The sequence below is a fragment of the Ornithodoros turicata genome, chromosome 8 (assembly GCF_037126465.1).
Source record: "Ornithodoros turicata isolate Travis chromosome 8, ASM3712646v1, whole genome shotgun sequence".
Lineage (NCBI taxonomy): Eukaryota > Metazoa > Arthropoda > Arachnida > Ixodida > Argasidae > Ornithodoros > Ornithodoros turicata.
This window is the reverse complement of record NC_088208.1, coordinates 16,997,991-17,130,569: the sequence shown is the minus strand read 5'-3', so window position 1 is coordinate 17,130,569 and position 132,579 is coordinate 16,997,991. Positions and strand designations below refer to the sequence as shown.

General features: G+C 46.5%; 3 protein-coding genes across 9 annotated transcripts; all 3 read right to left on the bottom strand.

The window, feature by feature from the left end:
- Positions 1 to 16,091: 16,091 nt before the first annotated feature.
- On the bottom strand, positions 16,092 to 21,985 carry LOC135365999 (sulfotransferase ssu-1-like). Of its 2 annotated transcripts, none has more exons than XM_064598649.1 (2): positions 21,830 to 21,985; positions 16,092 to 17,418 (listed from the first exon to the last, which is right to left on the bottom strand). In XM_064598649.1, exon 2 carries the CDS (start codon positions 17,407 to 17,409, stop codon positions 16,522 to 16,524), a length of 888 nt encoding a protein of 295 aa, XP_064454719.1. In that variant the 5' UTR covers positions 17,410 to 17,418; positions 21,830 to 21,985; the 3' UTR covers positions 16,092 to 16,521. The 2 variants fall into 2 exon arrangements, with proteins under 2 accessions (XP_064454719.1, XP_064454718.1); XM_064598648.1 differs by lacking the exon at positions 21,830 to 21,985 and adding an exon at positions 19,521 to 19,594.
- A 3,343-nt stretch (positions 21,986 to 25,328) lies between these two features.
- LOC135366553 (disintegrin and metalloproteinase domain-containing protein 11-like) lies at positions 25,329 to 79,499 on the bottom strand. Of its 6 annotated transcripts, none has more exons than XM_064599295.1 (29): positions 79,078 to 79,499; positions 76,148 to 76,195; positions 73,331 to 73,476; positions 69,427 to 69,521; positions 68,925 to 68,994; positions 68,169 to 68,251; positions 64,483 to 64,546; positions 64,320 to 64,380; positions 63,692 to 63,765; positions 62,324 to 62,350; positions 59,823 to 59,882; positions 57,851 to 57,922; positions 55,888 to 56,054; positions 54,922 to 55,003; positions 53,380 to 53,467; positions 52,338 to 52,389; positions 50,165 to 50,273; positions 48,224 to 48,295; positions 47,627 to 47,722; positions 46,764 to 46,844; positions 44,800 to 44,914; positions 41,515 to 41,743; positions 40,775 to 40,853; positions 40,602 to 40,697; positions 39,093 to 39,261; positions 37,138 to 37,240; positions 36,257 to 36,424; positions 31,487 to 32,213; positions 25,329 to 25,698 (listed from the first exon to the last, which is right to left on the bottom strand). In XM_064599295.1, exons 1-29 carry the CDS (start codon positions 79,166 to 79,168, stop codon positions 25,654 to 25,656), a joined length of 3,369 nt encoding a protein of 1,122 aa, XP_064455365.1. In that variant the 5' UTR covers positions 79,169 to 79,499; the 3' UTR covers positions 25,329 to 25,653. The 6 variants fall into 6 exon arrangements, with proteins under 6 accessions (XP_064455365.1, XP_064455367.1, XP_064455366.1 ...); XM_064599297.1 differs by having other exon boundaries at positions 69,427 to 69,506; positions 79,078 to 79,498; XM_064599296.1 differs by having other exon boundaries at positions 73,331 to 73,473; positions 79,078 to 79,498.
- A 5,149-nt stretch (positions 79,500 to 84,648) lies between these two features.
- Positions 84,649 to 120,613, bottom strand: LOC135365998 (neutral amino acid transporter A-like). Its single transcript, XM_064598647.1, has 12 exons — positions 120,589 to 120,613; positions 119,702 to 119,782; positions 117,353 to 117,412; positions 109,998 to 110,195; positions 109,155 to 109,450; positions 107,745 to 107,787; positions 107,639 to 107,684; positions 104,416 to 104,599; positions 102,251 to 102,449; positions 100,395 to 100,627; positions 93,132 to 93,266; positions 84,649 to 84,797 (listed from the first exon to the last, which is right to left on the bottom strand). Exons 2-12 carry the CDS (start codon positions 119,708 to 119,710, stop codon positions 84,713 to 84,715), a joined length of 1,488 nt encoding a protein of 495 aa, XP_064454717.1. The 5' UTR covers positions 119,711 to 119,782; positions 120,589 to 120,613; the 3' UTR covers positions 84,649 to 84,712.
- Positions 120,614 to 132,579: the final 11,966 nt, after the last annotated feature.

Here is a 132,579-nt window from a genome sequence, read left to right as displayed (position 1 = left end):
GTCAGCACTGACCACTGGCTGCCGGCAACGCACAGAGAATGTGGGCACCATTAAATTAGCAATTACAGCTAATTGGACCCCCACAGTAATTGGGACCATCCAGGGAGTCACCACACTAATTGGGGAGCATATAACTCGTGTCTACACCGCCCTGTGCATTGCCAGCAGCCAGTGGTCATAAAAAAGAAAAAAAACACAGAGAAATAGAGTGGAGAGAAACATCGTCCCATTACCCAGCTTGCCGACGACCCAGAGGACTGCGAAGCTCTGACTCCTTCCCACTTCTTGGTTGGAAGGCACGCTGTGGTGTCACCGACTAGTCTGGCGTTAGAGCTCCCTGGTTCCAGTCCCGTAGATCTTCGTCGACAAGTTCGGCAGAGACACGCCCTTCTTCTGCAGTTATGGACGCGTTCAAGAAGGAGTATCTCCTGCTTCTGCATTTTGCGCACCACAGTCAACCGAGGGTACAGCAGCGCATACGCATCAGCGATGTCGTGATAGTGGAGGACAATACACTGCCACCTCTGGTTTGGAAGGTTGGACGCACAGTTGGTTCCTTCCCAGGAAGAGATGGTGTCGAACGCTGTTTCAGAGTTCTCCTCCAGAATGGTCAGCAGCTCCGGCGCCCTCCCCAACGCTTGTACCTGCTGGAAGCAGACTCATCCAACGCGGCCGTGGGAGGATGGTGAGTATGCCGGAAGGGGGCGGCACTGGGAAAAGATGAGCGAACTCTCTACTTGGCACCCGCATATCGAAAAAGAGTTCTCCCGTGGAATACGGTCTTTATCCGCCTCCTCTGTCCCAGCAAACCAGATACATCCAGCAAATGTCCGTAAGATATCCTGCCCGGGACATTTGGATATCCAGTGGAGTTTGCCACAGATCCGTTTTACGTCCATGCGATATCCCAGCGACTAGCATTTCTGCCATGTTTGTAGATCCACTGAAAGTCCCTGCGACGTCTGTCACGGATATTTGGATATATAAGGGAGATTACGAATATCGTACATATTTTGCTTTTAAAAATTTTGTGCATCACATATTTGGTGTTCGTAGAGCGCGTAGAGAACACTGCAACTGTGTACCAGCAAATAATATTTGTGTGTTTTAACCCATTTGATACTATTGTTCCCATTTGGGGAACAAAATATTACCTTAGCCTAACAGGATTCATCACAGTACAGCAACACTGTGGGACCTGCCAGCATAAGAGCCGAACCCCGCCCGCCTTACTTGGACCACTTGGGAAAACCCGCAGTAACCTCTATTTGCGAGCTGGATGGAACATATACTGAAATACAAATCGTGACACACACGTTCGTTAGGGGTAGCGTGGCGTAAACCATTTGTAACGGTGATGAGGATGTATCTTCACAATTCCTGTGTTTCTGCATCAACTCACAGTATACCCAACAACATTTCCGACATCCCTTCCTATCAACTACTGTGTTTTTAATTCAGGTTACCACCTCTATAAGGACAAACAAATCTCTCCTGGATCTCCCATAGATATCCCTAGGATATGCAGGTTGCCTGTCACGGGACATTCAAACATCCAGAGCGCGAGATCCTTCCAACGTACCAGAGACATCTGTTGTCTACTGGAGTAAGCCCAACACGCATTGAAATTCTGCGATACCCCATAGATATCCTACAGATGTCCAGATATTCAGGACGTTCGCGACCTTGTAGGGATGTTCCAGGGATATTAATGGTTTGCTGGGGTCCTTAACAGTCGGGACGAGCCCAGAAGAGACTAGTCTCTTCAGAGGCCGAATCAGTCGGCCGTCGTAGAGGAATGAAAATCGAAACACGCGCGCATTCGCCAGGAACACCTGACAGGTGATCCAGGACAATTCATCGTCATCTCCAATTTCCTACACTCCCCAGGGTGAAAGTGGGAAATTGAGATATGAGTCGCAGGTTTGTGCAGGATTCTGTGCTACAAGGCGACCTTGCTGTTATATGTAGTAGACGTTGTTCGTTGTCCATGCTCTCTACGTCGTCATGCTCGCTTCTTGATCGTCTGCGATCAAGGAGCGAGTGGAATATCCTGCAGTTGAGTCGGAAGATATCCTGTAGCAGACGACAGCACCAGTTGTGTCGTCTGCTATGTGAGCCACGCCTTTTCGCGCTCTTCTAACTGCGCGGAATATCGAACAGTTCAGTCAGAAGATATTGTGTAGCAGACAGCACCAGCGCCATCATTTGCTATACCTCCGCTCCAGCTCCCAATATCTCAGCGTCATGCGAATGTTCCACATAAGACACGGCACAACTTCAGTTCCATCAGCAGTTTCTTTGTTACTTTTTCTTCCACGAAAGTACTCCACAAAGATGCCCGCGTGTGGACACACGGTTATAGTGCTTAAAAACACCATGGATTAATTCAGATGGCACCCGGATTAAATTGAATAGCATCTAGATTTTTTCAGATGGCGCACAGATTAAATTGAATGGCGCTTGGATTATTTGAGATGGCACCTGGACTAATTCAGTTGGCACTCTGACTAAAATGGATGGGAAAACCTGTAGAATACAGCAGGATGAGAAAAACCCCGTGAGTATATAGGGAGACAACGAAAAAGGGACACATGCAGACACACTTTTCCTTTGTCCGATGACCACCAGGAAGGCAAGTGATTGATTCAAAGTACAGTACAAGCAAAGCACAGAGTAAGTACTGAGTTGGAAATACTGAAGAGTATTATATTATTTGCAATGGTCATTCATAAGGCTTGGTGAAAAGGACATTAAGACCTGATGTGCTGTTTGCAGTAGAGTGTGTGGGAATGAGGCAAACGAGTCGGGAATTCCCAAGAGGGCAGGAGCCTATGTATTGCTCGGTCATCAGGCACACCTCAGGCACCTCTGTCCCTGCTGTCAGAGCTTGAGCTTACCAACTTCTCATTTGTACGGTCTGGTCCTTAGGATTAAAGACTACGGGCACCTCTCTAAGGTTCTATAAGAGTCACTGCGTGGATCAAAAGGTTTCTTCGTAATGTGTCACAATGTGCAAATGAGAAGTTGGTAAGCTCGAGCTCTGACAGCAGAGGTGAGTCCATTGCCCAAGTCGTCCTGCCTTTGCCCAAGTCGTGCTGATCTCTGTAGGCCAGTCCACATCTGCGTTGGTCAACCACGCAGGTCTGATCCACGAAATAGTCTTGCAGGAAACAAAAGACGCTGGCTCCCCACGGGTAAATAATAATCATGCTGGATTATCCTGGCTCCAGCAGTGGTGCCAGTGGAATCTTTGGTTAGGCGGCGAATCTCGGACGAGCGCTTTCGTACAAATTCCTCGTGGCAGACCGCGTCACCATATATCAGTGCAACGCGATACCAGAGTCAGTCCAAAGGTGAACCAAAGGGAATTTGTCTGACATAGTTGCATAACCTGGCTGCTAAGAAGCAGGCAATAGTTCCAGCCTTGGAATCGAAACTGGTCGTAACGGGGCTATGCGACTTTTACTCATGAGCAGCTGTGCAGCAAAACCGTTCTCTGACGTGAGGAACCTCACATAGACGGCAACCCCGTACGCCATTGGGCTTGCGTCACAAAATATGTGAAGCTCCTGCCCTCCTATGCCTTGCGTTGCAGGAGGGATGACAAAGCGTCGGACGTGGAACGATGAAAGTTCCCCAATCTCGGACGTCCAAGCCTTCCACTGTTCATCCACGTCCTCAGGTAGAGCTTCCTCCCATGTGCAATTCCGCCGCCATAGATCTCGAAAGAGAAGTTTGGCGCGGACGAGAAATGGTCCAAGAAGCTCAAGAGGGTCAAACAGCCTCGCGAAGGTCCGAAGTACAGCTCGCTTAGTAGTTGGCTGTGTATAGAAACGTAAGACGACACATTTCGGGTGGTCATTACGATAGTGTCAGCAGACCGGTCCCACAGAATACGAAGCACCTTGCATGCATCCAACGGTTGACCAATGTCGTCGAGGGAGACGCCGCCTGCATGAAATTGCTCGTTCAACGTTTCGGAACTGGAGCACCACTTTCTCAGCTCCATACTGGCGTCTGCGACGACGATTGGACGATTGGTAAATGTGGAGTGCTTCAGATTCGGTTGAAGCGCCGTAACTAAATCGTCCGCGTAAAAGGCTCTTTGTAGACGCGATGCGATTTCTGGATGAACAGCCTTCCAAGTTTCAAGGTGATGCACAGAGCCGTAGTGACGGGGGTGCGAGAGGGGCAGGCGCCCCTGCCAAAGAGGGCGCCGAACGGCAAGCCCTGGCAGGTTGGTTGGACAATATAAAGTAGGAATGGAGAGAATTTGAACTTACGGTCTCGACAGTGTAAATGGGCGCTTTTTTTTTTCTTTCCCTAGTGAAAATGTATCTGAGAGGCCTCTCAGAATTTTTTAAGAGGTCTGAGAGGACATTTTAAGAAATTCTGAGAGGTCTGAGAGGACCTCTCAAGCAGTCCTAAGAGGTCTGAAAGGACCGTCTACGAAATTCTGAGGGGTCTGAGAGGACCTCTCAAGCAGTCCTAAGAGGTCTGAGAGGACCTTTTAAGAAATCTTGAAAGGTCTGGTAGGACCCTTTAGCACTTCTGAAGGGTCTGAGAGGTTCTTTCATGAAATCTTGAAAGGTCTGGTAGGACAGGCAGCACAGAGGGTTCTGAGAGGACCTCTTAGAGAAAATCTGGAAGACGTTGTATAATCATTCATGTAGCCCTGAGAGGTTTGGGGGGACCTCTCAGACAGCTTTGCGACAGTGCGTCGTGAAACACCTCCCAGAGCAAGTTGCTACATGTTTTCCGCGCCGCGGAACATGCTACCTCGTCCGCTGTGGAAAATAGATCGCAAGATTTCACGTGTTTGTGCATTATTCCTTCAAGGAACACGTGCCGTGATAACCTTGTGTTGCCTTCCCCCCTTGAAGCTATTGTTCTTGCAATCCGTGCATTATTGCACTGCACGTAAGGGGAAGCGTTTCGGCCAGTCGCCAGCGGTTGAATCAGTCTGTTTTGAAACGTTGAAGTGTGAGGACGTCGGCCGCGGATCTCAAGTAATTTGCGTTTTGTCTTCGGGATTGTAACTGTTTTTGAGGTATATAGACGATGTCTCAAATATGCTTTTGTGATTGACAGCCGTTCCTCTTCACTTTAGGCTTTTACTACTGTTCGCAGACACGCATTATCAGCGCCGATAGGAAGATTACCGACCACGTAACGTTACCAACGGCGCTGGGTGCCAAACGGTGTGTTATATATTTCGATGCCTACACACTGACTTACACTGACATTTTGAAGTTGTATTTCTTACAGATGAATTTCGTACGAAGTGACAGGTGGTGAGAACACAAGGTGGTGAGAACCCAATCTCTCCAGTTAGTTGGTGGCTTACGCAAGCAAGGGAAACTAGACGGTGCATCTCAAGACCCGAAGTATACGTAAAACAGATGAACTTGATCACCGAGAAGCAGAGTTCCTCAAGAATATTTTTCATCGCCGCTGTACGGACATTGTGAATATGTGTCCCATGAGTTCACACTTTGTGGAATACGACAGTATGTGTTGATGATGACTCGTACGCTTTCGTAGACATGTAAGTGCTAAATCTAGTTTCTGTTGGTGCAATTTACCGTTTCGTGTAGTTTCTTGCGAGCGATCCTTCAACAAATATTAGATATTCACAATTCTGTAAGACATTTGAAATAACTGTTACATAATCAGATAACAGTGTGCATGCCTTGAGTGTATCTGTACAATCGAAGGAACTCAATATATGTGGAGTTTTGTGACATGTACTTGTCTGTATCTATGTCTGGTGTATCATAGCACTGTATGATTATACCACTCCGACGACAGGTGCAGCGTAGACGGCGAAATTGAACATTGATGTTCCGATGTCAGATCTGGGCATTAGCTTCTGAGAGGTCCTGTCAATCTGAGAGGTCCTCTCAACCTGAGAGGTCAGCCTGAGAGGTCCACCAGCCAGAGAGGACCTCTGAGCCTGAGAGGTCAGCCTGAGAGGTCCACAGGCCTGAGAGGACCTCTCCGCCTGAGAGGTCCTCTCAGTCCCATAACCTATTAGACCTGAGAGGCCTCTCAGATACATTTTCGCTAGGGTTTTTACAAGGTTTCTGACGGCAGTGAGGGAGGGGGGGCGCTTCAGATTAGCCCTGCCCCGGGCGCAAACTCGCCTCGCGACGGCTCTGGTGGGCAAGGCTCGTCACTACTGGGAAGTGCATGCCCACGTTCGATCCACAAGAAACAAAGATGGTCTCTGTCTTCTCGCCGGACGTGAATTTGGAGGACCGCCTTTCAAATGTCGACGTTCATGAAGATATGACTGCGCCTGAAATGCAGAAGAGGCTGCAGCAATTCTGCACCGAACTTTATGCCCTTGTCTAGTATATCGTTAAGCGAATGACTTCCCGGTTCATGCGAAGAGGCGTCGAACACGACATGAACCTTGGTTGTCACCGCTTCCCGCCGGATGACCGCGTAATGAGGAAGATAATACACATGACGTGCACTTTGGCCCGACGGCTCCACTCGCTCCGCATGACCCTCGTTGAAGTACTCACTGATTGTGCGGTCATATTCTGGCAGCTCGTCCGGATGAGCTTTGAAACGTTGACGCTGTAGCCTTGCCTCAGTGACGGTTCGGTTCGTAATGGACAAAAGGTCGGACCCCTTGAGCATCAAGGGAACGACTTATCGTCCTCTTCCTTGTATGCTGCATTCTGGAACTGGGCAAATGCCGTGCGCTCCTCGGTGGTTTGGGAATGAGCTAAATCGGTTATGCCAATGGCATCAAGTCTCCACATGTCCGAAAGGTCGATCACTTCTTCGGTACCGCAAGCGACATTCAAGTAGCCTAAAAAGAGTGCGACACTATTGCCGCCCATGCTAGAACGCTCGAACTTGAGTGGACTCCTTGGCCTACCCAGCTGAACACGGTATCCATGGCACAAACGGGGTGGCCTAGGCGCTCGACACATCCTGTAACCATGCTCCAGTAGAAATCTGAGCCTATAAGCCTCTGTCCGCTAATGACAGAGTTTTCCCTGGTACAAGAATTAGGTTCGTCGGCAAAGAGCACCCAAGCAATAAACAAAAGTTGGGCCAAGCTTTGCAATAGTTAGGCTGGTCTACCTGGCCTTGCTTGGTACATCATCGGCCAACAAGCTTGTTTCTTGATACGAATCTGTACCCTGGCAAAAGATTTGCCAAGTAGCCAGCCTACGCAGCCAGCCTACGTTCTTAGTTTTGCCAAGCATGGCACAGGGGAATGTGCCATGCTTGTGTCATGGGTTCAGGTGACCCTGTAACACCCTGAGTGGCAGTTATCTGCCGGGCCTTCTCTACCACAAACGCCACACTAGAGTGGGTGCAATCTGCAGTTGGAACGCTCCGACCTGTCACAGCGGCAGGGATTTTGCAAATTAATTGCGCCGCGTGAAACAACTTTCGACAGAAATATTTTGTGAGAATGGTTTTGCACAAATAATATAACGGAATGCTTTCCACGTACTGCATTACAAGATGACGGCAGCATGCTAGATACCACTGTAATGCTCCTTTAAATGTTCAATACTGAATTATTCGTGTTTATTCGTGTTTTGTCACGCGCTTCTACACTCAAAGAAAGAAAGGAGTAAAATAGGGAGCAATTGCAACTTCTAGTCCCCTAAATTGCAGTTAGTCCCCATTTTAGTCCTCTAACCCCGACATTTACTCCCAAGGACTGCAAATTGTCACTGAACTTCGCAAATGGTCGCTCGAATGCCGCAGACCATGTAAATATGTGATCTCGGTCAATTTGATGTCATAACTCCGCCAACTTGAAAATTTTCCACCCACACATAGCAAAAGAAACGGTTAGGGCTTCTTTCTACAGAAATTGTGCTCTATGTATGTCGCAAGATTTTATATCACTCGATATATCATGGTTGACGGCTTGCTTCAAAGTATTTTCATGCATGCACACGAATTATATGTATTTGGGACTCTTTAGAACACAGCGCGAAATGCAGTCTCCACTCTGTTACTTTCATTTACTCCCATGCATTTACTCCCGAAAGGGACTATTTTTTGTGACAATGCATTCCGTACAATGCATTTGGAACAGTACCGCTCAGGCGCGGATCTAGGGAGGCAGGGGTCCGGACCCCCCCCCCCTCAATTCCAGGCTCGAACATAGGGTTCAGTGGACCAATCCCTGCATGCACGTGGCACTTGTCCATAGCGGACCCCCTCTGAAAAATCCTAGATCCGCCCCTGCTACCGCTAGATTCCTGCCAACACTTTGAGCAGCGTAGAATGTGAACGCGGCCTTTAGGGCCCAAGGTGGTCAAGACAACGAAGACATCGGATTGAGTAGTAGCATCTTTTAATTTCCATCATTTCTGGCCTTCCTATGCCTTAACCCAAGGGTCCTCACAGCTACCGACTTCCACTACCGCAGAACATTTGAATGCGTCCTTGAATTTAGGCTTCGCGTTCATGGCGCTAAGGGATGCCCTCAGCTGGGGCGGCGAATATCTGTCGTCGTGCGACACCGCGCTCTCAAACGCACATCGTTTGAAAGCTGAACTAACGAAGAAAAGCTGCTCGGGGGTGTAGTCCAACATTCCTTTGCCCTTATCCTTAAGGGCATAGAACGCTTGTGACACCCGCGAGAGCCCCATGCTGTCGGCGAAGTCCTGCAACGAGCTCTTCCCAGGCGTATTCATGATTACCTTGACTTGAAAATTTAGGCAATCTATGTACATTGCAAGCGCGATTTGGCTCTCCTCTGTATAGATAGTATCATATTCTACCTTGTTTGTGACAACGCTTATGCTACCAAAGGGCTTCATTATGGCTGTACTCAAGTCGTGTCCAATACCGCCGTATGCCACCGCTGCAGGGACATCGGGGCTGATAAAAGGAACTTGCATGAGGACGCCCGGTACGAAGATCACGTGAGCGCCGTGCAAGTACACGCTTTCTCCATTAATAGGCTGCACTTCGATGTCCTCCCGCTTGATTGGTAGAGCACTGGCTGGAGTAGGATTGGTCAGCAATTCTTTGGCCTTGTTCATCTTGAGGCGACTAGCTTCGAGGTAATCGACGACGAACGTCTTGTCAAACGAAGGCAGAAATGAATACGCGTCTTCAATAGCTTTCAGGTCGGAAAAGCGGGAAGACATCGCTTCGACAACAATTAGTGAAAACAGGAGGTCCTTCGCTCTCGCAACTGCTGTTGCATTCTTGAAGCTTTCAAAAGTCGCTGCTGTCGCCTTCCGAACATTTTGCAAGATCTCCTTCGTCGCATCCACGGACCTTTTGTCTAGAATTTCGTCGTAGAGAATGCGGGCGACGGCGAACGGTGCCACCTTGACCATCAGGCCGAGACAAGGTACGGTATGGTAAGTGCTGAACCTATTCCACTGGATATTGCTGTACATGTCGTCCATGCATTTCAGCACGGGATAAGAAAACGCAGCAGACAGGCGCGTCACGATGTTGAATCCGACAGCCAGCATCATATCTGCGAGCTTGTTTTTGTATAGCGGAAGGACCTGTCCCAGCAGTGGTCCGGCGTTTTGGTCCACCAAGACCTCGTCCTTCTCGGAGACTTGCGCTCTCTTCGGAAGATGCTTGTTAATGGCCTTCACCCAATCGTCAGGGGCAATGGTAGGCGTGACGCTCTTGAAGTCAGCGAGTTTCGTGTAATCTATCGCGAACCTGTTGGGAGCAGTGTCATAGACCCTCTTGACAGCATCCCAAAATGTCGTGATGGTCGCACCAGCATCCGAAACGGACGATCCACTGTCGAATTCTTGGACGCAGGAATCTATGTCAAGATCACCGACATCGCTACCAGGTGCGTAGTCTCTCCGAATAATGCCGGGCGCTGCAGATAGCGCTAGCGAATATTTCTTATCCGTACGGTAATACGGCAGCACGCGGAGCTCGAACAGGACCGGTATGCCATAATCCAAGGGTAGCCCTACTGCGAAGTCTATAAGATCGAACTCCTTTTGTAGTTGCGTACTTGGCCACTGGAAATGGTACTTGGCAAACAGGTCCTTGATGGCGTCCGGCTCATGAGCATCTTTCGAAATGACCTCGATGCAGCGCTGAAAGCCCATTGCCGTTTTGTCCAGCACAGATTTAGTGTTGTCGCGTGGCTTCAGAAGTAGCGCTATAGCGGTGTGCCAGGTGCGTACCTGCAGGAGGTTCCACTGATCGATGTAGAGAGGATACATATGATGCCAGTTTCGACAGACGTGAATGTAGAGATCGTCGCAGGCGTTGTCCTTGGGGCTTATGCTCATGCTCAGTTCCTTCTCGTAATCCGCGCACTTGACAGGGTGAAAACAGAACGGAAATTGCTTGTCCGCCAGTTGGTTGGTAAGCATAAGGAATGCACAGTACACGACAGACGCTACGATCAGGACGACGATTGAACTTGGTTTCATCCTTCTCTCGTCGCTGCAACCGGAGATACCTGGTTACCTTACGTTGGGCAACGAAAAATGGAACGTCGGCACGCGCATAGCACGATAACGCCACCTTGTGTCTCACGTGTCCAGGGCTGTAGGGCAGGCTCCCACAGCTCCCCATAGAGCTTTTGAGCATAGAGAGTTTGAGAAAATTCACACAACACTGGGCACACGACCAGTGAAATTGCGACGGGGTGGACATAATGCACAACCAGTCGGCCAATCAGGAGCCTCAATGTCTGGCTGGCCTTTCGGCCGGTCGTGGCTACCATCGACTTCTACTGGATTTCAGGCCTGTCGCTGTTATTCGGTATTCGAAATAACTAAAGCTATTTTGGGGTAAAATAAAGATTTATTTGATACAAAGCACTGATTCAAAGATCTGATACATGGGTGCACTGTACCTACAAAGTTACCTACGTTGCTGACACACTCGGACAAAGTTCGAACATGAAGTATAAGGAACACACCGTTCAACCCCTAACACCGAGCCAGTCTCGTGAGTCCGTACCATTTCATGATGAGCATCTTCCTTCGCTGCTTGCTGTGCATCCTTTATAGCGAAACGAAATGCACTTGTGTGGCACGTAATCCTGTCTTTGTTGACAGTCCTCGAAATCCAACGGCGCCCGAACTTGTTCTTCGCGCTACAACTCATAAACCATTCCTCTACCGCAGTTGATGGATTGTTCGTGGGATAATAGATGCGTCCAGAAACAGCACAACACGCGTAGACTCACAATGACGGACGAATAAACCCGCAAACATATTTCTGCAAACTGTTCTGTCGATTGACACCACCGAACACAGGAGGACGACCATGCCGGCCATGCTATTTCAAAACAATGCGGGATCGGCTGATACGGCTGAGACTTTGCACGCACATGCGCGCGTACAAAAGGCGATTTTAAAACATTCTCAACCAATCGGAGCGCGCGCACAGTCTCGGCCAATGGGCTTGCAACATGGTGTATGGGCGCAGTGGTACATACTGTACAGCCGCGTCCGCGGGTACCTGAGGCACCTGAGGAGGACTGGCTAGGGTCTAGGGCGCTAGGGTGCCTCTATACTAGTTCCCTCTGAGGGAGATAGTACTCAGGCACCCTATCCAGGGCCTGCTCGATGCGCCCTCTTTTCCGGGTAGCGTCTGCCTATAGTGTCTGCGTCCGGAAGGCACTACCTTCTGCATAGTAGAACGTGGCCGCAGACAAGCTACTTGAAAAAGTAACCGAGTTACGTTTTAACTAGCCCGCCACTGACGAATAGTTGTCGTTTGACTTTTTCGAGACGAAGCTGTAGCTACAGTGAGCTAAATCTTTTGCCAACTTAATGATTTGTGTATAGATTGTGGCGCATCCAGCGCCATCGCGGCAAGGCACGCGCCGAGGCACCAGAACGTGGAGAAAGACGAAGAAGAAGAAGAAGAAGAAGGAAACACAGGATGGCGTACAAGCTTGATAAGACACGTTCCTATACGCATCCTGATATTTTGACCTTTGTATACGCTAATGGCACTGCTTTCATAGGCACAGGTGCCGCACCTGTGCCTGAGGTGCGTCTCTATACCAGAGCTTCGGTCTGCTTTGCAGCGTATTTACAGGGTTAGTATAGCAATGAACGTTACACATTTCGATCGCATCGTAAAAGTACAGGGTGTGTGCAGAAAAACATGACCCGCATTTTTACATGTAACTCGTCATCTACTTAGCCGAGGAACTTCCGGTGGCGCACGACGGCGTATTTATGCGTGCGAAAGCTACAAAAAAATCCTGGAAGCCATACTCAGTATAAAAAAATTAACTGAGCGCGAAAACATGGGCTTCCATGCATTAGAATAGGGCGGTCATGACAGTGCATGGTAGTGCATTTCGGTCTCATGAGAGTTATGTGCAGGCATCGCTAGGGGTACTGCCGATGAGCATCCATGTGGGACATCGTTTCGATTTATGCACGGATAGCTCCCCTAGCGGTACTTGAACACAACTCTCCTACGTGCACCACGTTGCCCTTTCACATACACCCTATTGTCCATCATGTTGCCCTATTCTGATGCACGGAAGCCGACGTTTTCGTTGTTCCGTTTATTTTTTAAGCTGGGTATGGCTTCCACAATTTTTCTACAGATTTTGCACGCATAAATGCGCCGTCGTGCGCCACCGGAAGTTCCTCGGCTAAGTAGACAACGAGTTACATGTAAAAATGCGGGTCATGTTTTTCTGCACACACCCTGTAGAAGACCGGCTTCAGCCTACCCCAAACTTTGAAGAGTGATACCTCAAGTTTATACTCAAGTTTTATTGCTTTTTTTTTTGTAAGCACATATGCTAATGTACTAGAAAAAATTAAAAATCAAGCAAAAACTCGCCCCGTGCATTTTCAATGGCCTATCTCACGCAAACACCGCCATTTTCCCTTGCGTCTGCTCCACATCGACATCACGTCACACAGGCGGCGCTGCCACGTGGATAGGCCACAGAAAATACACAGAGTGGGATTTTTTCTTAATTCTTATTTTTTCTTCTATAGGTCCATAACGCTCGCAAAAAAATACCAACAAAACTTGAGGCAAATGCGAAGACCAGTCTGCGTAGTTTGGGAGTTGATGACTAAACCCCGTCTTCTATCCACTCCAGATGTGTAACGTTTGCTAGACCAACCCTGTATAGATGTCTTACTCACACGGTTGTCTGGCATAGGGTTTTCTATATAAATGTATATATGTTCTGTATATAAATGTGCTCTGCTTGCGAAACCGGCGAAATCGGCTCCTGGATTATTTGTAGTGACTCCAAAGCTGCTCTACAGGGACTATGTCTACCGGACATGACAAATTTGCTCCACTACAAGATTCACACTGATCACTCAGATGTAATCGAAAGAGGACACCATGTCGAACTACAATGGGTACCAGCCCACTGTGGTATCGACGGAAATGAACTAGCTGACAAGTTGGCAAAAGAGGCCCTGTCTCATCAGAAACGATCACCTATCCCGTTCACTAAAGGAGATGCAGTAAACCTGCTCAACAGCAAAACTAAAGTATACGCGAAGAAACTCTGGCTGAAAACACTGCGATCAGAAGATTACATCAAACACATTGATCCAGAGCTCAAGTATTCCATACCTGTCAACATAAAACGGGAATACACCACATTGATTCACCGCATACGTCTCGGAGTCCTGCCAACCAACTCAGTCCTCTTCAAGCAGGGCAAAGCAGACTCTCCTGACTGCTCAACGTGTATGCTTCCCGATACCACCCACCATGTCACCACTCAGTGCAAGAAGTTCTCCAAAGAACGTGAACAATTAGACAAGGAACTAAGAAAGCTTAGTCACACGCCTCTCACCTTTGCCAAGATAATGGGCAATTGGAATACAAGCTCAGATCGAAAAATTGCACTCAGTGTGCTGTGTGACTTCCTCAAAGAAACGCAAATCGTGCAGAAATATTAGGACAGGTCCACTGAAGAAGGAACTCCGCATGTTGACAATCAGCAGATAGATCCAAAGTGCAAAGGATGATCCTCCTGCGATCTATAAATGTAATAATCAACAAGCTACCTAATCCAGCTAACCCCCTCCCCCCAGCCGACATACAAGCGAAGAAGAGGAACATACTCCTCAACTAAAAGAAATGGAGCAGCAGACCCCAAACTCGGGCGTCACCAAGCTCCAAAACGCAGCTACTTCTACTCTACTACTCTGCTCTGCTTCCCTTTTCTCTTTCTTGTAATGGGTCCACCACCATACTGACTTATCGCTAGGGGCGTTCCTATTCCTCAGGTTGAATCTCTGAAATATCTAGGGGTAAGGTAGGATTATCAGTTTTCCCTCTCTACCGACATTCAATAAATTTCCTGCCATGCTGCAGCGGTCTTCCAAGATGTGCTCTTCTCCATATATTTCCAACTTACATCCGCCAGACGTGTATACGTATCTTGAGTACGTAGTCAAACTACAGTTTTTTTTTAAATACTTCTTTGCGACAAGTATTTTTAAAATATTTAAAATACTTTTTCGGTAATTGCTACTCAGTAGTACTCAAAATACTTTCTTCCTGGTCAGATATGGTACTTCAAAAAGTGAGTCGATTCTCAGGCATATGCAGGTCCCATTAATAGCCAGACTCCCTTTTAATACAGGGCACTGACCCTGAGCAGTGCCCTGAGCAGTGTTGGCTGGTAGCACAGGTGTGGCATTCGACGTGTTGCTCAATGGACAAAAGCGGACAGCTGGTCGCACGTCACAGCAAACGTCACCGAACACGTGACCCCAAAGATGGCCGCGCCCGTGATCCGCGGCCAAATCATTTGTAAACAACGCGTTTGCTCTTTCTGTGCGCCGTTTTGAACGCCTTTCGATCCCGGTAACCATTTTTATCCTATAATCTCGCAGTAAAACGCGCATATTTTGCACATGAGGCCTGGTAGTGTGAACCACTTCCGAAGATGTGATGACATGTAAACACGCACTGAGCGGACCTCCGAAAGGTATTCGGATTGCGACTCAATTCGATTGTGCTCCACACGTATATCATCCACATAAAATAGAATGATTTCCCATTTTTGAGAAAATGAATTAAATCCTACGGTTAACCCATATCCGGTTTCGGTTCCCCCGTGACGTCACTGTTGTTCCCGACGTCACAATTGTGCAATACGACACAACAACATTCAGAGCTTGTTTGAGGTGCAAAGTGAGATTGTCAGGTGAGACTCGACCCAGTTGGGATTGCCGATTTGTTTAATAACTTATGTTACTCCAAACTATGTAGCTTGTAACATTTTCCATGCAGGCGTTGGTGCTGTAACTCAGAGAGACGCGCCTGACATATGTTTACGCTGTGTATAGTCCAAATTTGTGACGAGAACGGGGTTGAAACTTAACAACACTTACTTGTCTTTTCAAAAGGCATTGGTACTGCACTGAGCTTTTTTTCCAGGACGGTGAATATACTGGCAACAGTGGCGTAGCCACGGGGGGGGGGCTAGAAAGGGCGCTCGAGCCCCCCCCCCCCTACCCGCCACGGACCGACCCACGCAAATCGTGCAAATCCGTGGAGAAAATAATATATAGGGAGGGGGGGAGGAACCAGTGTGACGATCGCGAAAGTTCTTACAGTTCATGGCGTCTATCTAAGCGGCACTCTTGAATGGTTTTCAAAGTATGACCTTTTCAAAATCCCTCCAATCTCCTGACACCACCTCATTGGACATCACAGCGTAATCGTATTGTGAACGTCCAAATCAGTTATTTTCGTTCTGTTTTCTTTTCAACCGCATTTTGCGGTGTGCACAAGTATTGTGTGTTGTCGCACCCAGGATCAGCGGAGAGGGTGGGGCGAGTTTTCGTATCGAGCCCCCACCCCACCCCTACCTCGGAGGTCTGGCTACGCCACTGGCCTTGGGACAGTTTGCCGGTGTTTGTAGAGCTAACGGGGCGTTCGCTGAGACGACTTTTGTGTTGACTGGCGGATTGAGTCTGTCGCACGCTGAAATTTAAATTACTGTCCATTTGCATCTATTAAACACATTGTTCGTTAACATGTGCTTGGTCGCCATGTCCTTCGGCGTAGCAGTGGTGGCAAAAGACGAGTATAGGGCTCTGCACCCGCGTGGGTGGGAAACCCACAACCCATAGAAAGCAACGCATCAACGGTTTTATTTCTTTCAGGGCAATGCATCTTAAAGTAGTTACCCTTCTGCGTTCCAGGTAATTTTCACAAGTTTTCTAAGACCCAGCCGCAAATCATTGTAGTTTTTCTGTTCCTCACCTGCACCGACATGAAGATAAAAAGAATGATAAGCATGTCGTGGCAGTTATAGACTGTTCTCATGACGCAAACATGCATTCTTCATCGCTATTAGAGTCAGAATATGACCACCGCAAACAGAAACCATCAGCCCTACTGCCGTGAAAGAATGAGATAGCTGCGTATCGAGCCTAGCTTTTATCAGGACCTCTAACCTCGCCCCCCCCCCCCCCAAGTTTCACTTCTTTGTTTTACACACATTTCTTTTGCCGCTGCCTTCACAGCACTGCCTGCACACAGCCAATGAGTCACATTCTTCAGCTAAAAACTAAGGTCTGACCATAAATTCTCTGCTCCAGTCCCACTTAGCCTCTTCTCAAACTTTTCGTCCATACGGCGGCTCTGCTCCGCGGTGAAATAATTCTTCCAGTCCCCTACAACCCCTCTCCTAATAAACGCCGGCATTCCTTCCGGTCTCGAACTAGACCACTTGCTCGGATCCTCCGCTCTCATGGCACTGAAACTGCTACGAGACACCAGCTTCGCGACATCCGGATTCCACGAGTCCGGGAGGAGAGGTCTGACGTGCTCCACGATCCGACGAGCAACGCCGAGCGTGTCTTCGCTGAGATCTTCGTACGTTATGAAAAGCACGTTGGGACGATCCCTATGATTCCACAATGACAAGAGGTGGTCGAAGTAATCGCCGCAGTCTACCTGGCCCTCCATGAAGTCTTCGAAGAAGTCATCGAACTCGCCATCTTCGTAGTGATAGTAGCGCGCAAAGCCACGGACGTGGTGGTACAGGGAGACGCAGCAGTCCTTGGGGTTTCGGGCAACGCAAATGTAACGAGGCTTCGCGCTCCAGGGAAATATGTCGTAGGACATGTGTGTCTTGATAGCACGAGGTGCAGCGTCCGGTAGATTGTCAGTGCCACACTTTTCGATGAACGGCACAAAGTCGCCAAGCTTGCGGCCCGTGCAGAAAGGTTCGAGGTCGTGTAGCAAGAGGTAGAGCATGTATTGGACCCACGTGGTACCACACTTTGGGTAGGTCATAACGAAGATGTCGGTGTCGCTGGGATTGTAGGACATGGCGTCTTCGAGGGCAGAGAATGGAAAGTCATCCTGAGGCAGTATCCAACCGGTGGCAGGATGACGCTTATAGGCGGGATGACGACGAGAAGGGGGTTTCTCGTCGTTGGCCATGTTCTTGCTCTATAAGGAATAGAAGTTGTAACAAGCAGTTAATCATCACTGAATGTATTCGGCAGAAGTATACTAGGCTGATCAACGAATTAGCAATGAGACAACGCACAGTGTGGTAATACTACTACGAATCGAGCATTTATCGTTCGTGGTGCCGACATATTCTTCTCAAAAACAGTCAAATTCACATTCTGTCAAGAACAGAACTTAGCACTGCGCGTAGTCTACCGTTATTCAGGCTGATTTTGTTCTGGACTTGTTGGAAACCGGAGCTTGGTGTATACACCATTGCAAAGTGTTCGCAAAGCGCAATTTGTCGAAGTGCAAAAAGTTACTTCACGCACGCATGCACCATATGTGTGACGACTTTCGTGTCTTCACGCGGACCATACTTCTAGTATTCCGCCTAAATTGCACAACATGCAGTTCGAAAGCGTTTACGGGCAGCACGACGTGGATTTGGGTACGATTATTCTCATAAGAAAATGGATTTTAAAGAAAAAGAAAGAGCAGCTGTAATGGATCGCTTTCCCGTCTGCAGGTTGCATCCGTGTCGCAACTGTTTTGCGTTGGTGTGCCCGGTCTTTTTTTTTTTCTTTTTTCTTTGACTCACTCGATTGGACTGGCCTGGTGCAGTAAAAAGCGGACAAGGATAGGCCGTGCCCTGGGTTTCACGGAACGAACTTAGGGCTCCGTTAAAGGTACTGTAAAGCAGCAGAGGCAGAATCTCATTTAGCGTGGCTATTCGCTAGTCCAAGCCATCAGCACAAAAACGGTGCAAATTTCATTCCAATCGGTGGTGCAGTTAATTGGAAAATTAAAACTAAAGATTACGGGCAACACTGTATTAGTATTCGGAAAGGATCCGTACTCTCAGCCGCATACGGCGGCAACCACGTTGCATGCGTATAACACTGGGCCCGACAGCCAAACAGCGCTGCGTTTCTTTTTGATTTTATTTCTCAAAAAACACACTAAAAAGGGGTCTCTGCATTCCTATTGAAATATGATACGAAATAATATAGCCACCAAAAGAACAAAACGCGACAAAATAGTGCTGCATACATAATACATATTCGACACTGTTGCCCACTGCACAGAGGGTCGTTCGACACCAGGCGTCGCGCCGCTGCATAATGCCGGATTTTTAATGATAAATTAAAAATATTTAGAGAGCGTTGTCGGTCGTATGGTTCCGCATATGGCATTTACAAGCAATAAAGTCTCAAGCCACGTCGCCAGCATATCCTGCTTGTCTACTGCTTTACAGTACCTTTAAGAAAACGAGTGGATGAATAGCATCGTTGACTTGTATAGGGACGAAGAACTCTCTCTCGTGTGAATGAGGTTTTCTCCGTAAGTGCCATTAAATAAATACTCGACAAAACGTGGCACTGCATGATGTATGCTGTTACCATAATGATATCCGGCTGGCTCGAACTCAACCACGTGAGCTGTGCGTTTTTCCAGTTCGAGTTGTATGTAAGATCCGGGGTTGTATGAAGTGCCGTACATCTCTCAACACAGCGCTCACTGTATACGCTGTTAAAACAGAACTTCACCACATAGCACGCTCATAGCCAACCATCATTCCGAATGATATCATTCTGTGTATTGATTTGTTGAAAATGGGAGGAGGCGCCTATCTGGGACACATTATCTTGTCCCAGATAGGCGCCTCCTCCCTGTTTTGAACAAATTAGGACACAGAATGATATTATTCGGAATCATATGGTTGGCTAAGAGCGTGCTATGTGGTGAAGTTCTGTTTTAACAGTGTACTACTCCGCCTTCCTGCATTTTCCTACACTCTTAAAGAATGAGCTTCGCCACATAGCACGCTCCTTTAGCCACCCATCATCCGGAGAGACACCGTTCTTTCTCCTGATTAGCTGAAAACGGACGGCGTGCGCCATTTTTGTGACAATATGCAGTTCATAAGTGCCACAAAAATGGCGTACGCCCCCCGCTTTCATCAAATCAAGGGAGAGGACGTCGTCATTCAGGATGATGGATGGCCAGGAGCGTGCTACGCGGTGGAGCTCTTGTTTTTAGAATGCAGCCGCAAAATGGACATACATGCGACGAGAGGAATCAATTTGCAAGCTCACCATTCCCGTGCAACCAACGTTGCTTCATTTCCCTGGTTTCGTTGAATCTCCTGCTCGCTGGATTGTTTACAATAACCGGGAAGTCACGTGACAAAAGCGGACCAATAAGGGTCGATCTATCGATCGCTCAAAGACGACCTTCTCGAGGACACACGCGCTAGTGGGAAGGAAGGAAGCGTTTGCAGATCTGCTTCCGAGAAAGACCACCGTTGAAAACAGGGCTTCACACGATACGTTCCTAAGCCAACCATCGTCCCGAATGACATCGTTCTCTGCTGTGATTTGTTGAAAACGGGACGCCTACGCCCTTTTATGACATTTATGCGTTTACGTTAATTGTCACAAAAAAGGACACACGCCCCGCGCTTTCCACGATCCACATTCCGCCTGTGCAATTGTTGGCCTTCAGCGCGTTATCTGGCGAAGTTCTGCTTGGTAAGCGTATACAGGGTGTCCCAGAAAACGTGTCATTGAATTATAATAAAAAAACTACGCCACCTAGAATCATGCGGTCAAGGGCATTTGTTCTTATTAGGTTTTTGCCACCTCGTAATGTGAATGTCATGTACTCCAAGTTTAATTATGTAAATATTTGCGAACTGAACTCGAAAATTTGCCGAGTAAAGGTCACTTTTTTACCCCACCAATATGAAGAGCGTGCCGAATTCACTCAAATTCATAATAATTCACAGTGATATTCACGAGCTATCCCATCGGAAAAAATAGCCGAATATCATGCTTTTCGGAGCATCGGACCATAGCGCGCGATGACTTTTTGAGAGCAATCGCTTTCAGTGCGACGAAAGGAGGTTCCGAAGCCAGCCCACAGAGTGATAGTAGAAAAAGTAACAGTCCCTAAAATTGGGAGAGGGAAAGCATTATCCCAGCGAAAGTCGGACGTGATAAGCCGTGCCTGTTTTATCTCTTTCTGCGATGTCGGGGAGAGCTGGGTTTCCAACCTCCTTTCGTCGGACTGACAAAGATTGCGCTGAAAAATTCATCGTGCGCTATTCTGTGGGACCTCCGTAGAGCATGATGTTCGGCTATTTTTTCCGATGGGATAGCTCCTGAATATCCCTGTCAATTATCATTAATTTGACTAAATTAAACACGATCTTCACATTGCTGGGGTAAAAAAGTGACCTTTACTAGGCAAATTTCCGACTTAAGCTCGCAAAAATTTACATAATTAGACTTACCTTACAGGACATTCACATGAGGAGGTGGCAAAAACCCAGTAAGAACAAATGCCATTGACCGCATGACTCTAGCTGGTGTAGTTTTTTTTATTATAATTCAATGACACGTTTTCTGGGACACCCTGTAGAAAGTTTCATCACAAGATTGTTGGGTGGCTCTCCGCGGACATCGGGAGTTGTCGATGCTTCCGAAAACTAACTCTCGTGCAACGAACGAAACGCTTCCTGCAGGCGCACGCCACGTCGACGTTCGAAAATGCTCGCAGAAGTGCTGAACTAAGTGGTAAGGCGGTGAAAGAGCTGCGATATAAGTTGCGCCCCGTCTTACCATTTCGGCTTCACGAAACACATCTGTTGCGAACTCGCGAGTCCCTGTCCTTTCCTCACTCTCGCTTCGTTCACCAATATGTCGCGTAATTTCGCGAACAGAGTGAAGTTCGCGAAGTACGCGAAAATTGGTGTTCCCCCATTTCATCGAATTTCGCCATTTCCCCGGAATAAAATGTCGCCAAATGAAATGTTGTTAGATTGGGTTAGGTTGAGATTTGGTTAGGTTTACGCAAACACGAATTAAAACGATATTCGATTAAACGGACGCGGCTGATTCGACGAACCGGCGTTCGACGAAATGTTCCGGCATCGCGAAAATTACATTTATGTTTTTTTTGTTTTTTTTTTACTATAGCACACCCAGAATAAAAAGCCAGTATAATATCGGATATCGTCAACAGAGTATCAGCCATGGAGTTGCAACACCCCGGTCATCATCAGGACACCTTTGAATCGAACTATAGACGCAATCGCCGTTGAAGATATTGCTCACCTATGAAAACGCGCTGTCCCCGAAAATACCTGTCAAGTGCGCTAACTATGTTGTCCAACACCGGTGCAACTATTATACACAAGTGGCACTATTTCATATTTCCGTTAACATACTGCACGACCCGAAACGCGGTGTACGAACGGAACACACACACACAATAAGGCGACAAATCGCAGTTTGATTATCTATAGTTTCACATCAAAATCCGCCCTCAACTTCGAAACACATTTAGAGCCTGAACAGCGCGTTTAAGGACGTTCTGTGCCAAGAAAATATTTTCAGCTTACCCTTACTGACCGTCTGCGCAGTCTTGCCGATGGATGGTTCAACCGCCAGTCCCACACACACGCCTCTGTGTGCGCGTAGGACAATGAACGTTAATGAGGCTGCTGCCCTTGATAGACGACGCTTCCGTGCCAAAAGACGGCCCCCGACAAATACGACGGTCGCCGATGTGCCTCCGCGAAAAAGCAATGCTATCTTAATAGCTGGGTGTAAGGTTATACTGTCACATGATATCGTCCCCGTCACAAGGGAACAGTCCTTGCTGAGAGTGTCCATGTGCGTTTATGAGACACTGTGCGCTTTCCGCAGAAGCGCAAGCGCTAGCGTATAAATATGTATACCCAAAATCTAGAGTGTTTGATTGTGAGAAAGTGTAGTCAATAGCCCAGTCAGTATGAGAATGGACACTGGAATGTCGCTATCTCTCGATCGCTATTCGCTTTGCAATACAGCAGAGCATAGGTCAGCTGAGTAGTAGCGAGATAAACTGCGAGCTCGTCTGTACAGGGCTAAAACAAAGAAAAAGTGAAGAAAAATGCACGCGAGGGCGGACAATAAAGCTCTATATTTTATTGTAATTATTAATCTTACTGTAAGATTCAAAGCAAACAGTCGAAAACAAAAAGCAATACTTCCCATTGTTTGCTCTTGTTCCTGTATTTAATCGTGTTGCATAAATACGATTGTAGTAAAATCATAGTGGTCTCATCTTGTCACAGGTACCCTTCCTTGTTTTATAGTTACCCTCCGGCATAAGGAAACACTGAATGGGGCCTGGCCTCGTCGATTCTTTTGCCTGTCAACTTTTTGCCAGTATAATAATAATTGGGGGTTTACGTCGCCAGACAACTGAGATCATGAGCGACGCCACAGCGGTCGGTCTGTGGATTGCTTTTGCCCACCTGAGGGTTCTTTAACGTACAATGAAAGCTCATCACACGGCACCCCGTATTTAACGTCCCTCGCGGAAGACGGCGTGTCTAAGCAACTTGTACCCTGCCACCAAGTTGCTGGTGTCCTCGGCCGGGTTCGAACCCGCGATCTCGGGATCGACTTTGTGCCAGTGGCTCCCACCCACCACCAATGTGGATAAATAAACTATTATTATTATTATTATACAGAAACAAGTTTACTCATAGCTACTATTTGGTGGGTGGTTCAGAAATACAGAAGGACTTTGGCAGGAGGTATTCCAAAAAGCGAAAAAAAAAAAAAGTAAGCACCCAGGCCTCGATGTAGCACTATACCCGGGTTCGAATGCCGGCACTAGAGTCACTAAATAGGGGTACAGAGTATCGTATTCCTTTTCCACGCCAGAGCCGCCGTCCGGTATCCTAGATTGGTCAGATCGTGTCACGTGGTTTCTCCTTCCAAGAACACGACGTCCATGTTGAGTCGCCTCCATCCAAAACCGGTTTCAGCGGTTGCAAGCTGGCTCGTCTGCGCGCAGTTCTTCGGCAGAGAAGTGGGAGATTGGCGTCCCGTTGCTAGGCGACGCAGCCGCGTTGGACTCAAGATGGCGGTCTCGCTCGCCGGCGTAGCAGTGTCGCCACTCTGCGCCTCTATTTAGTGACTCTAGCCGGCACCGGCTGTTGTCTCTAGGTGTTCATCAGTCAGTGTCAGGAAAATGTCGGCGCATGTTCCTATGAAGGAGGCCCAGGAAAAACGTCCCCCGTCTCATCCAAGAAACGTTTGCCAGCGAAACAGAAAGGTCAACCAACCTGTCGGAAGGACTCCATGAGGATTCGGGTATCGATGACGACACGGATGGATTTTGATTATGCATAATGAGTGGGACGTTTCATCGCGCGACATGAGATACTCCACACCAGTAGTGGTTCTCAGCCATGCGTGTGTCGTGGACCCCTTCTGGACTTGAGGAATTGATGGGGGACCCCGTCAGCGCAGGGGGGGGGGGGGGCGCTATGTCCACGTAGCGAAGGAGGGAGAGGGTGCAATAAGCAGGCCTTCTGTATTTTGGGTGGCGTTGGCACTGTTCCCTGCATCACTTTTAAATGACGGACTGGAGAAGGTATAACTATGACGGTTGCCACATTGGTTGCTGATTTTGCCACCTAAACAATGAGAGTATCTGTCTATCCAGCATTATATATGCTAAGACACTGCAAGTGTAGTAATTTTCGCCAGGACCTAATATCCGGGAATCGCAATATTTCAGAAAAATATTGGTAACTATATCAGAGTGCCGCCATTAGGGTTTGCAACGGATAACTTTCATGTAGTTTTGACTTTCCCCGAATGGAATTTATTGTGGCATATGTCTTCACTACTTTGCAGCATGATGGTCACATTCCAGTGACATTTTCACTGCTGCACACTCCTCACTCGTACTCAGCTCTCGAATGCAGCATTCAGAATGTATAGGTCAAGCACACCCAGAAAATGTTTGGCTTCACAGAGATGTTTAAGAAGCACAAAAAATTTCCAATGTCATGGCATAGCTTCAAGCTCCTAACGACACGCTTGTGACCCGGATGAGCTGTATAGCGTATGTGGTGGCACTGGTGCATAGTAGCGTTGGAAGGAGGAGGAAGAGAAGCTGGACGGTTCCTTGCAGGTGCTGCTCGAGAAAAGGTGCAGGCTGGCTTCGCGAGAAAGGTACAGCAGCCTTTTGCGGACCCTGGCGGCCCTTGGTTGACTTCAACCTCCACTGCGCTGCACGGTCCTCTCCAGCTGCCGCATCTATTCCGGGGTCCTCCGCCGGTTCAGCCATCCATCGAACACAGATCCCGTTAACCTGTGCGGTACCCGGTCTGGTTCGGCGACGGTCCTGGCAGCCCATAACATCCAAGCAGTAAAACCACGTTGTACACCCTCTTTTGTGCTTACGTCTCAGTGTTTCCCACAATGCTCCACACACCAGGTGTGGGCCAGCTCACAGTAAGGTGAACCGGCTCATTCAGCACAGTGTACTCGTAACATAACACGGACTGCGAAATGTTCCACAACCGCGGGTCCATATTATAGTCACCTACACAGAACGTGGGGCAACATCAGAATGAGTATTTCATTTGAAGTGCACAGGCTATGTTTCTGATGACAGTTACCAGAAATGCTTAGTGTCATCCGTCCTTGGGTGAGGGGGTACGCTAGGACAATTTGTCCCTGAGCAGGGGAGAGGGTAGAAGAAACCTCGTGCACCTCTCCTTGAAATATTATCCCCTCACTTGGGAGAGGGACCAATAAAGTCTCTCCACGGGCATTACAAGAGAGTGGGAAACTGGGGAGCTGCGCACAGAGCGGGCCTATTTGCATGGTGTACTGCAGGCCGATCTGTAGAATGAACTATTCGGTTGAACAAAAGTAATATGCAAGTGGTGTACATACTCGACTTTGGCAACATGTCCCTGAATTTGGGAAAAAGGACAGAACATAAAACGAACACCACCTGTTGTACGTTTTGTTGCCAATGTCACACTATCCAGTGTCCTATGGGTATCCTGTACGCGTTGTGGAGGTCACACAAAGCAGTGCAACAACTTAGAAGACAAAATTTGTTTAATCCGTAATGTATTACAAAGGAAGAGCTTGTTGAGAGCTATGTCTGGGCTAGCAATACAAGCACACACGCAAACTACAACGGTACACTTCTTCGCTAAAAGGAAGGTGGGGGGTGGGTTCAGGCCAACAAGCAGACGACACTGTGCCACTAGACATGGGAGCAGAAGGGGGATGAAACGTTTGCTGAGAGAGTCCTGTGATTGTGACCTAGGTCTGGCTGCTGCCCAATTTTTGAGCTTTTAACACGGGGCAGAACTATTTACAGAGCTGCCTGCGAAACAAAACGTCTTCCGTCGGAGTGGGCTCACTTGTAGAAGTTCCTCCTGTGAGGGTGGTCCACGGGAGGCATCTGAAAGGACACACGTTTCAGTCACCGGCAGGAATCAAAAGGAATCAAGTGGGACAAGTGCTGGGCATACAAGGACACGGGTGCAACCACAAGACTCTCGCCAGCACTGGTTCATTCATTAGCAGTAACCGGGGTATGGCTCGTCTCTGAACCCCTGTGTGTGTCCTGAAATAAGAAAGTACCTCAGAAAGATTATGGTCACTGCTTTCAGAAATAAAAAAAATCAGAGTAAAATGTTTTTTTTTTGTCTTTTTCTATGTGCATGCTCTATATCTGATGCTCGAACTAAGGTGATATCATCAGAGAATCATGCCTGTCACACGTGAGCGCTAGATGCTGCTAGCAAAGTGTGATCACATCATATTGCATGCTCATAGCGACTTTCAGTGCAGACTATTCTTTTTTCTTCATCGCAATAGAAAAAAGAAATAAGGAAGGTGCGGCGATAGACATTTGGAACAATGTTCATGTGACACCAAGCAGGAGGAGCACCAGTAGCGACGACCTTACTCATGCTTGGCTTTCGCTAGACTAAGCTATGGGTTGCTTTTCGGTGACAACTACTGCTCGTTACTGGTAGCATTGCCCGGACTTCTGGGTAGATACTGTTTACAGAAAATTACGGTGTCGTTCCATTTAGGAGCAAAGGTGCAGTGCCTGTTCGATGCTGCAAATTAAATGAAACACTTCTGTGTGACAATATTCCTAAGTTCTGGTAGGAGCGCCTTAATGACTGTGTTGTCTTAGTTTTAAATACAGTGCACGTGATGCAATCTGACCCATTTTTGCGAGATTTAGCGTGCTACATCCAATAGCCTGTCTTGTGCATGCAAAGTCAGTGACCTTAATTTCTGGACAATTTTCTTACTCAGAACACACAAGTGCTATTCCATACTGGTAGCACTATCCGATACACTGATGGTTTCTGAAGGAGACTCTCAAGAGTTTGTGCAGTGCTGAGCAATATATGTCAGCAATCTAACAGCCATCAGGAAAACTGTGTCATGCTTTCTCAATGCCTCATCATTCACCAGACTAGATATGTGAACATTCCTCGAACTGACTTAAGAGCCATGAAGTTGAAGGGCTTCAAAATCTGTCTGGCAGTGAAACCAACTTTCATGATGAGCTTCACTTAGTCCAAAGATTACCATATACCGCATGTAAAATACCGAATGGCTGATTTTACTAATGCTTTGGTAGTTTGATGAAAATTATTGTTTCTAGTAAGCAAGCTTTCACGACACAGCTTGCAGTCTGGTAAATGGCAAATATCATGTGCGGACTATTCAATTATCATCATTTATCTTAACATTTAGGCACAACTTAAGACACAGCAGAAAAGATACTATTCAGGTGCAACACACTATAGTAAATTGCACATGCTGTTACATATTTTACTTCATCTGCTTTTGTCGTCCTTCACATAGAGGCAGTGGTACCGGTACCCCTCACTGGGACCGGTACTCACTTATCCATGGATACAGCTCACCAACTACCTCTGCATCCCATGCCAAGTAGTACAGTGCAGGCATGGCCAGTAAAAGTTTGCTATGCTCAGTAATGTCCTTATGTACACACCCGACGAAAGTAGAAAAGATACATTTAGAGGCAGGCACTGAAGCTCACCAGGAAAGAAAAAAAAAAAAAAGTTCCCCCTTCGATACTTCGACAGCACGGACGTGTGCCTACATTTTCGGGGGATACCTGCTGTACTCTGCTCAGCAAGATTCTCTCTACATTTGGGGGAAACTTCTAAGGAAGGAACCGGTTGGATTAAAACGGAAACGTAATCTTAGGAAACGTCGTCTCCATAAATGGCAGTGCAGTACGTGCTCTAGACACTCTGGAACCAACATGACTACGTCAGCAGGAGTTGGCACATGATGCTGCTAGCGTCTTCAAATTTCAAAATGAGAGTTAACTACACTACTCATTTTTTGTGAAGCAGCTACACATAATGGTACTGAGCAAATCCCCGTCTTGATATCGTCGCCGTAACGTCAAATTTAATTTAATTTCTGCCTACACACAGAACTAGCGTTTGAGAGTACTCAAACTTTTGGGGCCACAATGTTGAAACTATTCGCTGCGAGATCGACCTATAGGGGGCGACACTGTCACCCTTCTAGTGTGGATAACACGTAGGCCGATGTTCGGATTTGATGGTTCTTTCTCGAAATTCTTGTGTACATTCACCGGACGATCACTTGTGCCGCGATGGAACAACACTATTCGGTTACCCCTACGGCACTGAACGCGGAATAAACGTGTAAAAGCAGACGACGCGTCCACACTGCGATAGTTCTCTGTTCTCCACAGCGCGCTGACACTGTTCGATCTTGGAGCGAATAGCAACTTCCAATTGTTATTTACTACAGAAGCACACAGCTTCTTTTTTTTTTCTTTCTTTCTTTTTACGGTGCATACTGGCGAGTGCGAGATGTTTTGTTCTTCTAGCACCATTCCTACGCATCCTTCAATGCATCAAAACGCATGATTGGCAGTCGTTTGGCAACTCTGGTGACATAACGCAAGCTCAGTTTGCCCTGCTCAAGCGAAGTGCGGACGGAAACGCCCCGGTCGTAAGTCAGGCAAAGCAGACACGTCGCACGCTCGTCGTCTGCGCGATGAACGTGGCGTTCGTACAATACAATACAATTCAATACACGTTCTGTATCTTATAAACAGGTTACTCTTAACGATACCATTTTGTCTACCAGAATTGGAAGCTCTCAGCCACTTCTGATTCTCACAGGAATCCTCAGCAGTTTCAGAAACCCTCTCGCTATGTCAGACATTCTCACTGAACAGAGTACAGTGTATGCTTATAGCCTTATTTTCTACGTTCAAACCTCGTAACACCCGTTTTAACCCCCCCGCCCCCTCCGATTTGCGTCGTTTGTCACTTACGACAAGACCAACGAACACCCCCAGAAACGAACTCGTGCAAACTCGGCAGCTAATATGGGCACTGGGAAACGCTAGGCTCACATGTTCAGCACCACCTCTTGACATCTTGTGTCCATCTGAGATGTGATGAGCGCAAATTTTTTTTTCTTTGTGTACCACCCGAAAACCTGCTTTCCACCCAATATTGCCCAATTTTACGAAATAATGACCCCAAATAAAACCCGGTTTTGGCCTCAATTTCCCAAAAGACGCAAAACCAGAAAAACACAAGTGTCTACGTATGCTGCCAGCTCTCACAGTAACGACATGCACTGCGACGACACACATCAACTGGAGGACGTTCCAGTTTATTGCTTTTACTGGCAGTCAGTGTGTGGGCTTGTGGTTTGCCATGGACATGGCTCAATTCGAGACGTCAAAGCTTCAGTACAGCGCCCCCCCGTCGCTAATTGCTCTGCAAGGTGTTTTCACTGCAACTTCTCCCTAAGACTATACCAAAGAGCTGCAGTGAGAAAGATATTCCTTGGGCAAGGAAATATAGCTGCCATGTGATGTGAAAAGCCCGGAGTCTCTCCGGGACACGGTGTATCTCTGCAGGGGAAAAAGTCCCACTTGGGCAATGCAGCCCCAAACATTTTCAAGTGACGGAAATCATAAGGTGGTTTTAAAGGAATGATGTATGTATGTATGTATATATACCTAAAATCTTCCACTGGACAAATGCTAACGTGAAAGTTTCACACTCATACCGCTAACGCGCTGTGTCACTTTTCTGCCTACAGTAATTGGAAAGCTGTACTGTTTACAAGCTGCAGTACAAATAAATGACTGCTTGAAAAGTGGGTCAGCAAAAACTGAAGAAGTGCAACAGTGCTTGATGCGTTCTTCAGCCAGTGGTGCAAGAGCCCAAAGCATATCCATACGGGTTAGCATATGCGTACCCATATGCATACGGGTTATGCATACGGGTTATGTGTAACCAGCCCATTCAACATGAAATTACTGGTAGCACTATTACTGAAATTTGATTACTGTTATACAAAACAGAGAGAGAGAGAGTGAAGTGAAAGGGTGGATAAGTATCCGCGATAGCGAAAACTCCGGGACAAGGGACAAGGAGGGACACACGTTTTTTGAGACATTGTGTACGTCCCTCCTCGTCTCGGGGGGGGGGGGGGGGTTTCGCTATCGTGGAAAGCGAGTACCATTACAACGAGCATAAAATGCCCTAAATGTCTAAAATGCCCAAAGATATATTAGTTCAGCTATGCTTATGACAGCTCCCTTTCTCATCGGTCTCAATCAGTTACCCCTAAAATCCTTAATTAAATAAAACTGATAGCTGGGGTACTTGGTGACTCTGAGACAAGACAAGTGTCAGCTCAACAGAAGACAAGGGACAAAGAAGACAAGAAAGAAAATGCTGTTCTCTTTCTTTCTCTCTCTTCAGCATTGCCCTTCCCTTCTTTGCCCCTTGTCTTCCTTAACAAGAGTTTGAACGTGACTGCTCTCTCATTTTGCGTCACAAACTGGTTGACATCGGAGAAAAAGAGAGAGAGAAAGAAAGTCCAGGACACGTTAGAAAGCCAATGACAATGAGAAAATCTTTTTCAGTCTGAAGATCTAGTAATCTTTATCAGCTGCTTTCTGTCAACATTTGTTGGGCATTTGGGACATTCTTGTTTGTTTCTTTGTGGTGAAGTCGCTCCACTCACAATGTTATAAAAAAACACAAAAAATAAACTGTTTCAAGTTGCGGTAGTGGTGGGGGAGGGGAACTGCAACCAAAATTGCCGTTTTACGACAACACCACCTCAAGGATAGCTAAAAAAAATTGTCGTGCATTGTTGGAACATGGCAGTAACCAATAGGTGTGCATGGTACATAAAATAACTGCAGCTGGCACAAGAAAAATTGAGTTAAACGAAAAAAAGAAAGGAACACATAAACAAAAGCAGTGGACTGACTGTGCAAGTAAAATTGGCATTACAGTGCCTTACACACTAGACAGGACATGGATAAGAGTTATTTCCTAGTGCGTAAAAAAAAAAAAAAATCTGAAGTGTTCCTAAAGCATCTCTTATTTTCTACTGCTTCCCCAGAGAGTGCTTTCAGGTCCGAACGAAGACCTACACAACTGCCTTTCTCACCACGGCCAAGCGTACCTGAGTTTGGGCTGAGCTAATTATTTCACACTGCTTCCCATGCCACAAATGTCCGCAGGAAAGAACTATTCCGGTCACTTCAGACGGTGGGCATACTTATATCCCTTTGCGGCATGCGTGTGGTGGGTTCCACTAGCTGCACCACTGAGCACTGACCCCCCTGCTGTCCACGTCATACACACGAGAAGATTCTAGCAGGTTAAAAAAAAAAAAAAAAAGAGTACCCAGCACTTAGCCAACGGGATGGCAACCACAGAGCAGGCACTGGTAATCAGCCCTGACTGTGTCGGAAGTCCCCTTACGCGGAACAGTTGCCATAATCTCCCGGGAAGTTCTGTCTCGGGGGGACAAACTTCCGTTGGGACACACCGTACGACCAACCGTATAAAATACACACTGGCTCTTGCCCTGGAAGTATGGAAGTATAAACTGACTGCCGCACAATCTTATTTGCAGTTCAACTTTCTCGTCGTATTCGCACAACGAGGACAAGCCAAGGCTTCCTTTCACTCGGCTATTCTACGTTGATAGAGGCTATAGCTACTAGTATACTATATAACTTGTCATTTGCACACGTTTGTACTCTCTCTTCTGCGTCACTCGTTAACCCTTGCCCGCCATGCCTCCATCCACGCTAGGTCATCCTCCCGGTCATCCCACAAGGCAACACTAGAACACATTTTTTTTGTGTGTGTGGCAAGGGTCTACACCTTGTACTCGGGAAACTTCTTCTTGACCCTGGCCCTCCGCGGGGGGCCGGGCAGCAGGGGCGGCGGAAAGGGACTCTCCTCGTAGGACCCCGACTCCTCCGACGGTGGACTGGGCAGGGAAGGAGCGGAGAATGCGGCCCTCCCCACGACGGGCAGGGCTTCCTCGCTGGCTGATCGCAGCAAATGGGGTGCCGAGTAGGTCGGGGCCTCTTCGCTGCCCTCTTCTTCGTCGCGGACCAGCGAGGCGTAGGGTCCTCCGACCCCGTAAAAGCAACCTCCGTAGGGGCCTCCTACGGATGCCAGGTACTGTCGGTCCGCCTCTGGCTCGCTCATCCGCTCGGATCCGGGTTCGAGTTGGCGGAGCAGGTCCTCCAGGTTCCGGATGCGAAGGGGCTCGTCCGCACTGAGGTCGCCTCCCGACCCTCGCGGGAGGGTGTCCCCGCGCCGGCTGTCCGTCCCCGGGCTCGCGTGCGACGATGCAGAGTGGAGGGCTTCGAGGATCTCTTCGTGATATCCGCTGAGGCTCTTCAGGGTTCGTTCGACTTCGGTCAGAGTGTCCGGAGGATTTGTGGCGCCTGCCGCAAGGGCGGCGTTGGCGGCGGCAGTGGTCCACTTGGCGCCATCTTTGCTGAGGTTGTTGGGGGAGAGCTCGATGAAGGTGGACGTCTCGTCGGCGTCCCCCCCGTCGGGCCGCTGCACGCGTTTCAGCTCCTGGAGCTTGTCCTCCCTGGAAAGAGCAGGCGGCACACTTCATCACTACTTTCATCATTCTTGGAGCCCTGTGTTTCAGGGTTACACACAGTAAGACCATACTGTAATGCTAGAGCCTGAAGTTTTAGCGCGATTCTTCCCCCGAATTGAAGGTTGCCTCTTCGGGGTGAATCCCGATTTTCGCCCGGCAAATTGCCCTCACTGAGATGTCTGTAGAGATGCACACTAACTTGTTTGGCAGCAAATGCAGTTACAGTGCCGTATGTACGGTGCTAGACGAAAGTTTACGCAACACCGTCCGGCGCATTCCTTCCTCAGAGTGACATACTTGGCGCGAATGGAACCGTACGGACTTGCACCGGAGCGTGTTCTGTGAACTTTTGTCCAGCACTGTACCAAACCAGTACAGTTAGTTTGAGTAACCGAGCCTGACTTATCCCCGAATTTAGCGTACTGGAAGTATTTCTACCAGATTTCGCATTAATTTAGAGCACATGTTTATATACCCAATTTATAACTAGAGCCTGAAGTTTTAGGGTTTTACCCGATTCTTCCCCGAATTTGCACCCCGAATTGAAGGTTGCCTCTTTAGGGTGAAACTCGATTTTTACCCGGCAAATTGCCCTTACTGGGATGTCTGTAGGAATGCACTGACTTACTTGTTTGGAAGCAAACGCAGTTACATCACAGTTTGCACCGAACCAGTCCAGTTAGTTTGAGTAACTGAGCCCGATTTCTCCCCGAATTTAGCATATTGGAAGTTTTTTCACCCGAATTCGCACGAATTTAGTGCACATGTTTATTTACCCGATTTTTACCCCGCGAATTTTTGAAATAATATTTCCCGAAAACTTCAGGCTCTATTTATAACCCCTGCTGCACATTGTTTTGAGGGACGTCGTACTTTCTCCTCGCCGCACAATTCTAGACGACTTCAGCTTCTAATATGACCTTCTTCTTGAACGCTGTGTCATACTAAGTATGCCGACTTGTCGTTTTGAAACCATTCCGGAGTCACTCCGAAACCACGTGGAGCTATGCGGCTATGCGGTGTGCAACCCGAGCGAGGAGAGGGTGGCTGAGGGGGAATGGGACGTGTTTGTCAGGCAGCGCCGCTGTGCTCACGGCGCCGTCCGCGTATATAAGTGAGCGTGAATTTCCGGGGCAAAAATTACTGCAAAAAACCTCGCCTTATCGTCGAATAAATAATGTAGCTGAGTAGGTCGCATGTTTCTACTATATTTTCTAGGGGTTTGCGAATATTCGAGTTCTCGAATTCGAATCGATATCAAACGCTCGAACTATTCGATACGCGAATCGAATATTCGATATTCGATTTTTCGAATATTCGACTTTTCCACGAACGTAACACGACACAACCCGAAAGTAGGCTTGACCTGATGCTTCCGTGCATGAGGTGAAGCCTGCTTTACGAAATTGCCCTTGCTGCAGGACCAGCACAGAGGACGGTGTTTAGTTTAAGATAACATTACCCAAACTTAGTTTTGTAGACATCGTCTATGGAAGGGGTGCCGCCCCTCCCACATGCGGTTTAGCGTTGGCGACGGGGGACTTTGATTTCATGTCTGTGAGGTTGCCTTTAAAACGTTAGAACTCTTGAATAATGACTACAGCCTGCGAACAAGAAGGGTGTCTTAAAGGTGTCCTTCATGTCCAAAATTTCAGCAGTGCAGCTTCCTCGGGCAAGAGCGAAGGAACTAAAGGGTGTTCATGGCAAAGCTGAGGCAGGATGCCAATTCATTTGTTTCAGAAATGGCCTGTGGTTGTCTGAAACAATTACAGCCTCATCCGTATAACAGGCCACTGCCTGACATAAAATTTTGAAATGAAGGTAATCACTCCAGTAAGTGTAGGCTCACCTGAAAAGCAGGAAGCACTCTCATGTAAAATTAAAAGAGTAGGGGCTTTAAACAGAAGAATTGCATGTCTCTCTTGTGACAGTTTATGCCAGAAAAATTACACGAAATGCGTGGGCTACAAAATGGAAAAATTTTAGTGTGAAAGTCACATATTCTAAATTTTGCACGAATATTCGATTTTCAATTCGGTATTCGGAATTTCTTCTCCCATTCGATTCGATATTCGATTCGACTTAAAATATTCGGATTCGCACACCCCTAATATTTTCACATCGCTTTTGGTTTTGCCAACGCACACGTCCAAAACAACAGAGCGACAGGGCACCCACTAACTCACGTGAAAGAGTGACACACTTTCCTTTAGCCCTCTCTCAGTACTCGCTTTTTCATGGGATGCGCTGCTGTAGACGAATGGAGCTGGGAAGGGCAAATAGACGAGTTCAGAAAATCCCAGTGCTCTTTTGCGCACGCATTGCATCCTGGGCGCTTGCTGAGCGGGGGAACGACGAATACAGTCGCCGACCGATTTTTCGGACCCCGATTTTTCGGACATGCTCGATTATTCGGACTCGCGGAACGGTCGCGGGTCCCATAGAGTTGATGTATAAGAACGGCCAAAATTTCGGACGCCGTGCAGCTCCGTCGCTCGATATTTCGGACTCTGTTTGCCCAACACGCGAATTTCTCTCTTGGGGTGGCGGAAAATATTGGTATCATCCGAAATTCCTGTCAAAAGAAATCAACCAACTAAAATATCGAGGCAAAAAAATAGGCAGTGATGATTGTTGATTTTCCATTCCTCTGATTAGAAGAGATCTGTCGTAGCCCTTTTGCGTCTTCGTTTTTGGCCGACGGCCCAGCACGTGCTGTCCGCCCGCGAGTCGCGCTACGGCGCTGTAAAGCGAGCTTCACCTAAACAACGCATGCGTTAGGCGAAGCCGACTTGCGGACTTGATGCCGGCGGTGCCTCTCACAGTGTACGTTGACGAAATGTCGCTTCGGGACGCTTCAGGAAGCTGACGTTATCAGGTAGAGCTGGAAGCGCGTTAGGAAAGCATCGACAAATTTTTCCAGCCTACTAGGGCTTAGCAAAGGTTATTTTGAAGCGAAATTCGTTTTTTTCGGACTGCTCGATTATTCGGACTTTTGCGCGATTCCCGCTGAGTCCGAAAAATCGGATGGCGACTGTAATCCTTCACATTTCGCTTTCGCTGACCTTGACACGTCGTGGACAATGGACCGGTAGGGGAGAAATTGGAACAGTTTGGAGGCAACCCGTTTCTTTCGTATTAGTAAACTCCCACAGTTCAAAGCGACGCTAAGCACTCTGAGACTTTCTGAACTCGTCTACTAGGAACGCTGCGCGCAAGACGCCCGCGATCGTGGGTGGCACAAACAGGTAGCGCGCGCAATGCAAGCTTGTACATGATACGGCCCCATTTTTAAGGCTTCATTTTCAAGGTACAACACCTCACATTATATGCGGACAAATATGACAGCAGAACCTTTATGTAGTGAGGTTGGTTGGTCGACTGAAACCCACTACATCACTCATGGATAGAGCCTGAAGTTTTAAGGTTTTACCCGATTCTTCCCCGAATTTGCACCCCCGAATTGAATGTTGCCTCTTTAGGGTGAAACCCGATTTTTACCCGGCAAATTGCCCTCACTGGGATGTCTGTACGAATGCACTAAAATTACTTGTTTGGCGAAAAATGCAGTTACATCACCGTTTGTACCAAACCGCTACAGTTAGTTTGAATAACTGAGCGCGATTTCTCCCCGAATTTAGCGTACTGGAAGTTTTTTCACCCGAATTTGCACGAATTTAGTGCACATGTTTATTTACCCGATTTTTACCCCCCGAATGTAGGAAAAATATTTCCCGAAAATTTCAGGCTCTACTCATGGATGGTGTTACCACAAGTTTGCTTTACTGCATCCATAGCTTCCCTATATGCAGGTTCCCTACGTAGGAGTTCCACTATATTGAAAACCAGAGAGCTTGAAAAGTGAATAGAATTACTATTTTCATTGTGTTTCGTACATCCATGTTTCTAAAATATATACTTTCCTACCCTAGTCATAGCGAAACAATGAAACACACTGCAATATATTCATAATCCCACACTCAAACTGTGTTCCGTAAACAAAGACATTGTTTCCGAGGCATTCTCACCTGTACGAAGGCATGCTCCCGAAAGTGATAATGCGATTATCAAGGGTGGTGCCAGCGGCCACCTCTTGAGGCTCGGTTTTGGGTCCTCCTGCAGTGTGAGGGGGCGGAATTTTACGGCTGGGGTGCTTCTTGGGCTGCTGAGGCTCCAGCTTGGGCACAGTGCTTCTCCTAAATTGGCACCAGGAGAACAAAAATATATCAGCCCAATCAACGTGTCCTTTTAAAACAGCGCAATGCACCACACATCTTGATCATGGTACAATATTGTTCTGCTTCCTCGGGCATACAGTAGAATCCCTTTATGGTAAGCTGGTCAGGACCAAGCCATAGATGTACTCTATGCATCAGGAGTTTATATTGTATCGGGAGCACCTTAAAAATTTCACAGCAGGCCCACTAAGGCCCGGTTTCACCAACAGCACTCAATTCTTTTTTACAAATGTTAGTTGGTGATGCAATGAATGTTTCAGTGACAATAAGTCCCTTTAATGAAGCAGAGTTATGTGTTAAATTCAAGTTAAGGGACCACTGATCTCAGTTCAAACGTTAATAACGTCAACAGTGTCTGAGTTATCGACGCTTATGTACAGTGCGCGCCCTCGCAAATGTTGCGATTCGTGACCTTCAATTCAAATGTTCGATACAACAAAAGAAACTGCGGTCCCCGTGAGTTTCATTATATCGACGTTCGACTTTAAAAATACGTTTTATCCGACTCCACCAATGTTTTGTTGTTTCCAGGATAACATCCAATTTCTACACCCCAGACATCTGGCTCTACATACAGACAACATTTTTAACAGTGCAAACTGTACTACCACAAGCACTGTGGGAGTGCCATAATGTCTTTCTGGGGGATACGGTTAATGCCAAGTACTCACCTATAGCAGGTGGCAAGCAGAGCAAAAAAGATGAAGACACCCCCAACGACGGAAACGAGGACTATGACCAGCGACGGGGTACTTAGTGCATCCTTATGAGCCACTGCAATTCAGGCAAATGATTGGTGGGCAGCACAAAACACACTAACAGAGAGACAGTGGCAGAAACAACCCAATACGACTTTAATTTACTCCATCGTGAAAAATTTGACAGCATGTTGTCCTGCACCCTTCTTCGCACGGTGGGTTTTTGTTTTTATTAAAATCAGAAGGGGGAGGGTAAGAATCGGGTGACGTCATGCGAACGAGCATACTTTTGAGCAGAAGAAAACAGAAAAAGTGCTTTTTACATTTCACACGAGCATCGCATGAACATGAAATGGAGAGGCAATGCCAACTGTGAGGTACTTAGTACCGTATTTTCACGCGTATTAGCCGCGGCTTATGCGCAATTTTTTTTCTCACGGGCGCTCTGCGGCTTATCCACCGGTGCGGCTTATCTGATGACTATTTTTTCCTGGTATTTTCCCCATACGCCGATTTTAACGAAAGGGCCGACAGTGTCTCTGGAACAGCACTGCCCTGCCGATGCACGAACAGTGCGTAACAGGGACGGGTCCACATTCGAGTAGATTGATCTTCCTGGTGCATTCCCCCAAGCAGCTTTAAGGAAAGTGGTGACAGTGATTCACGTCTTCTGGAAGATCACTGACCCATCAGCCCACGAAAAACACCCGACAAGGGCACAATCCGATCTTGGTAGAACTCCAGAACTGACCTCCTCTGTTGTACACTGTGCCGATCCCGGAGTATGGACGACATGGTTTATGGCCTTCTCTATGGTCTCCTTTGTCACACAAATCAGTCGTCTCGTATTGCCCGCGGCTTATCTGCGGGTGCGGCTTATCTGCCAGAAAATTTTCAAAACGTCCCAAAAAACGCGTCCTGCGGCTTATCTGCGGTGCGGCTTATACGCGTGAAATTACGGTAATTGTCAATTGTGCACGTACGAGTGGCTGAATTAGTACTTTTGGCCTGAAGTTTGGAATGACGCAGATTGGGAATAACAATTGATTTTACTGAGATTAACCCTAAAACTCTGAGGATAATTGAACCTCTGTATGCAATAAGGGGATAAGTCGAAAAATCCCAAACCGAGAAAAGGGGCCTGATCTGATTGTCCGTCCCATTGACACACATGCATTTCCCGTTTCTTACCCTCCTGTAGCGGGCCAATAAGTTGCAATATGGTCCTAAATTTTCTTTGGCAGGTACATACTGGTATGTAGATGTCATTGCAGCAAAAATAGTAAAAATGGGATAAGTCGACTTATCCCCTTATTGCATACAGAGGTTCAATTAGTACCTTGTGTTTTCGGGTTAAACACAGTAAAAAAAAACGTTTTTACACTCCAATTTGCATCATTCTCACTTTAGGTAAAACATAAAGAATCCCAGAAACAAACTCGCAAAAGTGCAAATTCAGCTACCAGTACAGGCCCTGTGGAGCACTACAGTGCTCTTAGAGCTTGGTGCTATACAGTGAACCCTCGTTAATATGACCCCCGATAATCTGACATACGCGCTTTACGACCATACTCCTGAGGAACAATGCAGTGAAACCTCTGCAAATCCCCCCCGTTAATATGACAATTCCGCATTATGACCAAAATTTTCGGCAACGACCATGGTCATAATAACGAGGGTTCACTGTAGTGCTCTTAGTACTATAGAGCTCTTAGGGCTGTAGAGCACTACAGAGCACTATAGTGCTCTACAGGCATAATAAGCATGGCACACTTAGCACTGCTGCTCCGAAATAAGAAATGTTGTCTTTTCTGTTTTAGACCCTAAATGTGGTTTCCCACCCGATAAGACTCGATTTAACCCCGTTTTAAAGCTCCCAAAATAAAACCAGATTTTTGCAACCACCCGCTGTACGTCAAAACCCTTACCATCAAAACTGGTCTTTGGTCCTTTGGTTGGATCGGTGGGTACAGGGGCTGGCGGTGGTGCTGACGTGATGGGTGCTGGTGTAGGTGGCTCTGTCGCGTTCACTCGTTGGCTGCAATCGGGTGCCATGTATCCTTTATCGCAGTAGCATGAGTTCACGTTGGAGCACACCTGCACATTCATCGAGTCACGTTCGTGAGAAAGTTGGGTGAACTCCCAGGGCAATAGACCTGGGCTGTAACATTCATTTGTTAATAAAGTACTAAGTTCCCTCATAGCTGCCTGTTATTTAGTGAGCAGCCTGGATTAGCCTCAGAAAATAGTACGTAACACTGACAGAAAGGGAAAAGCACATCCACACTCAAACATTATCGTTATGGCCTCATTATTGTTCCCTCATTATCCAAGAAAATAAAGTGTTTCTTGTTTCGAGCAGCTGTTGACTCCTTGACGAGGAAAATCGCAGAATTTTGAATTTGGCGCAGCAGAAAACCAGAAGCCATAGCGGTGACGTGATCTTTTTATTTTTTATTTTTTTCCCTGCGGTTTCTCAATGGACCTCTACCCGTGAAACATCATCATGACGTTGGTAGACAGACTAAAGCCGGAAAAAAAAAAAAAAACGGATGGGGAGGGCTGGGTTCCACAAATGGATGCTCGCTGCCTCCTATCGAAAGAAAAGTAGGACCGAAGGTCGCGTCCCCTTCAGGGACCATAGTAATCCCCTCAAGACCGTGGCTTTCGGGCGCGATCTTCTTCGCCTCTAGCTTCGAGCGCAGTTCAACTCTACCAAATTGGTGGCGCTGTCGAACACTGTGACGTCATTTGTTTAACAGGGGCGGGTCTATTCCTTGTATTACATGCCCTGAACATGACTCCAGAGCATGGGAAGCGTAATTTGGGATCTTCAGTATGCATCCGTCGCTCACTCGTCACAGTCATGATATGTACCGTGTATAGCACACGATGCAGACGACCATACAAAGAGTGATCTTCACGAAAAGCTCCACGACAGAGCACAATTATTATATCTACAATCCTATAATTTTTTTTTTAATTTCATCCTGGCATGGCAGGGCCCTGTGTATTCGGGTTAAACCCAGTAAGACCCATTTTTACCCCAGATTTGCATCATTGTCCCCAAACCCCGAAACCCCAAACCGAAGAACCCCGAAAGCTAACCTGGCAAAGACCCAGTTCCGCCAGTGATAGAGGAATTGCTGAGTGCTATGCCCTACCCATTCAACATGACTGCCCTGCAGCTTGTGTTCATCAAAAATACGAAAAGTGCTCATTCTTTTTTATTTTACACCCGAAAATGTACTTTTCCACCTGATTTTACAGCCCCTGAAATACAGTAAAACCCGATTTTTACACCCAGTTTTAGAAAAACATAAAACCTAAGAACACGTGGCCCTACGTACTGTTTACTACAGATACTAGTGTCCACCATAGAGCTGCCTGGGTAACAAACAGATTTTACTGTGCCTAACCTCAAAACACGAACTCACCCCATGCCCTGAGCACGTCAGAGCTATGCTATTGCTGGGGCAAGTACCAAGGTCCCTGTAGTTGTCCACTGGAACGCATGTCTTGTTCACACAGATCTGAAAGGTACATTGGCGTGCTGCGGATCACTCTAACGCAAAAATGCGACCAAGAATCACGAAGGCCTGTGGCTCACCCTGGAAACCCCGCACTTGGTCCCATCCCAGACAATACCTATGTCCGGGAATTCCGAACTGAATGATCCCATCGACACCCTACAAGAAACGTAACTTATTAATAATCCGTATAATAATCCGTAATAATCTGTTAATAATCCGTAGGCATCTAAAAGTTGACAGGAACAACATGGTTTCTGCAAACAACGAAGCAGAGAAAGCCAGGTGGACTCACGAAGCACACGTCACGGCACATCAGTACAGCTCTCATCAAGCTTAACAATAACAGTGGAAAAGATATGGTATCGTTTCCGAGCGAGATTACAGCAACCCTTGGGGCCAAAAGGAAAAACCTAATTGAACAAAAAATTGCGTTAGTTTAACGCAAGGATTTTGTTCAGTTAATATTCCCACAGTGCCCCCCAGGGTGGCTACAATCACGGTCTGAAATGAGACTGAATTTTTTCATGTATTATTATTATTAAGGTTGACAGGAGCTGTACATATGTAGCACGTAGAAGATGTGCACACGGAATGAGACTACCCCCCTTTCCTATGTCGCAGTGGAAGGTTTTAGCAGTCCGAAGGCGCTGTTTCCCATGATATCTTTGCATTGTGCATTTGTTGCTTTCAACTTTGGCCCTAACGAACCTGTTAATTTAACTGTTTAGGAGCAAGCAGGCAATCACTGCTATCATCTGCTAACAATATTATCTCAAGATGGGCTCTCGAGAGACAAGGATGAAGAAGTGTTACTCACTTGCATTCATACTCGGATCCCCCAATGGAGACAATGGTGCGGGTGTACTGCTTCTCCATGCCGACCACGATTGGGGTGCGGGTGCCACGTTGGCATTGCAGGGTGCCGCACAGGACGTGCTCTGGCCTGCACTTGACAAACCCGTCATTCCCGTCGTGGCCGCAGTTTCCGCTCAGACTGCCCTGCACGTTGTACTCCGCGAAACATTTTTCATCCGACCGCTTTGCTCCTGAAAGAAACACGCTCGGGTTTGTACGTACAGTGGAGACCACTTATAACGTAACCGGTTATAACGTGGCTTTTTCCAGCCCCCCAGTATTCTTCTCACAGAACGTAATGTGTACGAATACCGCTTATAATTAGGGCCTGACTTTTTAGGGTTAAATCCGTATCCGCCCGATATTTACCCCCCCCCCCCCCCCCCGAACGAAATCTGTAAGATTCGGGTTTAACCCGAATCTACACGAAAACATCCGGGTCGCGAGGCACACTCATAAGCGTGCATTAAAATAAGGTTTTGATAACATTGCTAAACATTAGTTCCATGTTAAGACAAATTGTTATTAAACAACAAAAAAGAAAATCACCCGAATACACCCGAATTCCTGACGACAGAATATGCCGTAACGGGATTTAACCGGAATACACCCGAATTTTCGAATGAAAAATATCACCCGATATTTACCCCCCGAATTTGGCCAAAAATAAAACCCGAAAAAGTCAGGCCAGAGCCTGAAGTTTTAGGGTTTTACCCGATTCTTCCCCGAATTTGCACCCCGAATTGAAGGTTGCCTGTTTAGGGTGAAACCCGATTTTTACCAGGCAAGTTGCACGCTCTGGGATGTCTGTAGGGATGCACCAACTTACTTGTTTGGCAGAAAAATGCATTTACATCACCGTTTGTACCAAACCGCTACAGTTAGTTTGAATAACTGGGCCCGATTTCTCCCCGATTTAAGAGTAATCGAAGTTTTTTCACCCGATTTCGCACGAATTTAGTGCACATGTTCATTTACCCAATTTTTATCCCCCCCCCCAAATTTAGAAAAATATATTTCCCAAAAACTTCAGGCTCTAGTCACTAATGACCGGGACCGTGAGGCGTGCGTCCGGGAAAACGACTCGCATGATGATCGGAACTTTACGGCAGCATGTCCAGCAACAGGGCGACAGAGTGTGCGCACAACCAGAGAGACTTCTGTACCCAGAATGGACTGAGCGATGAGCTATTCAGTTGCCGCGCCGTTGTTGAGGACGCTAAAGTGCGAGACATGGTCAGGAAACTACTTCAACTTAAATAAACTTCAACTACGCCAGACTAAAGCCACAGAGTTTTTCCAGGTTCCCGGAGAATCTTGAATAAATTGTTTTCTCCGCAAGGGACCTCCGCGCTGTTCAGTCCGGTTCACAACGTGGTATAACAAGACAGGTGGGTGCTCAATCTCGGGCATGTATTGGCCTAAAAATATTATCTTTAGTTATAGTGCGGTACTGCTTATAAGGACCGTGCAGTAAAGTTTCGGAGCGGAGGAAGAAGGCGCTAAGCGGTCGTGTAGCTTCCGCAAACGTACGCTCACGAACGTGTAGTGGTCGTGTTTAGTTCACAAGAATCATCCACATTTCGTTTGCTTTCCTTATCTGCTTTTTCTGAATGGCAGTGAAGTTGGTAGTGATGAAAAGGTGATGCAGGGAGCGACCGGTCAGTTACAATTCTACCACTTTGGCGCTGTCACCACAGTGTTCGGCGCGCCACCTGGAGAAGCGCACGTCCCTATACAGTAAAACCCGCGGATAACGATATCTCGTAAAACGATGATTTATGATTTTACCGTCAAAACATACATTGTTTGTATGGGGAAACGACCGGCATACAGCGATAGAGACCGCAGTTGCGATTGCTCGTATAACGTGTAGCCGTTATACTCGTATAACTCATATAACTGTCCCGTTTTCACATAACCTCGCGGCGAAAATCGCCGTGAAGTAATCGCTGTAAGATACAGTATCTGGATGATACAAATCTCACGGGGTAGAGGAAAAAATTCTTATAATCCGAAATTCGTATCGAAAGAATTAAACCAAAATAAAAATTGAGGCAAGAAAACAGACAGCGACTGCTCATTTTCCAATACTGTCAGTGAAAGAGGTCGGTGGTAACGCTTTTGTGTCTCCGTGTTTGGCCAATGCTGCTCAAATTCGCGAGATGATTCAAAGGGCCCAGCACGTGCTTTCCACCCACGAGTCGCGCGACAGTGTTCTAAAGCGAGCTTCTCCTAAAGCACGCAGGCGCTAGGTGAAGCCGACTTGCGGAACGGTGACGCGGAATGTTGCCAGAAGTTGTCCTGATACGTTCCCTGGTTCCCTCCACGAGTTCTGGTCGCCGTTTTCCCAAGCCAGTGCGACGTTACGCAGCTTCGAGGTTTTTTTTAGCATCTGTTTCTTTCTTTTCTTTGCCACACGCGGGGTACCGCGCGACTTTTTCGGGACGCGCTATTTAGGTCAGCCCTCGTTTAACGATGTACCCCGTATGACGATGGAATTCGCGATTACCGTCAATATCGTTATACAGTCGCCGTCCGATTTTTCGGACTCGGCGGGGATCGTGCAAGAGTCCGAATAATCGAGAAGTCCGAAACAACGAATTTTGCTTCAAAATAAACTTTACTAAGCCCTAGTAGGTTGGAAAAATTTGTCGATGCTTTCCTAACGCGCTTCCAGCTCTGCCTGATAACATCAACTTCTATTTCCCGAAGCGACATTTCGTCACTGTAAGTACACTGACAGAGGCACCACCGTCATCAAGTCCGCAAGTCGGCTTCACCTAACGCTGCGTGCTTTAGGAGAAGCTCGCTTTACAGCGCTGTCGCGCCAGCACGTGGGCCGTTGGCCAAAAACGAAGACGCAAAAGCGCTACGACAGACCTCTTCTACTCAGAGGAATGGAAAATCAACAATCATCACTGCCTATTTTTTTTTCTTCAGTATTGTAGTTGGTTGATTTCTCTCGATACGAATTTCAGATGATACCAATGTTTTCCGTCACCCCATGAGAGAAATTCGCGGGTTGGGCAAACAGAGACTGAAATATCGAGCGATGGAGCTGCATGACGTTCGAAATTTTGGACGTTCTTATACATCATCTCTATGGAACCCGCGGCCGTTCCGCGAACGAGTCCGAAAAATAGAGCATGTCCGAAAAATCGAGGACCGAAAAATCGGTCGGCGACTGTACACGGGTTTCACTGTAGTGCAGATTTTTGCCGTAAAGGATAGGAAGTGAGCTTACCGAATCCCCAGATGTACTCGCACTGCTCATCTGAGGTGCGACACTTGCCATGGAAGCAAAACCCATTACCATCCTTGCATTCTTCTCCATTTTTGTGATAGATATTTGCTGGACACTGCAAAAAGTATTGTTATATGTATTACGAGTTGATCACCCAGAACTGTCAACTCAATAACACATCAATGCTGCTCTAAGTTACTCAAGCTGACCTATTTCAAGTAGCCTCTATAGTAACAAAGCCTCGGAACTGCAATCCACATGGTCAGACTTTTTGTGGGAGCTGAAGATATACCCAGGTTAACACTGAAGCTTTTGGATTTAAACTGTTTTTTCTCTGAATTTGCACCGCCAACTGAAGGTAACCTCTTTAGTGTAAAACCCGATTTTTATCCGGCAAATTGCCCGCACTGAAATGTCTGTAGGAATGCACACTAGCTCGTTTGGCAGCAAACGCAATTACATCACCGTTTGCACCAAATCAGTACAGTTCGTTTGAGTAATAGAGCCTGATATCTCCCTGAATTTAGCACACTGGAAGTTTTTTTCACCCGAATTTGCGTGAATTTAGAGCACATGTTTATTTCCCCAATTTTTACATCCCGAATTGGGAAAAAAATATACATATATCCCAAAAACTTCAGCCTCTAGTTATCACCCATACAGCACAGTATCAACCCCACAAATGCTAATTTAGAATTGATGATTCGTCAAGAGGTAACTGGGACTGTACGAGGGCACTGAATGACCAGTACCCGTTATGCTTCAGATTGCATCATACAGTTCTGCACATCATATCAGAGAAGAAACAAATGCACTGTCTCTGCAATTACTCTTGCAGTGCAGGGAAAAACGTGTGCATCATGAGAATTGTACTGTCAGTAGAAAAAAGTGGATTTTTGTTATTGACTAAAAATTTGGACTGCTCGCTAATTCGGACTTATTCTGTGGCTCCTAGAAGTAAGGGAAATCAGTCAGCAACCGCATCTCTCACCGGAAATCGGACAGTGTGGGTTCCAATCCTAGTGCTGGTTGTATTTCAACAACTGCCATTCTTTAATCGAAATACGAAACTGGAATAATGTAAGGCTTAGGTGTTGTTGTGTTTGTCCCTCTACATTTTAAGCCTCAGGACCAAACACAAAACCTACTGCTCAAAACCACAATTCCTTTGGTTCTTCTTGCTGAGGAATTTTTTGCTTGAAAACTGAAATACTGTTCTGGTTGCTTCTATTTCTTAATAAGCTGGCTTTCTTTCTACATACTTCTTTTTTTTTTTTTTCACTTCCGCGTTAGTGCCGCGAAGCAACTGTGGCTATGAGCGACGTACAGACACGTGGACAGATGGAGAGAGGACAGCAGGAAGGAGTGGGGGACAGGGGGGGGGGGTTAGTATGCGTCCTGGGCAGACTTCAGGGGGAACTCTGCCGACATTCGTTTGGAAAGTCTTCGGAAAACCCAGGGAAAACCTCGGACAGCGCAGCCGGTGACAGGATTCGAACCCATGTCACCTCCTAGTCTCGGCGTGGAAAGCGATCATCCTACCACTCCTCCTCCATCCACTCCTAACCATCCTAACCACGGGAGCTGGTGCACACAACACACTGTAAACGTATCTTTATTTGCGATGCATTAATTTTTGCGGATTTCGTAACTGCTAACAATCGCGAAAAATTGTACTCGCAAACACAGTTCGATGTTTATCCCGCGAAAGGAAAGAGCCCTAGAATCGCGAGATTAAATTACTCACGAATAAGTTTGCAGATGACTGAATGCTCGCATTCGCGAAAATTATTACATGGCGAATAAAAATACCTACGTTTGCAGTACTTCTGTGGACTAATTTGCCCAGGAGTGCTGACTAATAAATGTACCCAGCAACAGCGTAACTTGAAGAAGTCGAATCAACGCAACAAGGACAATCCGAGCGCATTGACATGGCAATAGTAACAATAGCATGTACTTACCTCCCCTGATCGGCCATTACAGAATTCTGGAATGTCGCATTCAGACTCTGGGGTGCGACAGAGATATCCAGATGGACGAAGCTGAAATCATAGCCAACAGTACGAGATAAATTGCACCTCAGCAAATGCACATCCTAACCATGACCTACTGGATTATAGCAGCGAACGTGTCGTACAGACCCCTTCCCAGCACCGCATTGGAAGGCTAGCGGTGGCGCTACTCATCGGCCCGGTTATTGCTTCCTCAATTTCTACAGTACTGTGTACTTTAGCTAACCTTAGTATTTTTGTATTGTGTATAGTATATTTTGTATAGTATATTTTGCATAGTATATTTTGTATAGTATATTTTGCATAGTATATTTGTATTTCTGGACGCCTCATGAGAGATGCTTCCTTCTAAAGTTGATTATCACCATCATTCTACGAGTTTTCACAGGAACTGTTGCTGTCGTCTGCTACGACAATCGTGCGTCCGCTTCTGCACATTCAAAATTCAAATTTCCATCATCCAATCATAATGCAAATCTCGCGAGCCGATGAGTAGCGCAAGTGCATCTGATCTCATCAAGTGCAAGTGGCGGAGTTCCGCAGCGGCAACAATCTGAATTACACCAATATAAATGCGTTTCAAAGTGACACCGGTACCGCAAAATTTAAAACACAACTTGAAGTGCGTCGCAAGGTGCTTGCACGCGCTCCCTGCGCCCAAGCCCCCTTCCAGGAGAGCGTCTCCCGTTAGTTAGAACTCCGCTTTATTCTAACAAATATTCTGGCCCCCTCGAGTTTGAATCAACGAGAGTGCACTGTTTATCTCAAATAATTAAACAAATAAATGAAAAGTAGCGACTCAAGCTACTCACCTTGCAGTTTTCGCAGCAAGGACCACTAGAGCAATCAGCCTCCACGCGCAACTTACAAGTTATTGGGTCGCAGCATGGATCAGCCTTGGCACATTCCTGACCATGAAAAATGAAATGGTGATGTAAAGGGAAGATACATATGAACAGCAAATTGACCTCTGTAAGACTAGCTAGATACAAAAGCCAGCAAGGTTTTCCTTTGCAAAATATCTCAATTAAATTTGCAGCCAACTGTTTATAACTGAATTTTTATAGCCAACATGTCGCCTGTTTTTCTAGTTTATCTCTGCTGTATCACATTATCCACAAGTCAGACCTACTACTCACACTATTATTACTAGAAGCGTATACGAAGAGGGGAGTCAAGTCCTGTAGATCACATAAACAAAATACAGAAACCGACACTGAAGATTTTTGTTTAAGTTTAATTTGTACAAGCTTTCGCGTGGAGGTCCACGCTTCCTCAGGTACCATTATTATTACTACTATTATTACTACTACAAGTCAGTATTACTTACTACTACTACTACTACTGTGCTGTTTGATGTCAACTGATGTCAACTCCAGTTTATCTCAAATTTCGATTGAAATTCTCACCTCTATCGAGCCACAGTCGCAGTCTTCATCTTGTTCTCTGATTCCGTTACCGCACGAGCGAAAGTCTTCCAACTAAAACGAGAGGTCTGTACGTGAGAGTTGTTATGGTGGGCAGGTTACCACTAGGGCTAGAGTGTTAGCTGTTCACAAATAGCCCACTCATCATCATCAAAATGAACTGCTGTTGTTGCTGCGTGCATATCGACAACAGCACTTTGTGGATTGACAAATTACAACAAAGAAGTTAACATAATCTGAACTCATGGTGGGCACATTACCAATGGGGCTAGGGTGTCAGCTGTTGCAGTGAAATCGCCCGCTTGTCATTATCAAAATGAAGTGCTGTTGTTGCTGTGTGGATATCCACAACAGCACTTTGTGAGTTGACAAATTAAAACAAGGAAGTCAACATAATGTGAACTCATAGGAGATTTCCAATGACAATGTAATGTTTTTTCTCGCTGCAACTGCTGAGCCACACTTTGCAGCCCGGAGCTTTTCGACCATCATTAGAACTAAACAAAGCAACGAAAGTGATAAAGTGGGGAGTTATAGAATAGGAAGAGACGAGCACTTTGAGGTTCCAAAGAGGTCGCGTCGTCGCTAATGCACCTGCTCGGAACCCAAACCATGCTTTGGGTTTCGGTAGCACTCTTTTCTCAAAACGTGCATCAGGTTGAAGACCTCTCTTACATCGCACTCGCAACCAGCACGTCAGCAGATCTATGTCAGCACGTAGTGTGCAAGCGGCTTAAAACGATAACAAAAAGGTTTTGTTTCGCAATCCTCATTATATATTTACGACCATATTTACTCGCGTATAAGACACACATTTTGTACCCACAAACACTGCACCATTGAGAGGGTGCGTTCAATACGTGGGGGAAATTGGAACAACACAACGCTTAAGGTACAGTAAACTTCCATTTGATACCAGGATATCTGTGACGACCTCCTTGGAATCGAATGCCGCCGACTGTCCCTCATCGTCCCGATTTATTCAGAGATATCCGTGGTGATCTCCCCGGAGTCGAACGTTGCGATTCTCCCAAAGCAAATTGTCTGACATTCCATAAAACATGGACATGGGCGTTAAATTTGTGGGGAACAAAAAAGTACCAGCGCACACGTTGGGGGTGTGCTCGATACTCAAGTAAGTCCAATATGCAAGGTAATACGGTCCTAACAATGAAATGGTATGTTTGCAAAAGTGACACTTTCATTTCTTTTTTCCTCTATAGATCTCGATTATTACTAGAGCCTGAAGTTTTCGGGAAATATTTTTTTATCAGGTAAAGATCGGGGAAATAAACATGGGCTCTAAATTCACGCAAATTCGGGTGAAAAAACTCCCAGCGTGCTAAATTCGGGGAGATATCAGGCCCTACTACCCAAATGAATTGTACTGGTTTGGTACAAACGGAGATGTAATTATGTTTGCCGCCAAACAAGCTAGTACGCGTTCCCCTAGATGTTCCAGTGAGGGTAATTTGCTGGGTAAAAAATCTGGTTTCACCCTGAGGTGGCAACCTTCAATTCGGGGTGCATTTAGGGTGCAAATTTGGCGAAGAATTGGGTTAAACCCTCAAGCTCTAATTATTACCCATAGCAACGTCGCACACGAGGAATGCAAGAGCTCCGCTGTGCCCTATTCTATAAGTCGTAGGCAGGGTGAGGCTGCCGCGTGTGTTTCGGAGCTTCCGTTTTGTGTTCCCCATGCACCCTGTCCTAAAACGGTCTAATATTGACAACAATCCCACATGATGCAAGTCAAAAATACAATGTGAAACTGAACATTATGTTGAAAATTTAGTAAGGTGCAAATGGGGGAAGTGACCCGAACTGCTTTCTCATCCATGAATCCAGCACTTTCATTAGATTACCCTTTCATGTATATACCTTTAGGCGTTCCGCATTAGTGAACAAATTCATAAACCTCACCTGCCCGGGTTTGTTGAATAGGCAGATCCCGTGCCCGATGCGCAAGGCACCGATGTACTCGTCGAGACTGCACGATGAGAAGTGGTATGGCTGGATGTGGTTCGCACCCCTGAAATGGAATGAGGACATTGTTGGACACTGAAACGCATCAGGTCAATGCTTGATTTTGCAGTGTACCACAGCAACACACGTATGGAAATGAGCCCAAACCAAAACCGCGTGCCTCAGGAATCCATGACCTTTGCCGTCGGAGGCTTATCTGGGCCGTTGATCTGGTCAGCAGCTTACCTGCTACTCAAATAATCTCAGTCGCTCCAAAGCAGGCGACCCTTTGACATGGAATTAGCAATGTCCTCCCTGCGCTCCTGTTGTGCACAGCTCTGGTTTCTAAATTTTTTTTTTTTCTTCTCCGATTTTTTCTCTTAATTTGTACAGCAAAATTCGACAAGGCACATTTCAACACACGTGCTCGTTTCAGGAATTTCGAAAAACAGAGTATCTTTCAACGAATTTTATCTCCCGGTCTGCTATCTCGCTTTTGCTCGAAAGCCACTAATTAAAGAGCTCGTTAATGAGTTTTACATAATTGGCTGCCTAGTAGTTACACACGAGAGAATGTCCGCCTGCTGAGTAATCTACCTGCTGCTCTCACACATTTTTACAACAAAAAAAATATAATGCCCTCCTCTCACAGCGCACTGTCTTGGGATCCGTCCAACACGCTGGAAATTGAAGACTTGAAAAATGATCAGCTCTGCGGAAATCTTGTACCAAGCTGCCGCTACCCAGTTCACAAGTTCGCTTAGCGGCGTGTTGTTTCCTCTAGCGACACAAGTTCTTTTCGTTGACGCCGAAGTCTCGCTGCGGCTGGAGGCTTGATGTTTGCTCGGCAGTGAGAATGACTTTGCGTTTGAACGCCGCAGTGTTGTGGCATCGCATGACTGGTGACATACCGTCGCAAACACGTTGCGTGTTGGAAGCGGAAAATAATGACTGGCGGCGTGTGCTGTGCGTGGAGGTGGCAGAACCGGATGGAACCGGACAGAGTCCTGCTGGCCGCGTCCTCGAATCTAACTAGGACCCGTAGCTTCGTACGCAGAAGTTTTTTAAAAAGTATCGGCCCAGAACAGCGATATCGCGTATAACGGTTATCCCTCGTAAAACGATGGTTCATGATTTTACCGTCGAAATATACATTGTTTCTACGGGGAAACGACCCGCGTACAGCGATGGAGACCGTGGTTCCGAGTACTCGTATAACGATGTTGGACGCTGTCCCGTGCACGTAACCACGCGGCGATTTTCGCCGCGATTAGATACAGTAGAGTCTCGATGCCACGAATCTCACGGGCTAGCAGAAAAAATTCGTATCATCCGAAATTCACGTCAAAAGAATTAAACCGAAATAAAAATTGAGGCAAGAAAATAGACAGCGACTGTTCATTTTCCAATACTGTCAGTGAAAGAGGTAGGTGGTAACGCTTTTATGTCTCCGTATTTGGCCAATGCTGCTCAAATTCGCGAGATGATTCGAAAGGCCTAGCTCGTGCTTTCCACCCGCGAGTCGCGCGACAGTGTTCTAAAGCGAGCTTCTCCTAAAGCACGCATGCGTTAGGTGAAGCCGACTTGCGGAATGGTGACGTGTAGCGTTGCCAGAAGTTGTCCTATTATGTTGTCTGGTTCCCTCCACGAGTTCTGATCGCTGTTTTCCCAAGCCCCTGCGATGTCACACAGCTTCGCGTTTTTCTTTTTTTAGCATCTGTTTCTTTTTCTGCTGCTACACGCGGGGTGCCGCGCGACTTTTCGGGGACGCGCTATTTAGGTCAGCCCTCGTTTAACGATGTACCCCGTATGACGATGGAATTCGCGATTACCGTCAATATCGTTTTACGTGGGTTTCACTGTACTGTATGCATCGGAACTGAAAAGTAATATTCGGCACCCTTGGGGCACTATCGCACCCCTTTTACTTGTTCAATAAAGGCACGATTCTGCTCAACTTGTCCAGGTTCGCTCAATGCAAAAACCCGCTCATTTCAATTCTTGCCATCCATGCGACTTCGCATTAACGAGGGTTCACTGCGTCTGTTTTCCAATAACCGTCGTTCACCCACAACACATAAATTCATGTGTCCTGCTCCAAATAGAACACTTCACATTATGTGACACTCACATTATACCAGGAGCCATGATGCATCCCCAGGAATCCTGGCATTGGCAATTGCCTGCAGAAAACAAGAACGATGAAATCAACCCTGGGAGGCTCACAAAAAGTGTCACATCAGAGTAGTCCCGAGGCGATTATGCACCCGGGGCAGAGCAAACACGAAGTGCCCCCCTCCCAACCTCACTGCCATCAGACGTTTAGTAAACAAAGAAACGAAAACGCTCATTTGCACTGCCTATAGATCGTAAATTCAAATTCTCTCCATTCCCACTTCATACTGTCCAAAAGGCACTAACTAGTGTACTTAATACAACTCACAATGGGAAACTAAATGTGAGGTTACTCTCTATGGAACAACTGGTTTTGGCTGGCATCATGATTTCAGGGCTTACTGCGGCACCTAGGGTTGCCACCAGGCCGGTATTATACCGGCGCGGCCGGTTATTTGCTTCCTCTGCTGGTTGCCGGTAGGAAGGTGATACCGGCAGCCTTTTGCCGGTACTTGTGGCTCAAGACCTTTCATAAGGGCTTTTACGGGGTTTTTCCTTCAACATTCCACTGCAGCTTGAATAAATCTGAAGCACAGACCAAACTCCGTAGTCACCAGTCGTTTTCTTATTTATTCATTATTACTATTATTCATTGTTATTATCATTATCATTGTTATTCATTACGTCTTGTGTTCGGAGGGTACAAGAGTGTTGGTTGTGCAAAGCTGTTGGTGGTTGTGTCTAGCCAGCTAGAACGTTCCTCACTCACTTTCCCTTTCCCACGGGCCTTTCCTCCTTTCCCTCCATTCCACCTCCTCTCCCTCAGCCGGTATTTTTCACTCCGAAAGGTGGCAACCCTGGCGGCACCCCAAGTTTGAATTCCTTGTAGAAATCAGCTTGTACTCGAATTTCAGAAAGGGTTTTTGTGGTGCAAATGTCACCCCCCTCCCAAAAAAAAAAAAAAAAATCAGGCATAGCTCCGCTTATACAGCAAATCAAACAATCTGAAGAGGACGCTTAAAAGCAAGCAAGCCCATAAAAGAGCGTGTCGCGGTTACCTCCTTCGTCGTGGCTCATGCCCAAGTTGTGACCAAGCATGTGTGTCACTGTACTGGCAACCAGGTGGGGCTCATACACATTGGTATCCTGCACAAAGACGCAAGAAGAAAGACACAAAAGTGAAACTCTTACATCGCTCAGGAGGAGAACAAAATGGCCCGTAGGGGTGCGCGAATATTCGAGTTCTCGAGTTCGAATCGAATACCAAACGCTTGAACTATTCGATTCGCGAATCGAATGCCTAATATTCGGTGTTTCGAATGTTCGACTATTCTACGAATATGAACGCTACAACCTGAAGTGGGCTTCACCCAATGCTTCCGTGCATGAGGTGAAGCCTGCTTTACGAAAGTGATTGATTGATTGATTGATGTGTTTAAGGCAACAAAGGCCATAGAGCACCAAAACCATGGTGAGCGTGTCGGAGATGATTATGGGAAAGATGATGTGAGAGAGAGTGTGTGGTAGTTAAAATCTATCTACAGGTATGAGCGATGAGATTGACGAGGATAAGAGAGAGAAGAGGATGACGACAACAAGCAAGCTAGTGTGACAATGTGTGACAAAAGTGTGACAATGAGATATTTACATGAGTTCAGTGATATTGGATAAAAGCGGAGCAATGCTTATCATCTACATCTGACTAAGAAACCCACATGTGGTCAGAAATTTAATGACGTTATCAAACGGCACAAGAGGAGTGTCACCCAGTAGAAGGGCTGGGTGGAGTGGGACATGGTATCTGTAGAATGCGGTGAAATACTGTTGGCGTTGGTGTACGAAAGTGCCCTTGCTGCAGGACCAACACACGCGGGACGGTGTTTAGTTTAAGATAGCGTTATCCAAAGTTTACTTTTGTAGACATCGTCTGTGGAAGGGGTGGCGCCCCTCCCACATGCAGTTTAGTGGTGCCGACGGGGGACCTTGACTTGATGTCCGTGAGGTTGCCTTTAAAAAGTTAGGACTCCTGAATAATGACTACAGCCCATGAACAAGAAGGGTGCCTTAAAGATGTCCCTTACGTCTAAAATTTCAGCAGTGCAACTTCTTCGGGTAAGAGCAACGAAACTAAAGGCTGTTCACGGCAAAGCTGAGGCAGGATACCGATTCGTTTGTTGCACAAATGGCTTGTCTGAAACAATTACAGCCTTGTCCTTATAACGTGCCACTGCCCGGCATAAAATTCTGAAATGAAATAAACCACTCCAGTAAGTGTAGGCACACCTGAAGAGCAGGAAGCATCCTCATGTGAAATTAAAGAGTAGGGACTTTGAGCAGAAGAATTACATGTCTCTCTTGTGTCCGCAGTTAAAGCCAGAAAAATTACACTAAAGCCATGGGCTACAAAACGGAAACTTTTGGTGTGAAAGTCACATATTGTAAATTTTGCCCGAATACTGAATATTCAGCTCGGTATTCAGAATTTTTTCTCCAATTTCAGTCGACTTAAAATATTCGGATTCGCACACCCCTAACATTTAGACACATATTACACATGCGGTGCAGTTAGGTCACTGTGCGTGTGAAGGACGGTGCCTCACCTGGCTGATGCCCACGGCCTTGGCTGTACAAACCGTATCCGGAATAGCCATCCCCACTTCTTGGCTTGGGAAATGGAGTCCCCTAAAAGTATAAAGATATTGTACTTTGTTATTAGCAGCATTATTCTCAGTGCCCCAAAAAGCAACGTACGCTAAAAGAACTCAAACAATGCCTCTCTGGTCACAACTAGTGCCCAAAATTCTATCACGTCACGTGGCACAGCATTTTGTCACGGAGCGTTACCTTGGGAAATTAATCCGTGGCTCGGCAATCTGGCTACACGTTTCCGTACTGAGTTCATATTCACACGTTCACAAGAGAAAGCGCAGGTTACTGTTATACCCCTGACTAGAGCATGGGCTCGGGCTCACGCAAAAGCCCGAATCCGGCCCGGGCAAATCCTTCTTTTTGCGGGCTTGGGCTGGGCTCGGGTTTGACCATCAAGGGGCCCGGGCCGGACCTAGGTAGGGCTCGAGCCTGTGTTCCCCCTCTGTTAGTTAGCCATGGTCAAGTTTTACATCCCGCTACACTGGGCCCGGCATGGCCAGGCCGGGTAGCTTATAAATTTTTCAGGCTCGAGCTGGGTCCGGGAAACCTAGAAATTCTTCGGGCTTTGACCGGGCCCAGGCCAGATATGGAGCCATCGGGCCGGGTGGGTAAATCAAAGGAAAGCCGTGCTCGGGCCAGGCCTGGGCCTAAGAATGCGGCCCGCACAGTGGTCTACCCCTGACACACAGGCACCCTAAGGGCCTTTCAAGAGAAGGACAGATATACGAATGACATTCGTGTCCACTGACACACGACAACATCCCCTTGCACCAAACGAAACAGTTGAGGAAGATCCGCCCAGTGCCGCGTCTCTGCGGCACAACCGCCCCTCAGTAGGGAGTCCCTCAAAGCTGCAAGGGAGTCCTACGCTGGAGGAGTGCATCAGGGGTGGGCCAGGAGTAGCAAAATAGGCTTACGTAATGAGATGCGTGGCATCTACAGCTTGCTTGTAGAGGTTTCTGGATGAGTAGTCTACAAAGTTGAGTAGGGTCTGCCGGATGTCGTTTGTACGATCCATCTGGTCGCCCGTCGCCCACATTTCCACATATACTATGGACACACGTGTGTTTACAGTGCGGAAGTACTGCAAAATAGTGCACATCAACCATTAATCGAGGTACCCTCTATAGGTCGGCGTTACGAGAGCAGATAAAGCATTCCATGAAAGTACTGCAAGTACTGCAAATATTAAATAAATATTAAGATATTAAACTATAAATTACGTAACAAAAATTAGTCATAAAATCATATAATGAATCATCATAAAAATAAAATCGTAAAAATAATAACGAATAATAAAATAAAAATTAAGTAATGCAAACATTAAATGTTATCCAAAAGTACTGCAAATAAATAGTGCACATGAACAATTACTTCAGATACCTCTCCCTCTACAGCTCGACATTACAAGAGCAGATAAAGCATTCCACGAAAGAATCTTCCATATTCCTATAATACTCTTTTCAGGGTGTCTACCAAATTGCAGCCTACAAATTCCCCGGGTTTTCCAGGCTTTCAGGTTCCAGGTTTCTGACTATTTCAAGCGAGGTCCCTGACCAAAACAAAGCGGAACTCGGTGCCTGCTCCTATGTTCTGATAGAGATCACTCATAATACAGATTCTTTACTCAATAAACATACAGAATAAAAATACATGTTTCACTTTACTGTTTAAGAGAACAGCATTGAATCGGCACTCGCAATTCGCTGTGCGTCATCGTGGCACTTGTCTGCGATTTTTCCTCACTTTTTGCTGCTGTTTGGCAGCATCCCTGACGACCCCGACTTTTCCAGTCGCATAAAAATTCCCTGACAATTCTCGGTTTCCCGGGTTGGCAGACACCCTGTTTATGATTAGTGTGGCCCAGAAAATGAAGGTTTTGTCAGTTGATGAGGAACTTGCGATGATCAATGTCGTGTCCGTGGCCGAAAAGAAAAATTATGTTCCTATCCACGACATACGAACATCCTGTGCTCGCTCGGGAAGTACGGCTCATGCAAAACTTAACTTTTTCGTACGCTCCTGAATGGCAAGTGTGGCGAGGACATTTGTGCTCATTTAAAATTGCGCGACACTCAATAATAGGCGTGCGCGCCGTGTTTTTACGCCAGTTTTATTTTACCGTAGAGTAGAATGGGACGCGTGAATCGGCGCTTGGACCATTTTTTTCTGGACATATTCCTATTTAATTAATTATTCTATGTACTGAATGAATTAAAGTGTGGTCATTTGCAATTTTGTTACGTAGAGAGGTTCAACTGTATTGGTTCCATCCTTTTTCTGAAAACGGCATTGGCGTACCAAAGGAGCAGATGCTACCATCGTGACAGACTCCTATATTTCGTAATTAAAAAGTTCACTAGTCAAAATTGATTAGCACAAATGTCTCAGGAGGCTGCTAGTGTAGCCATGAGCTAGCCTGCTTGACCTAGAACGTATGGCCATTTTTTTTATTTATTAAACAGGTATATCCATCTCAAAAGGTGCGAGAACAATGTCAAGTTGCCGACAAAACAGTAATTCAAAATGATAAAAACATTGTCAGCAGCATCTATCCATATTTAGGAATATTTTTAAGAATTTCAAGACTTTCGTGCGTGAAACTGCACTTCTTCACGTTAGTATGGACATCCCATGTTGCTAGAAATAAATGTAGAAGTGCAATAAAGAAAAGAAAGGCGTGGGTGACCGCTGACCAAATGAGAGCAGCATTAGTGAATGACAGAAAGTGAACTGAATTTAATAATGGCAGTTGGAGTGTGCAACTGAGCATCGAGAAGCTTGTGTTGTGTTCATCCTTCCATTTTTAACTGCTCATCTTCTACTACATTAAGAAAGTAAAAACTAACTTTCAACACAAATAATTTGAACTGTGCTCACCATATCCACACAGTTGATGATTTGGATGGCATCACTTACAACTTCAGACCCTGTTGTATTCCTTGCGTCAAACTGTAAAGACATCCTTTCGTTAAAACTTTGTCCTTCAGTGAGCCGCATTCCACCGTGAGCGATTGTCATGGGCAAATTTTTCACCACGTGATAAGCACAAATTATGAGACATTTTCAAGGGCCTGTCTAGCGCAAACCTCCAGAGGGCATTCAAATTCCTCTACTTCGGATGGAAGAGATGTAACGAGTGTGCCAAGGGAAGAGGGAGGAGCCTCGATCAAGCCAAACACAGCAGCCCCCCCCCCCCCCTCGGAGCAGGGAAGCGACTGAAAAACATATTTTCTGGTTTTCCGTCAAAGAACAAAATATGAAAGTGATTCACGCCAGCGCCACCATGCAGGCACAATATACGGTTTCTCAGCAGAAGCACCCACAGTTACATTAGAAGAAACCTGCCAGATATTACAACCGCTCTGACAGTGCAGGTCGGAGCAGCCCGGAGCACCCAGAGTGGAGGATAGTGCTCGAAAAAAAAAAAAAAAAAGTATATCTTCGAGTGACATGTCGTGATATGTCGTCACACTCGAGCGATAAAGAAACCACTGCAGTTATCCCCTGGCTGCATACTTGTTCACCCCTCTGAATGAGTACGTGTACCCGTGTGCGTCTGTCACCAGGACGCCGCACCACAGGAATACGACACCATTCCCATAAACCCCTACGATTCATAAACTTTTGCCCAGGCTTGTACATACAGCTATTTCACAAGAAATCATCATCCCCTCTGCCTTTGTTTGCCACTGTTTCACTCTTTGAAGCAACTGTTGAAACCTTCAGAACATTATCTGCAGAGTGACAGCTATCACATTCGTTGTTTAATCCTATGGCAATGTTTTATACAATATGCAAGTAAGTCAGCTGTCTGCACAGCCAACACCACCTAGAGACAATGCCTGATCACTTGAGCAACGTAACATAAAAATTAGGAGTTGGCCAATCATAATTGAACCTCTGTATGCAATAAGGGGATAAGGCGACTTATCCCCATTTTACTATTTTTGCTGCAAGGACATCTACATACAGTCAAACTCCTTTACAACGAAACCCAGGGGACAGCAAAACAAATTCGCAGTAAAGGTATTTTCGTTAAAAAGGATGTCCATTATTGGACCAATAGGGCTCCAGCGGGACCGCAAAAAAATTTGCTGTAGTGGTATTTTCGTTAAAAAGGTGTTCGCTATAAAGGAGTTTGACTGTACCAGTATGTACCCGTCAAAGAAAATTTAGGACCGTATTGTAATTTATTGGCCTGCCACAAGAAAGTAAGAAACGGGAAATGCATGTCTGTCAATGGGACGGACAATCAGATCAGGCCCTTTTTCTCTGTTTGGGATTTTTCGACTTATCCCCTTATTGCACACAGAGGTTCAATTGTGCTTTCAGCTGCCGTAGCCATGGAAACAATCCACTGGTACTCTTTTCCAGGTAGGCTTCAGAATAGTCTTCGGTAAGTGGCTCCGTCAGTTGGCTGACTTTCTGTGTCAGAATGCAAGTGGGCATTAAGCAGGCGTTCTGCATCTGGGTGGCACTGGCATAGCTCCCTAGTTTCCCTCTCACCCTTGTCACCCACGGAGTGACCTCATTGGTCTCTCTCCCAAATAAGAGGGTAACATATTTCATGGTTGAGGTGCAGATGGTTTCTTCCGCAGACCCATGCCAGTCTGTAGGTACCCCATTAGTGTTGCATTGTGGGTGAACAGACACTCCAGTTGTCTTGTCTCTCTAAACTTCACCCCCTCCTCCTCCTTTTTCTTTCTTCGTTCTAATAAATATGTTCCCCCTCTGCTGTGCAGAGACAAACTGTCGTAGCATACAGAGTTAGTTCATCTGCCTCTCTGAAGCCTTATCCAGAACTTTAAGCAACAATGAAAGTCGCGGAATATGCTAAAAAGAATCTTACCATGGCTTTATCTAGAACTAAAGCCAGTTCGATGAATTTGTACACCTCACGAACATCCCTCTGCAAGAAAAACACATTTCTCTCAACACAATACAAGAATGTTGAACGTACATCAGAATACGTACGCCAGTACGTTGAGAATACGTCATGTGTTGAACAGTTTTTACAATTGTCAAGTAAGGAAGCCAATATGCATGTGCAGCTCGATTCTTTGATAGCTTATACCTCTGTAAGGTTGGAAGAGAAGCCATGTTCTAGGATGGCTCCATCTTGATGACTTGCTCTGCCTTTCGCGACACCTTCAGTTTGTTTTCCATTTTAATTACACCGTAACTAAGGTGTGTCCTTATGTAGACATTCATTGCTTCCAATGTGACACTGTATTATCTGAACTAATTACACACCAGCTCGCTTGCCTTCTTATTTTCCGTAAATTTTGCACTTGTTTGTACTATCTCATCCCAGATGCCAAAAGAAATGTTCAGCACATTTCAGGCAATGCCCAGTATAGTATATTTACTAATTGATTTCGATCAACACTGTCAACTGGCTTTTGGAAGTCAAGGCAGGAAGGATATATACATCGTAACAACTGGGAGGGTTAGTATGTACATACTTGTACCGAAGTAACGAAAATTTACAGAGGATGAAAACATGGAGAACAGTAAACTGGACTGTGTCGTCCAATTTTTGTCTTCCAAGTTTTTGTCCTCCGTAAATTACCGCTGCTTCAATACAAGGCAGGAAGGGTTGGATGCGACTGACAGGATTCGTCATGCAGAATTGCAGGATGTCTCAACTGACATGCATCAATATCCTTGATAAATACCATGTGACCATGTGCCCTGCAACCACTCCATGAGGGCCCTTTGTTACATGGAATTTTTCTGTTCCTGTCTTTTTCGACGAAAAAAAAAAGCACATAAAGCCTATCTTCTTGGAAACACCTTCGTCATGTGTTTCTTAATGCAATCTACAACTTCCCAGTCCACACCTAGGCACTTCGATTATCCTTGCGTTTGCTGACCAAGAGCGAGGAAGGGTCTGCCTCCTGGATGTCGGCCAATAGGAGGACGCGAAGGGCAGGCACTTCCCAAGCCTCTGCTCTCGCCTAAGAGATGGCGCAGCGTTACCGCTGTTTCGCTTGTCGCAAGGCTTCTTCCATGGCGCACCAATCTAACCAACTGCTGAACGAGGCTTAGACAGGAGTGTAGCTACCGTTATTTCGCCTGCTGCGAGGCTTCTGCCATGGCGCACTGATCTAACCAACGGCTTCGCCGTCTGCCAACATAGGAACGAGGCCAACCAGAAGTCATGCATACGCTGGTTAAGGGATGGCAAAGCCGTGGGTTAGATTGGTGCGCCATGGCAGAAGCCTTGCGACAAGCGAAACAACGGTAATGCTGCACCATCTCTTACGCGAGAGCGGGGGGGTTGGGGAGTGTCTGCTCTCCGCGTCCTCCTATTGGCCGACATCCAGGAGGCGGAGCCTCCCTCGCTCTTGGTCAGCAAGCGCAAGGATAGTCGGCACTTCAACTAATGTTTAAAAACACTGCTAACTGGTCTCATCTAATTAACTAGACAAAATGAAAAAGAAAAGACTGGTAACTACGATACACTAGTGCTAACTACATCCAGTTGGTTTCATCTATCTGCACAGGGCACACAGTCTTTTTGCAAATCTCCTTGCATGTTAGTTGAGGCACCCTGCAGAAAGTGAATGGCTAAAACCGGGCATATACAAAAAACACATCATGCTGAGACCAACATGCACCACATGTGAGAAAGACTAAGGTATGAGTACAACAAAGCAGGTTGAAAGGCGTTGACCCAGGAAAAGGAAAACTGAACTGGTTCCAAGGACCAGTGGGAACCATGATAGTGAATGGTTGTGTACTCCATCACATCATGTCTTGTTTAGGTATGGATACAGGCAGGTATCAAGTGTGCTGAAGTTAACTAATGAAGCTGAGCCAGAGTCTAAATCAGCAGAGTCCAAACTAATGCTAGCACACTGTACCATATGTGAGCTCAACTTTAATCTGCGAGAATGTCTGTCTTAAACAAACGCCTAATGTACAAAACCTGCTTAGTCGCCTTGAGAGCCGGTACATCACTGATTCAGACATACAGTGTACGAGCAGTGTGAGAAGTTGCAGAGTGTGAACCAGACAGTAATTGGCACCAGCAGCCCCTGGTGCCAGCATTTACCAACATGACCATTAAAAAATGTCGAGCAGTAACAAGGCCTAACATTTTACTCACTTCATTTCACAAGCAAACTGGCATTCAGCTGCAAATCATCGACATGCTGAAACACAAAAACACAAACTTATAAAAGTAGCAAACTTAAAGAGAATACAATGTGGTGAGACAAGGCATTCACCATCAACACAAAACAGCAAAAACAAAAAGCCAAAGCAATCAGCAGCATGCAAAAATTATGAGTACAAACATGTAGTCAGTTACACTTCTACACTACAGCGACAAGAAGCACTGACCTTGCCAGATCGTGGCTGATTTTTAATCTGAAACGGGACAGAAACAAAGTGCATCGTGTCCTGCTGTGAAGCTAACGTGCCTTCCAAACAGGGGATACAGCCTTCCAGATAGTGTGATAAAACATCCCTTAACAGATTGCAAGCACCAATGCGGGGCTTTGCTAGCAACGAGAACGTGATAACAGACACACTAATGCTACTTTGTGTGGAAAAACAAACAAAAAAATTGAATTTTTTTTTCACTCCTTTCCAGCACGCAAAGTATTAACTTTTTTAAAAATAATGTTGTGCAAAAAGTAGAAAGGCAGATGCATTTATGGTAGTCACCATTTTGATACTACATTTTCGGTTCTGCAAGAGTTGAAGATTATAATAAGATAATACATTTATTTTTGCTCAGATAGCCAGGTCTGGGGAAGCTGAAGAAAGGACGCAATAAAATAAGAAGCAACAAACAAAAAAAGAAAAAGATGTGACGTCGTGAGCAGAACATACTATGATATGACATCAGTTGGAAAGAAGTAACAAACTAGCTAGTTGTAGTTGGAGCAGAGCTAGTAGCATCAAATTACATTCCTAAACTGAACATTACAGGGGATCACAAGTACAGGTTGTTACTTAAATTTCACTCCACACCAATAGCCACCACTCTGTCTAACGTCAATTCCGTGAATTGCTAACAAACAGTTAGCAAATAACAATTGTGTGGCTTGAACTAAAGCTCGCATTATTTTGAATTAAAATTTTATTTGACAAATATGTTTCTTTTGCTGGGGCTGCCTTGTTAAGAAGTACACACAGGCTAAACATTGTTCTTCATTCGCTGATCGTTTTAAGTACAGTCTCTTCACACGATCTATTACTGAAAGGAGTAATACCGATGGTTCTTCTCATGACTTTTCTTTCTCCTAACTCTTTTTGGCTCATTCCTGCTAGCAGTACGGCTTACTACGTACTATATAAATAAATACTATGTAAATACTTATTACGTAAATAAATAAATAAATAAAAAGGAGATGACTCAAACCTACATGGCTATAGCTGTTGCAGAATTCCTTGTCAGCAAGGAGTGTACAAAGCAAAACCCCTACGTTTTCTGCCAAATACCAAAAATCTGTCAACAATTCCACATCTATTTAACATAATTTATTCTGTAATTATGCAAAAAAATGGACGATGACAAATAACAGCATTAAGGCAAAAAAGTTGCCGAAGGCGACAGGTTCAAAAACTAAAAAAGAACTAACATCAGACCCAACGACATATATCTGGCAGGCTGTTCCCCATTTAAGAAGGCTCTGTGCTGCAGTGTACAGTGTGGCGTTGCAAGGGACAAGCGAGAGCGACAACGGGCAACTCTCTTCTCACCTTCTGCCTGGGAGTCGGTTGGGCGCTCAAGGGGCGGTGGTGCTTGAAACCCCACTCGTGCATTCGTGAGTTACCTAAAAGGGCAGCACCATTGAGAAGCTTGCATACTTTTCATTACAGAGAGAGATCATACGCTTCATGGTGATTGGACGCACCATATTGACTTGCATAACTTATGCTTGCATAAGCAGTGAATTATGCGAGGACAGAATTGCATCTCGATGCTCACAGTACTGAACTGCCATTTTATGTATTCCGAATGCATGCCCATGTAAATTTATTTCCAGATATCTTTATAGACTGCTAGAGGTAGGGCCCAGAACCCTCCCAAGCAGCACAACATTTTGGCCCTATACTGGACTGAGCCTGGACCAATACTGGGCCAGTATTGACAATATTGGTCCAATACCGGGCCAGTATAGCCAATATTGGGCCAGCATTGCCAGTATTGGACCACTACCGGGCCAGCATTGCCAATATTGGACCACTACTGTGCCAGCATTGCCAATATTGGACCGCTACTGGGCCAGTATTGCCAATATTGGTCCAATATTGGGCTAAGATGTTGTGCTGCTTGGGCTGTTGATCAGTGGCAGAGTGTCGCGCAGTAAAACTGTAATGAACTTACCACAAGCAAAAGGGTTCTTGTTGCTGCTGTAATACTTGTATATCACATGCGGATGGACTCTCTAGGAAACAATTTTTTTTTAAAAATCAACACCACTATTGTAATAAGTACTCACACATGGGAACACACACACATGTTTAAAAAAAATGTTCTCGATACGTACAGAGAGATCTCCCCCATAGAAAGGATGAATGACAAATGTCTCGTTTCGAACATGAATGATGCCACTGAAAAGGAAACAAAAAGTACTTTACTAAAATTGTCGTTAGCACGGTAGCAAATATGTACATCAAAACAGATCAGCACACGTGCAGCATTTCCAACGTTAGAGAACACATGGCAATGTGGCAGCCCTGGACATGACGAAGCTCGCTTGCAAATGTATCGCTCGCCACCCTATCCTACTCTTTTTTATCGCCTCGCTACCCTACGGCATTTACTGTAACAGCGCACCCATTATGCCCACAAATGTCACAACAAAATACCACTTGACATGGGCAGCAAGTCCCTGATCCTGAGGACTAGACAAGGGCACAGAATAAAGAAACAACACAAGAAAGACAGTTTCATCATTCCTTCGTCCAGTCCACTTCTATACTCCCCAAACTTGTTTCCCGCATCAAGTACACAGCAGCTAGGACCTGACTTTTTTGGGTTATATTTTTTAATAAAAACGGGGGGTAAATATCCGGTTATACGTTTTGCTTCAAGAATTCAGGTGTAATCGTGTTGAACTGAACCCGATTCAACCCAACTCTGGTTGAATTGGATTGGAGCTTCAGTTTACTCGGCATAATACACGACACACCAGTAGACACAGGGTAAAAATTTTTTGTTCCATGCATCTAAGAGGTGGCATGGTATCTGTTTTGACAGTTTGTATCAGCATATTTATGCATTTACAACACAGTTTCCAAAGTTCTGTGTTAGTTGTGATAACTTTGAATCCCCCTGATCCAGCAGTTTTCGGGGAAATACCGTGTTGAACCCTGTTTTTTTTTTCAGATTTGAATCGGGAGGTAAATATCAGGCATAATCGGGGATAACCCCAAAAAGTCAGGCCCTAACTACAGCTTGTTTGCTCTATGACCTACTAGATTATAACAACCATGTCATAATTGGCAACCCCTATGAGGAGCCCGTCCACACAGTCTGCTAGAGGCGTTACTCATCGGCTAGCGAGATCTCCATCGCGATTGGACAAAGGAAATTTGGACTTTGAACACGCAGAAGCGAACACACGACTACCGAGCAGACGACAGCAACAGCTCCTATGAAAACGTGTAGAATGATGATAATAATCAACTTTAGAAAGAAGCATCTCCCATGGGACATCAACTGCTTGTGCAAAAATGCTATGGTAAGCTGAAGTACAAAGTATTGCAGAAATTGAGGAAGCAATAGCCGGGATGATGAGTAGCGCCACCACTAGTGGCATCGGGAAGGGGGTGCCTATGGCATGGTCATTATAATTAGAGCCTGAAGTTTTCGGGAAATATTTTTTTCTAAATTCGGGGGGTAAAAATTGGGTAAATATACATGTGCACTAAATTCATGCGAATTCGGGTGAAAAAAACTTCCATTACGCTAAAATCGAGGAGAAATCGGGCTCAGTTATTCAAACTAACTGTAGCGATTTGGTACAAATGGTGATGTAACTACATTTTTCTGTCAAACAAGTAAGTTGGTGCATTCCTACAGACATCCCAGAGAGGGCAATTTGCCTGGCAAAAATCGGGGTTTCACCCTAAAGAGGCAACCTTCAATTCGGGATGCAAATTCAGGGAAGAACCGGGTAAAACCCTAAAAATTCAAGCTCTAATTATAATCTAGTATGTCATGGTTTGTTCTCCTTTTATGTTCTCAGCATGAGATCTGCTCCAAAATATTAATTCAAAGCATTTCGGAACACTGTTCAGAGGTGTGGTGCTCTGGGTAGTTTTCTGTTTTCTGCTCATTAAACTTGTTGCTAGTTTAGAGTGTGTTTGTTTTCCCTCTACTCCTCTTGTCTGCATCCTTACTGCTGGTTACCTTATACTTAGATGTGTACAAGCAGGCCCTAGTATTTCCTCTTCTACGATATTGCTCCGAGCTTACTTGCAGTACTAAAGCAGCTATGAAATTACCGTATTTGCCGGTGTATGTATAACGCGCACGTTATACAGTAAGAATGTGCTCCGAAGAGCTCCTGCGCGTTATCTAACGGTGCGCGTTATACGCTGAAATATTTTCCTGCACAGTTCTTTCTCGGGTCGGCGGTGTACAAAAGGGCACCAGACTTCATAAAAAGGTAATGAGGCTGCTTAAGGTCAATAATCCTGAATTCATTTCAGAAGGACGGCGTGATTCAGAGGGGACGTGATACCGAAAGCGGAGAAGCAATTGAAGTATACTACAGTAGAATCTCGATGATACGAATCTCACGGGGTCGCGGAAAAAATTCGTATAATCCAAAATTCGTATCAAACAAATTAAACCAAAATAAAAATTGAGGCAAGAAAATAGACAGTGACTGTTCATTTTCCGTTACTGTCAGTGAAAGAGGTCGGTCGTAACGCTTTTGTGTCTCCGTTTTTAACCAATGCTGCCCAAATACGCGAGATGATTCAAAAGACGTAGCACGTGCTTTCCCCCCCGCGAGCCGCGCGACAGTGGTCTAAAGCGAGCTTCTCCGAAAGCACGCAGGCGTTAGGTGAAGCCGACTTGCGGAATGGTGACGCGTAATGTTGCCACATGCTGATATGTTCCTTTCACGTGTTCTGGTCGCTATTTACCGCCAGAGCGGTGTCACACTGCATCGCGGTTTATTGTTGCGAGGGGGGTAAAAAGGTCAAAACAGAGATAAGGTGATAAGGTTCCTGGCCGTGCAATCCCTACGATCTTATCTCCTCCACCACCACCAAAAGGAAAGTCATTGCTTGCATTGCGCTACATGATGTAAGGGAGTTCGTGGTGGGGATCGCCCTCCCTTTTTGAAAGAAGGAGCAGCATGACTCGCGTGCTCTCGCATCACGGGGGTACGACCTCTGTCGCATCCTGGGCCCATTCGTATCACCCGTAAAGGCAAGATAACGCGTTCGTATCATCCGAACTCGAATACATGGGAAGAATAGGCATTCCGGCCGGGACCGGAAAAGAATTTGTATCATCCCGAAATTCGTATCATCCGTGATCGTATCATCGAGATTCTACTGTATATGACACCAACCCTGTTGTGTCAGCGTTTAGTGGCTTCGACTAAATGTGCTTCAAATAATGCATATGCATATATAATACACCGCCTTGGTTTATTATGTACACTGGTGGCAACACAGAAGCTTGTAGCAACATTGCGGTGCACATTATACATGGAACTTTTTCAAATTCTGCCCGTTTTTAGGGGCACGCCTTATACACCGGATAACGGTACATTTTGTGACAGATCAACACCATGCTTAAAAAGAGCCCTGTGTTAATCGACAGGCAAATTACTAGAATGGTGCAAGCGAACTGGTGTACTGTAGAAAGAGGTAACATTTCAAACCGGTTTTTACTCCTGATTTGCATCGCAGTTATTTCAGGTGAAAGTGCAAACTCAGCCACTTGTAAAGGCATGGGTGACCAAGTACTTTGCTCTGCCTCTAGCCATCTCATGTGTTCTTCTTTCCACTTTTTATCTTTTCCTCCCGAAAATATGTTCTTTCACTGCTTTCACGTGTTTAACGCTTCCAACCGAAAACTCGACCGTGAATTTGCGAACTGCGGATTCCGATGTCATGCGGCCTATTTTTAACAATTAGCTATACTTTATTGCTTGCACCTCGACAAGCTTGTATCAAGCACCTTGCAGTATTTAACGGTAGTACGTACCTGATACCACTGCATGTTCTAAATGCAGCTACAGCACCTGGGTAGTCTTTGATGGTGCCATGGTAGTAGCAATGCTCCACTTCCTACGTAGCACATGCAAAAGGAAGGAAGAGCTATTATATTACCTACGCTTCCTGAACCAAATAATTTCTCACTTACAGATAAAGCCAGCTTTCCTATGACGTGCCTGGCATTAAGTATGCATTGGTTACATTGCATAGATAAGAGGGGCCCTAAAAAAGCCCTAGTAAGATAGCATGACACTTGCTATCAAACTTGCTGTCGTTACCAATATGCAACAATAGGTAGTATATTTCCCTGCAACAACATGGCTATAATTGATTGATTAATTATTTCTCCCAATTATTTAACAGGACTGTTTCAAGATGCAGCCTGGATGTTGTTAATAGACACGGCTACTTTTCGGAGGTCTGGCAAGCTCCACTGTTTCAATAGTGAAGTAGGTGTAATAGCATATAGTGAACAAACATTGGATTTTTTCTCAACCGCTCTTCGTACATAGATACAGTGAGCATCTCATGCGTAGCTTATTTTCTCGCATAATTATTTACTAATACGGTGGTGTTAGGCAAATGTGCGCTGTGTACCCATTCCTGCTAAGACTGAAAACCGGCAGTCAACAGTACCGGATATATAAATAAAAATAAACAGTGCTTCACTGAAAGCATTCATCTTGACTATTTCTGCAGCCTTATAGCTGCTTATTATAGCTACACCTACTCTTTGCATTCTTACCTGAGTGGGAAACTTCCACATCCCATTGGGGAGCGGATGCTTCTGTACCATTTTGGGGGCCAGAAGGTAACTGAAAAATACGAGTAGCAATTGTAACGAGTTTCAGTGCGGTAAATGCAGCGAGTTGTTTCAGTGGGGTTTCAGTTTCTGCAAAGCTTTGGGGAAGGGCTATAACAGGCCTAAGCATCAGAGTTTTCCGGAGCTGTCAAGCAGCTGCAACTGAGTAAACTGCCACTGTCCTCGAGTATGTGTATGCGCATTCCATAAACTGTGTTTTATGAGGTGAGTGATGCTCAGCCCTTAATTTTTTACCTAACTAGATCAGAGTCAATCGGAATTAATAGAACATATTGGTTGCGAGACAAACGAATTTCTTGTTCAAAACCACTGCAGCAAACAAAATTAACCAGTCAGAAAAAAAAAAAAAAAAACATTCTATGATAGCTGTCAGGTGTTACCTATGCTCCAGATTAATCGCCACAAGGAAAATAATGTAGCTTACTCGTTGAGTTCCAACTCCAGCCGGAACTTGTAGTGGAATGCTTTGATGAGCAGCGACGTCTGATGAAAATGCTTGTTTGTCTGCAAGGAGACCAACTTTTTGTGCCATTAGATAATCTCGCGCAACAACAAAACGAACAATGTGAGACCCAGAAGAAATAATTTTGTCATTTTTCCAGAGATGAGGAAGTTACTCCGACAAAAGGAACTCGTCACTAGTTAAGTGACCGTGCAAAAAAAATGTAACCAAGTTGCTAACGAAGTTACGGGTAATGAAAATGAACTTGATAGTTCCTGTGATACTTTGGAAAAGTAACGAGTTACTTTCAAGTTACTTTGTTAGCTAATATACACTTTTAAGTTCCTGACCTTTCTGTACCTAATTCAGATCTTGATCTCACACCGAGTGGTGCAAGATGTTTTATAATAGTCATGACCAAACTAGACCAATATTTGATATTTATTTATTTATTTATTTATTTATTTATTTGTATTTTTCTGGTGCCCATGAATGGCCAGAGGGCCTCCCTAATGGTGCACCATACAAACAGTCAATACAAGGAAATGGATTAAAACACCATAATTACATTAAAAAATTAAACAAAAACATAAATACTATAACAAAGACAAAACTATATAGATGGCGAGGCAACAACTGGCCTAGCTTAGGACCCATCACGAAGGAGGCATCGAAGTTGGCGTACGACGCCAAATAGGTCACCACTGAACAGATCAAGAACCTCGGAATGGGAGTTATATACGATCTGAAGCCTCAAGGATGGCGATTTCTCGTAACTGTTACCACATACATAAAATGTTCTGTGGGTTCTAGGGTTGCAATGTGGAACATAGAAATTGAGCCTTGAGACGATCGCAGCTGAATCGATTGGGTTGTGGAAACATTTGTACAGAAACAGCAAGTCACGATAGGTTCTTCTTGTGGACAAAAGAGGAATAGAATGACGACCACAAAAATAGAGAAAACGGAAGTTCAGAGATCTCAAAAATTTGCGCTGCACGCTCTCAAGTTTGTCCGAATTATTATGACGAAAGAAACGTGCCTTTATGTACTTCTTTACGGCCACATTGGATGATTTTGATCCAGTTTAGTCACAGTAACCAGTTAACCACAACACTGCATTCTTGTACGGTTGCTTAGCAAAGCGCGCACAATTCTTGCCACAAGTGTTCTGTTATTTTTTTGTTTTCTTTTTAGGTGGTTTACTTCACTGAGAGGAGAACGTAATAATAACACCTGTATTCCATACACTGCATTTCACACTGCACAACGTTTCAGTACATTCCACGACGTGAAACAAAATGTAACAAATGTAAGTCTAGAAGCAGCATCCATAACTTAAAAACCCGAGACTAGGGGACAAAAAACGACAAACACAGACAAGGTCTCAAACACAGCTGAAAGTTTACTTAACAGCACAAACATATAAGGGCTCAAGTGGGTGAGAATGAAGGGTGAGGAGAACGTAAGAACGTCCCCAAAACCAACGGGAAGGTCAGGGAAGGCTTGCTGACACAGTTCCCAGCAGAAATAACTCCTTCCCTGACCTTCCCATTGGTTTTGGGGACGTTCTTACGTTCTCCTCACCCTTCATTCTCACCCACTTGAGCCCTTATATGTTTGTGCTGTTAAGTAAACTTTCAGCTGTGTTTGAGACCTTGTCTGTGTTTGTCGTTTTTTGTCCCCTAGTCTCGGGTTTTTAAGTTATGGATCTATACCACCAGCTCGCTTGCTACCTCTCTATCTTCTCGTTGTAGAAGCAGCAATCTTAAGTACTACAAAGCTCTGTTCACCATTCGGCCGCATGACATGCAGGCAGCGAAACACAATTCTTTGTTTAGAATATTTTGTTTACTGGTGCCTGAATTTAATTAAATTTAATAACTTAATTTAATTGTTTGTGTTCCATCTGTTGTTGTTACCTGCACACAGCATAGGGTATCTTTGTGCCAAGATCTTTTCAATATCCCATGGAATACTACGAGGAAACCTTTCGAAGAACAACAGATGGAACACAGAACTTTTTTTGTTCACACCTTAACACATGTTGCAGGTCACAGGGTTAAGTAAAGTCATACAATGTGTGTATGTTATTTCTTTTAATATGTGACGTTAAAGTGAAGTTTGGCATGAACGACACATTCAATGGGATGTAGTGTAAACCAGGGGTGCATAGCATTTCACCTGAATGAGTAAGGGAGAAAGAACTGCACAGATACTTTGGTTCATAGGCACAAATTGCATGGGGCTTGGGGGACCTCAGCCTCCCCTCCCCCCCGGGGATTTTCCCCGGGAACACTTTAAGGGATACCCCAAGAATTGTGTGTACCATGAAAGCCCTTTGAAAATTTGCCTCACGACGACACAACACGGACTCCCTGACACCTTGCCCCACCTCTGTGTATGAAAGGGGGGAGGGGGGTTGTGCCCCGACCCCCTCCGGCAGATCGAAGACTCTCCACCTATGCTTTGGTTGTCTTGTTCTACAAGTATTACACATTATCAGGGCTGTACTGAAATTTTCCTACTGATCTTACTTGGCCTTACACAACAGCAGTGCCTACTAGATTTTCCTCAGTGAAACAGAACTTCTTGAGAAACTGTTAAGAGCCACATGAGCTATTGAACGGCGAGGGAACAGTAACCAACCATTCTAATTTGACATTGATTTACAGTGCTTGTTTTCTTTCCCTTCTAGGAATAGCTAGTCAACCTTCATCTGGCTAATCTTGCCTCTTTCATAACATTCCCCACACACAGTCTTGGAAGCTCCATTCATTTGGAAACTTATGTACAGTAGAACCTCTTTAAAATGAAGTTGTCAGACTGCTAAAGGGCTGCAGTACATTAGTATCTCTACTATATCACTAAGTCACTTTTGGGATTTCAAAACATGAGACAGCAGATTTACTTCACTATATAGTACATATCCTCAATACATGCATGTTCACTACGTAGAGGTTCTACAGGACTATAATTTGGGAACATTCCAGTTACCGTGTATTCGCACGAGCGACGTTCCCGAGAATACTCCAGTGGAAGATGCCAGAAACACCGTAACTTTCTACTGCCACGTAAGCACAGGCGTTCAACCTCATGTCTTTCTGTGCACTGCTCATCATGGGGAATACCCAGAGTCACATCTACAAGATTACACACCACATAGCAGACGACAAGAAAAGAGGCAGGCTCCGTCGTCTGCTAAGTACAGGGTGCACCACTTCCGATATTCCGCGACACACTGCGAATTCTCAACGTAACACATGCCGGAACTTCCGCTCCGCCCCGTGAGCCTTTTGCATCTCCTCCATGAGAACATTCCGTGGGGACATCGCTCATGTGAATACAGTAGACTTCGGTTAATACAACTTCCGATAATTTATTTTTTCGCTTAATTCACTTAATTCGCATTTGATTGGACCTTCAAATTCGATCGAATTCTATCTCCTTTCTCGTTTTCTCTCTCCGTTTTTTCTTTCACGTTTCGCCGGGCTTTCGTTCGGAATCTCTCGGCGCAACGAGAGTCCTGATATTCAACGTGCGCAAGATGATGGAAGACGATTTCGCCGAGATTCTGCCAAAATTCTGACGAGATTCTGACGAGATTCTGACGAGATTCTGACGAGAGCGTGCAGTGTGCGTATGTGCTCTACGTGGCACGTTCTCAGATGCGCGTTTCAAGCGCGAGCGACAGCAGAAAAGATCGCACAAAAGTGACACTGACCTCATTCGTCTTCCGCCCACTCTTTAATTCGGCCTTCGGATAATTCTACCCAAATTTCGCGCTCCCGTCAGGGTCGAATTAACGGAAGTTTACCGCACACGGGCAAAGTCTGCACCTGCCCGGGCACCGAGAAAACCGAATGAATGAGAGAATGTGTGTCACCTTGTTGGCAGTGGTGTCGCGTGTGGAGATGCCCAGTTTTTGGTGGTGTCGCACCTGGACAGGGTAGATGACCTCGTAGATGCGACTGGGGATGCTTGCGATGAGGCGCTCATTCTCCGGGTAGCGCTTCAGACGATCCACCACTGCTAGTAGAGGGGTCAAAGCGTCAATTCTCCCGCCCTCGTCTTTTCCCCGGCACCAGAGCCGTGTATTAAAGGGGAGTCTGGCCATTGGGAGGAGCCACAAAAAGAGGCCCGCCCTGTCCGTCACAGTTGCGCTCCCCTCCGATTGGGTTGCTTTTCACCAAGAAGGTCGCCATGATGCCTTACTGCCACCCAAAATGGCGACGAAAACAAACAGTGGTGAAGCGGGGATTTCGTGACAAAAAATTTTCACGGACTGCTCCGATTCTATGCTAGAAACGTACATTCGCATGTACTTTTCTTGGAAATCAGTTTCAACTTACGCCCATCCATCGATATCTAACCGAAAATAATATGGTTTGTCGCCGATGTTAGGCCTAGTGAGCACGGCGATCGCAGCAAAATCATAACAAAAATGGCTGTACAATCTTATATTTAATTGCTGAATTTCATGGATATAAACATTGTTGCCTTTTATATTCCAACTATTCACGTAGATTTGTTTAAAAATCACACCGACGACAGAATGTGTCCCAGCAGGTGGTTCTGCCGGCAGCGGTGCAACGACGGAAGCAGACGACAACTCCCGACGTGCCTTACGCTCCCTAGGTGGCGTTCATCAAATTTGCACCAAAAATCCACTAGTTCTGCAGATTGCGATCAATATCAATTTTAATCCCATACGATCAACTTGCCACCCAAAATGGCGCTGCCCATGCTGGATACGGGGACAAACAGTGAGGATAGGTTGATTGATAGCGCCCCATATTTCAAGACTCCACTGGTCGGAAAGCTGAAAAAGTGGGTGGAGCTTCAGGTACAGGCGTGACCCATTAATGGCCAGACTCCCTTTTAATATACGGCTCTGCCCGGCACAAGAGGCGGTAGTAATCGCAGCTAGAGGAGAGCGCGGACGACACCAACAGCATCCGCGCCCGCACACTGTACCTGCGCTTGTAAGATCCGCAACTGCTCTTCTGGAAATCGGGGTACCCGCGTCCGCATCTGCACGGATATTGAGCATATCCGCACATTCGCGAACATTGCATTCACAGAAAGAAAAACGACAGGACTAAAATATTACTCGACTTCCTCACTTCCAAGCATAGAAACTGTTAAGGAGCAGTATGTCATCTACGGTCTTCTAGTAACAGCAGCTAACTGCGGAGCACCACGACAAATGACAACTTGAACACGCTATTTTTTTAGGTCTCAATTGCAGGGAAGGTCGGTAGAGACACTAATGTCCGCCTCCGTACAGTCAAACTCCTTTACAACGAAACTCAGGGGAGAGCAAAAAAAATTTGAAGTAAAGGTATTTTCGTTAAAAAGGATGTCTATTGTTGGACCTATAGGGCTCCAGCCGGACCGCAAAAAAATTTGCTGTAGTGGTATTTTCGTTAAAAGGAGTTTGACTGTACAGTGAAGTGGATATCTGTGTGCTTCGCAAAGGCATGCTGTTGTATCTGTATTTTATCAGCATTAATTGTCAAGCAATCAATTTTATTGCGATCAACATTTTCAAATAAGTTTGATTTAATAACTTAATTTAAAAATCGAATTTAATCTTTTTTTTTTCAATTTTATTTTACAAAATGAAGGCGTTATTGCGCAAAGATCTGTAGATGTAACCACATTCAAGCACAACACTAGTCGCAGCTACATGAGATGCTTCAAGTCCTGCTTAAACATGTGCACATGTTGAATGCTCTCAATAATTAAAATTTTTTTCATACTCGTTCCTTTGTGTTAAATTTGACTTCTAGACGTCGTGTTCAGTCTGTTATTTAGTACTGTACTCCAAACTGCTTCCTGTACCCGGATTTTTGTACTCAATTTATTGTAATCGTATTTGTCTTTTTATTCTTTCTATACCCATCTAATGCTGTAATGCCCTTGGGTTTGGACAATAAATAAATGATGATATTTTCTGTTTATTTCCCATGTCAACAGCATGCCATGGCCAATAAAAAAAAGAAAATGGAAGAAGCACAGGAACAGTTCTGTGTTTCCAGGTTTCTCTTCTGTCTGTACCTGAAGGATATCTTTTTAGAGTTCACCCTTTGCCGTGTGATATTGAAAGTGGACAGGGCGAATGTCTGTTAAGAAATTAGCGTTTAGTCTCTTGTGAGTCTAGTCATCTCAGTCTGGCAAACCCCAAAGTATTGTCTATATTTTTCTGGATTCTGTCACGAACCTCACGACCTGAATTTTGACAAGTTTTTCTTCTTGACACTTGGGTTTTGCAGAAAATTTTAATGTCACTTCGGCACCAACATGGCAACGAAGATGAGACGTTGACGAGGAACAAGACTGGGCCTCGTACCAACATCACATATCATTTCAGTTGATAACACGTTGTCAGCAACACACCGTTTCTAAAATACTGTGCCATTCTTTCAAACAACAATGCTGCCGAAGTGAAATCTGAGAAACGGTGCACCCCCACCCCCGGCCACGTATGGTACAGCTAACCCAGGATCACGCCCTGGCACAGGCAAAAATTTTCTGTCATCAGCTCCCTACTACGAGTAAGGAATGTAGAACCACATGTTCAAACATGCACGTGGTAGCAGGGAGACCAATTTTTGTAACCGCTGCCCGAGAGTGTTTTTAGCGAGGAAGGGGTTATTAGTGAGAGACACAAAGTTAATAAATGTTAGTGATTGCTCACCAAGCAGCCGGCTGTTGTCTGGAAGCTCATCGAAGGCTGAGTCCGCCTCTGTAACGTGCAAAGCATGCCACTTCACAAGCAAATCCTCCTTCTTTAAAGTGCATAATGTTAATGTTACACGCCCTAAGGCATGCCGGTTAACATGAAGCATGTTAGTCACAGTACATTGTGCATGCGCAGCCCTCCAGCTTCCCTCTCTCCCCTATTGCCTGTGGAGCAACCTCATTGGTCCCCCTCCCCCAGATAAGGGGTTAAATTTTAAGATGGAGGCACCACAGAAATCTTAAGGAGTACGCTACGAGGAAACCTCCGAAACTGGGGCGTATGGGTGAGGGTAGCGCCATATTGAATCAGCTACCGGTGCCGCGGCGCATGCAAACAAAGAATTCGTTAAGCATACACCAAACATAATGCAAAAAAGGGTTTTGGAGCAGCAGCAACACAGCCCTAACCCATGAAACCCTAAGATTTGAAGGAAAGAAAAGAAACAGACACGAAGAAATACACTACACAGACGCTGCCTCGACCAGCCATGGCTACAAGCCAGGATAAGGGAGCGGACAGTGAGAAAATCCGTAGCCAATGCAAGCAGCGGAGCAATCGTTGCCAACAGCTTTCGGAATTGATTGCCCCTTTGACCAATCGCGTCTACGGAACTGCTCCTTTCACGGGCTAAAAATATGCGACGTCCCCTCGGCTGATTCAATATGGCTGCCTCCAGCCGCATACATTGAGAGAGGGAAGAGCCCCGTTCAAATCCTCTGCCCTCCTCCGATCCTCCTCCCCGCCTTTCCTTCTAGACTCTCTCTCCTTAAGATTTCTATGGGAGACACACATGGTTCGCTCTGTGGACACATGCTGATCTACGAGTACCCCCTTGAAATCGCTGGCTTGTGAGTGGACGGACACCTTGTCACATGGTTTATCCAAACTTTACCCTTTCACCTCACAGGGACAAGCTGTTGTAGCGTATAGCTGCCATAAACGTAATAATGAATGCAATGTGCTAACAGTGTGCCTCATGCAGTGTTGGTAGGTTGTAAAGCACATACACAAACGTAGTTCAGAGGGCAGGAAATATGCGATGCAGTAAAAAGTAGCAATTTTCACGGAGTCCTAATAAAGGACCTCCGATAACCCTTTAAAAGTCAGGCTAAAATACTGACACACTAACACATGGAAAAGGTATTTTTAAGTTTCGTAATTTCTCATTTCATTCGAACGCTTACCATCCCAACCATTCATTCAAGACGTCGATTCACGTATCCCTCAATTTATGAACGATTTCGGAGAAATTATGAGTTCCGAGAGATTTTGATTTAATTTCAGATTCATTTTGAGAGAAGGTTTCGGAGGATCATGAACGATATCGGAGAAACCATTCGTCATCCATGCTGTTCATGTAGCTGAGAAATTAGACTCAACCTAGTTCCTTTATCAGGCAACGTGGCCCCTCCAGGATTTTACCGCGCAACTTAAAACTCTGTGTGAAGTTTGACCTTTGAAACATAAATACTCATTGCAGGAGGTAACAAAAAAAAAAAAAAACTATCGTAAAGGTTTCTGCTGGACACCCTGTACAACTGCACGTGATGTCCTCTGTCTGTCTGTCCTCAACTGACACGGAAAGGTGTTTCTCATATCTGCATGAACTGGTTTTGGAGCTAAAGCCCTTCCTGCGGGGCTATGGAATATCTGACGAGGTACCATGTTACTCCAGTCACCTCAAAACCCGAACAAATAAAGTGTAAAATTCAGGAGATAGTAAGAACTGTCTACAATTAGTATACATATTACTGCATGCCTTCAAGCAACATCACCCCTCAAATAGGATTGTTGTGTTTGTACGATAAACAGTCCTACAGCAAGACAAATTGACAGCTATTGACATTCACAGCAGCAAAGTACAAGGGAAGGTACAATCTGAAAATTATGAAATGATTTCATTTGGCATACCACATCATTACTTCAACAAACTAAAGACACATGCACAAGCAGTGTGTAACCCTGTAATGTCAGTGTTGTAATGTCAATGTAAAAGCAGTGTATAGTAACACCCCCTGTAATGCTCCAACTAGGGACTAACAGCACTGAAAATAAAAATAAATAAATAACAAACATGTATGATGCAAACAAGCCAGTGCGTAACCGACAGTGTCTCCAGAACTCGAGGCAATGTTACCTAATGCATATCCTTGCATGAAACGAAAGCATATCATACGTACGACAAAAGCGTATTATATGTAACAGTTTCTATTGGGCACATTCAAAAAATATGTCGGAGAATACTTTCCAATAACGGGCGAACGTACAATACAGATTGGAAGAAATATCGGCTGGAACCGCTCAATATAACGATAAACCCGCGATCAGCGCAAAACAATGCAGCTCCGGGGAAAAACAAATGTGATCACAGCAAACAAAATACGAGACAAGAAACCGCTGAGACGCACGGTTTCTCGGTAACGATGCAACTTTCTCGGTCCGTCAATACTCCGAACAGAAAAGAAAAAGAAACAGAAAGACCGAAAATAAGTGCTCTAGCAAATCGCGCGCACCCTGCAGGGTCTAGCTACACACACGAATAAAAAGGAAACGATGACTTTCTCTATCGTTTTTTTAACGCATCTTGTCACGCTCAAGCGCTTCAGCGTGAGCGAGCGACCGAGCATCCGACCTAAATTTAACACTTCCCGCATCCATTCGGGAAGCTGGGAGATCTTCGTGCACTGAAACGGCGCAAGCTGCCAGCAGATGCGGTCCCAGTTGTGCTCGTTAGAATGACACGCTCGCGAGGTCCCGCAGGTGTCGTTGTTCACAGGTGTGGCAGCATGCCCTAGAAACTGGGATTCTTTTCTATATTTCTGCAGACTTTGTAAATAGAGGGAATATGGATGGAAGAGGATAAGAACGGATGCAGCGCTCCTCACCTCGTTTTCGTTTGAAGCGGTTCACGGGATCCGCGACCGTCAAAGCAGCGTGGTAGCCGAACAGCACGGCCAGGCACAAACACCAGCGCATTTTCTACGACCAAGCGGCATATTCCTGCTCCATTGGGGCCCAGGGGACGACGCTCATCGTCGACGTCGCCGCCGCGCTCGACTCAGCCAAGATGGCGGCGCGCTGCGCCGATGTTGGTTTCGGGGGGCTAGAGTTCGAGGGTCAGAGTCGGCTGTCGGGGTGGCCGGGCCGCCCACACGTCGCCTCGGACGGAGTCCAGGGAACGCGGTCGCGGTGCGCGAAGCTACCCAGACCCCGGGAAGCCTCCGTGCTCACCCGTTTGGCTGCCACCGGCCACCGCGAGTTGAAGTTGCTGCCGTGCTGCAACGGCAGATGTCGTGGCGGTCGGATCGCAACCTCGAGAGATCGATCACCGGAGTGTCATGTGACCTGGGATTGGAGTCCGATCCACTGCCCACGGCTTTGCATGGGCATTTGGAGTGTTCTCGGGAAAATGCTTCGGGGTCAGGGCGCCGCCCCTGTGCATGAGGGTCTGGCGGAAAAGGGCAAGTGGGATCAGATAATCTTTCGTCCGCTGTCCACCTGCGCAGGTCGGGTTGATAGCCGTCGGATTTCGAAGGGCGTCGCTGGAACACGGGATCGTTTTGCCTTTTATAGGCTTGGGTATAAGCAAGTTCAACGAACTCTGCGTAGTTCTGGTGGTTCTGGACAACGTTGAGCGCCTACCTGCTTTGCTTGCTCACTAACTGTGGCTGTGACAGTATGAAGCCAAACCAAAACTATATAAGCAATACGTTGTCGCATGTGATGCTCATAGAGTCATCGCCGTCCAAAATGTTTCAGTTGAACGCGCCGTCACATATAATTGAGTTTTATGTCCAGCATTTTCGCCTGTGTGACGCCACTGTCAAAGGAAGTGCGCAAATCTGGTGCAAAAAGAGCTTTCAGTCTCTCGCGTCAGAAAAGCCCTCTCCCTCCACTGCCAGCTTCTTACGTCATGTCAGTCGCCCAATAGTGAAGCGGTCGCCTGCTTTTTTTCTTCTTCTTGCTTTTTTTTTTTTTTACGGTTGTGTTTAGCGCCGCTCGTACGCGTCTGAAGCAGAGCACATTCGACCAGTCGCCTTGCTTTCTTTCGCGCCAATAAAAGTGTTCCGCTGATCTGACGTCACAGCACGTCAGGTGGAGCTGGGAGAGAGAGCCGTCGGTGCGCGCACCCTTGCAAACTAATTTTCTCAGGAAATACGCGCGCGCTTCCCAAAAGAGATATTCAGCGGGTATTTATTTATTTATATACCCTCAGGGCCAAGAATGCATTACATTCATGAAGGTAGTATGTCCGTATCACGCGGTAGAAAATAACCTACGTTCGAGCCGCCTTCTATGTTCATAACAAGCCAAATCTCAAAACAGTCATCAATCAACCTTGTTTCGGTCACGCTACCCTCGTGATGCCCCTCAAGGTGCTGTAGCTAATATCCGCAACCGTCAGAGCCTGGCAACCGTAAAACTGTACTGTAAAACCGCAACCATACGTGAACAATACTGTTTGTTTTCTAATATCCGCAATAGCTACTACACTCTTAAAAATGAACTTCACCACATAGCACGCTCCTAGCCAACCATCATCCCGAATGACAACGTTCTCGCCACTGATTTGTTGAAAACGAGAGGAGGAGCCTATTTTGTGCCATTATGCATGGCACAAAATAGGCTCCTCCTCCCGTTTTCAACAAATCAGGGGCGAGAACGTTGTCATTCGGGATGATGGTTGGCTAGGAGCGTGCTATGTAGTGAAGTTCATATTTAGGAGTGTATCCGCAACCGTAAAACTGTACTGTAAAACCGTAACCATATACGTGAACAATACTGTTTGTTTTCGTTATTTTTCTCAAAAGAGGCGCTCTTCTACAGGGTGTTACCCTATAAAAGTATACCCGTGCCGCCATGCCGTACTCGCCAATTACTCAATGTAGGTGGCACATTGTGCGATCCTCATATAGAGCTCATAAGGACATTTAATCTTCGTAAATTTTGGAGTGATTGAGCGCCGCAGCACGAAGTTATAACTCAAAACGTGCAATTCCCGTAGTGAAAACAGCCAAGATGGCGCCGCTCAGTAAGCAGACGACATCCCTTTTGGGTGTCGTCTGCCGAGTACGTCGGCATTTTTCGTTGCTCACGTTGCTTACTTCTGAGCAAAATACGACAGTTACACCAAAGCGAAATGAAAACTACAGTTCCATCGGGCTGGCAGGATATGCGACACGTCGTCGTCTGGGGAGCAGCATGTCAAATGCTCTTCTCAACGCCGCCATCTTGATTGTTTTCACTACGGGAATTGCACGTTTTGAGTTATAACTTCGTCCTGCGGCGCTCAATCACTTCAAAATTTACCAAGATTACATGTCCTTATGAGCTCTATATGAAGATCGCACAATGTGCCACCTGCATTGAGTAATTGGCGAGTACGGCATGGCGGAACGGGTAGACTTTTATAGGGTAACACCCTGTAGATGAAATTATGGCACTGTCATCTGCATGTAACTTATAGTATCGATCTATCTCTACACTCTTAAAAATGAACTTCACCGCATAGCACGCTCCTAGCCAATCATCATCTCGAATGATGTCGTTACCTGACCTGATTTGTTGAAAACGGGAGGCGTACGCCTTTTTTGTGACACTTAGGCTGTCCATAATTGTCACAAAAAAGGCGTACGCCTTCCTTTTTCAACAAATCAGGGCAGATAACGATATCATTGAGATTGGCTAGGAGCGTGCTGTGCTGCGAAGTTCATTTTTAAGAGTATATACTCTAATCTCAAAATCGATCGACAGCACCAGAGTGCCCCCTTGGTCTAATTTTGCCCTAGAAGTCTATATCCCCCCCCCCTTTTGTAGCCTATCTCCTCAGCCTCCTAGAAATGTGTTCTACTGCATTCAGATATATTGTCAACCACATGTCGCATGTCGTCGTATAGTATAGCAACCTGTGACGATGAGTGTCTATATCCGGCGCTGCCAATAAATTTGCAGAATCATTTATGTTTGTGTTCCTTTGGAAGGTATGCCGAAAGCATACCTTCATATAATCCCATAAAACTCATAAAACTCATCCCATAAAACTCATATAATCCCACCCAAACTTTGAGGGCTGGTAGTCATTTGTCCGGAGTTTATTGGAATTTTGCAAACGCTATTGTCCTCTAGATTCTAGAATATAATTAAAAGTCAGCAAAATCTCACCCATGCATTTTCAATGACCTATCTCACTAAAAATCACGCAACAATGAGACACGATGACGTTGTGCACAGTGCCCTTGACTGTTGTGCGCCGTTCGCAGGTGGACCGGTATGAAATCACACGTACGTGTTTCATATGAATAATGCAGGAAGCCTCGGGTTTCTATACATGCATCAAACCATCATCTGTGTTACGTAACCTTAAACATAGAGTACTATACGAGTATATGCAACCATTCGCTAAGGCACACTTTCGCCGCCAGGCGTCTCTCTACGGCTATAGATTTCCGCTCGGGGATAAGTATACATCACGCTTCAAACGGAATCCATCCTCATCGACGCACGGCACGCACTATGACTCTCAACAGTGATCATAACTGGGCGAACTCACGCATGAGTGTTCTTCAGCCTCACCTCACGCCCACGAGGTGAGGGTGAGTGAAGGGAAGCTGGCGATGAGACCTCTTATGAGTGCACTTACTGATGAGGCCTTTGAAGGGTGTGAGGTCGACTATGAAGCTATACTCACCAATGAGGCCTTGAGGGGCATGATACTTTTGAGGCCACTCACCATCGAGGCCTGCTATGAAGGCCCTCAACAATGAGGCCTGTTATGAAGGCACTCAACAACGAGGCCTTGAGGGGAATGAGACTTTTGAGGCCACTCACCAACGAGGCCTGCCATGAAGGCACTCAACAACGAGGCCTTGAGGGGCATGAGACTTTTGAGGCCACTCACCAATGAGGCCTGCTATGAAGGCACTCAACAACGAGGTCTTGAGGGGCACGAGACTTTTGAGGCCACTCACCAATGAGGCCTGCTATGAAGGCCCTCAACAACGAGGCCTTGAGGGGCATGGGACTTTTGAGGCCACTCACCAATGAGGCCTGCTATGAAGGCACTCAACAATGAGGCCTTGAGGGGAATGAGACTTTTGAGGCCACCCACCAATGAGGCCTGCTATGAAGGCACTAAACAACGAGACCTTAAGGGGCATGAGACTTTTGAGGCCACTCACCAATGAGGCCTGCCACGGAGGTACTCGACAATGAGGCCTTGAGGGGCATGAGGCATTTGAGAACCATAAGGCCATTTCCCCATGAGGCCTGCTATAAGGCACTCAACAAAGAGGTCATTGAGGGGTACTAGGGCTGCTATAGGGGGGTCAGCCACTAATGAGGCCTGGGACCCTGAGGCCTATTAGCAGTAGTAATCATGCACTCAGGTAGTTCCTCTGCTTTGAGCACAGCGGAGCAATGCAACTGACGTTACTGCTTGACGGGGGGGGGGGGGGAGTTCTTGTCTGTGACTCAAATATTACTGTGCCGCAGATAGGATGGCTGGGCACAAAGACGTTACTCTCCCTCCTCCGCCAGATAATGTAATCCATCACACTCACTCTGCTTCCGTATTGGCTGTTAAGACTGGCCGTATATGACACTACGTGAGCCCTCCCCTATGGCGGCGCTGCAGTATCGCTCCTGGCGCGCTATTGCGTCTCCAACGGCGTAGGTAGTTGACGGACTAGATTTCTTTTCCTTCTTAAGTTGAACACCAGTATAGTTGGTGCTAGCAATCAATTTTGAAAGGTAGGTCGCTTCTTGCCCCTCGAGTTAATACAAAAGACGCTCAAAACGTCTGGGACAAATGATCTGAGGCTTACTATTCCATTGGGGGTCACATGTGCAGCACCGTATACTGGAAAATGTTTTGGGAGTGGTTGTGTGGGAACTTATATGGGGAGAAGAATTTCATCCCCGTTTTCCCTTTCTCAAATGCACCATACCTACACTCTTAAAAATGAACTTCACCTCATAGCACGCTCCTAGCCAACCATAATCTCGAATGATATCGTTATCTGACCTGATTCGTTGAAAACGGGAGGCGTACGCCTTTTCTGTGACAATTATGACCAGCATAAGTGTCACAAAAAGGCGTACGCGTCGCGTTTTCAACAAATGAGGTCAGATAACGATATCATTCGAGATTATGGTTGGCTAGGAGCGTGCTATGCGGTTAAGTTCATTTTTAAGAGTGTAAGGTAAGGGTTCAGGAGGGGTGACTGAACTCTCGAACCCCCTTGCTACGCCACTGGGTCTAGTGTATACTTTGTACGCCGGCAATACCTGTCACGCACCTCGTTTGCTCTCCTTTACAATGCCCCGTACACTGTTTGAGAAATCGAAGTTTTGTAGCATCGAAGCACAGGCATACATATACGAAGCGTTATGCATTTTGTCGTATACGTGTGTCTCGCCACCAACATATGAAACTGGCTCATGCAATACTCAACGCTGTAACAGTTTATTAGAAATGATATTATAGAAAGATATCGACATGAACGTTTGCCGTTCACCCTGCTATAGTCGCTTTGCGTAGCGAGAATGTAGTACTGCTGCGCCCACGGCATCACTTGCCACGTTCAGTACTGTACAGAACCGATCCCTGCACGCACAAGAAAACGAAATAATTAATTGAAGTGCGGCAATACGTTGAGCACTGTGTCAGATGTGTTGTTAGGTGTGTGAGCACTGTGTTGGCACTGACAGTCGAAGTATATACAGGGACCTTGTGACACTTTGTAATCAGTAATCACAAATCAGTAAGTAAGTAAGTAAGTAAGTAATCAGTAAGTAATCACGAAGCATCACGCTGAAACCTGATCCTGACTGTTTCAGTCCCCCAGATCGTTGTATTGCAATCTATAGGGACAGAAATTCATCACACAGCACGCTCCTGCACTCTTAAAAATGAACTTCACCACATAGCACGCTCCTAGCCAACCATCATCCCGAATGACAACGTTCTCGCCCCTGATTTGTTGAAAATGGGAGGAGGAGCCTATTTTGTGTTCATTATGCACGGCACAAAATAGGCTCCTCCTCCCGTTTTCAACAAATCTAGGGCGAGAACGTTGTCATTCGGGATGATGGTTGGCTAGGAGCGTGCTATGTGGTGAAGTTCATTTTTAAGAGTGTGGCCAAGTATCGATCTCTCTCGTGGTGGGTTGAAAGCTCGCGGCGTACGCCTTTGTGGGACACTTTGCATTTATGCACTCCTAAAAATGAACCTCCTAACCATCCATCATCCAGAGTGAAGTCGTTCTTTCCCTTGATTTGCTGAAAACGGGGAGCGTACGCCATTTTTGTGACGTTATGCTGTTCATAATTGCCACCAAAATGCCGTACGTCCCCCGTTTCCATCAAATCAAGGAAGAGGACGCTGTCATTCACACTCTAAAAACAGAACTTCACCACATAGCACGCTCTGCACTCTTAGAAATGAACTTCACCGCATAGCACGCTCCTAGCCAACCATTATCTCGAGTGATATCGCTATGTGCCCTGATTTGTTCAAAACGATAGGCGTACGCCTTTTTTGTGACACTTATGCGGTTCATAATTGTCACAAAAATGGCGTACGCCTCCCGTTTTCAGCAAATCAGGGCAGATAACGATATCATTCGAGATTATGGTTGGCTACGAGCGTGCTATGAGGTGAAGTTCATTTCTAAGAGTGTGAGAAAGTCACCATCCCGAATGATATCGTTAAAAACGAGGGGCGATCCCCGATTCGTTAAAAACGAGGGGTGTGCGCCCTTTTGGAACACTTATGCATTTATGTTAGTTGTCCAAAAAAGGCGTACGGCCCGCGCTTTCCACAAATCGGGTGTGACGACGGTATCATTCTGTGCAACGGTTGTACTTCATCGTGTGGGAAGTTCTGTTTTCAGAGTGCAGGATGATGGTTTGCTATACGGCGAAGCTCTGTTTTTTAGGGGATGTCAATGATCACACAAAATGGATGATCAAATCGGGAGTGATAACGGTATCTTTCTGCGGTGATTGGCCTCGCGGGCGTATATGTCAGATATGATGCAAGTTGCAGTAGCATCAAATAGACGACAGCGACAGAGTTGTTTATTTGAGCACGCCTGTCGCTACACTCTTAAAAATGAACTTCACCGCATAGCACGCACCTAGCCAACCGGATCAAATCGGGAGTGATAACGGTATCTTTCTGCGGTGATTGGCCTCGCGGGCGTGTGTGTCAGATATGATGCAAGTTGCAGTAGCATCAAATAGACGACAGCGACAGAGTTGTTTATTTGAGCACGCCTGTCGCTACACTCTTAAAAATGAACTTCACCGCATAGCACGCACCTAGCCAACCGGATCAAATCGGGAGTGATAACGGTATCTTTCTGCGGTGATTGGCCTCGCGGGCGTGTATGTCAGATATATGATGCAAGTTGCAGTAGCATCAAATAGACGACAGCGACAGAGTTGTTTATTTGAGCACGCCTGTCGCTACACTCTTAAAAATGAACTTCACCGCATAGCACGCACCTAGCCAACCGGATCAAATCGGGAGTGATAACGGTATCTTTCTGCGGTGATTGGCCTCGCGGGCGTGTATGTCAGATATGATGCAAGTTGCAGTAGCATCAAATAGACGACAGCGACAGAGTTGTTTATTTGAGCACGCCTGTCGCTACACTCTTAAAAATGAACTTCACCGCATAGCACGCACCTAGCCAACCGGATCAAATCGGGAGTGATAACGGTATCTTTCTGCGGTGATTGGCCTCGCGGGCGTGTATGTCAGATATGATGCAAGTTGCAGTAGCATCAAATAAACGACAGCGACAGAGTTGTTTATTTGAGCACGCCTGTCGCTACACTCTTAAAAATGAACTTCACCGCATAGCACGCACCTAGCCAACCGGATCAAATCGGGAGTGATAACGGTATCTTTCTGCGGTGATTGGCCTCGCGGGCGTGTATGTCAGATATGATGCAAGTTGCAGTAGCATCAAATAGACGACAGCGACAGAGTTGTTTATTTGAGCACGCCTGTCGCTACACTCTTAAAAATGAACTTCACCGCATAGCACGCACCTAACCAACCGGATCAAACCAGGAGTGATAACGGTATCTTTCTGCGGTGATTGGCCTCGCGGGCGTGTATGTCAGATATGATGCAAGTTGCAGTAGCATCAAATAAACGACAGCGACAGAGTTGTTTATTTGAGCACGCCTGTCGCTACACTCTTAAAAATGAACTTCACCGCATAGCACGCACCTAGCCAACCGGATCAAATCGGGAGTGATAACGGTATCTTTCTGCGGTGATTGGCCTCGCGGGCGTGTATGTCAGATATGATGCAAGTTGCAGTAGCATCAAATAAACGACAGCGACAGAGTTGTTTATTTGAGCACGCCTGTCGCTACACTCTTAAAAATGAACTTCACCGCATAGCACGCACCTAGCCAACCGGATCAAATCGGGAGTGATAACGGTATCTTTCTGCGGTGATTGGCCTCGCGGGCGTGTATGTCAGATATGATGCAAGTTGCAGTAGCATCAAATAGACGACAGCGACAGAGTTGTTTATTTGAGCACGCCTGTCGCTACACTCTTAAAAATGAACTTCACCGCATAGCACGCACCTAGCCAACCGGATCAAATCGGGAGTGATAACGGTATCTTTCTGCGGTGATTGGCCTCGCGGGCGTGTATGTCAGATATGATGCAAGTTGCAGTAGCATCAAATAAACGACAGCGACAGAGTTGTTTATTTGAGCACGCCTGTCGCTACACTCTTAAAAATGAACTTCACCGCATAGCACGCACCTAGCCAACCGGATCAAATCGGGAGTGATAACGGTATCTTTCTGCGGTGATTGGCCTCGCGGGCGTGTATGTCAGATATGATGCAAGTTGCAGTAGCATCAAATAGACGACAGCGACAGAGTTGTTTATTTGAGCACGCCTGTCGCTACACTCTTAAGAATGAACTTCACCGCATAGCACGCACCTAGCCAACCGGATCAAATCGGGAGTGATAACGGTATCTTTCTGCGGTGATTGGCCTCGCGGGCGTGTATGTCAGATATGATGCAAGTTGCAGTAGCATCAAATAGACGACAGCGACAGAGTTGTTTATTTGAGCACGCCTGTCGCTACACTCTTAAAAATGAACTTCACCGCATAGCACGCACCTAGCCAACCGGATCAAATCGGGAGTGATAACGGTATCTTTCTGCGGTGATTGGCCTCGCGGGCGTGTATGTCAGATATGATGCAAGTTGCAGTAGCATCAAATAAACGACAGCGACAGAGTTGTTTATTTGAGCACGCCTGTCGCTACACTCTTAAAAATGAACTTCACCGCATAGCACGCACCTAGCCAACCGGATCAAATCGGGAGTGATAACGGTATCTTTCTGCGGTGATTGGCCTCGCGGGCGTGTATGTCAGATATGATGCAAGTTGCAGTAGCATCAAATAAACGACAGCGACAGAGTTGTTTATTTGAGCACGCCTGTCGCTACACTCTTAAAAATGAACTTCACCGCATAGCACGCACCTAGCCAACCGGATCAAATCGGGAGTGATAACGGTATCTTTCTGCGGTGATTGGCCTCGCGGGCGTGTATGTCAGATATGATGCAAGTTGCAGTAGCATCAAATAGACGACAGCGACAGAGTTGTTTATTTGAGCACGCCTGTCGCTACACTCTTAAAAATGAACTTCACCGCATAGCACGCACCTAACCAACCGGATCAAATCAGGAGTGATAACGGTATCTTTCTGCGGTGATTGGCCTCGCGGGCGTGTATGTCAGATATGATGCAAGTTGCAGTAGCATCAAATAAACGACAGCGACAGAGTTGTTTATTTGAGCACGCCTGTCGCTACACTCTTAAAAATGAACTTCACCGAATAGCACGCACCTAGCCAACCGGATCAAATCGGGAGTGATAACGGTATCTTTCTGCGGTGATTGGCCTCGCGGGCGTGTATGTCAGATATGATGCAAGTTGCAGTAGCATCAAATAAACGACAGCGACAGAGTTGTTTATTTGAGCACGCCTGTCGCTACACTCTTAAAAATGAACTTCACCGCATAGCACGCACCTAGCCAACCGGATCAAATCGGGAGTGATAACGGTATCTTTCTGCGGTGATTGGCCTCGCGGGCGTGTATGTCAGATATGATGCAAGTTGCAGTAGCATCAAATAGACGACAGCGACAGAGTTGTTTATTTGAGCACGCCTGTCGCTACACTCTTAAAAATGAACTTCACCGCATAGCACGCACATAGCCAACCGGATCAAATCGGGAGTGATAACGGTATCTTTCTGCGGTGATTGGCCTCGCGGGCGTGTATGTCAGATATGATGCAAGTTGCAGTAGCATCAAATAAACGACAGCGACAGAGTTGTTTATTTGAGCACGCCTGTCGCTACACTCTTAAAAATGAACTTCACCGCATAGCACGCACCTAGCCAACCGGATCAAATCGGGAGTGATAACGGTATCTTTCTGCGGTGATTGGCCTCGCGGGCGTGTATGTCAGATATGATGCAAGTTGCAGTAGCATCAAATAGACGACAGCGACAGAGTTGTTTATTTGAGCACGCCTGTCGCTACACTCTTAAGAATGAACTTCACCGCATAGCACGCACCTAGCCAACCGGATCAAATCGGGAGTGATAACGGTATCTTTCTGCGGTGATTGGCCTCGCGGGCGTGTATGTCAGATATGATGCAAGTTGCAGTAGCATCAAATAGACGACAGCGACAGAGTTGTTTATTTGAGCACGCCTGTCGCTACACTCTTAAAAATGAACTTCACCGCATAGCACGCACCTAGCCAACCGGATCAAATCGGGAGTGATAACGGTATCTTTCTGCGGTGATTGGCCTCGCGGGCGTGTATGTCAGATATGATGCAAGTTGCAGTAGCATCAAATAAACGACAGCGACAGAGTTGTTTATTTGAGCACGCCTGTCGCTACACTCTTAAAAATGAACTTCACCGCATAGCACGCACCTAGCCAACCGGATCAAATCGGGAGTGATAACGGTATCTTTCTGCGGTGATTGGCCTCGCGGGCGTGTATGTCAGATATGATGCAAGTTGCAGTAGCATCAAATAGACGACAGCGACAGAGTTGTTTATTTGAGCACGCCTGTCGCTACACTCTTAAAAATGAACTTCACCGCATAGCACGCACCTAGCCAACCGGATCAAATCGGGAGTGATAACGGTATCTTTCTGCGGTGATTGGCCTCGCGGGCGTGTATGTCAGATATGATGCAAGTTGCAGTAGCATCAAATAAACGACAGCGACAGAGTTGTTTATTTGAGCACGCCTGTCGCTACACTCTTAAAAATGAACTTCACCGCATAGCACGCACCTAGCCAACCGGATCAAATCGGGAGTGATAACGGTATCTTTCTGCGGTGATTGGCCTCGCGGGCGTGTATGTCAGATATGATGCAAGTTGCAGTAGCATCAAATAGACGACAGCGACAGAGTTGTTTATTTGAGCACGCCTGTCGCTACACTCTTAAAAATGAACTTCACCGCATAGCACGCACCTAGCCAACCGGATCAAATCGGGAGTGATAACGGTATCTTTCTGCGGTGATTGGCCTCGCGGGCGTGTATGTCAGATATGATGCAAGTTGCAGTAGCATCAAATAAACGACAGCGACAGAGTTGTTTATTTGAGCACGCCTGTCGCTACACTCTTAAAAATGAACTTCACCGCATAGCACGCACCTAGCCAACCGGATCAAATCGGGAGTGATAACGGTATCTTTCTGCGGTGATTGGCCTCGCGGGCGTGTATGTCAGATATGATGCAAGTTGCAGTAGCATCAAATAAACGACAGCGACAGAGTTGTTTATTTGAGCACGCCTGTCGCTACACTCTTAAAAATGAACTTCACCGCATAGCACGCACCTAGCCAACCGGATCAAATCGGGAGTGATAACGGTATCTTTCTGCGGTGATTGGCCTCGCGGGCGTGTATGTCAGATATGATGCAAGTTGCAGTAGCATCAAATAGACGACAGCGACAGAGTTGTTTATTTGAGCACGCCTGTCGCTACACTCTTAAAAATGAACTTCACCGCATAGCACGCACCTAGCCAACCGGCATTTCGAATGACATCGTTCTTTCCCCTGATTTGTTGAAAACGGGAAGCGCATGCCTTTTTTGTGACACTTATGCAGTTCATACTTGTCACGAAAATGGCGTATGCCTCCCATTTCCAGCAAATCAAGGGAGAGAACTATGCCATTCAAGATGACGGTTGGCTAGGTACACTCTTAAAAATGAACTTCACCGCATAGCACTCTCCTAGCCAACCATAATCTCGAATGATATCGTTATCTGCCCTGATTTGTTGAAAACGGGAGGGGCACGCCTTTTTTGTGACAATTATCATATATCCAAATTGCCACAAAAAGCCGTACGCCCACCTCTCTCCTCGAATCAGAAGCGATAACCGTATCATTCGCGGCAATGGTTGGCGCACAGCGTGCTATGCGGTGAAGTACTGTTTTTAGAGTGTAGTCCCGAACTCCCTATATCTGCAGACGGCGGACGCACTCTCCGTGGCCGCCCCATAACGTCTGATACACTGACGGCGCTCGCACCCCGCACGGCTGCCGCTTTTCTTTCTTTTTTTTTTATCTGTTCTCCGATTTGTTGCTGCTCCAACCAATGAATAACGCCGAATAATCGGTGATGCGATGTTCAGGACAAGATCTTCACGAAATTGAGAATCTTAACAGCTGGCGCTATAAAACAGAACTTCACCACATAGCATGAATGCAAACACCCTCAATATATGGCGGAAGTCTTTATGAGTGTATTCCAAGTATTTTTAGAATTTTCTGGGCTAAGACCTATTTTGAGGAATTTAGTGACATCCTCTCGTGGAATATCCTGTATAGCTACATAGACTACACTCTTAAAAATGAGTTTCACCACATAGCACGCTCCTAGCCAACCATCATTCCGATTGACAACGTTCTCGCCCCTGATTTGTTGAAAACGTGGGGCGGAGCCTATTTTATGACACTTATGCTGTTCATAATTGTCACAGAAAAGGCGTACGCCTCCCGTTTTCAACAAATCAGGGCAGATAACGATATCATTCGAGATGATGGTTGGCTTGGAGCGTGCTATGCGGTGAAGTTCATTTGTAAGAGTGTAGACTGGATATGGCAGCATGCATTGTGCGTGTTCACACTACTGGTAAGACAAAGAATGTGCTCTTGAGAAATTACTTTGCTGTGATATGGCATAGTATAGCTGGAACACCCTGTATAGCTACATAGATTAGACTAGACATGGCAGCATGCAGTGTGTGTGTTTTACACTACTGGAAAGAAAAAAAAATGGTGTGCTCTGGTGAAATCATTTTACTGTGATATGACATTAAATAGGTGCATACGCATTTACAACATTTACAACCTTCATTCCCAGCGAATTTATGAACCTGCAACTGAGCAAAGTATCTGAGTACATTGACCTGATGCTTTCTTGGCCGAAATGAGAGGGCTTTTGGACGTAATTAGGTACTTTTGTGCGAAGTCAGATTTTTAACGTGATGAGACAATTGAGGATCACTTGAGGTAGGGTCATTCGCGTAACGGGACCCTTGACCGTAGTGAGGTAAAATTGACACTTGGGGCCTATAAAGGATTATTGGGAGTAATCATACATTGACCGTAATGAGGCTTTGAACGAAATAAGATACAATCCGATCACTCAGCGCGAATGGACTTAATTTTGTCAGATGCCTAGCGACTATAGACGTAGTACCTCGGTGCTACCGAAATCTTGCTGCTTCCACTATGCTGGATACCACGAATAGATTTTTAATGGGAGAAGCAATGCAACGAATGTAAGTTAAGTCATCCCCCGGTAACCGCTCACAAATTCTCAATAAAATTCTACTCATACACGAGCCAATCGATGCCGAAGATGAGAATTCCTTCTTCGATGGGAATCCCCAGGTCGCTCAGCACGAGTGACATGGCTGCAAAGCTGCCGCCCGGAACGGTCGCTGCGCTCATCGTCGCCAGAAAGGCTGCTAACCTGCGTAGTCGAGGACGTCCGAGATGTCATTTTGGGCAGTTCCAGAAATATACAATCTCACATAGCCCTTAATGTAGCACAGAAGTCATTTTTAACACCCTTCTTTCTTCCTATAAAACTGTTAAGTAGGCCAGTAAGATGCACCATGCGAAGTAATTCACACCGCAGAGTCATAATTATCGCAGAAATTGAATTTAAAGTACGCCGCAAAAAGCGACCGTGCGCAACAGCGGTGGAGAGCAGTACCAGCCTGTGATCTGCCCTGCACCTCGCGCTGACGCTATAAGGATCACGCTCGCTGATTGGTACAGAGAAATGTTCTGCTACTCCGCTGTCGTCTGTTACTCGGCTGTTTGGGGTTCTGAAAAAGCATTGCTCCTGGTTCAGTCATTATTCGGCCGCTCCTTCTATCCCCAATTATCCGGGAGGACTGGCAAAACTGGTTTACGGCTGCAAAGGGACAGGGCGCTGACCCCCACTGACCAGTGAACCAAAACGAGTTCCCCCCTGTAACGTCATCGGTGACGTAGCACCATGCCTTCTCCTCCTCGTTTTACCCGGTGTGCGCGGAGCCATGTTTATATGAGTTTTTTTTTTTTCTGTGAAACAAATTGCACACATCAATACCTTTCGCGCTACTCGGTAAAATGACACACACACTTTCATCAGACATCTTAATCTGAACTTTTTTTTTTTTTATGGCCCTCTGTACTCCTTTAGGCGCATTCACCCGATATGAGAACGTAGCATCACTTTCTAAATGTTCCGTTAAGCAGGTTGAGACACTTTCATAGATGCGGTTCATTACATCACTGACGCATTGTATTGCTTGCCAGAACACAGAGGAAAAAGAATTATTCTTCTATGTGTCCTACCTAGCGAGATACAAGCCCCCGAACGCACCCTCAAACAACGCGCGGACGTCACAGACCTCAGAGTTGCGTCGCATTCCCATTGGCAGCCTTAAGCACGTGACTTCTCGTGCGCTTTCCTCACTGGCGGCGGTGAGGTCTGTGATGTCAGAGCCGCATGAGTTTCGGTATCCGCGGTCCCCATTTCCTCCGTATCTATTACTTTCTTCGCTGTGAAACTTTCAATGCAAGTTCTCATCGGTGCAAAGCATCGTCTTTTACGTTTATCTGGGATGACCTGTCGCAACCCTTTAACTTTGAAAAATGTTCGGAAATTATGGAGGTCGTCAACGACATAGTAGCATGGTGAGGAAAGTCAGGACGCAAAGTGTTATTTCTACGTGTCTTTCAGAAACCTTCAGAAACCGATACGACATTACTTCCATTACATTACGTCCGCACTATATTTCTTTAAAGTGTCACCAAGTGGCGGTATAAACAGGTCGTGCACCATGTGGAAGTGATGGAGCTCGCTCACGACCTAGATTATAGGGACCATATATGTCATTCGCACCCATCCCCAGAGTGGCAGTTCCGAGGCTAGCCGTTGGCGCTCGAGTCATCGATCCGCTTATTGCTTCTTCAATACTCAAGCTTATATACGTTTGGATTTTCGCGCAATCAGTGCATGTCGCATGAGACATGGGTTCTTGCAATAGCGGTACATTGATTATCATTGTCATTCCATGCGTCTTAATGGGTTTTGAACAAGAGATAAACTGATGTTCTGAGGCTGGAACAACATACAAGGGACAGATACAAACAAAGCCTCAAATTGCCTGTATCTGTCCCTTGTATGTTGTTCCAGACTCAGAACATCAGTTTATCTCTTGTTCAACAGGTGCCGCTTGCGTCGATTTCCCTCGTATGAATGTGTGTATGAGTGAGCAAAAATGTAAGAGTGAAAGGAGGGTGAGTGAGAGTGCGTGGCTGGTTTGTCGTCCCTTCAGATGACGCACCCCGAAAGTCACTGGAGAGGCGTGTTAGCTTAGCTCAATTGGTAGAGTCAATGCCATTGGTAGAGTCCTGGACCGGCAATCCAGAAGATGTGGGTTCGATCCCTACAGCTGGCTAACCTTTTCAGTGACTTTCATCTCTCATCGTTGGGTTTTGAAGTTTCTTAATACGCGTACCGTTGCGCTGTGTGTCAGCTTCTGCACTTTCAAAATTCAAATTTCAACTGTCCAATCACTATAAGATCCAGAGTGTGCCTAGGTTTGCCACCCTGCCAGTTATTTGTTGTTTGAACAGACTGCCGGTTGAAAGGCAATACCAGTAGCGTTTCGAAGGTATTTGACCACAGAAGGAGTTCCACGGAGAACTTTCGGCAAGTTCCTCGAGCCCATCGAAGGAATTTGGAACGGGCCAAATCCGCTGTGGTACTTTCCAATGTTTCCTCTCCCCACTCATCATCATTCAAATAAAGTTGTTGTTGTTGTTGACAATGAAAAAATGGCTAGGAAGCAAGCGAGCTGGTGAAGATGATGCATAATGTAAAACCCCGAGACTAGGGAACACGAAAGGACAGACACAAAGGGGTTGAGACTTCGTGTTTGTGTCTGTCCTTTCGTGTTCCCTAGCCTCGGGGTTTTACATTATGCATTGTTGTTGTTGTTGTTGTTTTCTGTAATGTAATTACCGAGTACAAACGGAACAAGCAGTTTGATTTTTGTCCATGAATGCTTTCTGTCTTGATGAGCTTCACTTTCATCCTCTCCTATTCTCTCTCCCCTATATGTAACCCTCTCGATTTCTCTCCTGGCAGACTCGTTCTGCCCCTGAGTCGCGGTCAACCTGGCCTTTCAGCTAGTCAAGCCCCAGTACGGCAGAAGGAGCGGCATTCATCCTGCACCCTCTCAGCCACGAGCGCCCACCGGGTGTTGGAATAGATCTCTCCCTCTTTGTAAACAAATGACGTCACAGTGTTCGACAGCGCCACCAATTTGGTAGAGTTGAACTACGGTCGAAGCTAGTGGCGGACAGGAGGAGGAGGAGGAGGAGGAGTGTCGTTGGGAGGAACCCGAGAGGTCTGCCTGCCTGATTAGGCGGCATGTTTCTCGGGAAGGGAAAGGTGGTGGAGAGGAGGAGAGGAAAGGGTGAAGTGGAAGACCGAGCGGAATCCGCTCGGGGGGAGGATAGCTGCGTCCATGGGCCGACTTCAGGGGAACTGTGCCGGCATACGCCTATTACACATCTGAGGGAAACCCAGGAAAAACCCCAGACGGCACAGCCGGCCCGCGGATTCGAACCGCGGACCTCCCAGTCTCCAAGCGCACGCGTTACCGCTGCGCCACCGGAGCTGGTGTGTGGCGGACAAGGTCGCGGCAGAAAGTCCCTATTGAGGGGATTACGATGGTCCCTGAAGGGGACGCGACCTTCGGTCCTACTTTTCTTTCAATAGGAGGCAGCGAACAAGTGCCCAATTGTAGAACTCAGCCCTCCCCTTCAGATTTGTTTCGGTTTCAGTCTGTCTACCAACGTCATGATGACGTTTCTCGGGTAGAGATCTATTGGACCACGTTCGTCATGAATGCCCGCGCCAAGACCAAACAACGGTAATGTGCCATCAGGAAACTATCGCAGCCGGCGTCCATGGACGCTCGTTTAGCGACGTTGGCAAGTTGCAAAGAAAGCTAGCAAATGGGGGTTACTATCCGTGGCCTTGATCATTCGAAGGCTGGCTTTGCAAGCTTTGGCTACGCTTTGACTCCTCTTGCTTTTTCTGCCCGAGATTTCATCGAGGATAAGGAACCAAAAACCGCCATTCCAATTAGAGATTACACCGTCCTTATCGACACTGAGCTACGCTTTCCCTTATCGGTGACTCTGTTTACGAGCATCGCGTATCACGGCGTGTGGAATTGTAATGCAGAGATGTCACTCTCCGTCTTGCTTCAAATGACGCCATTCCAGCACAGGATGCAGTTGTGCTCTGGATTCGTTTTGATGAAAGACGACGAAAGCAATGCTTCATGTACCTTCCTGGCTTGGCAGTTCCTATTATCCTGGGCAGAAAACTCATCATCCGGCAGAAGTTGGCACTGCACCTGCCCAATGGAGGATATGTTTACTACAGCTCACTGGGATTTTTCCGCTTCACCGCAGCAGGGGACCACTGCACAGCGCAGCAAGCTGTGGCAGCGTCCGTTTTAAAGTTTTGTAAAAGTCTTTACAAAACTTTAGATTCTGATCCTACGGAACAGATAGTTTCAGATATCACAAAAATCTAAAGGCATTAAATGCCGCAAAGAAGATCGATTCGGCGTTATATGAATACCTCCTTCCCCGTAACTCAAGCCAGGTAGATTGTACATGCTTCCAAAGATTCATAAACCGGGGAACCCTGGACGTCCAATTGTCTCTTGTAATGTAACAGCCACTGAAAAACTCTGTAGCTTTGTAGATAATCTTAAGGACATACCCCCGCGACTACCATCGTACGTCAAGGACACTAATCACCTCCAAATACTAAATCAATGTCAGCCACCTCCATCTATAGTCTCCCATATAGTTACGTTGGATGTTTTTTCCCTATATACGAGTACACCAATATTTCCCACGATGACGGGGTAGCTCCAGGCGAGGCGGCTGTTTCAAAGTTCCCTGATTCTTCTTGTGATCCATCTGTTGTATCCACTCTACTACGACTGATTCTAAAGAACAGCAACTTTGAATTTAACGGTGGACACAAGTCAACGGTACCGCTATGGGCACTAAGATGGCACCAAACTATGCAAATCTATTCATGGGTTTTCTAGAAGAAACATTCTTGAGCACGCGCGAGGGCAAACCCTATTTATACAAGCGTTACCTTGATGACATATTTATGATCTGGCCACATTCGGAAGACAGCCTATCGGAATTTATAAGCGATTTCACTGAGTTCAACACCTCTACTAACTTCACTTGCACGTGTTCGCCCGTCACTGCTAACTTTCTTGATGTCCAAATTAAGCTAAGCAATGGAGTTTTAACGTCTGATCTGTTCCGTGAACACACAGACTCCCAGATGTACTTGTCATTTCATAGTTGTCATCCTTGCCACACGAAACTGGCCATTCCCTACAGTCATGCCCTTCGGAATAGGAGAATGTGCTCGAATGACGACGATCTGGACATAAATTTAAAGCAACTGCGACAAACCTTTGTCGGCCGTCAGCATCCACCCGATCTAGTTCAAGATGCTCTCAACAGAGCTCGCAAAGCAAATCGCCTTAGCGTACTCGAGAAAAGAAAAAAAAAAAAAAACAATCAGAAAATAATGCTGTGAACTTAACTGTAGCATTCGCCGGAAATATCCCAAACATTAACAGCATACTTAACCGCCACCATAGTATCCTTCTCCAGTGAGAACGCACAAAAAAAAAACAAAAAAAAACATTTTCCTCATCCACCACGTGTGGCGTACAGACGTCAGGCTGTCATCCATGTAATGGCAGGAGATGTCAGATTTGCAAGTGAATGTAAACCGCACAAACAGTCAGAAGTACGAATTTCAGCTTTACCGTCAAGATAAACGCAGACGTAGACTGTAATTCACGCAACAATATCTGTGTAATCCAATGCAACACATGCAGGGCCCAATACGTGGGTCAGACCAAAACTTCTTTCCGAATTAAATCCGACAATCACCGATCGGATATTACCAAGAAGCCTCATCTTCCGGTCTCACGCCATTTCAAACAACCAGAACATTCAATCAACGAAGCCTCAGTTTTTATTCTCCAGTTGAACCTTATCACCGACCGCTACCGGGAACGACGGGAATCCTACCTAATTTACCAATTCTAATCGGCCGTACGATACATATAAATACAAGAAAATCACATTGTCTCGCCTATACCCCCTTCGTTCATTTCCCACCCCAACTAATACCCGAACCATGCAGAGCTATTGATAGCAGGAAGTTGTTTACCTGTGACGGTCACGGTCGCCACGCTCACACACATGTCGCAACGACACCTTATCGTGGCAGCCTTCTCTGCGTGTCCGTCAAATATAGTTTCTCCTGGACCAATACAGGTGACTTTCAGAAATACGACCGTAGCTTCATTCTGTAGGTTCGAGGAACTGAGTACAGGAACCGTCGGAACTGCGTGACGGATTTACAACCTGCACGATTTTTGGCGAACACGTTATCTGGCAACATACGACTTGGCGGCCGTATGTCTGGATCCGGAGTTTGTAACGTCGTGGATCTCTGCAGTCGGGAAATGCACAGATGGCTGCTGCTTTCCTGAACACCAAAGGCAGATGTCCTCATCAAAGCATTATCAAGCTAGAGGGGACGAAGGAGAACGCAGACCTGTTGGCACTGAAGCGTCACGCGGAAGATGAATCAGGTGACACAGGGAGCTTCCTCAGGTTAGTGTCGATGGTACTGTCGTGAATGCTTGAGGCGACAGCTACCCTAACAGGGGGACCCTCTTAGCCAACCATCATCTGGAATGATATCGTTACCTGCCCTGATTTGTTGAAAACGGGATGCGTACGCCTTTTTGTGACACTTACGCTGTTCATAATTGTCACAAAAAGGCGTACACCTCCCGTTTTCAACAAATCAGGGCACGTAACGAAATCATTCCAGATGATGGTTGTCTAAGAGGGTGCCTGTTAGGGTAGCTGTCGCCTCAAGATATTCACTCGGAGCATGCTACGCGGTGAAGTGTATATAACTGATTTGTTGAAGAGGGAACCGCATGCTCGTTTTCTTTATTTGTACGCTTCCCAATCTGTATTAATTGCATTATTTGTATCAATGTACTTTGTATTATTTGTATGGACAGGTCAGAAGACAGAATGGCATCACGGTTCTACACTCTTAGAAATGAACTTCACCGCATAGCACGCTCCTAGCCAACCAACATCTTGAATGATATCGTTACCAGCACTGATTTGTTGAAAACGGGAGGGGTACGCCTTTTTGTGACACTTATGCTGTTCATAATTGTCACAAAAAAGGCGTACGCCTCTCGTTTTCAACAAATCAGGGCAGATAACGATATCATTCGAGACTATGGTTGGCGAGGAGCGTGCTATGCGGTGAAGTTCATTTTTAAGAGTGTAAACGGCAGTTGGCCATCCATGATGGCCCTCATCACTATGGGCCGTTCCATTATCGTGCAATACCTAGACGACACGTCACTGCATAGTGTCTGCAGGGCCAGTCGTCAAAACCTTACCGGCAAACCCGTACGTAACAGCTCATCACCCTTACATTACTGTCGACATGTTGGCAGCATCAAGACGAACGCCGTGCCTCTGCGCGAAGAAAACGGCCGCTGCAGCCTCGTAGATTGCTGTGCCGTCCATGTTAAGACTGGCTCCAATGGGCACCACGACACGTACAACACGTGGGTCTAGCTGCAAGTTGCCTTCCAGCGTTGGTACGGTCACAGCGATGGATGCAGTGCTGGAAGACGTCCCGAATGCTGCCAGCAGGGGCATCACCTGGGAAAAGGCCCAGGTTTGCTGATTATTTCTGCATTGTATGCCATGCAACATTCAAGCAGCAACGTCTGTGCTGAGCAGAGTTGATTCAACGCTCGCTTTCCGCGCGGAAGACATCGCTTCAATATCCGCACCCCTAGTCACAGATGTGTTAATGACTTACCCCACTATCTACGCAGCAGGCCACAGGCTAGTTCTCCAGTGGGTTCCAGCCCATTGTGATGTCGTGGGGAACGAACAGGCCGACAGCGCCGCAGAAGCAGCACTCTCGTATCGGAAACGGGCCAGTATTGTTCTGCTGAGAGGAGACCGCCGTTCGATTCTGCGACGCCTAGTGACACCCCTGGCTTCCCCCCAACGGACAACCGACATTCTTCCCCCCTCTATGTTGAGCAGAGTTGATCCAACGCTCGCCTTCCGCATGCCACAAAACACCTCTCGTCAAGATTCTGCATTAATTCATCGAATGCGACTCGATGTGTCTTTTACAGCTCAGTGGCGTTACCGTTTGAGATAAGTTGACTCTCCCGAATGCTGTCACTGCGATGCTCTAGAGGATCTGGAGCACCACTCTTCTTCGTTGCCCACACAACCAACCGACCCGAACCGCACTCTCCTGGTCTCTTAACCAGCTAGGCTCTCGCACCCCTTTCTCTCTAAATACCTTGGTACCTGGCTAAATCCATCCCGCCATTGTGCCCTCAAAGCTAGCTGTTTTGACATATTTGGACATCATAGGACTACACTCTTAAAAATGAACTTCACCACATAGCACGCTTCTAGCCAACCATCATCTCGAATGATATCGTTATCTTCCTTGGTTTGTTGGACACGGGAGGGTGCGCCTTTTTTGTGACAATTATGAACTGCATAAGCCTCACAAAAAAGGCGCACGCGGTGAAGAGTGTAGGGGCGGGCCTACACTCTTAAAAATGAACTTCACCGCAAAGCACGCTCCTAGCCAACCATAATCTCTAATGATACCGTTGTCTGCCGTGATTCGCTGAAAACGGGAGGCGTACGCCTTTTTATGACAATTATGAACAGCATAAGTGTCACAGAAAAGGCGTACGCCTCCCGTTTTCAACAAATCAAGGCAGATAACGATATCATTCGAGATTATGGTTGGCTAGGAGCGTGCTACGCGGTGAAGTTCATTTTTAAGAGTGTAGGAGGGGGTCGAATGTCCTGACGCACCTCACTGTCAGCCACCACCGAGTACTTCAATTCATCGGTTTTTGGGCAGTGCATGCAGCGTGTTGACATCCCCTACACTCTAAAAACCGAACTTCAGCTCATGGCCCTCTCGGAGTCAACCATTGCCACGAATGATACGATTATCGGGTCTGATTCGCGGAGAGAGGTGAGACAGGTGAGAGCGGGGGCGTACGCCTTTTCGTGTTAATTTGGATACATGATAACTGACACAAAAATGCGTACGCCTCCCTCACCCCTCCCCAATCACAAGCGATAACCCTATCATTCGTGGCAAGGGTTGGCTCAGAGCGTGCTATGCGGCGAAGTTCAGTTTTTAGAGTGTATAGACCGAACCACCTCCCGAAAAACTCTGGACCCGCCCCCCTGTGCCAAACAGTGCAGTCTTTATACAGAACGTTCCATTACCATCACTAAAATGAAGTCACATAGGGTCCCAATGCCGACGTAGAAGACGTAGACCGCTGGCAGGAAGATAAACATATGAATACCGATCCCGATAAGCACGGTGGTGACGAATAGCTGCACTTGCATCAGCGACGCGTATACATCGGGGACCACAACGATTTGGTGGGCGATCAAGAATGCCACTCCTATCGGACCCAGCCTATACAGGAAGAATGAGACGCCATTAGTTACAGCAGACTCAGCAACACCACACTCTTAGAAATGAGTTTCACCACATAGCACGCGCCTAGCCAACCATCATCCCGAATGTCAACGTTCTCACGCCTAATTTGTTGAAAACGGGAGGCAGAGCCTATTCTGTGCCGTGCATAATTGCACAAAATAGGCTCCTCCTCCCGTTTTCAACAAATCAGGGGCGAGAACGTTGTCATTCGGGATGATGGTTGGCTATAGGAGCGTGCTATGTGGTGGAGTTCATTTTTAAGAGTGCACCACATCGAGGTATCCGTTTATAAAGTCATATTGTTCCTGTTGAGTTATCACTCAAACGTCGCTACACTCTAAAAACAGAGGGGGGGAGGGGGGAGGTAGCTTGCCGTTGTTGGCCGCACTCAAGTGGGCATCGTCACGACTATAGCCAAAAAAAAAGGAAAGTGGGAGAGGGGAGTTGAGGACTTCAAAGTGATGCAGAGGCAGGATGACCGATACTGATGGGACGGAAGCACACTGTAGGTGAGAGGTGCACTAGAGTGGTCTCTCCGCTAGGCCCGTTCCTTGAAGAAAGCGCACGAGGCCGCGAGTTTTTTAAAGTCGTTCCGCACAAGAACCTTCGGGAAAGAGGATGTCCGTCAGTGTGCCAGGCCTGGCGTGGGGAAGATGAGTTTCCCGCACATAGTATGGTATGCACGGCATTCTGTCAGGATATGCGCGATAGTCTCCGGATAATTACAGTGTCCACAACTGGAGTCCTCCCTGGAGCCGATCTTGAACAGTAGTGAACACGTAGTGCTCCAATCACTGCCGCGAACGATATAGGGCTATCGCTTTTGATTCGAGGAGAGAGGGAGGCGTCCGCCTTTTTGTGGCAATTACCACATATCCAAATTGCCACGAAAAGGCGTACGCCCCCTCTCTCTCCTCGAATCAGAAGCGATAACCCTATCATTCGTGGCACTGGTTGGCGCAAAGCGTGCTATGCAGTGAAGCTCTGTTTTTAGAGTGCATATACCAGCAGTGGGCTGCTGTTTCCGTCTTATTCAGCAGCACGCAGGAAGTAAGGTTTGAGGGGAGTGACATCAGAGGGGGTCATGTAGAACGTGATGTCCTCCAGCGAGGCATACCTGAGCAAAAAAAGAAAGAGCACCCATGCGCATGCTCAGTCTTGCTCAATATGGTGACGGGGAGCTGACCGGAGTGTATGAGTGAGCAAACACGGAGCTGAGAGGGAGATGAGCTAGAACATTGATTGAGCAGGCGCAGCAGGTGTCACCACTCTGCCGTCAGGTTTAAGATCCTCACCAAGTGAAAGCCCCAAGCTCAAACGAGTGATGTATATGCAATAAAATAAAAAAAAGCCGCAGCTTTTTGGCTGCGCGTGATGTATGACGGTAATGTAACTCGAACGCCGTCAGCGCTTGTTGCTGGCTTGTTCCAGTGCTGGTCCTTCAAGCGAGAAATAGCTCTGACATAGAAAAAGAGTTGCGAAAGTGTTCTCTTGAAGCGGAAGCTGATGTAATCAGTTCACAATAACTTTCGCACAACATATGTTCCTAATATCCATTAATTGGGTCCCTTTAAAGGGGCACTAAAACGCTTAGATAACTCAAATAACATTTCGTAGTGACCAGTGCAGTTCTCACAGTTCCAGTTTTCTACCGAACGACCGAGACCAGTTACGAGCATATTCAAAACGTTTTCTCCCATCTGATTTTCGTCTTTTGTAACAGACAAAGAACTTTTTTTATATATATATTAAGTACAAAAACCTGCAGAAACCGGGCGGATGTTTCGAGGTTATTCTGATTTTGTCGTGTCTTCCGATTCCGACATCTGTCTCCACAGTTCCCCGCGATTCCCACTCCCCCTCGCACTTCCGCTCTTACACGGGTGCATATATATGCCATTGGCCACACGTTCGGCGGCGTCACAGCTCACTGATCTCTTACCAAAGAACCCAACTGACGAAGATCAAAGTGGCGTCGCTGAATGCCACGAGTACCCGGATGAGGGGCATCCCCTGGCGAGTCGATTGCACAGCCAAGATGAGTCCAATGACGACGGAACACGAGAGCAGTCCCGCAATGTTGGCACCTCGAACAGTGTCCACTGTGAAGTCCTCGTAAGTCCAGTCTGAAAGAGACCGGATCGTTCACACAGTTTTCCGGAGTTCGGCGAGCTATACCGTGTGATCACAACAAGAAGAAAGGCGTGATATGCAGGTTCTGGAATTTCATCCGTCTTAGTGCTGCAGAGCAGTGATGAAGCGGGGGTTGAAAAAAATTTCAGTGGCGATTTAGCGGTAAATGCGAGAGAAATGCGTTAGCATTAAGCGCCTTTTTCGGTCCATACCTGACTTCCGGGTATCCACTTCCGGTCTAAAACCAACTTCCGCTAGTCCACTTCCGGCCTAAACCCGACTTCCGGTTGTCCACTTCCCGTCTATACTTGACTTCCGGTATCCACTTCCGGTCTAAACCCAACTTCCGCTAGTCCACTTCCGGGCTAAACCCGACTTCCGGTTGTCCATTTCCCGTCTGTACTTAAATTCCGGGTATCCACTTCCGGTCTAAACCCAACTTCCGCTAGTCCACTTCCGGGCTAAACCCGACTTCCGGTTGTCCACTTCCCGTCTATACTTGACTTCCGGTATCCACTTCCGGTCTAAACCCAACTTCCGCTAGTCCACTTCCGGGCTAAACCCGACTTCCGGTTGTCCATTTCCCGTCTGTACTTGACTTCCGGGTATCCACTTCCGGTCTAAACCCAACTTCCGCTAGTCCATTTCCGGCCTAAACCCGACTTCCGGTTGTCCACTTCCCGGCTATGCTTGACTTCCGGTATCCACTTCCGGTCCAACTCGACTTCCGGTTCTCCACTTCAGGTCTAACCTGACTTCCGGTGGTCCACCTCCGGTCGATACTTCACTTTAGGTTCGACACTCTTGATTGCTATATCCTCAACTGCTTTCAATAAACCTCTACCCGAGAAACGTCATCATGACGTTGGTAGACACACCGAAACCAAAACAGATCGGAAGGGGAGAGCTGGGTTCCACGATTGGGCAATTGTTCGCTGCCTCCTATTGAAAGTAAAGTAGGACCGAAGGTCGCGTCCTTTTCAGAGACCATCGTAATCCCTTCGTGGCTTCCATGCGCGACCTTGTTCGCCACTAGCCCCACTAGCATTGAACGTAGTTCAACTCTACCAAACTCGTGGCGCTGTCGAACATTATGACGTCATTTGTTTACAAACAGGTAGATTGATTGATTGATTGATTATGTGTTTAATGGCACAAAGGCAACAAAGGCCATAGAGCGCCAAAACTATGGTGAGTGTGTCGGAGATGATTATGGGAAAGATGATGTGAGAGAGAGTGTGGTAGTTAAAACCTATCTACAGGTATGAGCGATGAGCGATGATTGATTGACCAGGATAAGAGAGAGGGGCGAGCATGGCAGTTAAAAGCTATCTACAAGTGTGACAATGAGATATTTACATGAGGAGTTCGGTGATAATGGATAAAAGCGGAGCAATGCTTATCATCTACATCTGACTAAGAAACCCACAGGTAGAGGTCTATTACCCTGTAATTACCCTTTAATTACCGAAGGTAACCGCAAATTACATGAGGTAATCTTGAATTTCATTTAATTCCCTTTAATTACGTTTACTTGTTCTAACTACTTTCAATTCCCATTTAATTGAGGATCATTACCTTTAATTACATTTACTCTGTCTTTTAATTATATATCTTCCATTCATTACCTTTAAACTGAACTTTCTTGCTTTAATGCCACGAATTACCACTAATTACCTTCAATTACTCTTACCTCTTACTCTAAGTTACCTTCGACTACTTCCAAGTCCAAATCATTTACCTCCATTTACATTTACCCTCTTATGTAAAAGGTCCATTCCTTTACATGTTCCCTGATACCGCTGCCTCGGTGAGGTCTCACCATCTCATACGTGGACACCACACATAGACACACACATACATACATTCATACAGCTTTTGCCATTTTGACTCTCCTAACGCTAATGCATTAAAAGGCAGTACAGATTCTATAAATCATAGTCCTCGTTGTCGCAATCTAGAAACAGAATTGCTTAGCATAGCATGCTGTCCGCCAATCGCTGAGCCAAATGGAACAGTTAGCGCTTCTGATTTGAGTGGAAACTACGGCCTACGCCTTGCGCCCTTTTGTGGCAATTAACATATATCAAGATCACGGCCGTCCCGAGGAGAGCTTCTGCCTATGCACGATTACGGTAAGCGCGTTTTTTCTTTTTTTTTTTTTTTTTTAGAAGAGTTGTTGGATGTCGTTGCAACATTTGTGACATTAAGTGCATTTTCTCGAGCAACTGGTTTCACTGGCTGGTTTGTGGTCTGGCAACAGTGGCATAAGAGAGCAAGACTTTCGGACACCGTCCGCTGGTTTTTCGTTGCATGGGATCGGCTGTCGGCGAACAACTGGCGGCGAATCGCGCGATGCAGTCTGCCACGCGAACTTCGCTGGAAAAAGTTCGCTCCATGGAGATCGGCTTTTACAAACCTACAATGGACCTTTTTCACAGCGCTTCTGCGCATGCTCTGTGACCCTGACAGCGCCGGAGAGGGTTTGCTACATATTCAATAGATGGCGCCGGCTGTGTTTTAGAGCGCGCCGAGCGTGTTTCGCTGGACAACCGCTAGGATACGACGCCAGCGTGCAAAAGGTGCATTCCTCTTCTTCGTCTCGCCCTTCGTGTCTACGATGGCAAGATCTCTTTCCTATATCTGCGGGGAAGTTCTGTTTCTAGAGCATAAGGCGTCGCTTCCCAACCTTGATCTAATAAAATGGCTCGTCGTAACGATATCGTCTTCCATTAATCACCTTGTTCCGAGCAGGCGTTATAGCCTGGACACCATATATGTACTTCGTTGGCCTCACGGTCTGTCGCGAAGACCGATCTTTCGTGATTTTGCTCTCAACGGAAACCGTATATGTATACCATGATTTGGCGGAAATATGTTTGAAGGAAGAGCCGTCGAATGCACATTCGTTGCGTGAAGTAACTTGGCTCCAATTAAGTGTTGTGCACCCCTCTCCTCGCACACAAGTATATGCTTCCTAGCAACCGTAACGGGTAAGCGAGACAGCGCTTGTTGCTAAAGGATAAACTTACTTCCAGTGTCGTTGCTGGCTTCTCCAATAAAAGCGTTCGTCCTCCACTGCAAAGGATTTGGTTAACGTTCAGAGAAAGACTTTCACGGGCAAGGGGGATCTCTTACCGTGTAAAGACAGGCCTGGATTATGTTTGGCGGTGCCATGTTCCTGCGGAGAAATATTGTAGATGAAACATGAGGACGAAGGCGTTGTGTGTTGTACTAAGGGGGCTATGAACGCGCATAATAAAAAGCCGCATGATCGACCGTGAGGTACCGAGCAACGTTCGTATAGCGAGCAGCAGACTAGCCGCCGTATTCTCGCTCCGCTATGAGGGATCCTTCGAGCCTAGTGTAATTCAAGATTCACCGCCGTATTCTCGATGTGCAATGAGGAATGCCTTGAGCCTACTGCGCATCAAGATTCACCGCCGTATTCTCGCTCCGCATTGAGGGATTCCTCAAGCCTATTGCGCCTGAAGATTTACATCGTATTCTCGCTGTGCCATGAGCAATCCCTCGAGCCTACTGCGCTTCGAGATTCACCGCCGTATTCTCGCTCCGCATTAAGGGATTCCTCAAGCCTACTGCGTCTGAAGATTTACATCGTATTGTCGCTGTGCCATGAGCAATCCCTCGAGCCTAGAGCGCTTCAAGATTCACCGCCGTATTCTCGCTCCGCAATGAGGGATTCCTCGAGCCTAGTGCGCTTCAAGATCACCGCCGTATTCTCGCTCCGCAATAACGGATTCCTCGAGCCTAGTGCGCTTCGTGATTCACCGCCGTATTCTCGCTCCGCAATGAGGGATTCGTCGAGCCCAGTGCGCTTCAAGATTCACCGCCGTATTCTCGATGTGTCATGCGGAATCCCTTGAGCCAAGTGCATTATTCACAGCGGCATTCTCGCTCCATCCCTTAGTTCAGCACAAAGGGTCACTCAGTCAGCCTTTAAGCCAGTGGACCCTCAAGTGGGCAACAGGAAGGACGGGTGGTGGTTATAGTTCTTGATCCCTTTACAGCTTCTCAGCGAAGCGTGTCAGGAGGAGGCTTTCCTAGGATCCCCCAGCATATGCCAGAGAAACCAGTACCCTGGATTTACCAGAGTCGTGTGCTCGCTGTCTCTCTTGCTTCTCTTCGATATGCCAATAATTATTGTTAATATGCAGTCCTCGCAGCGGATACCTTACACGGACGAAGGGAAGGGGCCCTACTTGCTCGAAATAATGGCTAAATCGAAAGGGATTACTTGGTCAGATACCAAGTTCTGTTTTAACAGTGTCCCTTCCGATCTAGGTTTACACAGAAAACGTCAGACTATACAGTATCTCGTGCTGATCTCCTCCCGTATAACGCAAGCGAAGACCGCTCGAGCATTTTTTCCTGATCCCTGTGCCACACTTAATATGAGGTGTCTTGTCGCATCCTCAGCGTGAACTTCACGATTGATATCAAAATATTGAGCAAATTCAATAAAGTGGTAACTATCAGAGATTGGCGAATGTTGTTACTCGAGATAGAGTCAGTTTTAACTCTTACCGAATCACGTCGAGGAAGACGTCGACGGCGTGGAAAGTAACATTGAGGGCATCCTCATAGATGACGATTGTTGTGTTCACTTCCCCTGCCTGCACCACCAGGGCCACCGTAATGCCGATGGCTTCGGCGATCAAGGTGGTCGAGATGAAGTAGATGATGGTGCATAGGCCAACTACACCGGCCGTGGCCAACTTCATGCTTCCAATAGCCGACATGACACTGGCAGTGACGAATGGTAGGGAAGCCTGGCCCACAAGCCGGAGGAACATCTCACCGGGAAAGGCGAGGTACATCAGCTGCGTAGGCGATGTAGAGGGGTTATGTCACATGCGAGGGGAACGTTGTGACGCAACGTGGTCGTGACGATGGTGGTTGGCTAAGAGCGTGCTATGCGGTGAAGTTCATTTCTGAGAGTGTAGGCTGAACCCACACTGGTACACTACATTACGCTTAATGAAAATGACCAGCTATAAAACTCGCTAATCCGGGTCACGTTTCGAATCAGCGATCCGTTCCCGATCACTGCGACTGGCTAACGAACGAGACGTGAGTGATTCTCGTATAGTGACGCTAGCGTACACTCTTAAATTTGAACTTCACAACATAGCACTCTCCTAGCAAACCATCATCCCGAATGACATCCTTCACTCCCTGATGTGTTGAAAACGGGAGGCGTAGGCCTTTCTGTGACACTTATGCGGAAACGTTAGTTGTCACAAAAAGGAGTACGCCCAGCGCGTTCCAAAAATTCCGAGTGATAGAGGTATCCCTCTGTACAATGGCTGGCCTTCAGCGTGCTATGTGACGAAGCTTTGATGTGCACGATTCTAACAGAGTATTTACCTGTCGCGCAGTAAGGGTTCCATAATACTTCCGCAGGCAAATTCCGCCCGCGACACCAGCAGCAACTCCGATCACCATGAGGGTGTTGAGAATGGCAGACGGATGCAAGCACCGTTCGGTATACTTCCGGTAGAGAGGAGCGATAGCACTTCTTTCATCATCTGGAGAGAACGCCACTTGATTTCGCTTGGATTTGTCCTACGGAGGACAGCATCGCAGGTTGGGAACGTTGCTGTCAAATTTGTACTCTTCTACGTTTATCTTTCACACGACGCGGCCTGATGCTGAGCAAGCCCACACTATTAAAACAGAGGGGGTGGGATCGAGGTAGCTTGCCATTGCTGGCCGCACTCAAGTGGGCATCGTCGCGACTACACTCTTAAAAATGAGCTTCACCGCATAGCACGCTCTTAGCCAAACACCATCTCGAATGATACCATTATCTGCCCTGATTTGTCGAAAACGGGAGGTGTACGCCTTTTTTGTGACACTTATGCTGTTCATAATTGTCACAGAAAAGGCGTACGCCTCCCGTTTTCAACAAATCACGGCAGATAACGGTATCATTCGAGATGATGGTTGGCTAGGAGCGTGCTATGCGGTGAAGTTCATTTCTAAGAGTGTATAGCAAAAAAAAGAACAGAACTTCACCACATAGGACGCTCTTAGCCAACCATCATTCCGAATGATATCATTCTGTGTTCTTATCTGCTGAAAATGGGAGGAGGCGCCTATCCAGTACACATTATGCATGCCCCAGATAGGCTCCTCCCTGTGTTTTGAACGAATCATGACACAGATTGATATCATCTTGAATGGTGGTTGGCTAGGAGCGTGCTATGTGGTGAAGTTCTATTTTAACAGTGCACTGCGTAGTCTTGGGGCTCACACGTAACGACGCCCGGCACAACATCATGAGCGGGCGGCGGAAATAGACGCGCATTTCCCGCGTTGGGAGAGGAGAGACACCATTCTAAGACGGAGTCACCTATGTAGGCTCCCTACCCTCTGCTAGGCGTGCGCTTTAGGAGCGGGAAGCGGCGAAAGGAGAGCGGCGAGAGTGTCTGCATCGAGGTTCGAGGTGTTCATTCGAGGTGAGGTCGCTCTCGTTCGCCGTTGTCAGTCGCGCAAGGAGAAACTCCTTGGACGGCGCCAAAGAACGGGCCTCCGGCGTCCTCCAAGCGCCGTTTCTGCCGTTGCGGACGCCGTTATAGGCTCCCGCCCGGCAGTGGGAACGCGCCCTTGCAGTTACTCTTAGTTTGTCTCTGAGCGTGCGAAAGAGTAAAACTCTGAGAAATCACGCGATCTAGTGTCCGTCCGCACTCTAGAAACAGAACTTCACCTCATAGCACGTTCTGCGCCAACCATTGATACGAATGATAGGGTTATCGCTTCTGATTCGAGGAGAGATCGAAGCGTACGTCTTTTTGTGCCAATTATCATATATCCAAAAACCGTACGCCCCCTCTCTCTTTGAATCAGAAGCAACAAACCTATCATTCGGGGGCAATGGTTGGCGCAGAGCGTGCTATGCGGAGAAGTTCAGTTTTGATAGTGCACTCACAAGGCAGCGATGGCATGAAACTCCGCGTGAGCCCCACAGATGAAAGCACGTGCGCCTAACGTTGAGCATATACCCCCATATTTGGGAGAGGCTGAGAAGCTGCGCAGAGCACTGTCTTATTAGTGCATTCCAGCAAAGCATCGATGCAAGCACGGAGCAAAGTATACCAAGCAAGGTACCTACGAAGATACGCGCCTTTCAGATCATGCACGCAGCGTATTGTTCTGTGTGAATGTAAGTGTGACTCGCAATATAGTGCAAGTGAGAATGATGTGTCAAGGGTGAATGCGTTTCCGTGTTTCTTAGCGTGTCTTGTGGTGTGTTGAGGAGAGGCTCGTCTTGTGAACAGGTGACTCAACTGATGCATATAAGTGATTGCGTCTCGCTTTTTTTTACATAGAGAGTTTTAGCAAACCGTTGATAACGTGGCTAGCGTCTCACCGTATCAACCGGAACCAATCAGTGGATAAGATTCTGAGTCACGCACGAGTGCGATTGGTTCCGATAGAGACTTTATCAACGGTAACTTTATCAACGGTATACTAAAACTCACTAATGTCCGGAGATCTTGTACCGTAGCAGTTTGCGCAGATTCTGGATTCTTGTTTGCACCTCCTGACCACCAGTTACCAGTGGTGAGCAATAGCAGTAATACTCCGCATTATAATACATTCGACCCGCGTTTATCCGGCACCCGCGGTTCCCACCAAAATATTATGGACAGCGCGGGATCCGAATATTTGAAACCAACAGGAATCAACATCGTTAAACGAGCCAGTATTGCTTCATTGCGAGGACTGACAGAAATAACTCTCTATAGAGGTTTGCTTAAAGCCGCAGTAGGCCTCAATTTCTTTTAAACTTTTAGAAAGAGTGCCCACTTGGACGACGTTATTTTGTTGCTCGAAAAACGCCAAAGCAGTCCGCAGAGCGGTTCGTGCGTCCCGTACAGTCACAATATCAGGTTCTTCAGAATCATCATCGGAGTCATTCACGTGAGAGTCAAACACTGTCACGCTACTAACAATATCTTGGTCAGTCATGGGTGCACATGCTTCTTCATGCTGATCGACGCCAACATATTTCCTATCCGTCTTCTCTTCGGCTGGCATGTCGTTCCCGTGGTCGCAGGCATCGCAGGCATGGCTGGCACCCACGCAGTGCAGTTGTGTGGCCACCTCGGTGTCACACAACAGAGTGATCAGTAAATAGTACATGACATGTAATGGTGACACGGATGACTCATGAGGGAAGCTGGACTGCGCTTAACCATTCAGGTCGGACGTTCACCTCTTGCCCGCCGGATAATAGAAGGAGACTCATGTGTATTTCCCACGCTCTTAAAAATGAACTTCACCACATAGCACTCTCCTAGCCAACCATCATCCCGAATGACAACGTTCTCGCCCCTGATTTGTTGAAAACGGGAGGCGGAGCCTATTTTGTGGCCATTATGCACGGCACAAAATAGGCTCCGCCTCCCGTTTTCAGCAAATCTAGGGCGAGAACTTTGTCATTCAGGATGATGGTTGGCTAGGAGCGTGCTATGTGGTGAAGCTCATTTTTAAGAGTGCAGTGCCGTTCCCGGAGAATTCCGTCCGATGCCGGAAGCTGAAGCCCGGTTAAACGAAGGCGAAATACATGGAGTGAATTCCGTCCCCGTGTTTTTCTGCCGGATAGCGCGGGATCCGGATAATTGGATGTCAGATAAACGCGGGTCGACTGTACTACTAATGTAATGCTTTTGAGCATTTGTATTATGCGTTATAACACTAATTCTATTAACGTGTTTGTGTCTGTATATGTCTGTATTGCGTCTCTAGTTGAAGTATTACGTATATTATAATACTCCAGAAGGTGTAATGCTTACTGACAGATCGGAAGTCTGACTTACAGAGCGTTACCGGAGCGCTTTATCAGTAATATTCTCGTGTACAACAGACCTTTGAATACAAACAAGGCCCCTACAATTACCTAACCCCATATTCTCCCAGAGAGGTTGGCCTCAGAGCCTGAAGTTACTGGTGGCTCTCCTACATTCTTTCTACGAGGGGTGTTCAAGTCTAATCGGGACTTTTCCCCATATTCTCCCAGAGAGGTTGGCCTCAGAGCCTGAAGTTACTGGAGGTTCTCCTACATTCTTTCTACGAGGGGTGTTCAAGTCAAACCGGGACTTTTCATTTTTCGCAAAAGGAAAATGAACTTACAGACGAGAAATCTCCAGCTGCACTAACGCTCTTGTTCCAGCGTTTCACGAGGGCTTGCATGCCAGCAGCGTAGAAATCTTTACTGGCGTGTAGCAGCCATGATCGGACCGCATTCTTGACCTCGTCGTCGCAGCTGAAGTGACAGCCCCCAAGGAACGCCTTCAGTGGCCCGAAGAGATGGAAATCGCTGGAGGCGAGGTCTGGACTGTAAGGGGGATGTGGCAGCTACCCCCAGCCAAGTTCATGTAAGGTACGTGCGTGTCCTGAAATTCGTGGTGTGCGGGTGTGCATTGTCCTGTAGGAGAAGGACTCCTTTGGTGATGAGGCCCGGCCGCTTTTGCTTCGGCGCCTTATGCACATCCCTGAGAACCTGGCAGTAATATGCACTATTGATTGTGGTACAACTGGGCAGAAAATCAACATGAACAACGCCAGACTTGCCCCAGAAAGCCGCGGCCATGACCTTACGCGCAGACGTGGTGTTTCGTAACTTCTTGGGTGCTGGCGAGCCCGGATGCTCCCTCTGTTTTGATGCGAGTTTAGACTCAGGAATGAAATGGTGCACCTTCGTTTCATCGCACGTGATGATCCGATCAAGGAACGGCTGTCCTTCAGTGTCGAAACGGTACCTTAGCTCTTGGGAGATTTCTAGTCTTCTCTGCCGGTCAAACGCGGACAGCTGCCACGGGACCCAACGGGCACTAACTTTCTGGAACTGGAGGTGTTCATGAATGATAGTGTTCAACGTTCCCACAGAAACGTCCGTCTTTCGAGCCAGTTCGGGACATGTTATCCGTCGGTCTTGGAGGATCAGGCGCCGCACAAGTTGGATGTTCTCGGGAACTCTGACACTGCATGGGCTCTGAGCCACCCCGGCCGTGATCGTCCTGCACTGATATACGGCCGTCTCGCAACCATTTGCACCACTCAGACGCTTTGCTGCGGCTAAGTGTATCGTGGCCAAACCGAGCCTGAAGTCTCCTGTGGATTTCAGATGACTTTACGCCTTCATTCACGAGAAACTTCATGACAATTCGCTGTTCGATGTGCGCGCTCACCTCGTTGTCGGCCATCTTATCTAGCAGGCGTAGTCTGTTTTGCACAAACTTTGGACCACCACGTGGTGAACGCGGAGGCCTGTCGGGTGTGAAAATGATGTAAAAGAAGTAGCGCGAGCCATTTGTACACTCAGGAGACAGAAAGTCCTGGTTTGACTTGAACACCCCTCGTAGTTGAGCGTTGAGTATGAGCCATTACAAGGCCTTTGTCGTCTGAAACAGTGCGTCCAGTCCAGTCACTTTTGTGCGCGCTTGCTCCGTGAACGCGATCACACAATTTCGGACGGCCAAGGTCGATCGTTTAATTGCGCGGAATGGGCCAAATCAAGACTGTGCCACACTGAAAGCTAGGCCTCAACTGTGCTCGAAATTGATCAGCGCTATCTCGTAAGATCTCAGAGGCTATTCTCATTTGGCCAGCCTTCTTCAAAGACTCAACAGGCTACGCTAGACAGGCAACACTAGAACACATTGAGAACAGCTTAGCTCATTTTGGACAGCATCCTCAGTAGCGACTTTGCCACACATGGGTCTCTCTTGACATTGAGGATTCTCTTCACACAGAGAGGGAAGCTTCTCCAAATTAAAGCTGATAAAGATATACCTATAAAATCGACTATGACAGGTTGTCATCACATGCCATTTCGTCATTTCAAAGCAGAGTTCCGACCAGGGATCGGAACCGGAATTGAACCCGAACCGAAAACCGGAAAAAAACGTTATTTTCTGACGAACCCGAACCGAACCCGAACAATTTTTTTGCTTGTCCTGAGCCGAACCGGAACTGAACCGAAAAAAGTTGATACGGTTACCGGTTCGGGAATCGGTTAAGAGGTGAATTAATTGTACTACTGACCGACCTTTTTTTTGCTCACCTGAAACGGTTATCTCACACCTTTCTCTTACAATCATGTACGGTGAGCGTAAGCTTGCTTGCATGTAGCGAAATTACTGCCCGTGGACCGGTTAAACCGAGGCCGAAAAAAGTAACTGTTCCAATCCCTGTAAATGCCCCGACCGCTGACAGATTTTTTTTGTCTGTGTGTGTGCAGGGGTGGGGGGTGGGGGGTTCTCCCTGAGCCGAACCCGAACCGAACCGATATACCTGAACTGGTTCAAGCTGATAATTTCGGTTCAGCGGAGCTAAACCCGAACTGAACCAATATGCCTGAACCCGAACCGGACCGAAAAAAATACCGGTTCCGATCCCTGGTTCCGACCAGCATCAACCTGTCATATAGGCAGTAGCTCAATTTGCAACGAGAAAACCTCGTGAGGTTCCGTTATGAGGCTCTTGGTTTTAGCTATTTTCTGTTTTATCTGTATCCATCAATATTATAGGAATCACAAAATAGTTGAACGTATTGCTTGCCGTCAATTGACTAATTAATCACTGTAACGTTTTCCCGTGGTCTAAACGTATCTTCGCAGTCAAGAGAACACAGCGCCTGCTAAAACATGGTAATAGATGAAGGGAACAAACAAAAGAAGGGCATACGCCACACAACGTCCCGTTGCATACTTCAATTGAATGAGTGCCTTTTCTTCAACTGCCCCCATTCAATTGAACAATGCTATAGAACGCCGCTCGCTTTACACAGCGGAATTTGCCACTGACGAACCATTCAAGCAAATTTGGAGAGCAGTAAAATCAATATTCCGAGCACCTGGAGGCTAATCGACACCATGTGGATGCCGAATCGGTATGCACTTTTCTATTATATGCGTGTGGTATAGGGGCTGAGATTCAGCTGCGTGAAAGAAAGAAAAAATGAGGATGGGGGCACGGCTGCACTCTTAAAAATGAACTTCACCGTATAGCACGCTCCTAGCCAACACTCATTACGAATGATATCGTTATCTGCCCTGATTGGTTGAAAACGGGAGGCGTACGCCTTTTGTGTGACAATTATGAACAGCATAAGTGTCACAAAAAAAGGCGTACGCCTCCTGTTTTCAACAAATCAAGGCAGATAACGATATCATTCGAGATTCTGGTTGGCTAGGAGCGTGCTATGCGGTGAAGTTCATTTTTAAGAGTGTGGAGTTGGTTGGCACAGGGCGCCGAATTATGTAAGTACCGACCGAGTCTTTCAAGCGATCAGGCTTGAAGAGGCAATATTTACATCCGTATGGGACTCCCCTACACTGTTAAAACAGAACTTCACCACATAGCACGCTCCTAGCCAACCATCGTTCCGAATGATATCATTCTGTGCAATGATTTGTTGAAAATGAGAGGAGGCGCCTATCTGGGACAGATTATCTTGTCCCAGATAGGCGCCTCCCCCCTGTTTTGAACAAATCATGGCACAGAATGATATCATTCGGTATGATGGTTGGTTAGGAGCGTGCTATGTGGTGAAGTTCTGTTTTAACAGTGTAGGACATCTGCCAAAGATGCGGACATGGATGATCGATTTGGGAATATTATGGGATTCTGTCTGGGCTTCTTCATCTAGGTGATGTTGACTTGTAGCTGACGCTGTATATAGTTCGGAAATTTTCCAGGATTGAAAAACTTGCCTTTCTCCGGAGACGAGCCGTAAAATAGTAGGATGCATCACCAGTGATTTCAACAGCAGTCTGGGCGAGCAAAAATCGATACGTCACACAAGAGCAATTGTGTGTGTTTTTATTTTATCTATTGAACAATCAAATATCAAATCAAAGTGCATGTCAATGAGAAGCAGGCCGCGACACGGCAAGAACGTGCACATCTATCCACGTGTATTTGCGGGCAAATATTAAAGTTTTTCGAGTGATGATATACTGCCCATAACATCACCTGCAACAAACCGCTGTCATTCCGCGTGTGTTTCTGGCTGCGATTTCAAAATATATCCGTATATTCAGTAAAAGAGCTTTGTCTACAGACGGATACATAAGTACGATAAAAAATTCCGAGTAGCTGTGCAACCTCTGGTACTTGCAGCTGAAATACAGCGAAAGCAGTGGCACTGCGCACAGTGGGCAGACTTTAACACGATTCTGTCTTTGCGTTTGAGAGTTCTTAATATATAATGTGTTAATATTTCGAAATATCGCTTACAAATGCATTGCAACTCGAACCCTCTTTTAGTAATCTTTTCTGAACGAGTTCATACTGTATTTTATTATCTCTAGACCACGTAATTTTATAGGTCTTATACGTATGTTCAGATATGGTACACTCTAAGAAAAAAAGGAGTACTTTTACTCCTTTTGGAGAGTAAGTGCATTGCCACAAAAAATAGTCCCTTTCGGGAGTAAATGCACGGGAGTAGATGGATGTCACAGAGTGAAGACCGCATTTCACGCGCTGTTGTAAGAGTCGCAGGTACATAATTCGTGTGCATGCATGAAAATACTTTGAAGCAAACCGTCAACGGTGATATATCGAGTGATATAAAATCTTGCGCCATACTAGGGCAGAATTTTCGAAGAAAGATGCGCTAACTGTTTCTTACTCTGTGTGGCTGGGAAATTGCTACGTTGTCTGAGTTATATACAGCCTTATGTCGTTCAAATTGACCAAGGGCACATATTTACGTAGACTGTTGCATTCAGGAGACAATTCGCGAGGTTTAGTGACAATTTGCAGTCCTGGGGAGTAAATGTCGGGACTAAATGTTGGGTTAGGGGACTAAAATGGGGAGTAATTGCAGGCTAGGGGAGTATAGAAGCTGCAATTACTCCCCGTTTTACTCATTTTTTTTTCTTAGAGTGTATATGACCTGAGCTGAGTTTGAGTTTCAATATATATATAAAACTTGTATACAACGTTTATTTTTCAAATGCTTTTCGGTCCCGATACGGAGCTACACCCGTATAGAGTCGAACAAAGCGCGAACGAAACGGCCAATGAAACGCGGCACACGTTGCTCTGAAGCGGCGGTGTAATGCACACTTATAAGCTGGCGTAAGATGTTCCGCGCTACACTCTTAAAAATGAACTTCACCGCATAGCACGCTCCTAGCCAACCATAATCTCGAATGATATCGTTATCTGCCCTGATTTGTTGAAAACGGTAGGCGTACGCCTTTTTTGTGACAATTATGAACAGCATAAGTTCACAAAAAAGGCATACGCCTCCCGTTTTCAACAAATCAGGGCAGATAACGATATCATTCGAGATTATGGTTGGCTAGGAGCGTGTTATGCGGTGAAGTTCATTTTTAAGAGTGTACAATTGTAGCGCAGAAGTTCCAGTCAACAAAAGTTGTTGCAGCAATGTTGCCATGTCATATTGATGTTATATTGCTAATGTCTGCCCTTATTATATATTGCAGCAACATAGAAACAACATTGCAGGAACACTGCATTTACACATTGCACCAACATTCCAGGAACAACATTCACCGGTAATCACACCATCATGTAATGCAGTCTAGAATTCTATATTTTATACGTGAGCAGTGCATCGGCACCGAAACACGAAAGGAATAAACGCCGCAGATCTGCTTGTCTGCGTCATCTTGCTCTTTTGTGATTGCTCTATCCTTTTTTCATATCGAATGTCCGCAATATTCTTGTGATACTGCCACAACATTGTCCCCACAGTATTGTATCAGCAACCCTGCAATGTTCCGTCACAGTTGCATTGGAAACATTGCTGCAGAAGCAAACTAACAATGTTTCCAGAACATAACCTCCGCAGCATTGCTTCAACATTGAGAATATGATGTTGTGGCAACGTTGCGCTTGGTTGTGAAACATTGCTGCAACACAGCAACATTGCAGCAACATTACTGCAACACTTCTGAAACTTTGTGTTTACTGGGAACGGCCCAGTGGAATTCATAAGTCATATAGTCCAAGGTCATGTTTGTCACTGTTAGCACAGGTGTGATAACACGACGAAATTCTGATATATTGAATAAAAATGAACTCACGGCGGGCATGATGTCTTGAGGCCAATAAGATAGGTTCGATGAGAAGAATTAACTTTCTTCTTCTTCTTCTTCCTCACTTTGCTAAAATACACGGGGAACAACCACGTTCCTCTTCTTCCTTTCCTGGACACCACCTACACTCTTAAAAATGAACTTCACCGCATAGCACGCTCCTAGCCAACCATAATCTCGAATGATATTGTTATCTCCTTTGATTTGTTGAAAACGGGAGGAGTACGCCTTTTTTGTGACACTTATGTTGTTCATAATTGTCACAGGAAAGGCGTACGCCTCCCGTTTTCAGCCAATCAGGGCAGATAACGATATCATTCGAGATTATGGTTGGCTAGGAGCGTGCTATGCGGTGAAGTTCATTTTTAAGAGTGTACTATACATGACATTCTCGGGTAAACATAAGCAAGCCCTCGCCACAACTTCCGGTGCCACGAAGACTTCCGGTCCTGCCGCGACTAAGGACGCTCGGAACCAGCCGCCATGCAGAATTCTATCTTTCGCTTTCGTGATTTGTTGAAAAGGGGAGGCGTACGCCTTTTTGTGGCAATTTGAACTGCCACAAAAAGGCGTATACGTCCCTCTTTCTCCTCAAATCAGAAGCGATAACTGTATCAGTCTGCACAGTGGTTGGCGCAGAGCGTGTTGGCAGTGAAACCGGATGCCGTTTTGGCACCAGTCCGGAAGCGGTAAGCACGGCATGTATATTTTGTTCGCTGATCACGAAGCTGACAGATAGGGTTGCGGGGTCAGTTTAGTTTCTGTTCTTGTTTTGCTCCTCTTCGCTACGTGTCTACATATACTATACCTTCATATGTTTCCTTTGACGTATGTGCCTTGCATAACGATCATTCAGAATGGCACGGTTCTCTCACCTGACTTCCTGCAAATGGACGTATCCGCCTTGTTAACGACAAAAGCGCGTCACGTGAACCGTGTCACGTGTGTCCGTGTTAACGAGAGCCCCACCAATCGTCCACTCGTTAGCGGTGGGAGCGATTAAGCCTCCTGATTTCCTGCAAATGGACGTATCTGCCTTGTTTGGATTCTGTGCATTTTACGTAATGTCAAAGAGAGGACACACTTGATACACACACGCATACACACGATACGCATACACATGACGCATACACACATAGACGCACATGACGCATACACACACACACGCATACACTTGACGTTTTCAAGAAGTCAATAAGCGGAGAGATATCATTCTGGACGACGGCAGCTCAGGGAGGTATACTCTTAAAAATGAACTTCACCAAATAGCACTCTCCGAGCCAGCCACCAGCCCGAGTGAGTTGTTGAAAACGGGAGGCGTACGCCTCTTTGTGACACTTCTGCAGAAATGTTAATTGACACACACACAAAAAGCGTACGCCCCGCCTTTTCTGCAAATCAAGAGTGATGGGGATATCACTCTCTACAGTGGTTGGTCTTCAGCGTGCTATGTGGTGAAGCTTTGTTTTAAGAGTGATACGATGCGGCGAAATTCTGGTTTAACGGTGTACACTCTTAAAAATGAACTTCACCGCATAGCACGCTCCTAGGCAAGCATCATCTCGAATGATACCGTTATCTGCCCTGATTTGTTGAAAACGGGGGGCGTACGCCTTTTTTGTGACAATTATGAACAGCATAAGTGTCATAAAAAGGCGTGCGCCTCCCGATAACGATGTCATTCGAGATTATGCTTGGCTTGAGCGTGCTATGCGGTGAAGTTCATTTTTAAGAGCGCAGCTGATGGGGAATTCGAACATTCTACCTTACAGTGTTCTCATCACAGTGAACCATCTCGATAGGAGGTCCCCTATCCTTCCCCACCAGACTATAATCCCATCCCACCGCCTTCCTGGACTAGACTCTCCATTCGCTCTCCTGTGTTTTCGAAAACGGGAGGGGTACGTCTTTTTGTGGCAAGTTGGATATACAAATGAACTTCACCACATAGCACGCTGCTAGCCAACTATCATCTCGATGATATCGTTATCTGCCCTGGTTTGTTGAAAACGGGAGGTGTACGCCTTTTCTGTGACACTTATGCTGTTCATAATTGTCACAAAAAAGGCGTACGCCCCCCGTTTTCAACAAATCAGGGCAGATAACGATATCATTCGAGATTATGGTTGGCTAGGAGCATGCTATGCGGTGAAATTCATTTTTAAGAGTGTATGAAAATTGCCACAAAAAGGCGTACGCCCCCTTTGTCTTCCAATCACCAGCGGTAACACTATCATTCGTGACAATGGTTGGCGCTCAGCGTGCTACGCGGTGAAGTTCTGTTTTTAGAGAGCCCTTTCAACATCACCACCACCACCACCACCATCTGTTTTTAGAGTGTACGTCTTTTTTGTGCCAGTAATTAATGCATACTTGCACAAAAAAGGTGTACGTCTCCCATTTTGAACAAATCAGGGCAGAGAACGATGTCATTCCAAATGATTATTGGACTACAGGTGGAGTAACGGCCGTTCCGCTAATGGACATAGGTTTGTCGTCTGACTAGGGTGTTATGCAGTTACGTTAAGTGTCACCAGAAGCCGTACGCCATAGCGGAAGATGCGAAAAACGTCATAGCCTTCTGCTGTCGCGTGCGTGCGAGCGCTCAATGCCGTGTCTTCACGTGTACTGCAAACCGCGGCGACACAGCCAGGAGTTATTCCGTAGCAGACGACAGGACAGTGTCGTCTGCTACCTGTCGTCTGCTATGGCGCAATACGCCACTCCCGATATTCCAGCACCGTGCGAATGCTCAACATGGGGCGAAACTTCGGCTCCGTGAGCACTTTTTAGCTTTCTCTTCCCCTAGAATCTTCCGTCAGCATGAGCGGATGGTAAGATGTGCGCGACGTTCTGACGCACGAGACGCGCGCGCTATATGTACACACCAATATCGCTTCCAGACAATTAACGCCCCCAGGGGATGCACGTGAGAACTGTGAGCCAGCCAATAACCAAATAAATTCTGCGAGAAAAGAAAGGAAGTTTCGCAATGCTTTATGATCACCAGAGTAGAGGCGTAATATAAAGATCCCGTTATGCATTCGTCAGTTGTCCAGTTAGCGCACGCCCAAATGTCACAAAAGGAAGCGAGCGGACCCAGTTCTACTGCCCTACAGAGCAGGAGCAGTGGACGACGGGGGTCACGGGCACTGCCACCGGACAAAACACTTACGTCCGCCGGGGAGGACAAGGTCTGTTAAGCGCATTGTCCACCGCGATGCTATAAAAATACCGCGTACATCGGGAACCGCACTTGAGGTTGTTAGGTGCCCCTGCTATGCGAACACTTCTCTTGACAAGCTTGCTTGTGAACCTGGCCGTTGGTGCCATGCCGGAGAGTAGGCCTAACAGAACCAGGGTTACCAGAGGAATTTATCACCGATACTACGGTGAGTTTATTTGCTTCTCGTTCTTCTTATTCTTTTTGTAGGTGCTCGCTTGCACACTTATGTGCGTTTATTATTGAAATGTTATTGATGCCCCCGCTATCCTACACCCCCGGGACCCTGGTGCACAGCTGCACACAAATGCTGGGCTTTTCGGTCTCTTTCGACTTTCTAGCAGACACAGACCACCTGGATGAACCGAAAGCCTCAGTCCTGCTACATTCACGCGCGTGTCATGCTAGCTCATCAGATCATGGCCGGTTTGCATAGAAGTTGAGTTCTTTATGGTTTCCCCAACGCCGATTAACATTTGAACCGAGATCAACGGTCCCTTAGCTTGAATTTAACGCTTAACTGTGCTTCACAAAAAGGCAGTTACTGAAACATTCATCACGTCACGAACTAGCGTTTGCAAAAAAGAATGGAGCGTCGATTTCAAGTTTTAGCAACGCTTGATCTCGTTTCAAAGTTGACCAGCGTTGGTGAAACCGTGCAGGCCATTTAGATTAAGTCCGACCCTGAGATTGGGACTCCTACTCAACTTTTATGCAGACGGACCATATATCAAGATGAACTGGGATAGTGTCCCTTAGCCTAAATGGGGGAACAGCTCACGACGTCACCATTCATGATTTAATTACTGATGTTGTTGGCGGCCTGGGTCTGCAGTACGTGCAAACGAAAAACAAAATGATCTGTCCTTCACCGTGCAGACGCCAAATTAATTAGTATACACCTGTTTGCAGTCTATACTACAGGACTAGCGACCCTTATGGTCGCCCGTTATTTCCACAACGTTGCTCATTCGGAACAGTAAAGTAAGAGTCACCTCTCGTGGTCAAATATTTCGAAGTGGTCGCTATGATTCACCAAAATCAAGTGCTTCACAAACTGCGGGTCGCGACCACCAGGGGACTCGCCAAGCGGTTCGGGAATTTGAAAAAAAGGGACGGCAACAGTTCCCGCTGAAGTCACTTCCCAAATAGACCTCTCCCTGTTTGTAAATAAATGACGTCATAGTATTCGACAGCGCCACCAATTTGGTAGAGTTGAACTACGTTCGAAGCTAGAAGCGAAGAAGGTCGCACTCGAAAGCCACGGTCTTGAGGGGATTACGATGGTCCATGAAAGGGACGCGACCTTCTGTCCTTCTTTTGTTTCAATAGGAGGCAGCAAACGAGTGCCCATTCACGGAACCCAGCCTTCCCCTTCCGATTTGTTTCGGTTTCAGTCTGTCTACCAACGTCATGATGACGTTTCTTGGGTAGAGGTTTATTTTGGCCACGGTTGGAAACTGCACGTTCTTTAGTATACTAAGGATGGGGATCCTTCATCCCTTCGCAACGGTATACTTTGTATATATTGGCTTGCTGCGTCGTCGTCGACGATAACAAGGTCGCAGTACAACGGCGACCCGGAACTGCAATCCTAGGAAAAAAGGGTGGAACAGTTACACCTTTTAGGAGGTAATAGTTGTCGCATATGTTGTGCCTAAAACGTTGCAAAGTTATATGCGTGCTACGTGTTATCGCTTCTGAATCGGTGAGCGGTGGGACGGTATCACTGTAAACTTTTTCACACCTTTAAAGGTGTGCGCTATGCACATTCAACCTGGTTGCGTAACATTGCATCTCCAGGATGATATTTTACAAAATTTGGAAAGCATTACTAAAGATCAAGTGTCAGTGCAAATCTTGCTTTCATAATGTCTTGGATATCGTAGATACGAGCTAATGCATATGTGCATCGCTATCGATAATCGAGCACGCGCAAGTGTCAAGTGTTGAACAATGTTGAGATGTTGCAAGATTGAATTTTTGGAGGACAGACAACACTAGAGTAAAGAAAATTTGTGCGAAACCGTGCTCCATTATGATGTTACCAAAATTACACCTAAAAAGGCGTGCGCCATGCACGTTATTACACCTTTAAAGGCGTGAAAAGATTTAGAGTGTACGCCTTTCTGTAGCAATTTGGATATATGATAATTGCTTTTACCACCCTTTTACACACACTTTATCAGACGCTATGTTGACCTAGGTGGTAACTATAGAAATTGCCACCCTTTCACACCCTTTTTCCTTACAGTGTGAAAGTTGCTCTGCCCAAACTGTTCAATTGCAGAAGTTTCGAGAGTGGTATTGCATTTCACGCACTAAGTCGAAAAGCTTGTGACATTGAGAAAAGACGATGTGTGTGTGTGTATATATGTGGGGCGGGGGCCGTCGTCACACTATACTATATATTTTTTGATGGGTCGCTGGACTTAGAAAGCACTGTCCTAAGCTATTATTCAACTCCGTTACCAGAGGAGCAATTCCTGTACGGTACCCCATTTGAAGCGCGGTACCCTACAACGGTGCACCTTCTCTTTTGCATAATGCTGAACATTGCTTGGGTTCTAAGTTCACGTTCATTGAATATTGACACGTTGAAGTATATTACGAGCGGCACAGCGTCAAGATGATAATGATTCAATGGAACAGAATTGCAGCACATATGGGCACTCTTAGCTATCTAGAATAATGCTGAACAGAATAATTAATGCATCCGATGATATGCACGAGGTGAAACGGGGCAGTCAACTGTTAGGTGCACTCTTAGAAATGAACTTCACCACACAGCACGCTCCTAGCCAACCATCACCCCAAATGACAACGTTCTCGCCCCTGATTTGCTGAAAACGGGAGGAGGAGCCTATTTTGTGCCGCGCATAATGAGCACAAAATAGGCTCCTCCTCCCGTTTTCAGCAAATCAGGGGCGAGAACGTTGTCATTCGGGATGATGGTTGGCTACGAGCGTGCTATGTGGTGAAGTTCATTTTTAAGCGTGTGGCTTTACGCTGGTTCCTCAGAGATTTCTTTTTCGCATGTTGCCTAGGATTTTCCAGCAAATTTTCCTGTTTCCTGGGACATTCCCAGCAAAGCGGAAGCGCACACAAAAGCGAGCGACCAGCGACACATCACCTGGCGCTGCCTTGTTTGCAAAGGACGGTTGTGCAAAATAGCACAGGGTTCTGTGTGGTTTTACTGCACATCACGTGAGCGGTGGGCTCAATCCGGTTGTGTAGGGGCCCACGGGCTTTACTTTGTATGCTTGGATTGCAAAAACTAATTTGTATAGTTCATTACCAGGGCGTGTCTCATCTTGCCCCACGCGGTGTCTCGTCTTGCCCCGAGAAGCACATCACGCTGTGCCCCTTACAACGGTATAGCAGTTTTTACTAAACGTTCAAAGTAGTCGCGGTGCATTTTGGCCTTCGAAGACAGTCCTCGACTATGCGCAGAGAAATTGCAGTAACGAACTAAGAAGGAAGAGGACGACAGCAGAAAAGGAAGTCATCAGTCTCCCTCTCCGTCTACTCGGAGTCCCCTCGTCTCTGTCAGCCGTCCTTTCGTCATTCTACTTTTAGCTCACCCTCATCGTCATCCCCCAAACAACATTATCCTTTGAGTACTATCGCCTTCACCATCACCATCACCCTCTCCATCAACTTGTAATGTAGTGGTGGTGGTGGTGCTAAGGTGGGCAACGCCACGACTAACGCTCTATAGTTTAACGCGACCTGGGCTGACTTCTATGGGAACTGTGCCAATGTCTGCATGCATATATGTGTGACAGCGCCAGAGGAAAACTCAGGAAAAACCCGCACAGTACAGCCGGCACCGGGATTTGAACCCTGGTACCTCCCAGTGTCGACGCGTGACATGACCAGCGCGCTAACCACTGAGCCGTGAGAGCTCATGTAGTCGACTCTACATGGTGCGTTCCAGAACTAACTTTCCAGGAGGAGTTGGTCACGTGACAGAGTTGTCCCATGTGACCATGAGAGCACAGGGGAATCCTCGGGTAGGTTGTGGAACGGGTGCGAGTTCGATTCTCAACATGGCGCCAGCAGACGACAGTGACGTTTGGGCCCCGTGACATCAGCACTGCTGGCGGCCGCTGCTTCGCTTTAGTGCGGCGGTGTTGACTTCGGTATGGGGTCATCAGCGTGTGTTCGTAAAGCATTCACGTCATGAGTTATGGGTATTTACCTCACATTCCGAGAAAAGGGTAGCGCTGTTCTGGTCCGCAGCTAGCTCTAAAACGCATAGAAGCAGCTTTCGACCTTCACATGCAACGAGCTGATGTGTGTTGTATGTACCGTTCCGCGCATGATGCTCTGAGGAATACATCAGGTCGCACAATCCGCACTGGAGCTTTCCTGTATCCTCTGACGCAGCCGAGACGAGCGGCAGCAAACGCTGACGACCATGGATTTCTATGCAGACGACAGCTCTGACGTCACTACTCTTAACTACCCCCGTATGATAGGAAGCAGAGCGAGTCGATCTGGGTTACCTATACTCCCGAATAGGCGACCAGCTTTTGGAATGAGGGTCGTGACGTCACCAAGTAGGTTTTGGAACCCGAGTAGTAGCTACGGTAGCTACTCCCTACTCTCGGGTCGACAAAGGGAGATCCTCCAGAGCCAATGTTCCAGAACTTACTCGGGCCGGCCCGAGTAAGTTCTGGAATGTTGGCCCTGGCGAATCTCCCTTTGTGACTAATGGCCATTCTGCATGCGGCAGAAGAAGAAGAATAGGAAGACAAAACGTGTTCACGTGTATCGAAGCGTTGAGGATTCGTATGGACGAAGAGATGAGTATCTTACGCCAGGACGACGAGTCAAATGCTATCGGTTCTACCAGTGACGGCAACCCAGGGGAAGATGCTTCGCCGTCCGGATCAGCAGGAGCAGCACGGCGCTCGATGCCGTGTCCGTGGTATATGCTCCTTCTCGCCATGGTCGGTGCGGTTGGTGTCTGCATGTTCGCCCTCATCATCTATACAAAGATGCAGCAACTCCATTCAATGGGGAACTCGCTTGCCTTTCGTTTGGGTCCAATGTATCCCATCTAGCCAACGTTACCTCAACCAGCGTCTCCAAGGCCATCGCGCGCGTTCAATTTCTCATAAAATTGGTGACGAATACCTGGTGATATATGACGGAGTACAGCAGTGTGCTCTGTAACTGTCAAATGAATGTTTCTCGCTTGAGTTACATTTGATGATTACATCATGATTTGGCACGGAGTATATCTCTCGCCGTGTGTATACCACAGTTGAAATACCTGTGTTTTTTCCACGCATGCCATCGTTGATAAAGGAACAGATAGGATCAGTAAGGTATAATTTGGCGTGCTCTTTTATGTTCCTCAGGGCAGGGTTGCCAGCTTAGCGGTAATGTCGTAGAGATCTTGCGACTTTTTTAATCTCGCATACCGGGGTTAGGGACTCTCTTTAGCGACTTTCCGCTGCTTATTTTGGGGAGTTCCGACCAACATTGACGCGTAGGAGCGCTATGTGTGACTTCTAGTTGAAAGATCCTTCGGGTCAGTGTGGAGCGTCACAAGACGAAAGGAAACGAATGGACGTACATATAAGATTTGTGAAACGGAGGCAAGAACTATTGACAATCAATTCTAGTACGCGCAGAAGTGCAGTACTCGCTGCGATGTTGGTCTCAACAGTTTACTGACATGTCGTTGTGAATTTGTCTCGTTGTACTATACCCTACCGCAATGCCGAATTCGAAAAAATAATAAAGGTATGAAAGTCCTGCGCTTATAGCCTAATGAGCAGTTGTTTGAGTAGACGAACTTAATCAACGGATTAGGCATCGGCAACACATTATTTATGGTATTTTCGATATTCTAATGACATTCGTTTTCCTCGAAACGCACAGCGCACGCGAGGCTTTCGTTCTGGCTGAAAACAGCCGGAACCATCACACCGGAACCGTTAACGCAACTACTAGGTGCATTCTTTTCGCTTGCTCCTCCTGCACCAGATCTGAACTGGGTTACAGTCAAACTCCTTTATAGCGAACACCTTTTTAACGAAAATACCACTACAGCAAATTTTTTTGCGGTCCCGCTGGAGCCCTGTAGGTCCAATAATGGACATCCTTTTTAACAAAAATACCTTTACTGCAATTTTTTTTTTTTTTTTTTTGCTGTCCCCTGAGTTTCGTTGTAAAGGAGTTTGACTGTATTTGCGTGCTGCACTTTCCTGTTGAAAAGAAAGGCGTTACTAATAAAGTTCCTTTCAGCTGTTTTCAGTTCCTTTCAGCTTCAAAGTGCAGCTCCCGAAAACCCGTCTTGCGTGGAGTCCAAGGTAGTGCAGTCCAGTGCAAGTGAAAAGAATGCGCTTACTATTTTCCCGTTCCTGAACTCCTTCCGTCAATGAGGAGGCTACGCTTTCCGGGGTTTGGCATAAAAAATGCGGGGAAAAGGATCCAGGGACGATAACGAACAGCTTTAATGCAGAATGGCTGCACTACAAGAATGTTCTTCTTCCTTCTTCAAACCAGTGGTCATGTCGCGTACATCAAACGGAAACTGAAACTACGTACAGACAGAAGCAGTAGAAACCGGGCTCGAAACTTAAGATGGATACTCAAAAAGCGAACAGACTCAGGACACTGGAACGGAAGACACGAAAACGAAACTGCGGCGCCTGCTCACGTGCGTTCGTTTTCAGCCAGTAGCATCAGACTACATTCGAGAGGGCGCCGCATCTCGGGAAAATGGCATATTACCACAACCTTAACGGCACGCGCTGACAACAAGATGGCAACAATGCATAACTGGTGACATTCTACAAAATGGTGCACGCGGCAGTAACGTAACGAAACTATAATGTAATCCAGCATTGCCGCCTACGACGTTGATGTAATTGATAAGCCGATATCACACTCATTATCTGAAACTATATAGGCGACGATAATTTGGGCACAATTACGCATCTGTTTTAGATTTAACGACACTTTTGCACGAGTTTGGGTACTTCGGATCGAGAGATAGTGGTAACACTGCCTCAGACTATCTTGAGCACCGTACTCAAAATATTGTATTTTAAATACTTTTGTTTGTACTTTAGTATACTACTACTGTTTTGCAGACGTATTTGAACTCCGTCTAAAGTACTTGCCTCGGTATATCGCACCCAGTTCTGGAATTATTTATTTTGTCTGCATACCAGGAATTAGTGTCGCAATTTTTTCCAGCTGCTTTTTACCCCACTTAATCGTGTCTTACCTGTTCTTATGCAATTCACACTACTATTACTTTTCCTCTGGTACTGTGTCTTGACGCTTGGTGCCTGGTGGTGTGTCAACGGCCATTGATTTGAAGTGCCATTGAAGACTGCGCCAGTGTGACAGGGATCTTAAACTACACTCGATGTACACCACGCATCACAGAAAAACCGTCATTTATCGTTTATCGTAATGGTCATCTCCCTGTTTGTAAACAAATGACGTCATAATGTTCGACAACGACACCAATTTGGTAGAGTTGAACCACGCTGGAAGGTAGGGGCGAACGAGGTCGCGCCCGAAAGCCACGGTCTTAAGGGGATTACCATGGTCTCTGAAAGGGACGCGACCTTCGGTCCTACTTTTCTTTCAACAGGAGGCAGCGAACAAGTGCCCATTCGTGGAACCCAGTCTTCCCCTTCAGATCTGTTTCGGTTTCAGTCTGTCTACCAACGTCATGATGACGTTCCTCAGGTAGAGGTCTATTGCTCTAAAAATCTCATTTACCGCGTCTTCCACTCTAGAGCCAGCGTCGTACGAAGACGAGGAACGGTACTTGCTTCCGGAAATCGAGTACGAGAAAGTTCATCACTTTGGCTTCAAGCGACACCGCGGAGGTGGAAGCAGCCTGACCGGCCTTCTCGCACTGTTGGCACCGCTGGCTGCCTTGCCGCTAGTAGCAGGGACCGCTCTGCCCCTGACAATGGCTCCACTCATGGTACCTGCCATGGCCACGGTGATCGCTGGCAGAAGGAGGAAACGTGCTGCCACCTTGAGGGGTTTGGACGCAATACAGAGCTATTTGCAAAGGGCAAGTACACATACGGGAAAAAAAAAAGCACTGTTCAACCAGAACTTCGCTCCGTATAACACCTTCCGGAGCGAAGGAGCGTCCTTGAGCGTCGAACCGAAACGTTTTTCGGTTTGTTTCGGGTTCGGGTACGGCAGTAAAGGTTCACTTCCGGTTGAGGTCCACATATATCGGTTCACACACACAGTTCACATATATCGATTCGATTAACCGGTTCAGAGGCTGTAAACCGGTTCGGAACCGATTCGAGGTTCTAATATGCTACAAAATTATAGGTAGCCACTAAACATGACACCGGATCTCTTCGTTACGTTTTTTATGCATTTAATTCTGTTTTTCGACCAACAGGCCCCCTTTGATCACTTCCTCGAGCAAAGTGACGCCAATCTAGGCAGGCAGACCGCTCGAATACCCACATCACCCCCGGCACACACCAACCCAAACCGAACCAGTATCCCGAACCAGTAATCGAAGCTTTCAGCTATCGGTTCGGTTCCGGTTCAGCTCCAAGATGGCGTAGTAACTACGGCTCAGTACCGGTTAAGTTCCAGCTAAAAATTACGGTTCATTCCGTTTTTCGGTTTCGCGGTTCGGTTCGACGCTCTGCTTGATAGTGGTACCATTCAGCCTCCGAACTTGAGAACGGGAGGTGTACGTTTTTTTTTTTTAGTTAATGGAGAATGCAAAGTGTCCGAAAACGAGTGACTCTGAAAGAAGGAAGTCACTGAAAAGGTTAGCTAGCTGTAGGACTCGAACTCACATCTTATGGATTGCTGGTCCAGGGTTCTACTAATTGAGCTATATAAGCTAACACGCCTCTCTAACGACTTCCAAGGCTGCGACATTTGAAGGGACATCCACTCATTCTCTCATTCCATTTTCACTCTTGCATGTTTTCTCACTTGCGCAAACATTCATACGACGGGGCGACGCGAGCAGCATCTGTTGAACACGATGAACGTTGATGTTCTGAGGCTGGAACACTTTAGAAAGGACGACACGACACACAACACTCAGGCTTGTGTGTCGTGTTGTCCTTTCTTCCGTGTTCCAGCCTCAGAACATCAATGTTAATCGTAGTGGCCTTGCCATTTTCAACGAGTCAGGAAAAAGAGTGAATGAGAGAGGAACGCCAAAAGAGCTTTTCGAAAAGTTTCGAATTTCGAATCTGTCGTTGGAACTCGATTTGCTCGATGCACAGCACTTGTTCCGTACGTGTTCCAGCGCATAGGGTTCCGTGTTGTTTGAGCTTGTTTTTTTTCTTCTTCTTTTTTGCATATTTGAGGGATCTTTTTTTGAGTTTATTATTTTCCGAGCACTCGGAGTTTTTCCATGGAGGCGACGACCGCGAAACAGCATTCTAACAAAATATACTTATATGTTATGCGGCAGAACTGGCAGACCACGCGAACAACACCGAACCGGCACAGGGGCATTGTTTTCCTTACTGAGCTGTCGGTTACTGGAACATCGAAAAAAATCCGAATTCATTCAGACTTTACACCGGCGTGTATCTTACGGATTTTCTCGGAGAGATCCGAAATCCTGGATTCCTGCCTAGAACCCATTGCTGTGTTGCGG

Bases quoted from the DNA above. Each gene is read 5' to 3' on its own strand.
- LOC135366553 (XM_064599295.1), bottom strand. From the start codon at position 79,168: ATGCGCTGGTGTTTGTGCCTGGCCGTGCTGTTCGGCTACCACGCTGCT. The intron at 48,296-50,164 runs GTGAGGTTTATG...CTCTCGTTTTAG, and splicing joins TATTCAACAAACCCGGGCAG to TTGGAAGACTTTCGCTCGTG. The intron at 44,915-46,763 runs GTAAGTACATGC...TACTTTTTGCAG, and splicing joins GTAATGGCCGATCAGGGGAG to TGTCCAGCAAATATCTATCA.
- LOC135365998 (XM_064598647.1), bottom strand. The intron at 109,451-109,997 runs GTAAATACTCTG...TCGCCTACGCAG, and splicing joins GAACCCTTACTGCGCGACAG to CTGATGTACCTCGCCTTTCC. The intron at 84,798-93,131 runs GTATGAGTAGAA...TTGTGCGTGCAG, and splicing joins TTCGGCATCGATTGGCTCGT to GGATCGGTTCTGTACAGTAC.